Source organism: Salvia hispanica, chromosome 1 (genome assembly GCF_023119035.1).
Source record: "Salvia hispanica cultivar TCC Black 2014 chromosome 1, UniMelb_Shisp_WGS_1.0, whole genome shotgun sequence".
Lineage (NCBI taxonomy): Eukaryota > Viridiplantae > Streptophyta > Magnoliopsida > Lamiales > Lamiaceae > Salvia > Salvia hispanica.
The window spans coordinates 32649439-32790082 of NC_062965.1; the positions used below are offsets into that span (position 1 = coordinate 32649439).

The following is a 140644-nucleotide window of genomic DNA, read 5'->3' on the forward strand; positions in this document are numbered from 1 at the left end:
ATTCCTCACCACACTCCAAATACTGGAAACGAATCGACTTCCTCCCCAACTCTCCAACTCTCTCTTCTCTTCTTTCTCTCTACACAATCCACACAAAACCCTTAAGTCCGATTCAGACTGAGAACGCCGTCGATGCCGCCGGCCATGAGTGGAACTCGTCGTACCATGAGTTCCGCTCCACCGACGGACTTGTGAACGTCAAAGCGGCGTATTCGAGGAAGAGGAAGTCCAGCCTCCGCCCGCCTTAAAATCAAAGTGAAACTGAAGGGTGGTCGGAGCCCGATTCTTACGAACACCATTCTCCTCCTCTAAAGCAAATGGAACAAGATCTGTCGGCAAACCCTAGTACCAGCGCGGAAGTTAAGCTTTCTCCAATTCAAAGACGATGCAGGGAGGACGACGACGAACCCTAGTTCTTCCTACCCTTGATTCCAATTGTAAAATGTTCATGACGTATTTGAACATGATTATGAATATCAAGGACTAGTTTGTCGTTTATTATGTTGATGGTGTTTACTGGTTTTTATGGTAGGTACTTGTTGTTTGATGGTGGATACTTGACTTTGATGATGGTTTTGATTGTGCAAGTGACACAAAAACTTGTTTTTTGACATCATATGCTACTGACCTCGACTCGGCCATATCCGATGGGTCAGGCGATGTATGGTGATGTTGTAGAGAAAGATAAAATTAGGGTCCTGGGAAAGAAAGAGAAGAAAGAAAGGGAGAAATGAAAAATTTAAACTGAATCGTGAAACTTGTTTGCATTTTTAAAAGATTAGAAACTTGTTTTAGTTTTGCATTTTTAATTTTACATTTTAATTTTCAATTTTCAATTTTCAATTTTCAATTTTTTCAAAAAAAAAATCTATATATATATATATATATATATATAGGGTTTTGATCTATGAAGACCAGATTTAAATACAGAAACGCAGAACAGAGTCATACGTAGGGCATTTTTAGGTCATAGTTAGTTTATTTCAAGGTCATGCTAACAAAGCATGACCTAAAATGATCTTAACATGACATAAAACCAAATCTTATAATATGACCTAAAACTACTTAATTATGACCTTCCGTATTTTTGGTTAATTATTGACCATTAGATCATCTAATCCTAGGGCCAAGATTTGGGCTGCATTTCTGGATTTAAATGCATTCTTATTTTGACCATCTCCCTATATATATATATATATACATATATATATACAGTAATCAAAATTGCCTAATTGGGTCAAAATTTCGCTAATCGAAGGTTGACCGTCAAAAGTTGACGGAACCGTAAAAAATGGATCCAATCGACATAATTTACATTTGTTATGGTCTCATTTTTAAAAAACTGAATGTTTTGGACCAAATTCGTATTTCGGCCATATGTTTAGGACCAAAATTGACCCTTTACTCTGCTTAATATAAACACAATGCCGAAATAAAAGCAAAAAGGAAAAGATGAGTAAATATTGTTAGTATTTACCTATTTACCTAGGAGTATTAGATAAATAAGCTGAGTAAAATATTGTCATTTACTGCATAGATGTTCTTCGATAAATGTAATAAAAATATAGTACTATTAGCAAAGTAACTCCGATCCATATCACAACAAATAAACTAACAAGATCTACTAGTCTAGACAAATACTCCCTTCGTTCCTTGTTAACAGAGACATTTCTTTTCGGCACGGAGTTTGAGAATAGTGTGTTAAATGAATGGTGAAAAAGTAAGAGAGAATAGAGTAAGAGAGATTAAGATAGAATTAAGTAAAAGAGAGAATTACTTTTTGCCAAAAATAGAAATGACTCAATTAACTTGGAACTTTCCAAAATAGAAAAATGACTCTATTAACATGGAACAGAGAGAGTACTCTATAGAATTAACTACCCGTCAATCTCAAATCCCCTTAGCTTTTACTATGTGATAGTCAATACTTCCACTTCCATTTCATATCGCTAAACAGAACTTTTACCTTTGACAATAAATCCTTTTGCTCTAGTGTCAGTTTCTCCAAACCCTGCACAAAATAAAAAAAATATAATTAAAAAAATCTCTTCTAATTTATAAATTTTATTAATAACAACAAAATTTACCTCGGGCTTTGTGGGAGCCAAGTGATCAATTTATGCATGGCATTTACAATCTCAGTAGTCAAGGAATTACTGTAATGAGAAATCTAAGGGTGGTCTCGCGATCACTATGATCCTGGCTAAGAGCCTTATCTATTGACACCATATGTTGCATGCAATTCCGCCAAAATCACAGCTTGTCCATCTGAGTAAATGTATTAATCTCCTTTAAGATCTCATTCATGTTCTCGTTATGCTTTTCCTCCACTTGTATATGCCAATTAGTATTCTTAAAAGCATCGAGAACAATAAATCTGGCTAATTGAGTATTGTCTCTATATAGTACCCAATACACAGCGTATAAAAGTTTTATTGTTTGCTCTTCTTGCCAGAATATTACGGGATTGAGATCGCACTGTTTATGCAAGCGACTGGAATAACGATTCCAATCCTTCAATTGTTTTAGACAAAACGAATCTATCGTGGGCGGGATAAAAGGTTCACACTTAGAAGTTGTTTCCAAGAACAAATACTTTATGGCGCGATTAATTAACAATATGAGCTCATCAACATCTTTTTTCTGTAAAACTTGTAGGTCAATTGGCGATCGATCTTTTGTGTTGGAAAGGTGGCCCTTCGGAGGTTGATTCTTCTTGATGCTAATGACAATTCCATTTTTGAGATTCCCGTGATACTTATCAACAGAGTGAAGTGATCTAATGTCATCAACAACAGGGCCAAAAATACTACTAAAGTCTGAGGCAATACGATCCCACCACGTCTCATGATTTCTTATGTACTCCCGAGCATAAAGACGACGAAGCTCTATATCAGCATCTTTGGTTTGTTAACTTTTTACACAACCAGTGATCCAAAGTGAAATTGACATCCTCCACCAACAAAGTAGACGTAGACTTGTTTAATAATCTCATATTCACCGTGTTCGAGTTCTTAATACTGGCCAATACCTTCTGACGATGATAGTCTTTCTCCACCATAGGCAGTCAAGTTAATTGGCCTTGAGTTTCCAAGCAATTATCTTCTTTGTTAAAAGAGCTACCCCTCTTGACATGCTGTACATTGTATTTCACTTGTAACACCCCCTCAATAATTCTCGTATACATGTTTGTATCAACATTTCGCTAATGGGTTAGGGATTGAAGTATACAACTTGGAGTATGAGAGGAAAAGTGTCGATGATAGAAGATGAAGAATGGGGAAGCATGATAGTGGAAGTGTATTTAAATGGGTTCTCTCAGTACTATTTTATTTTCTGGTATTTTTATTTGCCAAGTGTCATTTCTTTAATTCACTAGATTTTTCTTTATTTAACTAGAACATTCTATAGCTTGAGTAAACAAATAGGGGTTAATTAATCTCCCAAGAACAACAAAATAAAAATCGTCCCTTTAATTTTCATGTTTGTTAAAACTTAAAACTCTAATTTACAAACTCTATAAATTTTAATAAAAAGGGAAAATTGCCTAAAAAGTCACAAACTTTTGGGAAAGTTTGGTTTTTTCCACAAACTATAAAAGTTACCCCTAAAGTCACGAACTTTATCGGATCGTGCAAATTTCCCAAACTGCCGACCTGACGACTTATTTCCGTTAAAAACTTATCCTACGTGGCATGACAGAGGCGTGACTTGGCAAAATTTTTGATTGGGCACAAAACGATGTCGTTTTATGCTTTTTTTATTGAATCTTCTTTACACGTTGCCGATTTCATTCCTAAACCATTTGTCGATGATTTCACTCTTGTCGATTACGTTTTCCCTCGATTAAATTGGGGTTGCGCTTTTGAAATCAGCCAAAAAGAGGTTGTATTACCTGAGTTTAGGGTTAAGCTAGAAATTTTGCCAAGTCATGCCTTCGGCATGCCACGTGGGATAAGTTTTTAACGGAAATATGCCACCGGGTCGGGTAGTTTGGGAAATTTGCACGATCCGATAAAGTTCGTGACTTTAGGTGCAACTTTTATAGTGTTTGGTAAAACCAAGCTTTCCGCAAAGTTTGTGACTTTTAGGCAATTTACCCTTTTGATAACATATTATAAGATTTTCATTTTCTTTAAAACTTTATATTAACTCTAATCATAATTTCTCATAGCATTATAATTCTCTAATATATTAATTTATTCTTCAACGATTTTGAGATAACGAGCTAAAACAGTTTCGGTTGATAACTCACAAATTTCTAATTTTTATTCATTCCAAGTTGTAAATATAATTCTAGCTTCTCACCATATATAAACCTAGAAATTATCATACAATTATAAATTATTGCAATTTTTGGTATTGTATTATTCACCATATTCTTCTAAGACTATTTTTGGGGCGTTACCTCAATTCTCTCCTATGTTCCCCTACTTTCACATGTTTGCACAGTAACTCATCATCCATTCTTCTTCTCCATATTCAAAAAGTTATATATTGTTATTAGGTGAAAAATAAGTTCCATTTAATTAAAACATAGGTGTGTCTAGTATAACATTATTTGCATGAAAGTAGGCTCTGAGGATAGTTTTCATTCCATTTTTTTTTAATTATTGGGCTGCAGAAAGTGGGCTTTGAGGATTGTTTGTTTTTATTGGGCTGCGGAAAGTGGGCTACAAAATATTTGGTTGTGATCAATGTCGAACCCTTCTTAATGATCGAACTAGAGACCAAATCTCATCCACCCATTAATCACATCTAATGGTTATTAATAATTACAAATTATTTGATTTTTTTTTATTAACAAATGGTAATTTTGGAAGATCAAATATTATGCAGTATGCATCTCTTTCTATCTTTCCAAACCCAACCCACTTCTCTCTCTACAATTCTCACTCATCTTCCACGCCAACTACCTCCGGCGTGCAGCCTCCCCCGCCCTGCCGCATCGGATTCGAGGAAGAAGCAGCACTATGCGAAGTGGATCTCCAATCAGGTGGAGATGGAGAAGCTCTCCAATTAACTGCCGTGGGAGGCTTGGTATCCGACGGTTTAGGCTCGGTGGCGACGGCTCTCACCACGTAATTCTATAATTGGTTAGACATCACGACCAGTCTCACATCAATCAAGCGCTGAGAACATTTTGCTATGCCAATTCTGACTTTTAGGCGTGTGTTTGCATCGTTCAGCCCCTAATCCGCCACAAATTAGTCTCATATCCACATCAAATCTTCGGTCTGTCCCTCCAAGGAGCAACCGACGATCTCCAGCGCTTGATCGGTTCAATTTTGTTCAGCAACTGTTCTGAATCGTTGCGCGATGCGCTGGACCAGATCCGACGCCCTTTGGCCGCGATCGAGGCCGATACGTTCATGTAAACGAGGACCGACGAGCAGAGGGCGAAGATCATGAAGCGGATCTCGGCGGCGGAGTAAGATGTGGACACGTGTTTGGATGATTTAGGGAAAGTTGGAGCGGGGACGGAGCTGGTGAAGGTGATGGTGTACTTAAACGGCGCCAGCGATTTCCTGATCGACTACGGAAGGGCGGTGCGGATGGCCGCGCGATTGCAGATGTTTGAGGCGCATAACATTGATCGGTGGAGGAGGATAATCATGCGATTTTCTTCCAGTGGGTTTTTGTTGTTCGGATTGTTTTGTGCTCTGATTAAGTCTCGTCCTAAATTACTTCATTCAACTAGACTATTACTTCATTCGGTTACATTATTACTTGATTCACCTAGATTATTACTACTTCATTCAGTTATATTATTTACTTCATTCAATAAGTATACCACTTCATCACAATTGGATTTTACTTCATTGAACTTTAATTGGGTTATCACTTCAGTCCATTACCTTATTAAATGAGGTTCTAACTTCATCAACATTGGCATACATCATAATAAAGAATAAATACTTCATTATGAAAACACTTCACACAGTCTATTCGCTTTAAATTTTGTAAAAAGGTTAAACAAATTCAAATTCAAAGTGGAATGAAGTAATAATCTACTGGAATGAAGTAATTAACTATTGGAATGAAGTTATAAATCTACTGGATAAAGTAATAAACTATAAATGTATTTCAATAAGTATATCACTTCATCAAAATAGGTTTTTACTTCATTGAACTTCAAGTGCGTTATTACTTCAGCTCACTCTCTTATTAAGTGAGGTTATAACTTTATCCGTGGGGTTATAACTTCATCAACATTGACATACGAATAAATCATAATAAAGAAAAAAGTACTTTATTTTTAAAACACTTCATACAATCAATTCTTTTTAAAGTTTGCAAAAAGTTTAAATGATTTCATATTCAATGTGGAATGAAGTAATTAACTACAATAATGAAGTAATTAACTACTGGAATAATGACGGATCCAGAAAATATTTCGTATGGGGTCGGACAAGTGAGCAATAAACCCTATATTAATTTTATGCGTTGAGCGACAACCCTTCCAATCGGCACATCGGATCACTAAGATCAATTTTCTTCCCCACTTGACGTTGTCGATGTAAAATCGTCAAAGAAACAAGATTATTTTAATAACTTTTCATACAAGAATTCATACTTTAAGTTGTTTAGTGCATAAATTACATAATTTGTGATAACTTTTTGTAAAATTGGTGAATGTATAGTTCGACCATTTGTGAAATTATATCGTCTCCACTTGTAAAAATAGTGTATACTTCATTAGGTAATGTTCCTTGAAAAAATGATTCACAATAAAATTATATAAAAACAAAACATATAATGCTATATTGCTGCTAGCCATTCAATGATTCACAAAGTAACATTAAAAAAAAAGTACAAATCAAATACATAAAGATTACATAAAAGATGACATGCACGGTAGTTCTAAAATTAAGAGCATTTGATGGATATGGAGAAGAAAGGAGATAAAGCCACCAATACAGCTCAATCTCTCTCACACTATAACATACAGACCTATTCCTAAATGACCAACACAGACACCATATATGATTTCTTGATTGACATGTGAATAAATTCATTACTACTCTCATCTACAAAAATCACAAAACAACGATCAAATGTACAATTTGTATGAAATATTTCAATGAGAAAGATTGTCGTTTTTGGGGCAGAGGGTCATACGAGTCGACGGTTGATCGAACGCCTGAATACAATTAAAAATTTCCGGTATTCATAGACCCACGGTGGGGTCGGCCGACCCCGCGCGACCCCACCTCCATCCGTCATTGTACTGGAATGAAGTAATAAACCTACTAGAATGACGTAATAAACCTTCTGAATCTCATGGAGAATTCAGATTATGGTGATCTACAAACACCAATTGGCACTCTTCTTTATACAAATTCAGAATTAGAGGTAGAAGAAGAAGAAGGCAACTTATTTGAAAGTTCACTTTTTTTTTGGATACCTGATGTGTTTTTAATTTTGATAAAAAAATTTAACCAATCCGATGAAAAATCTATTGTTGAACCTTGTTGATGAATAAATTATATTTAACAATTTGTATTTTTTTCAATTTTTTTTACGTTTATAGTGATATACAGATCTAATAGTTTAGCTGAATGAAGTAATCACCAAGTTGAATGAAGTATTATTACCATAACTATAAGTTTGTGTAGAGCTATACTTATTATGAACCAAATATCCAATTGAATGAATTATATCTAACAATTTGTATTTTTTCGATTTTTTCACTCCTGTAGTATAAACATATCATTAATGTTGCAATAGTTGAATGAAGTAAATGCGCCAAATACGGCGAGGTTGGTCGGCATGATTCAAGAATTGTGAGAAGATACAAGTGATGTGCTTATTTTCTTATATTAAATTATTTCATTCCAGTAGGTTTCGTACTTCATTCGTGTAATTATTTACTTCATTCATGTTGTTTATTACTTCATTATAGTAGTTTATTACTGTGCGTGAACTAACATCGTTTAAATTTTCTCCAAAATAGTCACTATTCCCACAGCAACCGATACAGAATCTCCATCACAAAAAAAGGAAAAAACACAAACTTGTCCAATACAAGAAATCATCCAAAATTGACACCAACACATCTCAATGGTCTAGGCAGTGATTTTAGGCACCACCCATATATTAGGCGTGGGGATGGAATGCCAAAATGTCCTCATCAGCATGTCACCATGCCTCAACTACATCTCCTGAAACTCTTCACCTCGCTCCTCCAATTTGATTTCTCACCTAGCTATGAGTTAAAGGATTTTTCCCCAGCGTTTTCTTCACCTGTATACAAGAAACACATAACAACAATTCAACATTTGAAACATTATTTATATTACATCATCAAAATAGTGTGTAACATCATATTTAGGTTCTTTAGTTTATTACAAGTATACTCATAGCTAAATATACATACAAAACAAGTCAGTTTATATTACTTCATTCCATGAAGTTATTACTTCAACTAATAAGTTATTTAGCTCATTCAAATTAATTTCTTAGGAAAATATGCATACAAAACAGGTCAGTTTATGTTCCTTCATTTCATAAGGTTATAACTTCGTCAAATAACTTAGTTGATTCATTCAATTGTTATTCTCACAAAATATGCATACAACACAGTTACTTCATCCCATGAATTTACTACTTCATCAAATAGGTTAATTAGTTCATTCAATGCTACTCCCTCCGTCCCCGAATAAGAGTTACTAATTTCCATTTTAGTCCGTCCCCAATTAAGAGTAGCACTTCACTTTTACCATAAATAGTAAGTAGGTCCCACATTCCACTTACTCATTTCACTCATATTTTATTATAAAACCAATATAAAAAAGTGGGTCCCACATTCCACTAACTTTTTCAACCAACTTTTCTTTACATTTCTTAAAACCCGTGCCCAGTCAAAGTGCTACTCCGAATGGGGGACGGAGGGAGTATTTCTTAGCAAAATATGCATACCACACTGTTAATAAAATTCATACCGAACATCAGACGAACTTTCCTTGCGATTTGATTTCCACGAAGCAATGTCTCCAAATTATGAAGTAATGAATCAAATTAAGAAGATGCAGATTATTTTTTGCCACATAATTCAAATGAGTCCAGAAATGAACTAGAAGCACACACTAATAACATACAATCGGAAAAAAAAAAACAAAAATCAAGCACCAAACTAATAGCCTCATCAAATGAAGTAATAACCTCGTGAAATGAAGTAATATCCTCATGAAATTAACTATATCGGTTTACGCAGCCAAATTGTTTTTATACATTTTCTCTCAAATATCAAAAGTATAGTGAAGTAATAGATTTATGCAACAATCAAATATTGAAGTAATATCTCCTAAAGACAAATCAAAGCCAAAAATCAAATGTGTCTTACCTGAATCAGAGGTTCGGCCAGAGGATGGAGTAATCTCTCAAATATCAAAAGTACTGTGAAGTAATAAAAAATTAATTGTTGTTAGTCAAAAATCATGAGAAACAAAAATCTTTGTTCAAAAATTATTTAAGATCATACAACCATGTTATTTCTTCGCTCAACTAGGTTATTTGCTTCATAATTAGTACAAATTTTTGCATACTTATATACAATACAATTCATATTAACTAGAATTAAGTTCGTCCGATCATGTTATTACTTCATTATATTAGATATTCGTAAAACTTATGATTACAACAAAGTTAAATTCATCTGATCATGTTATTAGTTCATTACATGAGGTTAATACTTCATCAGATAGGTTATTTAGTTCATTACAATTATAATTATTCGCAAAATTATGCATATATCGGCAGTTCAGCTCATTGTTTATTATTTCAGTCCATGAGTTTACTACTTCACAAATAGGGTATCACTTCATTTTTACCTTCAAGCCGACCAGCAAAAGAACTTCACACGATATTATCTTTGTCGACCCGCTGCGAATTAGCCACCAGCAAACGATTATATTTCACCCCTAATTGAACTTGTTATCCATTGATTGATGAACTAATTATGCAAAAATCATAAACCAAAGTAAGAAAGTATGAAGTAAAGTCGAATTTTGAGAAATATAAAACTTCAATACAGTGTATTACATGAGGCATAACTTTCTGCCGGAACGCAATTGACATCCATTTGAAACAGTAAATCAAAGCAATTTTAGTCATAGACTTCAAAATAGGAAGTTCAGAAAAACAATATAATATAAACCTTCACCTTCCATTGATGAATTTCTGATGTCAACTATTTCAAATCGCGTGGAGATGTGGACGTCGGCTGATGGAGATGTTGAAGTTTGCAGATAGAGATGCTGAAATCGACGGATAGAGATGTTGAATATGTGGTTAATCGACGACTACCGGTCAACGAATTTCGTGTGTCAACCATTTCGAATATGTGGCTAATCGACTTGAATCAGCTCGAGATGTCGTCGATAGTAGAAGAGGAAGTTGTGGAGTCGTCGATTTTGGCAGAGAAGCAGCGTTTGAGCGTCGATTTGCAGTAGAAATGAGAATTGGTTCGGAGTAGAAGATGAGCGTCGCTTTGTAGAAGAAGATTCATCGCTTTGTGGAAGAAAATTCTTCAATTTGGAGAAGAAGAGAGCGAGAGAGATGAGAAAGAAGAGGAACGGCGTGAATGAGGAGAAGCAGTATTGAATTTTTCTTAACCTAGATGTAATTTGACCGAAATACCCCTGATTTGAAATATATTGCTTACATAATGAAGTAGCAAAATTCATGAGACATGGTGTAATCTCATCCATTAAAATCTAAATCTAAGGGCCCTAATTTGGTATCTAGTCTGGTCTTTAAGACCGGATTTGTGAATAATGGGACTCGTAGTATATAATTTCATATATTTTAATTAGTTTCAAATTAATTGAACAATACAGCAGACTTTATAGAATAAATTACGAAATTAGATGAAATTATAAATATTTAAAATTAAATCTAATTTATAAAGTTTGTATGACTTCTTATAATATAAAGTGTAGTATAAATTTTAAGTGATGAGCTGTTATCACTTATTTTAAGTAATAATTTACTTTTTATATGTATATATGGTGGAAATAAGAAATTTATTTTTTTCGTATACAAAAATTGCATTTAATCTTTGGTCATGCATATCAAGTTATTCCATGTTCTGAAATTAAACATATAAGTAAGACTTCTTATAATATAAAGTGTAGTATAAATTTTAAGTAATGAACTATTATCACTTATTTTAAGTGATAATTTACTTTTTATATGTATATATGGTGGAAATAAGAAATTTATTTTTTTCATATACAAAAATTGCATTTAATCTTTGGTCATGCATATCAAGTTATTCCATGGTCTGAAATTAAACATAAGAAAATAAGTAGTCAACTAAGATGTGATTATTGGATGATCCAATTTTTTTTTTATCTTGGCTTCTCAAGGAAATTTTAAATTTCTATGATCTAATTTATTCATATATTTAATTGTTTGTTTCTTACTATTAATAAAAAATAAAAAAAAGAAATTAAACGATATTGATAACATGGAATTTAATAAAAGATAATTGTCTTTCTAACAAAAATCTAAAATTATTATCATTATCAAACAAAGAACAATATTGCATGATATTAATTGTTGTTGTGTATAATAATATACAATTAAATATGTTGAAATTACTTAAAAATATGTATTTATATTCAAGATATATAATTTATAAATATATTTATATTTAAATGACTAGAAGTACACATAGTTATAATTGAGTTGATTTTGATTTATTCTACAACTAGATAAGATAGTTTTGTTTATGACTGAGTTCTATTTCTTTTTTATGATTTTCAAAATATTATCATGTACTATTGAATTTAATTTTGATGAAAATGAATTTATTAATTGTGATTTTTTTTATTCGTTTTATCATGTCCACTTAATTCTAAAAAAAACATGTTTTTAGTTTTTTTTTTGAAAAAATTAAACTCCTATAAGGAGAAAATTACAAATAAACTCATATAGAAAGGGGGAAATTAAAGGTGATGTCAAGAGGGCTCAAACTCGGCACCTCATACAATAATGTCTAAGCTCCTTGCCGCTAGGACAAAGGCTCTGGACAAAAAACATGTTTTTAGTTATAAACAATTATGTTACAATTTCAAAACTTATGAACTACTGGTTTTTTATTTTGTTTTTCTTATGTTTGTTCGCATTTATGAATACTTATGTTTTGTTAATCGAAACTGGTGAACTATTTATTTGTTCATATAGTTTGTTTTTTTTTTCTTTTGTAAATAGTAGTATTACAGTTTTCTTTATTTGTATGTCTTATTCTGTCATTCACACATCTCCTTTTTTGGTATTTCTTTAATTTTATACTACTACACTCATATCAAATAATTAAAATAGTGTACAATCATTTGCTAAAATATGAAATGTTTCATAAAGAGTGAGTTGAGAGAAGTACAAATATCTTTTTGTGGTTGTTTTTAATATTTTAAATTGTTTATAATATTACAAATACTTATTTTAATTAGTTGTTATCTATAAATACATTTTTATACTTATTTATTCAATATTCTTTATTTTAAACTAATATATATTCATTGTTTAAAATATCTTTTGTCCTGTGCATACATGTGGTAACCGGACCGGATCACCTCCCCCACATGCTACCCATTTGCTACCCCACCAATAAAATAGCGACATGTGTTTACTCTTTAAAATATTACTCCCCCCGTCCCACAAAAGATGTCACACTTTCCTTTTTAGTTTGTCCCACAAAAGATGTCACATTTCGTTTTTTGAAAAAAGTTCTCTCACATAAATATAAAAATTATATTTTCTCTCTTCATCTAACACATAAAACAAAACCTCCTAAAATCTAGTGCCGTACCACAAGTGTGACATCTTTTGTGGAACGAATAAAAAACAAGCAAAATCCTACGTGGCACCTTCACAAAATGTGTTACTATACTTTTTCATCTTCATTTTCATCGAATTATTATCACACCTTTGAACATCAAATTGACGCCATAAAAAATGCAAAGACCAATCTAGTTGCCATCTTCCCAAACCTCCATTAAAACTCAAATATGTAAATCCACAACTCTTCCAAAAGTCAACAACAGCAACTTCTTCGTGATTCTCTCCCCCTTCAAATTCGTTCTTACAGGAACTTCCAACCCACCATTCCTTCTCAAATTTGACACAACCTCCTGCACTTCTCTCTCTCGACCAGAATTCCTCGAATTAGTGAAATCTCTGCCTACTCTTTTATTCTTTTATTGCGCCGTCAACCTCCAGCTCTCGGAGTTCACCCGCCAGTATCGGCCGTTCACAGTGCCACCTCCGTCGCCGGCGTCCAGCAGCTGTCGCCGCCGCTGCAATCCCCTATTCATCTCGTCTTTCTCTCCTTCTATCACTGTCCCAACTGAACAGCAACTCCAGTTCGTCGCCCCACACACGCTGCCACCTGGTCCTCCGTCGTGCAGCGCTGCTGTTCACCCCGGTCCAGCCACCACTGCTCCACCGTCGCACTCTCTAAATCTACAACCGACCCGGCGGTGGACCAGCTGGGGGGGGAGGCTGCAGTCAGAGCGTCCAACTTCCCGAGAGCAGACCGAAACTTAGGGATTGCGATAGGTCGGGGAGGAAGTTGTAGTGGTTACGGTGAGGAGGGTGAGCTTCCTAATGTTGACAATGGACTGGATGGGGGGATATCCGTGAGATGAGGTGCTGGAAGAAGAATCCGAGCAACCCGTCAGGCGGCAGTAGGGAAAGTGGCTGCCATTTGGTGGAGATCGAATAGCCGGTGGCGATATGCAGGGGATCCGAGAGGTGTTGGAGCTTGTAGGCGGGGAGAAGTAAGGGGAACGAGAGAGAGAGAGAGAGGCAGAGGTGGCCAGGTGATCGGGGATTCCGGTGGCTAGCGACCAATGACGGATCCAGGAACTGAAACTCGTGAGATCGAACATAGTACTCCCTCCGTCCCATAAAAGATGTCTCACTTTCCTTTTTAGTTTGTCCCATAAAAAATGTTACATTTCCATTTTTGATAAAAGTTTCCCCTCACGTTAATATAAAAATTATATTTTCTCTCTCCACTACACACACAAAACAAAATCTCCTAAAATCACGTGCCGTCCCATAAGTGTGACATCTTTTGTGAGACGGAAGAGTACAAAATAATAAAATATAGTAATATTTAATTAATTATTTAATACATATGTTATAATTTAAATAGTTTATTTTCTATTACAAATAAGTAGTACTCTTATTTTTAAGTTGTATTTAAATATTTTTTTAAAATAATCACTTTAATGTTTATCAATGATTTAGAAAAAAATTATAAATTCTATTAAGTTAAAATGAATTATCGCCAATAAAAAATTGTAAATATAGTTATGTTTTATTTAATCAATAACTATTTTAATTCAATTAAATGTACCCATCACAATTTATAGTATGAAGTAAAGAGCTTATAATTTTAATAGTAGGCCCAATATATAGCCCATTTATCAACTAATTACTCGTCTTCCTCTGACTCTGCTCTCTCCATTTCTCTCAACTAATCTTCCCAAGAATCACGAAATTCTTTATCTTTTTCTTTAATTTCCGGCGAAGTGGTTGAGATCTGCTGCTCGGGGTCAAGGTAAATGGAGTTTCCGGCAGTGCTCGTTGGGCGACGGTGGGGTCGGTCGACCCCACTCGACCCCACTTGGGTCCGTCATTGCTAGCGACTAGTAGTGATGCTCGGAGGCATCGTGGTGGTAATGCTGCTTTGGATTTTTCAGCGGCGATTATCAGTAAAAAAGGAAGATGAATGCGTTGACAATATTTTGTGAAGAAGGTGCCACATATGACTTTGATTTTTTTTAATATTTTAAACAATAAACACATGTTGCCATTTTATTGGTGGGGTAGCAAATGGTGTAGCGTATGACGGAGGTGATCCGCTTCGTGTTGCGACACTAGTTTGCTTAAAAGTTATTATTATTACTAACTATCCCCATTGGTGGCACCCACCCAACCCAACCCCAATCTACTTTTGAATAAAATACTCATTTCTCTTTCATCCACATATACAACCCCCAACTTATTAAAACTTTTACCTCCATCAATGACCCCAACTCAACCCCAATACATATTTTCTTTTTCATATACTTTCAATCAATATAAATTTTATATTTATTCAAATATATTAAAAAACTCATATAAAAATTATAAAAATTATTTTATAATTCAAATTTATAATAAAAATTATTACACATCCATATATAAGTGAAGTACAACATAATAAAAATACACAAATAAATGAAATATGGTACAATAATAGAAAATAAACAAACCAAATTACAAACTAAAGTGAAAAATAAGAAAGCTTACTAAAAAAGATAAACATTACACATTCAACTATTTGTGCCAAATTTATCCCAAATGTGCTCAATCAAATCATCTCGAAGGGCAATATGAGCTTCTCTATTGCGGAGTTGATCTCGATTTGTTATATAAGAAAACAAACTCCCGATCCGTTGAGTAGAGTAGCAAAAAGCTTCAGCATTTCCTTCTTGTGCTCTTGTAGGGGTATCTTCAAAAAACTCAGTAAATACATAATAATTTTGATATGTATCACGTTCATCTTTTACTATCATATTATGCATGATTATACAAGCAATCATAATTTTTCCCATCAACATCTTGTCCCAGACAAGGTGTGGCCTTTGCAAAAATGCGAAACGCACTTGTAGGACTCCAAATGCTCGCTCAACATCTTTTCTGATAGACTCATGGAACTGAGCAAACAACTTATGCTTTTGAATTTGTGGAGAAGCAATTGACTTCACAAATGCAGCCCATGCAGGGTATATGCCATCAGTAACATAATATGCCCTATTATATTGATGACCATTTACTACGTGATTAACGGATGGTGCTCGACCTTCTAAGACATCATTAAAAATAGGAGACCTATGGAGTACATTAATATCATTGCACGAACCTGGAGTTCCAAAGAATGCATGCCATATCCATAAGTCGTATGATGCAACAACTTCCAAAATGATCGTTGGTTTTCCAATTCTCCCTGTATATTGTCCAGCCCACGCGTTAGAACAATTCTTCCATTCCCAATGCATGCACTCTATACTCCCAATCATGCCTGGAAAACCACGTTGATCTGCTACATATAGAATTAGCGAGATCTTGTTCAGTAGGTCTTCTAAGATATGTGGCACCAAAACATGAGATAACACCTTCAACGAAATGTATTAGAGAATCTCTCGTCACCGTTGAACTCATCCGCAAATATTCATCAACGACATCGGATGATGTCCCATACGCCAAAATCACAAGACAAAACATTTGTTGAACCGTGATGCATGTGACATTTCAAAATTTTTTAAAAGCAAGTAGCCCCAAATTCATTCTAAACGGGAAAGAACGGTTTTTTTACATCTCAATTATTTTTCGAATGCACGCAAAAACTCGGTCCCAAATCGGGATAAAGTAAGATTTTTTTATTTTAAAAATTTTTTTGGAAAAGCATTTTCATAAAGTAAAAATTTGGATATCTCAATTTATTCCAAGATGCATGTGACCAAATCACATAAACATAATATTACAAAAATTTTTATTAAAAAGTACAAAAAAGATCCACCCAAAATTGTAACATCCCCAGTTTTTTCATTTTAAGGATAAAAAACAAATTTGGCCAAAAAACGATTAAATAAAAAGCAAAAAAATTCAAGTTGTAAACTACAATTTTAAAAGGAAAAGAGAATAAATTAGTACAAGGACAACACAGCTAAAAATGGATACATGGGAAATACAAGGGGATTCCTTTCAAAGCTACATTTCTACAGTACAAGATCTTCAACTCTATTCTTATCTTCCCCCTCCTTCTCGAATTTGGCATCCCCTAAGACTCAAATTTTTCAACCAATAAACCAAGGATCCTGCAAGAATTTAACAAAAAGGATTAGAAAAGGCTTCACAAGCTCAAGGTTGGAACTTTTCCAAAATAGCAAGTGTGACCCAACTTACACCAAAATGACATACAATTGGATAAGCACAAGGGGGGATGAGATGGCAGCCCCCAAAATAGGGCCTTTTTCCCCCCAAAACTTGTCAATTTGGTAAAAAAACATGATGCCAAGAAAGAGATGGAGCGGCAGCCAAAATGGGAGTCTTTGTCCCCAAGTTTCCAACAAAAGGGGCCTATATAAACAGCCCCTCTCCCTTCCCCTCCCCCCCTTTTAGACACACAAATTCACTCAAAATCAAGGAGTGCAGAAAGGGGAATGAGAGGAGCAAGAAGGCGAGGAGAGGCAGGGGAAAGGGGCCCATTTGGGGCTGATTGTGTTTAAGCTTTGGGCCAGAAGGGAGTAAATAAAATAGAGCTGAGCTGGGCCTATGAATTAAATAGAAATTGGGCCAAGTCCCATTTGGTTAATTAAAATGAATAGACCGATTTTGTGAATGGTTTGAATAAGCGGAGATTTTAATTGTTGAGCCGAGATTTAATTACGAGGGGTTGAAATTAATTTAAGATTTGAGTTGGAGCTTGATGAATTAATTCCCGAATAGTTTATTAAAATTTCGAAGACGGAAAATATTAAAGTTGGAGAAGCGAATGGGCCGACCGGCGTCGCCCCGCGACGCCATGGGCGGCCTTAAGAAAATTCAAAGAAAAGATTTAAGAAAGGATTTTCCAAGAACCCATACTTTATTATTAATTGCTCAAGTAATTATTTTAAAGATAATGGAATTTCTCCGAACTTAGTAAAGTGAATAAATAAATTCTACAAAGTAATGAAGCCGAGGTGGGATTTAGAAAATCCTATAAGCCAAGACTAAGGATATAGGTGCTATACCATAGGGTACATGCATTCCTTCTAAGAGAAATAGTTCAAGTACTAATTAGCGTGCTACGCTATTTATTTTCAAAGGATAAACTGCTCAAGGGCAAGTGAGGCCAACGCAAATAATTGAATTAAGGAATAAGCATACCAGGTGGGCTTTCTTTTAATATCTAGAACACTAGTGTGGATATAAAGCAAATACATTTGAAGTTATGAAAAATCATCTTTTCTCAAAATGGAGCTATGTTTCTTTTCAAAATTATTGTCATACCATAAATGTTTATTTTTTTGATAAATGAGATTGAATGTCATGGAATTGAATGTCATGGAATGGGATGGATTTATGAACGGAATGGATTTACGAATGGAATGGATTTATAGATGGAATGGATTCACGAACGGAAATGGATTCACGAATGGAATGGATTCACGAATGGAATGGATTTATAGATGGAATGGATTCACGAATGGAATGGATTCATGAATGAATGGAATGGATTTATGAATGAATGATGAATGATGAAAGAACCTAGTCTGTAGTCAAACTTTTAGCTCACAAAAGAACTTAGTAAGCTCGGGCCTTTTAAGAAAACCCCCGTGTGTTACTGTGATAGCTTGACAACTATATAATGTATGTTTTGTTTTCGGCACGTGTCCACTGAGTACTCCTGTACTCAGCCCTGCATGTATTTATAAATGTGCAGGTTGAACGTCAAGAGGATAGAGTGATGATCGGAGTCGATGTTATCAAGTTGATCTCCCAACGATTCGTGTCTTCATACACGAAGTCGTTTAGCAAGGACTTATTCCGTTGTGCTCTTAGAATTATAGAACCTCACCATCAACTCTGATTTATTTGAGGAGATGTCTATTCTGTTTTCAAGACCGTGTAATGAAATACTTGGCTTCTATGTAATCAATTGACTTGGCCTTGTGAAATTCTCAAGTTCTAGCCCTTTTCTTTTCACCGCTTCTTTAATCCCTCTTATTAGTCGCGGTTTGCCCGCTTTCGCTATCCTTAGCAAAATGCGGTCGTGACAGAGTGGTATCAGAGCCACAGTTTCTTTCCTGCTCTGAGATCCAAGCTTTCCTTCAGTCAAGATCTAGACTTGTTCACTAGATCCTTCCAAGTAATCGACTCGATCAACACTCCAAGACGTTCAACCAATCATGATGAAGGTTGAAGAAGTGGAAATTTTAAGATAGTTGAGACAAAGTGTGACAAAATTTTCTAGTCAAAGGAACGAAGGAATCTAGAGGAAATATGAACTTCCCTAAAGAATGTAGTTTAAGATGGGACTAGGAAGGATGAACCATAAATCCTATAATTGCTTTACTGAGCAACAAATTTTTAAACGATGATAGACGAGGTTAAGCACGAGAGCGTGATCCGCAGTAACACGATTTTTCACATGAGGTGCGCTGACGCCTAGTATATAAGGACTCAAGAGGGGCAAATGTTGAAAGGGAAGACGAGGAATGATGCCATAAGAGAAGAGCACAAGATAGATCCTCACTGTGGCTAAGCCACTCGACTAAATCCAAAGAGACTGTTAATCCCATCAGGTTTCGCGAGACCCCATGGAAACGTTAGAAGTAAGATATGAACTTAGCATGATGGCGTTAGATCACGCAGTGTAGTGGCTATAGTTGATGACTATCCTTGCATGGATTTTCTTAAATCGGTTTGTTTCCTTGCGAGTACCTTCGACGAACTCTAGATGTTCCCATCACGTGAATGAAATAAACGATTTTAATCAGCAGTACTTACTTGGATTCCCAGAAAATCTCTTTCTTTGAACGTCCTTAACAGAAGTGTCTTCTTGTCTGTTTAACAGTCTTGATCGACCTGCGTTTTTTTAGCAGGGTTCCAAAACTCCCCTCTTTCTATGAAAGTTGTGACTCATTTTCAGTTCAGAGATCATGGTTAGACATTTGCTTCCAGATACCTTGAGCGACTTGTATCGCAAATCAATGTGCCACTTCTTATCTTGGGTACATCAGATCGCAATTCACTTTCAGTTTCCACGAGCACGAGCGTTGCTCTTATATTTTTTCAGGCATGCCGGTTGGCGACAGCTTTTGTTACTCATCATTAGTACGAACGATATTTTGACTTCGCAAGTCCAATCGCATTGTTATTCTAAAGTTGTTTGTCTTCAGAACCTTAACGAGTGACGCATTCTTCTTGGAACTTCCGTCAACTCTAGTTGTTTTGAAAACACGTGTGTGACAAGTTCTTTCTTGCAAGAATGAAATTTTCTCATATTCAATTTGACTACATGATTGTTCCGTCTGGGAAATTTCTTTTGGAAAACTTGAGAATTCTCCAATATGATTCCATTTTCGCTAGCTTTGACATTATTGGAGAAAGGTCAGCACGATTTTATGGCAGTTGCCCACATTTCTATGCTTGATTCTTCTAGACCTTAACGTGGCTGAGCCACAATTCATTGTTATCAAGATCTTTTTGAATCAGAACGGTCGAATTGACCATTTCATTTGACGCCTATTATGAGAATTTAAAGTTAAATCTGTTCCAAGACATGTTTAATTTCTTTCAAGAAATTTTCGAGCTCTGTGGTTTAGCTGAAACCTCTTAACCCATGTAATCCTCCAAAGGGACATAATAAGTTCAATTGAACTTAGTCCCAGTTTCCTTGTAAACCAATCATTACGAGTTGGCAATTTTAATTCACAGAGTCACACCAGAGATGTTATTCTTGCCACCTTGAGTAATTTGAGTACTCTCCCAAGATGAGTATTTCTTTCCAGTATTTCATTGATCTAAAACCAGTATCATCCAAGTTAAGGCTGTTTGACAAAAATTCCTAATACAATACTCTCAACGAAGGCAAAGCCTTGATCCTTTTCACATAGCTATGAGAAATAAGTCACGATAGACAGACATAAGTAAATATGATCCAACCCAACGACACCGTCATGCCGCACGAATTAGATAAGAATAGTTGATCGATCGATACGCGTATAACGAATAGAAGTAAGTGAGCTACGAGGAAAGGCCAAAAGTAATCATGGACAAAAAAATGCAACAGTTAAAGAATAAGTTTATCACTTCGGTGAAGATACTGAGGAAGCACCACGGGCAAGAAGAAGCCACTTCGGAATTGGAAGATAAGATGAAGGAGCGTTACCCCGAGCTTTTCGAGTAGCGCAACGCAAATTTCGGGAGGAAATTTTTGTTAAGGTGGGTAGAATGTAACATCCCGAGTTTTCGTGCACTAGTTTTAGAGTATAAAAAAATTGGACGAAAAGACGATTGGAATTAAAATGCAAGAAAATTCAAGTTGTAAACTACAATTATTGGAAGAAGGAAAAGAGAATAAATTAGTACAAGGTACAACACATGCTACACAAAGTGGATACATGGAACTACAAGTGAGATTCCTTTCAAAGCTACATTTCGCGATGACCGTTTCCTTCGGAGACGACGACGATTTCGCAGAGAGAGAGAAGAAACGGGAATGGTTGAAGGCGCCGCTGCTTCTCCGATTTCGAATTTAGGGATTTCTAATTTGGGGAAAATTGGAGAGGTGAGGTAAAGAAGGGATGATGGAAAAGGGAGGCGTAGCCGGCGACGCTCCGGCGACGCAGAGGAGCGGCGAATTCGCCGAGAAACTTATGGGAGTGAAGAAGCCGCCGCTGCTTCTCTACTCTTTTGATTAAGGGGTTTAAAAAGAAATGAGATTTGGGGGAGAGAAACCGATGGTGGAGAAGGAGTATATTGGGTCTTTGTTGGGCCTATTCCATTACTCTTGATTTAATGCTATTTGGGGCTGATTGTGTTTAAGCTTTGGGCCAGAAGGGAGTAAATAAAATAGAGCTGAGTTGGGCCTATGAATTAAATAGAAATTGGGCCAAGTCCCATTTGGTTAATTAAAATGAATAGACCGATTTTGTGAATGGTTTGAATAAGCGGAGATTTTAATTGTTGAGCCGAGATTTAATTACGAGGGGTTGAAATTAATTTAAGATTTGAGTTGGAGCTTGATGAATTAATTCCCGAATAGTTTATTAAAATTTCGAAGACGGAAAATATTAAAGTTGGAGAAGCGAATGGGCCGACCGGCGTCGCCCCGCGACGCCATGGGCGGCCTTAAGAAAATTCAAAGAAAAGATTTAAGAAAGGATTTTCCAAGAACCCATACTTTATTATTAATTGCTCAAGTAATTATTTTAAAGATAATGGAATTTCTCCGAACTTAGTGAAGTGAATAAATAAATTCTACAAAGTAATGAAGCCGAGGTGGGATTTAGAAAATCCTATAAGCCAAGACTAAGGATATAGGTGCTATACCATAGGGTACATGCATTCCCTCTGAGAGAAATAGTTCAAGTACTAATTAGCGTGCTACGCTATTTATTTTCAAAGGATAAACTGCTCAAGGGCAAGTGAGGCCAACGCAAATAATTGAATTAAGGAATAAGCATACCAGGTGGGCTTTCTTTTAATATCCAGCACACTAGTGTGGATATAAAGCAAATACATTTGAAGTTATGAAAAATCATCTTTTCTCAAAATGGAGCTATGTTTCTTTTCAAAATTATTGTCATGCCATAAATGTTTTTTTTTTATAAATGAGATTGAATGTCATGGAATTGAATGTCATGGAATGGAATGGATTTATGAACGGAATGGATTCACGAATGGAATGTATTTATAGATGGAATGGATTCACGAATGGAAATGGATTCACGAATGGAATGGATTCACGAATGGAATGGATTTATAGATGGAATGGATTCACGAATGGAATGGATTCATGAATGAATGGAATGGATTTATGAATGAATGATGAATGATGAAAGAACCTAGTCTGTAGTCGAACTTTTAGCTCACAAAAGAACTTAGTAAGCTCGGGCCTTTTAAGAAAACCCCCGTGTGTTACTGTGATAGCTTGACAACTATATAATGTATGTTTTGTTTTCGGCACGTGTCCACTGAGTACTCCTGTACTCAGCCCTGCATGTATTTATAAATGTGCAGGTTGAACGTCAAGAGGATAGAGTGATGATCGGAGTCGATGTTATCAAGTTGATCTCCCAACGATTCGTGTCTTCATACACGAAGTCGTTTAGCAAGGACTTATTCCGCTGTGCTCTTAGAATTATAGAACCTCACCATCAACTCTGATTTATTTGAGGAGATGTCTATTCTGTTTTCAAGACCGTGTAATGAAATACTTGGCTTCTATGTAATCAATTGACTTGGCCTTGTGAAATTCTCAAGTTCTAGCCCTTTTCTTTTCTCCGCTTCTTTAATCCCTCTTATTAGTCGCGGTTTACCCGCTTTCGCTATCCTTAGCAAAATGCGGTCGTGACAAACATACACCAAACTAACATTACATAATCAAAAGCACACCAAATTAATATTACTTAAACTAATGTCACACCAACATACACCTTCACTAGTTCCTTCTCATTATCTTTAGCTAGCCTTAGTGCATGAAGTTCTGCAGCAACTTGAGCATTAGTAGAATCAGATTGTGTTACCTTACTTTTCCTTTTCTTTTTGCCTTGTCTCTGCCCATAGGCCGAGAACTAGTTGAATGGCTAGATGTAGGAGTTTCCGGATTTGAAGGGATAGTATACTCGCCAGATTCAGAAGTCTTTGTCCTCTTTGAATTGCTACCATCTTGTTCATAACCAACATTTTCATTGTCAGGAAATACCTGTGTTGTATCATGAATAGTCCACTTTTGATGTTTGCTCATAACTTCATTAAACACTATCAAATCTTGAAATTTGTTGCCGCCTCCTGCTTGGTAGATGCTATGAGCTTCATTCTCAACATCTTGGTCGCTCATTCCACTCCTCCTTCGCGCGTTTGCTTCTCTGCAAGCAGCCACCCATTTGTTTGCATTTTCGTTAAGTCGTTTCCATCGACTCTTCATAGAATCCACATTTCTTTTGTTAATTTCAGCTGGATTTTCTGCTTGAGCTTCGTGATACAATTTTTTCACACGCACCCATAGTGCATCTCCCTTCTGATGTTTACCACGCACACTATCTACGCTTGCATGGACCCAAGAAGACATAAGTGCTAAATCTTCTTTCACAACCCAACTTACATTGTTTGAGTTCCTCTTCTTTTTGTTCTCTTGTTGGGCATCTCCGAACAAGTTTTGGGCGACATTGTTTGATGTGGGAATTTCAGTGGATGTAGGAATTTGGCTTAGATTTGGAGATAATTCAAAGTTTTGTGAATACTCAAGATTTGAAAATGATTGGGGATTCTGATAAGGTGGTGCAAAATTTGAAAAATTTTGCAAACTTGGATATTTTGATGATTGTGGATAATTTTGGGAATTAAAATAGTTTGGGAAACAAGAGCGATAATTTTGATGATTTGGATCCATAAAACCAAATTTATCAAAACAAGAATGAAAGGGCAATAATTTGGATGATTTGGTTGCTTTTGTGAGGAGTTGTACATGTTAAGTGGGATATATATAGAAAAGTGAAGCACAATGTAGTAGCAAATAATAAAAAATAATAGTCAGATGTCATTTTATGGAAGAGTTGTTCACATGATTTTTTCGGAAGAATAATTCACGTGATATTTGAAAAGATATATATAGATAAATGTAATAATCATTGAATAAAAAAATAATAATTAATAAAACAATCAAAATTTAATGTAGTGCAAAATTTTGAATATTGAAAATGTGATGTAGAATTATATTGTTATTTTGCAAATTTATTACAACATACATGTAGTACAATAATCAAATAATAAAATAAATCAATAATAAAAAGTGAAAAAACAAAAATAATAAGGAAATCAATATTCAGCCAATAATATTATGACATATGGCATGTGCCCCTCACTTTGTTTGGTGGCGGCAGAGTGCTCCCAATTGATGAGGGGCGGTTGGTTTTTATTGTTTTAGAATTACTTTTATTTATACTTATTTTGTTTTTTATGGGTGATGGAGGTGGTCTAATAATATCCAATTTCTAAACACTCAAGTCCCAACTCAAATACTAGTACTCCCTCCATCCCACTTAAGATGACAACATTCTTGAGTGACACGAGATTTTCGTAAGTATTGATAGATGGAATAGAATAGAGAGAAAAAAGAAGTTGAATATTTTAATAAGGAGAAATGAGAGAGGAGGTTATTTCCAAAACTTGAAAGTGGTCATCTTGATTGAGAAAAAAAAAAAAAAAAACAAAAGAGAACGGAAGGAGTAATATTTTTGTGGGCGTGAAAAACATTGATTAAGTATCTTGTATAATGCCTAATTATGTTAGAGTTTCATCATAACTGTAGATTCGAACGACGCTAAAATAATGTTTTTTTTTACTGCCTAATCCAACCTCAAAGTCGCTTAATTCCAATCAGTTGCCCATAATCAACAACTATAAAATCGCATCCCTTTAATTACACATTCACCAATCACTATAATGAGATGCAAGAGCAAACTTGTGCTTATTTGTTTAGCACGCCTAAACTAATGCTTTACAAATACAAATGCTAAGTAGCCTAAAAAAACTTACATTCCTACAAATTATTTATAGAGATACGATCGAAACATTCGTACCAAATTATTTAGAGTTTAGACCTACCAAACACCCCTTGGTGTTACATACGAATTTAAATTTTATTAAAAAGAAAAATTATGTTGCATGAGGAACGATGATCTGGATTACCAAAAGGCAAAATCTCTAAAATTGGAAGTTTATTTGATGAAATAATTTATTATTGAGTATTCACATTTATTAGGGTCAAACAATTTAGAACGACTTACATTTCAAAAGGAGAAAAATAACACCAAATCATCGTTCAACGTTCGAGAAGAATCGATCCTTGGGTCCCAAGTAGAACATTCTCGAACGTCACCCACCGCCTTTGGATCGGCAATTTCCCTATAAATTCACTTCCACGTTTGCTCAATTCATTCATACAATCTCTAAATTCCCCTTTAAGCCTCTCTCAGAAGCGTATAAGTCGTAGCACTCTGCTTCGTCAGTTGTTTTATTCATACAAATTTCGTTTCACGCGTGAATCCCTGTGTTCTTAAAATTGGTATTTTGCTGGGCATCACATGAACACTGGGATAAGGATTAGATGCAAGTAAGTATTCACTTCACCTTTTCACCCCCTAAGAGCAGAAGTGGCCTTGAATTTTGCTTAACTATTCCGTATTATGAAAAAGACATTGCTTAGGTGAACAGAAATGGACATCAGTTTGTATTTGAATTTTGAACAGCTGGTGTTGGCATGAGAACTGCGGAGTCATAGGCCCTTGCCCCTTGATGTTCTGTAATCTCCATCTATTGTCGACCATTTCATGAGATTTCCTGTTCTGCTTTGCTATTTTTCAATTCTATGATTTTATGTGCTTGGAGGAACAGGGCCCCGCTTCTCGAGTTCATTGCTGTAATAATGCACTACATGAACAGGGAATGAGCCACAGCCATGGAGTGGAGTAGTGGTCTGCTAGATGCTGGTGTCACAAAACCTGAGTGATGCTTCTTCTTTATCTGCATCCTCACATTCTGGTTCCAGGAATGCAGTGTTATAGTAGTACCTATTATTTCGTTAAGTATGGTCGGTTTCATGTTTGACTCACCCCATTGTTATTTTGATGATGGAAGCAGAATCTCACCTCAAATATTTACTCAAGGCCAAACAAAAAGGCTAGCTAGAACTAATACTAAAACAGAGAGAATGAAGGGATATATCTATCAGGCTAACTTACCTGTAACTCAGCTGTGGTGGAAATTTTGAGAAATAAAGATGCTGATTATCTTGTATGGAACAAAAATGAACAGGATGCTTGGGCGGTTGAACCAAAAGAGTTCATCCCCTGGTTTTGGATCCTTAGTTTCATTTTAGTGATGATAAACTGTAGTTTTCCCCCAACCACCAATATAAGAGCATCTCCAATGCCGGCTAGCCGAACCATTGCAGCAGGCTAGCCGAGAATCGGCGAGAAAAGCGGCTTGGGCTAGCCGATTCGGGTGTGCTGGTCGATGCGCTGGCCGCCATTGTAGTGTGCCGATTGGCCAGCGCTATTTTTTAATTTTTTTTTTAATTTTTGAAAAACTATATAATGTACTCCCTCTGTCCCTCTGTCCCGCTTAAAATGACACGTTTTCCTTTTTAGGTTATCCCAACTAAGATGACACATTTCCTTTTTTGGAAACTTTCTCTCTCCAATTAATACACTCAACAACTTTTTCTCACTCCTATTAAATTATTCATCTTTCTTTATCTTTCTACTTTAATACTTACATCAACCTTTTCTCTCTCCAATTAAACACTTTAATCAATAACTCCTAAAATTCCGTGCCGGCTAAGCAATGTGTCATCTTAGCTGGGACGGAGGGAGTATTTTTTTAATATTTTTTTATGATTTTTTTTAATTTTGTAATTTTTAAATAGGCACACAGACGACGGGCTAGACCTAATACAAAATTAAGACCTAAAACAGAAACATGTAATAGCGTCGGGCCGGTGGCTTCTCCGCGCCCCGGACCCCCATGGCAAGGGGCGTCGCCCCCCTTGACCCACTGACTCGGCTAACGGCAAACTATAACGGATTCAAGGCATACTAACATTTTTTAATGTATTTTTTTAATAAATTAGTGAGGAGTAGAGTGGGGCGGTGGCTCGTGTGTGGAAGTCCGGATATTTTTTTTATTATGTAATTTTTTTTATTTTTAGTTAATGTACTTTTTTTATTTAAATAAAATTAACGATTTTTTTCCGTATATATGTCGTAAATTTAATTACGTAATTTAATCGTAATTTTAATTCCGTAAATGTAGTATTTTTTGAATTATTTTTATTGCGGCTGGCCTATGGCTGGCCTAAATTTGATGTGGCATGTGGATTTTTAGTGCTGCTGACGTGACAGTGAGAGAGAGTGGCTGGCCTATGGCTGGCCTATTTGCATTGGAGATGCTCTAATGTGCAGAGATAGTGTAATAGCTAGGTTTCATGAATAAAACCTCAAGGTATCTCTCAAAAACTAATAAAAATCTGAAGGAAAAAATATAACGATCATAATTTAGTTATTAGCAACTACACTTGAATACCTTTACCATCTCGTAACTTTTTTTTCGGTAATAACTTTTCCTACTCATCACTTCCACATTATAATTATTGCACTAAGATCTCCTGCATGCACAATGCATATCACCATGGTAATGAAGTGGAGAATTCGGTAACCCATTCAAACATGCAACCTGTAAACTGGAATAGCCATGAGATGCTTGGCCCTAGAGGTGACCAAACCAAAATGCTCGGACATGTCCAAATCATGTGGTTTTGTTCTATCAAGGAGCTCCCAATCAAAGCAATGAACCAATTGCGCTACTGTCAAACTAACTACAGTTAGTCCCAACTGTAGCCCCGGGCAACCCCTTCTACCTGACCCGAATGGTATGAGCTTAAAATCTCGACCCGAAAGCTCAACGTTGGTCCCTTGGAATCTCTCTGGATCAAATATTTCAAGGTCAGTCCATGCTTCCGGATCCCTCCCAATGGCCCAAACATTCACAAGAACTCGTGTTTTATTTGGAATGTGAAACCCGTTGATCTCGCACTCTTCCATGGCCTCGTGTATGAGCAACGAGCCCACGGGGTGGAGCCTCATAGATTCCTTGATGATACAATCAAGGTACTTGAGGCTAGAGAGATGACATTCTTCCACCATTTGATTTCTCCCACCTTTTCTTCCAATTCTTTACCAAGTTTCTTCATTTCTTTTGGACGTCTAATAAACTCAGACATGGTCCATTCTATCGCTGCTGCTGAAGTGTCCACTCCAGCTAGCAACATATCCTATCCAACATTAACTTGTAAAGTCACTTTTTCTTAACTATGTAACTTCTTGATTATAGAAAATGCTTCATAGAATTAAAAGGTATAGTACTCCATATAAGTCTTTTTTAACTAAGAATAACAATACGAGAAACCATAGTCCTTCCTTTTCATTACGAAATTTCTTTTTTATCGTTCCATTATAAATGATCAAATTTTCTTTTTTAGCGAAAAAATAATACTTTTATTCTCTATTATTTTATTCTCTGTTATAAGTATTCTTTACGTAAGAGTGGGAATATTACCAGAAGAATGGCCTTGACATGGCGGCTGTCGAGGTCGAATCCGGCCTCCCCAGAGTCAAGAATGGCCATGATGGTATCCACGTAATCATGACTCCTCTCCTTTTTGCCAACATGATCATCAATAATCCTCTCAAGAAACCTATCGAAAATACCGCTAAGCTTCTTGAGCCGCCTGGCCGACCCCTGAAGGTCCATCCACCTGAGGCAGGAGAAATAGTCGCCGAGGTTGAACGCAGCCGCCTCAGCCATCGTCTCCGCCATCACCTCCTTAAACCCCCTCTCATCGAACTCCCCGTCCGTAAACTTCCTCCCAAACACCATCGAGCACACCATATCCGCACTGAGAGACATGACCCTCGCGCTCAAATCCACCGCCCCAACCGCCTCCCTCAGCTCCGCCACTAGTAGCCGCAGCTCCACCTCCCTCACGGGCCGGAACTGGGCGATCTTGAGGGGGCTGAGGAGCTCGAGCGTGCAGAGCTTGCGCATGCTGCGCCAATAAGGGCCGTAGCGGCCGAAGACGATGCTGCGCTGCTCGTAGCTGAGGTAGTAGGCGGCCTCGTGGTGGCAATGGTGGGGCCGGTTGGCGAAGATGAGGTCGTGGGTTTGAGAAAGAGCCCGGAGACGACGATGGTTGGGATGGAGCCGAAGCGGGTGTACATGATCGGGCCGTGTTTGCGGGCCAGACGGTGGAGGTCTTGGTGCGGATTCTTGCTTAGTAGATGGAAATGGCCGATGATCGGAAGCCCTTTCGGGCCGGGAGGGAGTTTCTTCTTGTTCTGCCGCCATTGATGAACGTGAATTAGGTAGAGGAATGTGATTGTTGCTGCTGCCATTACCCAAATCCAACCCATTTTTTGTTGCAATTGTGAATTACAGAAACTGGGAATTCATGATCATTATTTGGATAAACTACGACTTAAACTATTTATTAGAGTGTACTCTTAACTATGCATTTATAGTGGTATTGTAGATCTTTTAAAGCTTGATAATTGAGGTTCTTCTCGTAGAATTATCTTCATTTCGATTTGTAATATTAATTTTGGAATAATTGCTAGTATGACTTTTTTGTATTAGAACTAGAACAACCTCATCACATAATGTCATATGCTTGATTAATTAAATCATGAATTGTATCCTCGAAACTAACTACAGTTTGCAATTTAAATCTAGCATATTAATGGCTTCGGTCGTTCTATAAATTCAAAATATAAAGTTTTTGCCTGCATGGAATGTGAATTGTAAGTCCTCACAACGAATTGATGTTTTCAATTTTTTACGATCTACATGTTCAAATTAATTCCTTCATGTTCAAAATGAATGATTATTTTACGTACCAATACTATTGGGCAACTACATCAGCGAGACGAAATATCAAGTGAAAACCAACCAAATTATGACACCATATTACTTTTCAATACAAAAATATTAATGAGAAAAAGGGACTTGAATTGAAAAAAGAAATTAAGCCATATACTCCCTGTCTATGAAATTTTCTTTAAGTTTTAAGTCTACCGTTGTGTGTCTTCAAAAATTTATATTTATCTCACCAAAAAAACTTAATTTTAAGTCATTGTTGCCCAGCTTTTAAAATTTTCATTTATCAAAATAAAAGAAAGAAAGAAAGAAAGGCGTTTTATATGACAATACTTCATTGATTACAAGATTTCTTATGCATAATTCAGCCTAAAAGTCAGAATAAAATTATTAATTAAACTACTCTGATTTTCATAGCTAGTGATCATGTTTATTGACTTCGTATACAGGAATCCAACTAAAAGCACCCATCATCCACTTGGATACTTTTCTGATGGGGAACTTTCTAGTTCAAATGTTCAAGGTGTCTTCTAGCTAAGTATTCAGCATATACTACTATTTATGCAACTTCATTGACAATCTATTGATGAAGTCAAATCTAATTTGTTTAGTCAATTAACTTTCTAAGGAACAAGTTTTCGATCAACACACATGAAAGTTGAATAGTTTATAGATATCTCATATATTCTGTTTATATCGTTCTAGAATCAACAACATCAAGGTTAAATAGTTTACTTCATGTGATTGCTACAAGTTCTTCCGAATGCGTTCCAAATTAACATTTGAAAGTCTGATTTCACGTCAAGGAAACTATATTGTATGTCTAGAATCTATTGTGATGATCATTACAAATTTTCGGCAACTTATGGTGATTAAATGTGCATAAAAATGGTCAAATGTGAGATAAGTACCAATATATGGCACTATTACAGGGTATCTATAATTAAGTATCCTTGTTGTGAGATCTAATTTCATCCTGCTTTTAGTCCATGTTTCATGTATTAGTATTATCAAATGGTTATAAATTACTCTCAATTGCTTAAAAACAAAGAAAATAAAAGAGAGGGCATTTCATCACAAAGTTTTTATTCACAAAATGACAAAGATACACACATTGACAGTTGAATAAAACACAAATCATACATAATCAAACACATAACATAACACATATCAATACTCGATCAATATTCTTAATGAAAGAAAATAACTATATCCACTCTAATCATCTTGATACTTATCCCATAACATTACCCCTCCATACTTTGCCGAGCCCTTTATTGTGGGAAGAGGTGCATGGTTTATGGCAGTTGTGTCCTAATGCATGAAGAAAAAAATTAAAAAATAATAATAATAATAATAATAATAATAATAATATAATAAAAATAATAATAAATTGGTGGGAGTCATGGGTTGTGAATGCTCTAGGAACATAGATTAATCATTTAATCAATTTCAGTTTTGGCAATAATTAATTCACTTCTTTTTACTTTATCTTTAATCTCTCTCTACTATATTTTTTCTCTTGTTTTATTTTTTCTTTTTTACTTTATTCGTTTCAATGGGCCTCCATTGCGGGGGCTCGGGTCGATGATGGAGCCGGTATCCACTTTTTAAAAAAAAATTCAATTTTTAATTCATTATATATACCTCATTCTTCATCAATTCACATTCATCCCTTTCTAATCTCAATTTCAATTCTATGACTTCTCACCACGGTAATATGAACTTCAGCAACAAAGTGCCTGACATGAAGGGGAAGAAGAAGGAGACAGTCAGGGAGGCGTCTGAAGCTGGGCGGATGATGAGTACCTATTCCATAGAGGAGTCGATTGCTCTTGCTCATTGGTGAACGGAGATCTCCGAGGACCCGATTTTAGCCAACAATTGCGATTTCTCGGGGCGCATCACGAAAAGATACGAACAAGTAAAGCCCGTAGGGACCCCGACACACCAGTCCGACGATCTACGCAAGCATTGAAAATGCCTGGTGTATGAGTGTGCTAAATTTCACGATTTCTACGATGGCATTGCGAGAGTCTTCAAGTACTGGGAAATATATCTACGACTGAAGGATTATCCCAAATTCATAGGGTTAATGGGTCGTTGTTTTTTTATTATGTTTTATATCTTTATCTTTTTTTTAATGTATGATGTTTTATTTTATTTTAATGAATTTGTTTTTTGTCGTATATTACGTTGTCTCTAATTTACACCAACAATTACAAGTGAAATATATAAAAGTAATGATGATGTGGAAATAAGATAGGCTTTGAATGGACTCTCATTACAGGGAGATAGACGCTAAGATAGTCTGCTGACATAACAGGAAAAAGTGAAAATAGGCTCTGAGATGAGCTCCGAGAGAAGTCATCGTTTGCTAACGCTCTAATAGTCGAGTTATAAAATAAATTAAAACGGAAGAAGTAAATGAATATTAGTGCAGGGCTTCCATTCTATCAGATTCTCTGAAAATATGGAATGATTATCTCGTTCACCAAATATCTGAAAAATGGATTTTATTTAATGACATAATTTATTTTCGAATATATACATTTATTTAGGGTCAAACAATTTAGGCCGACTGAATACATTTCAAAACTTGACCTCAAAGTAACGCCAAATCACTGTTCTAGAAAGATCGACCCTCGAATCCTCAGTAGAACATTCTCGAACGTCGCCTTTGGATCGGCGATTTCCCCTCATTCGCTGCCTATAAATTCAGTCCCACGATTGCTCAATTCATTCACCTCACCATTTTGCAATCTCTAAATTCCCCTTTAAGCCTCTCTTCTATTTCCCAATTCTCGTTGAGAATGCAGATCTTCGTCAAAACCCTGACAGGGAAGACCATTACTCTGGAGGTCGAGAGCTCCGATACTATCGACAACGTCAAGGCCAAGATCCAAGATAAGGAGGGGATTCCTCCGGATCAGCAGCGCCTCATCTTCGCCGGAAAGCAGCTCGAGGACGGCAGAACCCTCGCCGACTACAACATCCAGAAGGAATCGACGCTTCATCTCGTCCTCCGCCTCCGCGGTGGGATGCAGATCTTCGTCAAAACCCTAACGGGGAAGACGATCACGCTCGAAGTCGAGAGCTCTGACACAATCGACAACGTCAAAGCCAAAATTCAGGATAAGGAAGGAATTCCCCCTGACCAGCAACGGTTGATCTTCGCCGGGAAGCAGCTTGAAGACGGCAGAACCCTAGCCGACTACAACATCCAGAAGGAATCCACTTTGCACTTGGTTCTCAGACTTCGTGGAGGGATGCAGATTTTCGTCAAAACCCTAACCGGTAAGACGATTACTCTGGAGGTCGAGAGCTCCGACACAATCGACAACGTCAAGGCCAAAATTCAGGATAAGGAGGGAATTCCGCCGGATCAGCAGCGCCTCATCTTCGCCGGGAAGCAGCTTGAAGATGGCAGAACCCTAGCCGACTACAACATCCAGAAGGAGTCGACGCTCCATCTCGTTCTCCGCCTCCGCGGCGGGATGCAGATCTTCGTCAAAACCCTTACGGGGAAGACGATTACTCTAGAGGTGGAAAGTTCTGACACAATCGACAACGTGAAGGCAAAGATTCAGGATAAGGAAGGAATTCCCCCTGACCAGCAGAGGCTTATCTTTGCCGGCAAGCAGCTTGAAGATGGGAGGACATTGGCCGATTACAATATCCAGAAGGAGTCGACATTGCATTTGGTTCTGAGGCTGCGCGGTGGGATGCAGATATTCGTCAAGACGCTTACCGGAAAGACCATAACTTTGGAGGTGGAGAGCTCTGACACCATTGATAATGTGAAGGCGAAGATTCAAGACAAAGAGGGCATTCCACCAGACCAACAGAGGCTCATCTTTGCAGGGAAGCAGCTCGAGGATGGGCGTACCCTAGCTGACTACAATATCCAGAAGGAGTCCACTCTGCATCTTGTCCTTCGCCTTCGTGGTGGTGATGATTTCTGAATGGATTACTATGATAGCTTGAGAAGTTGGTATTTGTAATCAAATCATTGTTTTATGCTCGTGTTCTACCATTTATGAAGTAATCCTGTTCCTTAATTTGCAAAGTCTCTGACATCCTTTAAATAATCTTGTTTCTCAAAGTTTGTGATATTCTGATTTTGTTTCTTACTTTTCCCTTCCCAGCGTTTGTGACCATGCGAATTTTGAGAATAATTTGTGAATGCATTTAACTGGGATTATTTACTGCCAGAAAGTTTGGTTTGTCTTGCTAGAAGCAATTTTGAGTTGTTATATTCATACAATTTTCGTCAAATACGAATGGTATTTTGCTGGACGTCACAATGCTGAATTGGTTAAGGATTTGTTAGAAGTAGTTATGTATTCACTTTAAATATAGCTCACTGAGTTGTGACCTCTTTACTCTGCTTAACTGCTTGTATTTTAACAGCTGATGTTCTATCAACTGAGTGATCCTTTATATGAAAGTTATGTTCTCTAGTCCCATCTTTTTTCAATCATTTCAAGAGATGTTCTATCATGGGGACACCATGAGATTGATTTCCTGTTCTGCTTATCATTTTTCAATTCTATGAATTGGCCTGCTTGGAGTAACAGGCCACTCTCGATCTCATTCCTGCAGGGGATGAGCCATTGAGTGGAGTAGTTGGCCTGCTAGATGCTGGTGTCACAGAACCTGAGTGCCGGGAATGCAGTGTTTAAGCTATTATTTTGTTGCCCTATATGTTGTCATAGCATGTTAACACTCTTGTGAAAACCATCTTTTCTTATTACATGATGAAGTTCAAGAACTGACCTGCGTCACTAGACTACCAGTACCCTTTTTCAATTGAAACTATGAGTTGTGTTAGCATATGCTATTGTATTTCCCATTGTTGCGGATATACCAAGTGCAACTGTGAATCTCACATTTTGCCATTGTTATTTTGATGGTAATATCTTGTGTTTTCTGATGGAAGCAAGATCTCACCCAAATTCATGCTGTGAGATAATGATTTTCAATGTGATCAACTGGAAAAATGGATGTGGAAGAAGTGGAAATTTGATGATGATGAGAAAATATGGAGTCGTCTTCAGTTTCAAAAATGCTAAGTGGGAGATGTAAAGATAACATGTGAGTGAAAAACTTGCTAGGGCGGATTGCTTAAGAAATTGTCTGACTAGCAACCAGAGTGTTGAGGATTTACAATGATGAAACCTGTGCGCATGAGTCATGTAGTCCTCCTTCACAACTGACCCTGATAAACTGCCGGAAGAAGCATGCCTGGAATTTTGAAAGGCATAGGCATAGCTGATGATATGTAAAGCTACTGCGCTATTGATTGAACATGTTCTGTGTCTGTTATTGTAATTGTTTTTGGGATATCATTGAGATTCTAATAGGAAATCAAGAAGTTGAGCAAAACAAGCAAGATTTGAATTTTCTACCTTACCTCTGTCTTAACGCCAATGTGTACTAGTACTGCAAAAATCATGAAAAATGCCAACACAAAAATGAATACATGCAACTGATATTATTGTAAGAATAGCTCTGCCTAACTCATAAAAGGGCCAGCACAAAAATGAATATATGAAAAATATCAAAATCCGAATTTTGGGGCATTCCGAGAATTGAACTCGGGACCTCTCGCACCCTAAGCGAGAATCATACCACTAGACCAAATGCCCATTTGATCATTAAATTTCCTGTTTTATATAATATACCCTGTTTAATACTCTTAATCAGATTTACCAAACTCTGTTATGACTCAAAATTGCAATTCTTGCATTACAATCGAAAAATGCATGCATAGGGAGTATTATTTTTTTGATGATTATTATTTCACTTAAAAATATAAATTTATTACTGTTATCTAAATATTACTAGTATTAATCATGTTCACACTCCAATCATGTACTCTAGTAAGTAACAACTGGTTGATGATAGTGTAGAGGTATACATCATGGAGCAGAGAAATAGGAATAGCTCCAACCGTGAAACAAGAATTGATTCTCCCAAACTACAACCATGAAACTATTCTTCCATCTGTCTTAATAAATTTAATGTTTGATTTGATGATTGCCTTCTGTTTTCACACCATAGAATGTTTTGTTCTTATCACCTTTTGAGGCATGGCCATGTCCAAACTAGTCATTCCACATGTGAAGAATATGTGGGGAACAAGGTTCCCTAACTCATGACCACATTCCTATGATTCACCTTATTCCTTTTTCTTGCCAAGTCTCATCCCAACACTAAAACATATACACCACCACACAGTTTTCTTTCCCTTAACTTTAACCTTGTTACTTTTTTACAACTATTGCATCCCTCCTTAAGTAAGGCCACCATATATACATCTTGTCTTCATATGTCATATATCTCTCCTCCTCTTACAAAACCCCGTCTCGTGCCAAACCCCAGAGATGGAAAAAGAGAAATATGATATGTGCCCATTTGAGGCCATGGATCACCTCTGGTTTCACCAGATTGTTATTTCCTCAAAACCACCAAATAATTCATCAAAACACATCTCCCAAATTTCAGTCACAATCCCAAACCAACAAATCCCTTCACCATCTTCTGCAGTAGCTTCCTCACAGGTAACTACCTCAACTTGTCACTCTCTACACATACAAACTCAAAGATAAAGAGTGAATTATGTTTTGTTTGTTTATATGATGTGATAATTTTTATAGGTTGAGAGCAAGAGACAAGAAAGTAATCATGTTGAAGAAACTAGTACTACTTCTACTCCTAGAGCAACAAAGTTATACCTAGTTTCGACGAAAACTAGGTCATCAAGATCACTCCAAAAACAATATTCAAGAACCTCAATGCGGAAAGCTCTGAGCTCAGCCGATCTCGAGCTTGAAGAAGTGAAAGGGTTCATGGATTTAGGGTTTGATTTCAAGGAGCACAACTTAAGCAGCCATGTGATCAGCCTGATCCCCGGATTACAGAGAATCAAATCCCAAGAGCAAGATTTAGGGAGTCGTATTGATGTTGATGAAGAAAAAAATGGAAAATTCATGAGGCCATATTGGTCAGAGTCATGGCTTGTGAAAATGTTAGATTCCCCATTGATACTGAGTTTAAGGATTTCGGATGATTCGGACAAGGTGAAGAAGCATTTGAAGGATTGGGCTCGAATAGTGGCAGCAACCATCCACCAAGAATCTTGATGCTTAAGAGATTTGTTGTGTTGTGTATATTATTGTGTATTAATATGTACTTTATGTTGGTGACTTGTGCAAATAGTATTTCCACAACCAGCATATCTTGAGTTCTTAGTGCCATAAAGGAGATGGATTATAATATATTTGCAATTTCCAAAATATGTCACTTCCTATATGCATATCCTCATGAGTATCAAAGCAAACTTTGTTCTCTCAAGTAGTTGAAAGCAATAAATTTTGTTGAGTTTGTATGTTAATCTTTAAACAAAAATAACTTGCTATCTATTTTTACATACCTGCTAGCTATCAATATCAATCAAAGATATTTACAGTATCAAAAAAGTAGTACTCCGTAACTATTTAGTTTTGTGAACTATTTTTTATTTATTAACAAACTAAAAAAATGGTAACATCGATCTTGAGAAGGACATAGTGGCAAAACATCATTTATAAGAGAACACTTTGGGTACATTTAGCAATATTATTTAGACGAAATTCTAAAACAGGTCCTATACATTTATTTAGAAAAGCATTTGTGGTCTTATATTAAGTGTATTAATTTTTGGTCTAATTAAGATATTTTGATCTTACATAAAGTGTATTAGCTAGCTTTTGGTCTAATTAAGAGAATATATTTTGTACATATTATAGTTTCGTTAAAAATGAATAGTCAACCACATTTTAATATTATTAACAAGTTAAATATAGACTAAAATAACAGCCGAAAAGAAACGTCTTACTTGTAGTGATCACATAAATAACGGGTCGAAGACAATTTTTCATAATGAAAATGCATACATTTTTATGTAATAGACAAAAATTAAAGAAAGTACATATTTTTTTTATGTAACAAAGAGAGTGCTACTAATAAAAGAATAGAGCGGTGCAATAAAAGCATTATAGAATTGTTGGTTGATTAAATTAAATGCAACTTCCTTCTTGTCGTCAACAATTTAGTGTAATTAATTGTGTATAAATGCACGCTACGTGTAAGAATTCTATATTTCTACTTTATAAAAAATACTAGTACTTTAACCTCGTAGTATATTACAACATAGTAATTCTAATATATCGAACGCAAGGATATATTGCAAAGAATAATATATCAAAGTGCACTTAATCCCTTAATAAACCCTCGTAGTATATTACAACATAGTAATTCTAATAATTAACATTACAAACAATCGTAAACAAAATAAGAACATCATCATCCGTAATAGTGCCCAATTACAGAAAAAGCTTACCCACCCCTAAAGTTTCCTTTTATCTAAATAAAAGAGCTGAGTATAGTTTACGGCCTGAATTTTGGAAAGTTTTTAAAAATGATCAATTGTTATTCTTTTAGATTGATTTTGGCCCACAACTAAAATTCGGCTTCCAAAAAATTGAATCATTGAGTGCAATTATATACCATGACACCTCTATTATTCAAAAATCAAACAAGTTGATTTAATTTTTCGATGTTGAATTCTCGACCAAAATTGAAACCAAGTACGAAATTGAGATTTTACAAAACAAGCAAAATTCAAGTCATACTATATTAAAAGCTTTAAAATCTCATTGCATAAATTATAGTCCTACTTAACACAATTTTGAAAAAATCACACAAATGCAAATAGATTAATTTCTTTTTTTTTAAAAAGGAGACAATAATAATATATTCACGATCATTTCAAAGTCACGATCTAGAATTTTTCCTATCAAGATTTCTCCTTACATTCCGTTTGGACTTGTGGCGGGTTTGATGAGGGACTCTGGGGCCGGCCCGGTTCGGCGGCGGGTTGTATGTGTGCGTCTCCGGCCCTCTGTAATCAATATCATAAACCTCTGATCCCATATTCTTCGCATGCATTCTCCCTGCATCACCATCACATTTAGAGAGACACATATATACATATATATGTAGTGACTAGTGAGAGAGAGAGAGAGGGAGGGTGGGAACCTGCTGAAAAGCCCGGCCCGAAGAGGAGGAGGAGGAGAAGTAGAATGCAAAGGAAACTAGACTTGAGGAGCTCCATCACATTCCAAATTAGAAGAGTTGTTTGTATTTTGATGTGATTTAGTACTACTTTGGAGAGGAGTAAAGAAGAGGAGAGTTAAGGAATTTTTTGAAGAGAGGTTTTGGGAATTGAAATAGTCGACATCTGCACAGCCATTGATTGAGATGTATTGTGCTGGAACATTTATGTTTACAGATCTCAAATCATGTCTCCTCTTCTACTATTTCCCTAGTGCAAATCTACGTGACCGAATTTTATACAACCAAAAACTAATTTATTTGAAAAAAATAGGTTTATATATGCATTTAATTAAAGTATATATATGCATATATAGTACATGGAAAGTGTATAATATTGTGGTCATATATTTACAATTTGTGTATAATTTTTTTATTTTTTTAGAACCATAAAGGTAATTAGTGCATACTTTTATTCAAATTTTAAAAAAAATAAGAAGGAAACTCAAATATAAAAATAAAAAATGAGGTTAAAGGCAAATAAGTTTTTTTAACTTGTCCATTTACTATATTTATTATTTTAATATATAATTAATACATCAAATTATTAATATAACCTTATTTTGATTGTACAAAATTTGATTGTTTATCATCACTCTTAATTATATACGTAATTAAATCAATGGAAATGAAAATAACATTAGGGGTATTGGCGAATATCACCAAACTTTTAAAAAATTTATTACTTTTTTTCTATGAATTTTAACTTCGACATATAATATCACAAATTTAAACACTCTCTATTTTTAAAATAGAAACTTTTGGAATGATACTAGTTTTAATGCAAAATTGGTAAAGTATGAAAGAGATAGAAAAAAAAATGTGTCTGTGAAAAATGAGCATCATTTCATAGAGAGAAAGAACTTTCTTAAAATTGCGTATTTCTATTTTTTAGGAAACGGTCCAAAAAAGAAAGATTTTCTATTTTTAGGGAACAAAGAGAGTAGTTGTTAAATTTTTGCACCAGCGATACATATAATTTGTCATCACATCATATGAGATATGGTTACTATCGAAAAATAATAATTATGTAATTACAAAGTCCCTAGAAGACAGACATAGTTATCCATCTCATTTTATTATAGTCGGAAACTGTTGCCGCTGAAAAAATTCAACAACTATTTAAGTTCGTGATATAATATATCAAGTTTATAGTTTGTGAAAAAAATATACAGTAAAATTTTAGCAAGTTTCGTGATATTAGACATCAATACCTCATAATATTACTCTCCGTCCCAAAAAAATATATGCATTTTGAAATGACACAAGAATTAATAAACAATTGGTAAAATAAGAGAGATGTGGGCAAAGGTACTTAAAGTAGTGTTAGTGGATAGTGGAATCACATTATTATACTCGTTTGATAAAAAAGATGGGATATGAGAAGATATATAAAACAAGATAAGAAAACGGGTTTCATGTCAAGATATGCAAAGATATGATTTTTTTTTCTCGTTGTTTGATAGAAAAGAAATTATCTAAATTTGTATAGTATATTAAATAACATGGTTTAACTTGACAAATTGGTGGGTTACATAAACATGGTTAAAGTTATAATTTTGGTAAGATTGGGGAGGACCCTTGTCTTATGTTGGACTTTGAGTTAAGCTTAACTATAATATCAAACAATTAGAAATGTCATATATTGATACGGTCCCGCTACAACCGGCGGCCAACACCGCCGGGGACAAGGCTGGATCCTCGAGGCAGCCAGAGGATGAGGCGTCGATTGCGAAGACGAAGCCGAAAAGGAACGTGCGTCCGCCGGAGAAGTTGGGCGACTTCGTTCCCAAGTAGACCGTTGGAAGTTATCTATTTTTTATTTTATTTTATTTTGGTTATTAGGATATTTTTGGATATTTGTTTTTATTCTTTTAACTATTTTTGCAGTACGAGTCGAGCATATCTATAAGCTCCGTCTTGGGTTTTCTTTGTTGATTCTTTCCCGGGATGAATAGGATTAGGTCGAATCAACCTTAGGGTCCTTAGTCTATAAATAGGGCTTTTGTTCAATAACACAATTATGAATGAAATATTATTTTTTCCCACAAAACCGTGAATTATTCTTTATACCCTAGTTTGACAGCTGCTCGACGGAGGAGTTCTGCGCACAGCAGAAACTAGAAATCTCCGACGATCCTAGAACAGGACGCCGGACTCTCACTGATCGCCGAGCAGACCGCCGCCGATCATAGTTAGGGAATTGTGTCCCTAACATATATAATTCTCTATATTGGTATTACTAACTTATCAAACACGCCTAGTGTTTAATGAGTTGTAATGATGGGTCATAGTAGTATAAGTTGTAAATAAATTAATGTATAAGGGTAATGAATTGGGACAAATTTCCATAAATGAAAATACCTAATAAAAGGTTTACATATTTTATGATCTGGGATCGAGAGACTTATTCAATCCATGTTGCCATGACGAGGGGCATGCGAAATTTAGTGGTATGGATGTTTTTCGGAATTAGGAACCATATTATTGTCTCTGAGGAAATAAATATTTGGATCATGTCTGACAAGTGAGCAGCATAATTGTATAATGCATTGATGTGTTGTTGAATATAAGATGAATTATTTGAGTCGAATCTGAATTTATTTCATTTGTTTTGTGATGAATTCGGTAATTTAAATTTATCCAATCATCAAATTTCAGGAAGATGCAGCTCTTCAAAATGGAGTTGATCAGTTTAAGGTTTGTACAGTTTCATAACTCAATCTCAAGGTAGCATATTTAGTTCAGCTTAATTTTCATTTCTAAATCACATACGAATTATATGCTATATATTCTATGTGGGCTCTTTACGTGAGTATCACTCTCGTTTGACACACGTTTAGCATTGTTTGTTTCGATTTATCTATTTAGTTTGACTCTAATACATTAAAAAAATATTATTATAATTTTTAATTTCACAAAATTCATAAAAATCAAAGCTCGATTTGTTCGTTTTCTCTATAATTTCAAATAAATGAATAAAATAATAAATCAGGCTTTGATTTTTATGAATTTTGTGAAACTAAAAATTGCAATAACATTTTTTTTAATGTATTAGAATCAAGCTAAATAGATAAATTGAAACGAATAACACTAAACGTGTGTCAAACGAGTGTGATGTTCACATAAATAACCCACATAAGATATATAAAACGTAACATAAACACATTTCAATCTAAGCATGGTATGGACAATCCCATGTGTGTATGTCTTGAAGAGACATCACATATAGGAGACCACCTCTTTGGCTGGACTTCACTACCATATTAATTATTCCTTTCAACTTTTATTAGGAGTATATATTTAGTTAATTTCTGTCTACTTTATTTTTTTCGGAAACATAATTATTTGTTCATTCTTTTCTGGCTGTGATCAGAATACTATATATGACCAATTTTAGTTGAGATAATTCAATGCACAGCAAGCCACGGATTAGGACCAGAAATATTTATTTTTTCCCATAAAGTCTTACATGAAAAATTGAATGTCGTCTGGCCCGCTTGCATTTTTAATGAATTTAAATTTTAATTCACATTCTCTGGTTTTCTTGACATAATTTCAATTTACATTCTCTGGTTTGCAATATACCAGTAGAAACTAGTAAGTACTAGTATAATAAATTTATCATGCAATCACATTTCACCCACAATTACATTCACACACATCCATCTAATTAAATCCCAAATTTGAGAACGTCAAATATGTAAACAAAACAAGCCTTTGTATATCCTAGCTAGAATAGGACAACGGTTCAAATTAAATATTTTAGGGTTTCTTGATTTCATAAACTTAATATGACTATTCTGTCAAGTCCAATAAGAATTGGGGACGTTATAAGATTGGCATCAAATGAAAATATATAGCGTCACTTTTATTATTAAGGGTCCCAAATTGTAAAGGCATTTATTGGATGGATATGTATTGTTTCGAAAGATGGTCCTCTTTCGGCATGGCAATGTAATGTAGTGGTAACAATATATAGTAGTAGTAGTAGTAGAAGTAATTTGTTTGTCAATTGAGTACTAATTGTTTTCTGTTTCGCCATAATATTTACCTTGATTTGTCCTATAGACATAAAAAGTTAGTTCGGTTGGTATGATTATGCATAATATTTACCTTGATTTGTCCTATAGACATAAAAAGTATAGTTCGGTTGGTATGCTTATTTATTTAGAATTAACGCGTGAGATTATTTTAATTAGGGAGTGTCTATGGCTTATTCCATCTAGAATTAAGTTGTGAGATACTCCCTCCGTCCCGTTTTAGCAGTCCCATTGACTTTTCTGCCCTCTTTTTATAAAAATGATAAAAAAAATAGTTAAAGAGAAGAAATGGTAAATTAAGAGAGAGAATAATATAGAGAAAAGTCTTATCTACATTATTGTCTCTCTTACTTTACCATTTCTCCACTTTAACTATTTTTTATCATTTTTACAAAAAGAGGGCAGAAAAGTCAATGAGACTGCTAAAGCGGGACGGAGGGAGTACTATTTTGCACGACCTCAACGATTGTCTTGTCCTCAAATAAACGACCTAATTAAGATATGGAGTAATAGATAGTTTGAGGGCGTGTTTGAAAAAAAAAATACAGTACGAAATTTGAACGGTGTGTTTAATGTTCGATGAAGTGTCGAATTAGGAGTCAAACAAACAGAACAATAGAAATTTTATTGGATTTTAGGTTAGTCCATCGGGTTTTCAGACTCGGCCCTAACCGGTTGAGATTAATCGTGTTCGGGCTAATCGGATTGTAATTTTATCAGGCTAGAAATTTTTAGCCATAACTATATAAATTAGGCGGGCAATTAGAGTCAGCCCACAGGTTGTGGGTTATATTGACATCCCTACTGAAACATGAGTTAAAAAGTTTGTTGAATATGCAATTCATCCAAAATAGTAAATGAAATATTTATTAATGTGAAACAAAATGGTAATGTGAGACATATAGTCGCCTATTTATAATATCGCATATAACTATAACAACGCTTTAGATATTTTTAACTGAACAGTTGGGAGAAATTGAATGTTTAGCTAATGGAAGGAAATATACATCTAAATCCAAAAAGAATAATTACGACGATCATTGACCATATATAATGTATCTGTAATGTTTGAGGTCAAAATCTTTATGTTTAAGGAGATTTGACATGCTGAGGAAAGTTTGAGCGACTGTGCTGCTCTTCCATGTCATCAATTTTTTATTATTTTCATATATTATCAAATTATCTCCTCTCCCATCGTCTCACCTTCCGTCTATACAGTTCCACTTACTAATATTTTTTTCAACGAGAAACTCAATCAACATATTTCTTCATAATCTCGCTCATATAAAATTGAAGATTTTATCCTTCCATTCCATTATTGACTGCAAAATTTCCAAGAATTTTAGCAGAAATATAGCATAATTGTCTTACAAATCTCACCAAATCTCCAAGTCCATGCGACTACTTCAATTGAAATCCGAATTCAAAAGGTGCAAAATATGGAAAATAGACAAACTTTCATTGAACCACAATTCCTATCACTCATCATTCTATTTGAATTCCAATTTTTCTTATTAATTCTTAAACAGCAATTCACCATTCTTACTCCAAAGCACATAAACTACTCAGAATTGTCTTTTCAAACACAACATAATCAGTTAAAACAAAAAAAGTCTATGTCAGTTTAAATTTTCTTTTACTATGTTAAAAGTTTTTTAAGAATAAGCGAGAGAGGTAGAACTAGAAGGTTGTCGTCAAAACAAAAAAAATTATGAAACATAACGTGGAGATATATGGAAGAAGTGTGCTAAAGGGTTAAAATAGAAAAGCTTAAAATTCACATAGCATCCACAACGTTGAAGAAAATTAAAGAAAAGGTACACCATGATTGGAAATTACAGTAAGAATAAACGTAGTGCCAAATAATATAAGTGAAAGAAAGAGGGAAAAGGGAAAAAAGAAAAGAATGAGATCTAGAGCATCAATTTTTTCAAAAAAAATGGCGGAGATGGGAGAAAGATTATGAAGTTGAGTTTATCAATTGAAGAAAAAAAAGTAGGTGGAGACTGGAGCAGTGTAGACGGATGATGAGAGGTTGATTTGTAGGTGCGGAGGGAGAAATTCAAAGGAGTAAGTGTCCACAATAGTGGAACAACCACGCGACACCTACAAAAAAAAATTATATATATTTCCGCTTAGTCATCACAGTCATGCCTTAGCCACATCAAACTTGTCCAGCCACGCCTCACATTATTTTATCATATATTTTATTTCGGACAGTGGATTTGAGATTGAAATGAAATGAAAAAAATGAATTAGAAATGGTATTTTATAGATAAGATAAAGAATTAAAAAAAAACGAAATTGAGCCGCGGCGGTCTCGCGGCTTACAATAGGCTGACGTGACTCCGCCGCGCGACCGCCGCCCTCCGACCTGGCGCAGATGGGTCCTCAGTTGTGGATGCACCGTCGCGGCCTGCTGCTTATAATAGGCCGCAGCGATGGTCCTATTGTGATTACTCTAATAAAAAAATCGCGAGAATAGAAGAGGGGAGAGGATCCCCTTATGTGGGAAGATCACAGCACAATATGTTGTGGCTAATTAAAATGACGTATTTTTCCATAAATATCATCAATTTGTGTAACTTATAATCTCAGCAACAATATTATATTTAATTCGATTTCTGTAACTTATAACATTAATCCCTTTCCTGTCGTTTCTATCTTTTCTCAATTTTCTGTGCATATTATACTTTTTTAGCCTTTTTCTATTGCTTAATTAGTATACTATTGAGTTTTTTTTTTTTTTATAAACTAAAATGCTCAAGCCAAAAAAGTGGCGAGCTAAAGAGTACAACAAGAAAGTCCAGCAACAACCAAAGCGAAAAAGCCAAACAAAACAAGAGCTAAGCACCACAAAAGGAAAAAAAACTACCAGACAAAGAGGTCCCTGAAAACGCACTCCACGCAGCACACCCAAAAGAGAGGAAAGAGCAGCATACAAGTAGAGAAAAGGCAAGGAAAACGAACCGTAACACATGCCCAAGACAAGCCCAAAAAAAGCAAGCAAGCACCTCTTTGCATCTCCTGCAGTCACAATGATTTGAAGTTTCATCCATGCAATCAGTCAAGAGACCTCCTTTTAGGGGAGTTCCAGCACCAGCCCTTTGCTCGGGTATCTTGGAGTCTTCCATCCTCTGATATCACCAAAAATTTCCATTGCTTGCATCGGGGAAAATGGGAAATCCGGGCACCATCCTTTCACCCATATGCCTAAGCGCCAAAAATGTCGTCTCTTTTCGAATTCCCAGTTAGGCATGAAAGCTTGAAAGATAATCTTATTTCGAATATCCCAAATGGACCATGTGATGACGTAGAACATGGAGATCCATAATTGCTTGTCAAAGTTTTTGAAAGGATTACCGAACCAAGAGAGAAGACACATCCTTGTATGCTTGGGGAGGCAGAGAGACAGGTTCCACTGGTTGCAACAAAAATACCAAAATCTACTGGATATCTTGCAACTAAAAAAGAGGTGATCAATGGTTTCTGGTTCCTCCATGCATAGAGCACATCGATCATCCTCAATGCCGGCAAACTTTAATCTATGTAATCTTTCTTTTGTATTGAGTATTCCTTGGAGAATGAACCACAAGTGAAGCTGAGCTCGTGGCGGGGCTCGATTCCTCCAAGGTAGTCGACCAAGGTATGATGGTGAGCTATCCTTCTCCATCCGCTGGCCAACCTGCAAGACAAAGTTAGATACCGAGAAAATATTTGACTTATCCCCTGACCACATTCCTCACGTCCCTCGTGTTTGCTCTCAACGGAGACTGATTCACGACTACCAGGAGGTCACCAACTAAGTCTTCTTCCCATGCGAAAAGTTTCTTTATCCATTTGAATATCCATCTCCAGCCTTCTCCTTCCCACTCCCCCATGTTCTCAATGAGACTTTCTTTTTGAATTGATTGCATGAACAATCTAGGGTAACGGTTTTTTAGACTTTCGGTCCCTACCCAATGGTCGAGCTAGAAGCTTGTACACTTTCCATTGCCAACTTTCACTAGAATCTCATTGTTAGCAATAGAACTTCATTTGCGATCAGCACCCCGTCTAGGATCTGCCTATTCTTCACAAAAGCAGATTGTGTTTCCCCTATCAGATCATTTAGAACTATTGAGATCCTTTTTGCCAAGATTTTGAATTTTTTCCACCGTATTTACTTTCTTATATAGATACTAGTTTAGCAAATCTTATTAAAATTAGTTGTAACTAATTGGGATTAAATATTATTTATATTTTTTTTGTTTATGCAATCAAATCTTATACTATAGTGAATAGTGATGGAACATATTTCATGGAAACGAGTTTAATGATTATTATCAAGAACGAGACCGAAATTAGAATGTAGAGAACTATATAAAAAAGAATATCTGACGCCTCATGTGCCTTCAATTGTTTTTTAATTCAGGTATTCATTTAAATATTTCGTCTGTACTTGAAAATTTATCATTTATTTTTATTAATTTATTCTCACTCATATTCTATTATAAAAATATATATCAAAGTATGTCTCACATATCACTAACTTTTTCAATCCAATTTCTATTAGATTTCTTAAAATTCATGTTCGGTCAAATAATGATAAATTATTAGGGCAGAAGAGAGTATTGTATTACTGTCCTATAATTTTATATATGATGTCGACTATTAATTGGGTATAATTATTTTTGAACTTCGATTTTTTAATTTTTTTTATGCTTATAAAAGTAAATTTGGTGGAATTAAGTTATGATTTGGCGGTGACAAGCAAATATGCACGGAGCAAGAAAGGAAAGGAATAAATTATACAATCGCATTAACTAAATTGCTGATTTTATTAGTGCAAAAAATTGATGTGGTTTATGGGAATATTACATCGTTTTAGCCACAGCATTTTTTCCCACAGCAGGGATCCTGATCTTCCAAGAAGCGCTCCTTTCGTCGCCCATATTTTTTCCCTTCATATCAAATCTCTATATATATTTTTTATATTTATAGTAAAAGAATTCTTTCTGCCAATGATTGCTTTATCGATTTTATAAGATCGTTACAAAATGCTTGTGCATTTAGAATTAGTATTTTATACTTATAATTTATGCAAAGATATCGATTATTAATGAAAAACCAATAAGGAATCTATATAGCGTATAAATTAGCGCTAATTAAGCTCGATTAGTAAGTACTGAATATTATTAAGAATTATTGCCGGTATTTGGGGTATCAATTTTACACTATATGTATAACCCCTCTTAGGGCATGTTTGATTGGTATGATGGGGCATGATAAGGCCCCTTATCTCACCTATATCATTGCTTTGTTTGCCCTAACAAACAACCCTCTCGACCCGGGAAAAGCTTCATGACCCGTAAGCATTTATGATAACAACCTCCCAAACTAAGATTTTACTACCCTGCGAATTTCCCCTGATACTCACTATGCGATTGTTCTGGTTTTGCCACGTTAACTCCAATTTGTTAGAATATAGAGGAAAATGGTAGTTCCTAGGAGTATACCATTTATGATATCATGAGTCCCAAGTATGTAGAGTTCCTATGCTAATTTATTGTGTAAGTTCAAGAGTCTCCTCCACCCCTATAAATACATGGGTGTAGGATATTCACAATAACAAGTTGAAAACAAATTCCCTATAATGTCTAATGCTTCTTCCCTCTCGGTTATCCAAAACAATACAATTGTCTAGAACACCCCTCTCCTTCTTCCCCCTTCCCTCGATTTTAACCCATATCTCAATCGATTTTGTACTACTTTCCTCATTACCCAGTCCACCGAATTCCGTATGAGCTCCGACTCCGGAAAATTTGAAATTGACCCTGAAATAAATTGCAAAAATAGGTTTCAAATTCTAGAAAATTTTCCTACAGCTTTATATCCGGATCTTCATATAAAGATAAGGAAATTTTTGATTGTGGGGCAACCGACACTATGTCATTTGATGAATCTGATTTTACTGGGATGACCAAACCTCACAAGAAATACGTCCAAACTGCCAATGGGGAATTTCTCACTAGAATCTTTGGATGCTCTACTTTTATTCATATACCAAAACACGAAAGGTCCAAATTCTCTCCATGTGCTGTGAAAGGTGTCTTTGTTGGATATGCACAACAACAAAAAGGTTATCGGTGCTACGACCCCAAAGCTAAACGCATGTTTATCACAATGAACTGTGATTTCGTAGAAAACGAGTATTTTAATCACCAACTTAGCGTTCAGGGGGAGGAAAATCAAACAAAAAACTCGAGTGACCCGCTAAGTTTTCTTCCTAACCTCATCACCAGTCCTATGCCAAGTCCTGATCCTGAAGTGGATTCAACAGAGAATGTTAGCTCTACCACCGAGCAGGCCTCAAACACTCCAGCAGAGCCCGCTGAGCCTAGTGACGAGGCCCCAACATCCCTGACTGATTATCCTGAGGTAAGGGATTCTGACCTAAGTGAATTGGATGTTATTGAGACTGACATTGATTGTAGAATGGAAACTATCCAAGGTGAGCCAGAAACTTCAAGACAACCTGTCCTTCCTTCACGAATTAACAGAGGAGTGCCCCCAAAACGGTACACCCCAGATTGGAAGGGAAGAAAAGCCCGCTATCCCATTGCCTACTCTATGACTGCCCAGATAACTGAAATGGCACGAGCATTTGAAGCTGCCTTATATAAGGATGAAATACCAAACTCAGTAGAGGAAGCAATGAAGCACAAACACTGGAGAGAAGCTATGAAGAAAGAGATGGACGCCCTCCTGAAGAACAACACTTGGGAGAAGTGTACATTGCCAGAAGGAAAGAAACCAGTTGGGTGCAGGTGGATCTTCACAATCAAACGACGAGCTGATGGATCAATTGAGAGGTACAAAGCTAGACTGGTCGCAAAGGGATACACTCAGACCTATGGAGTGGACTATGCTGAGACCTTCTCACCGGTGGCAAAAATGAGTACAGTCAGAATCCTACTTTCAGTCGCTGCAAATCAGAATTGGCCGCTCCACCAATTTGATGTCACCAATGCCTTCCTCCATGGTGAATTGAAGAAGGAAGAAGAAGTATACATGGAGGTTCCCCCTGGATACTCGGACGATTTTGCATCTGGACAAGTCTGTCGCTTAAAGAAAACCCTATATGGCCTAAAACAGTCCCCAAGAGTATGGTTTGGAAGATTCTGCCAAGCAATGGAGAAGTATGGCTACCAGCAAAGTAACTCGGACCACACTTTGTTCATCAAGAAAGTAGGTAACAAAGTAACTTGTCTTCTTATCTACGTGGATGACATGATTATTACAGGAAATTATACAGAAGAAATCAAGGAGCTGAGAGCGAACTTGTTTAACGAGTTTGAAATGAAGGATCTAGGTGCACTAAAATACTTTCTTGGAATTGAGGTCCTAAGATCTAAAAAGGGTATATTTATACGACAAAAGAAATATGTTCTTGATCTTCTGACAGAAACTGGCCTACTTGACTGCAAACCAGCTGAGACGCCCATGACACAGAATCATGGCCTGAAGATAGAAGCAGGAGCACAAGCCACAGATAGAGAACGTTATCAACGTTTGGTGGGGAAGCTAATCTATCTAGCTCATACCAGACCGGACATAGCTTATGCTGTTGGAGTAATAAGCCAGTTTATGCATAACCCACAGGAGGAACACATGAATGCAGCAATGAGGGTAGTAAGATACCTAAAGGGCACAGTAGGATATGGAGTTTTGCTAAAAAGTGAAGGGCACTTGGAAGTCTCGGGGTACACTGATGCTGATTGGGCGAGTAATCCGATTGACCGAAAATCTACTGCCGGATACTTCACCTTTATAGGTGATAACCTTGTCACTTGGAGAAGCAAGAAACAGAAAGTTGTGGCACTTTCTAGTGCCGAAGCAGAATTTCGAGGCGTCAAGAGTGGAATCACCGAACTCCTATGGATACGAAGACTGTTGACAGAGATTGGCTTTCCACCAACTCAGAAAAGCAAATTGTTCTGCGACAATAAGGCAGCAATCAGCATTGCAGAAAATCCTGTCCAGCATGATCGAACAAAACATGTGGAGATTGATCGTCACTTCATAAAGGAGAAGATTGAGAAGGGAATCATTGAGCTACCCTTCGTTCGATCAGAAGACCAACTTGCAGATATTCTAACCAAAGCAGTCAACTCAAGGATGTTTGAAGATGTACTGGACAAGCTAAGCATCGGAGATGCCGTCACTTAGCTTGAGGGGGAGTGTTAGAATATAGAGGAAAATGGTAGTTCCTAGGAGTATACCATTTATGATATCATGAGTCCCAAGTATGTAGAGTTCCTATGCTAATTTATTGTGTAAGTTCAAGAGTCTCCTCCACCCCTATAAATACATGGGTGTAGGATATTCACAATAACAAGTTGAAAACAAATTCCCTATAATATCTAATGCTTCTTCCCTCTCGGTTATCCAAAACAATACAATTGTCTAGAACACCCCTCTCCTTCTTCCCCCTTCCCTCGATTTTAACCCATATCTCAATCGATTTTGTACTATTTTCCTCATTACCCAGTCCACCGAATTCCGTATGAGCTCCGACTCCGGCGACGAATTCAGGTGCGTCATCTGTGTTCTGATAATCTCAATTTGGGTAATTAGACGAAGTTCTTCAAATCCTTCATTCTTATGCAGTGCGTCCGAAGAATTGAAGGAATTTGTCGAGGCATAATTTCGAGTACAGATCGATTCACCATGGCTATTGAAGATGACAACAATAAGGTACACCTATTGCAATATCCATTACATTGAAAATGTTTTTTGATTTCGCCTATCTGTACCCAAAGTCACAAAGTGAATGTTAACAAGTCTTCATCCACGATGCGGTTGTGGATACGGAATTCCTTCCACCCCACGTGGAATTGCCATCCACTAGCGATCCGAAGGAGGCGCACGGGCCATGGCCTGCCCCTAGCCATCACAAGTCGGCAATCAAACGGGAGTTCCGCGCCATGTTGTGCAACAAATTCAGGTGGAAGACGCTAGAAAAATTTAGAACGAAATCAAGTCAATAACTTCGTCATAATATAAGCACAATCAAAGGTAAAACATTGTAAATAAATAAGGAAATACCAACTCATCCATAGAATGGAGCTCGGAAAACCTTTTGCAGAACGATGGGAGTCTAAGGTATTCCCTATCAGCGTTGTCGGCCATCCTGCCAAATCTATAAAATGATAGAATATGAGAGTTGCTTTATTTGATCTCCTCCACTGGGGGTTTTAACGCTTCAAATGGCCACACTGGTCTGTTTATGAAATGATGTGAACGAGGCTGGTCACTGCAATGAAATAAAGGAAGCTGATTGGGTTGGTTTCATCAAATAAATGCGGTCTTACATTTTGAACAAACACGCCATTCCTCGACGTAGCGGTTGGGAAATTCATTGCGTGAAGCAGGAGGTAGACGGTGGACACGATGGATACGAAGCAGGGCATTTATTTACGCGATTTCATTAGCACTGTGATCCTTGCTTTTCCTTATTCATTATATTTATTTGGGCAGTTTTGAAATGTCCGATATTTTTGGCAGCTTTCATGCATAAAATATTGGATGGGGTTTAATGCAACCAAATCTGTAGCATTAAAAAAGTAGATAGACTTGGCTGCCAAATCCAATATTTTTCATTTATTTTGGAACGAATTACATTGGATTTACAGTTATTTTCCTCAAAATTTGCCGATTTTTTTGTCCGTTTCTACACGTTAATTTCATGGTATATCTACACAAAAATTGTGGATACTAACATATGTGATCTTCACGGGGATCTTTCATGTGAAAGATTTTAAATTTTGGAAATAGTAGTGATTTAGAGACATAATGTCTCTAAGCCATAATACCCTTATGGAATTTTGACATAGATATATTTTTTATAATGACTACTTTACCCAACATCATATTAAATGGATACAAATCTAATTAAAAAAATTAAGAATCGTAAGTTCCATTAATAATATCCTTTTTTAGTTAGATTTTAAATATATAGCTTTAATGCTTGAATATGTATTAGTTAAGAACATGTGATTTTTTTTTGTTGAGGTGCAATTACACAAATAATAGTAAAAATGAAAAGTAAAAAATTATTTAAATTAAAAATAAATGTAAAATAAAATTACTACTTTAACCTCGTTATGTCATAGACATTATTTCTCCAAAAACATTTTTCATTTACAAAAGTATTTCTAATTATCTCCACTTCATTGTTGTATTAACCCACCTTGTCCAAATTCAATGTGCATTACATATTTGTGTATAGTTTAAAAATATTTCTAACTTAAAGTCATTATCATGTCGTCCACTAGTATTTATATAGTATATAAATCATTTTAATTGATGAGTAAGTTACACATGTAGGAAATATAAAACTAATATAACTTAGTCTTAGTGCACGCATTTAAAATATTCAAGTGATGAGCAAAACATAGTTGTAATGGTTATCTTGGCTATGATGAGTTCTCATTCACTTCCCAACAACATTGTACACGTGTTTGTATAAAATAGTGAAGTGTAAGCTTTGTAAACTTCCAAAATATATGAAATTTTTGTAAGACACGTGTGTTTCTCCAAGCCGATTTTTGTCATTTCATTTAGGCGGTCAAGTATTGAAAATTACACAAAGAGTTACTCTACTATTCTCGAATGCATGCATGTATGGTCGTCCATCGCCTCCTTCACCGAGGTCGGCTTTCCCCTACAACTAGACTTGACATTTATCTACCTCATTACTCAACCAATATTCATTAATGAAGTCAGTAGAGATGGTGTCGAGGGTGTATATAAGGCGATAAACAATGCAACGAACAATCACTCACCAATTAAACCAATCTATTCGACATGAACTTCCGAATCCCTCAACAAGCAGCCTTCTTTTACCAAGGAAAATGGAACCGAAAGATGGATACCCTCCTTCTTTCGACTATGGTGAATCTGAGAGGCGGGGTCGGGAATGGCACGACGATTGCGCAACCGATGAAGTGCTTCGCATTCTCCGTGGAGTGATCAATCCTCCATTTGGCGCGAACCTTTCCACTGATGACATAGCAGTCCGAGTGAAAGTGATGAAGGCCCGGTACTTGACGTTCAAGAAAGTCACCCGGACCAACGGAGCGTATTGGAATATGAAAGAGAAGATGGTGGAGGCCGACGCTTCCACATGGAAGGTGATTTTCCAGGTGCGTTTAACTCCAGTCTTCAAAATTTTGTACTTTAATGCTTGTCAAACCTTTCTCCAATGTAACACGAGTTCATGTATTTAATATAGAATGATGCCTCGGCGGGTGCATGCTACTACCGTGATGAACCCGAATTCTGCTTCCTAGCTAGTTTGTTTGGCTTGTTCGATATCAAAGACAATATCCCTCACGAGGTTATCACCCTATAGGACAACACCGAGGTCATCGTGTTAAGTGATTCGGTGGTTCCCGACGCTCCCATCCGTGGGATACAATTCCATTCACCGGCCGACTTACACGAGGTAACTTCGCCAATGTCGGGCCCATCCACACGAGTTCGTCGAAAACTATTTGATGTGGGTGGTCCATGCTTTGATGAGGAGTCGTCTACCATAGCTCCGGCACGATTTAAACAGTCGGCGAAGGTGGTTTTAGGCTCGCCTAAAAGGTCTTCGTGCGCGTCATGGAGTCCTTGCTCTATTTCACGTTGAACACTCCCGTAAATGGCATGGTTTAGGGCCATGGTAAGGGTTGCATTATCTTGTGTGTTTTGTGGTTTAGTAAGTTCTAGGTATCTGTTTATTTAACTTTATTCTATGTAGTTGGAAGTAGCTGAGCTTTTGGTGGTGGAGGTTGTTGTGTGTGTTGTAGCGTTAATTACCTATGCTTTCCGTTATGTCAGTGAGGTTTGTAGTGTTATTTGATGGATGATTGTTGCTTAGGAACTTAGGTAAGGACTTCAACCTTGTTTCCTGTGATGTAAAATCGAATGATAAATTTTTATCTAATATGAAGTCCTTGCGGAAATGATATGAAGTGCTTGCTCTGTTTTATTCAGAGCCATAGTGTTTTCATTCATCAATTTTGTTGGTGTGGTTATGCAAGTGATTTTAAATGATTAATTGCATGCTAGAACGCAAATAATTCATGCTCAAAGAAAGTAAATCCTAAAACATGAATTCTATGGTTTAGGGTTACCGATTTTGATTCTCGAAAGAATCGTCGATTGCTCGCGCCTTCTCCACGTGATGATCTTCAATACTAGACCACGGATCTTCTCTCTGGTTCCCGAACTGTATCTCGATATCGGGGTGGGCTGATCTTATCAAAATACTAGGACTCGAATAAAGAAGACAGAAGAAATCCTTTTGGGAAAAGGAGTTGAAATCGAAATCTCCTTCAGCTGGGGGGGGCCGAAAATTTCGAAAATTTCAAGTATGAAAATTGTGATCATTCCGTCTTCTTTATTCTCCTATTTATATTAAGTTCCTTATGGGCCCAGACAGGGGATCTATGGAAGGTTTTGGATATGGGCTCGCCCAATTAGCTTTTTACTAATTAAATTGAACCCACAATTTAATACAAGCTTATATTGGAATATTACGAGCAGCCACTACAGAAGTAATATTAAACTCTCCTCATCCAAATCCGAAATTATAAGTAATCCGGGTTTCCACTTTTATTATTTATTTCCCGCGCTTAAGATATAAATGTCCATTAATTAATTAATGTCTGCTATGGACTTAATTAATTAATATCTTATTAATTCCAAGAGTGGACTTAGCAAGAAACACTTATTTATTATTCATAGAGTAATAAAACTCCAACTGGCCAGTTTTCCGAATAATAAAACCTTGTTCGAGCTCCTCTTGAGGACATTATCAAACGAGACTCACCTCGTGCACGTTTCAACATAATAGCAATCCTAGCACCGCTAGATATTAATCACCACTACCCAATATATCGGGATTATTGGGTTGCGAAAAACCCGCACCATTTGATAAGTCAAAGTAGTGCATAATCAATACCGTATGCTCAATGCTAACATATGTAGATTAAGAAATAACATTTTATCAAGACCTAGTCTTTCAGTAGATAGCATAAAGACACGTCTTGTTGTTAGATCCGTTCAGTGCTATACCACACCAATGTCAAAATTATTTCAGTAAGGCTTAGAAATATGCGGACTGACATTGCAACCTTTCACGATAGGTAGCCAAAGCCTATCTAGGTTGTGAAATTCTTCTTTTTCTTTTGCAAAGCATTGCATAGATCTGACCGTGTTACCTTAAAGTGGACGACGCCCACAACCGGTCTACTAAGCAAAAGACTTAGACTTTGTTTACTTCTTATGCATTTAAATGTTTGTAAAACATCTTATAAATGCACAAGCAAACACAATGTAATAATAATAGTGATTCTATTCGTGCGAGACTGCTCGAATAATACTGAATCGGGTTAAAAGTGGATTGTAGAGTTTTACGTATACAAGCAAGATTCTATTCGCGCGAAACTTGCTCGAAACATGCTTTTCAGTATACCAAACCTAACATCCACTATCGCATTCCCTGTGATGCCCACATCGTTGCTGTCTGCAACCGGATTGCACCAAATAAGAACAGTAACAACCATTCGATGCAACAGTCATAATGGAAAACACATTGCATAATTTAAAAAAGCATTACCCTCTGGTACATTTTCACCATCATCATCGCTGCCTCCTATCTGATGAGATGCCATTTGAAGAAGAAGGTTGAAATGGAATAAATCAGGTTCTGCACAAACAAAACAAATGCAAAATCGTCTTAATTAACAAACCACAACATCAATAAAAATTGGAACCCTCGAGTTTGAGTAAACAAAGGAATGAGAATGAAAGATGATTTGAATAATGCCACTAAAGGGAAAAACCAAATAATACATCGCATCTCAAGTAGTGCATATACTCCCCAATCAGTGTTGCAATATGAGCTTGTTTTTTTTATGGAAGATTGAAACCTTAGTCACATAAAAATCGCATACTCCAATACATGAATCAGTACATTGATAACAAACAGCACATAATTTGAACTACAGGAAAAAACCAAATAATACATCGCATCTCAAGTAGTGCATATACTCCCCAATCAGTGTTGCAATATGAGCTTGTTTTTTTTATGGAAGATTGAAACCTTAGTCACATAAAAATCGCATACTCCAATACATGAATCAGTACATTGATAACAAACAGCACATAATTTGAACTACGATTACCCCAAAATTAGCAACACATACCTCTTAAAACAAATAATCCAAAATAATTTTATCTAGGCTTAGCCCAAAATGAGAAACACACACCACTTAAATCAAATAATCCAACATAATTTCTGCGGGAGGCTGGTTCATACAAAACTCACCGGTGCAGTTTAAGACGAAGCTCGTTATCGGAAGTTGTGTAACATCCCGAGTTTTCGTGCACTAGTTTTAGAGTATAAAAAAAAATTGGATGAAAAGACGATTGGAATTAAAATGCAAGGAAATTCAAGTTGTAAACTACAATTATTGGAAGAAGGAAAAGAGAATAAATTAGTACAAGATACAACACATGCTACACAAAGTGGATACATGGAGCTACAAGTGAGATTCCTTTCAAAGCTACATTTCTACAGTACAAGATCTTCTAACTCTACTCTCTTATCTTCCCCATCCTTCTCGAATTTGGCATCCCATAAGACTCCAAATTTGACAACCAATAACACCAAGGATCCTGCAAGAATTTAACACCAAAAGGATTATTAGAAATAGGCTTCACAAAGACTCAAGGTTGGAGACTTCTCCAAAATAGCAAGTGTGACCCAACTTACACTAAAATGGCATGCAATTGGATAAGCACAAGGGAGAGATGAGATGGCAGCCCCAAAAATAGGAGCCTTTGCCCCCAAGACTTGCTCAATTAGGTAAAGAAACATGATGCCAAGAAAGAGATGGAGCTGACAGCCAAATATGGGAGTCATTGTCCCCAAGTTTCCAACACAAGAGGCCTATATAAGCAGCCCCATCCCCATTCCCCTCCCCTCTCCTTTAGACACCACAAATTCACTCAAAATCAAGGAGTGCAGCAAGGAAACGAGAAGAGCAAGAAGGTGAGGAGAGGCAGCGGCGAAGCGGGGGAAAACAGCCGTGAACCAAGAGGATTCATCGAGTGAGGTAATCCCCTCGATACCATTCTCGGCAACACGTTAGAACGCCACGAAATTTCCAGAACGTAGAATCATAGGCAGCATGCTCACGTAGGACAAATCATAGCGATAGGATCAACGAATAATCAGTTACCATAGCTACTGCCCAAATATCAAGTATAAACATGTCAAGTAACTCCCTACCAAGAGCTCATTCCAGTGAGCTAATTGTTTCCCAAGATCGAAACTTTAGAACATCATGATATAAAACAATTCCTCAATATAGCTACTGCCTTCAAGTAGAACAACAAAGCAAATCAGAATAATTAAGGGGTTAGGGGGAAAGAAGACTTAGCTTTATCGCGAGGAGGCGGCGACGCCGCTGGAGCAATAGCACGAACGACGGTGACGCGCCTTGAGTCTCGCCCGAACAGCAGCAGCAGCAGTAGCAGGAGCCTTGAGGAGCAGCGACAGCCTCCGCCGGACTCCGGCAGCGGTGCTGCGAGCACCGGGGAGCCGAGTGACCAGGGGCGGACGCGAGCGGCAGAACGAGACGACTGCTCATGGAGGAGCGACACTTCTCTGTCGGCGATTTCGTCGGGCGAGAGGACTCGATGAAAAGAGAGAAAGAGGTAGACGGAGACGGAAGAAGACGATCCGGCCGTGAGCTCACCGGAAAAAGGCAAAGGGTGTGAGAGCGAGACGGCGATTTGCCGGAGACGCCGAGGGATTGGGCGGAGGAGAAGAAGTGCCGCTGCTTCTCCATTCGTTTTGATTAGGGATTTCAATTGGAAAAGTGAATTGGGGAAGAAGTGTCGATGGAGGAAGGAGTATATTGGGTTCTATTTTATTTTATTGGGCTATGTCCCATTTGAGTTAAGTATAATGGGCTGTCATGTTATTATTTAAGATTTGGGCCAAATTGAGTAAATAAAAGTAATGGGCCGATGCAAGTTGATAAAAGAAAGTTGATGAGATTTTTAATTGTTGGAATGGAATTTAATTTAAGAGATTCAGCTAAGATGCTTAATCATAAATTAATTAAAATTCCGAAGATGGAAAAGAATGGTTAAGTAAGATGCGAAGGGCCGACCGGCGTCGCCCCGCGACGCCATGGGCGGCCTTAAGAAAATTCAAAGAAAAGATTTAAGAAAGGATTTTCCAAGAACCCATACTTTATTATTAATTGCTCAAGTAATTATTTTAAAGATAATGGAATTTCTCCGAACTTAGTAAAGTGAATAAATAAATTTTACAAAGTAATGAAGCCGAGGTGGGATTTAGAAAATCCTATAAGCCAAGACTAAGGATATAGGTGCTATACCATAGGGTACATGCATTCCTTCTAAGGAGAAATAGTTCAAGTACTAATTAGCGTGCTACGCTATTTATTTTCAAAGGATAAATTGCTCGAGGGCAAATGAGGTCAAAGCGAATAATTGAATTGAAGAATAAGCATATCAGGTGGGCTTTCTTTATCCAGCACACTAGTGTGGATATAAATCAAATACTTGCGAAATTTTGAAAAATCATCTTTTCTCAAAATGGAGCTGTGATTCTTTTCAAATTGTTGTCATGCCATAAATGTTTTGTTTTTTTATGAATGTCATGGAATGGATTGTATCATTGGATTGTCATGGAATGATGGGTGACCGTTGGAGCGACACTTGACTGGAATGAATGATGAATGATGAATGATGAATGATGAATGATGAACGATGAACGATGAACGATGAACGATGAATGATGAATGATGAATGATGATTGATGAATGATGAATGATGAATGATGAATGATGAGTTAGGATTTATGACAGAACCTAGTCTGCAGTCGAACTTTTAGCTCACAAAAGAACTTAGTAAGCTCGGGCCTTTTAAGAAAACCCCCGTGTGTTACTGTGATGGCTTGACAACTATATAATGTATGTTTTGTTTTCGGCACGTGTCCACTGAGTACACCAAGTACTCAGCCCTGCATGTATTTATAAATGTGCAGGTTGAACTTCAGGAGGATGGAGTGATGATCGGAGTCGATGTTGTTAAACAATCAAGTTGATCTCCCAACGGTTCGTGTCTTCATACACGAAGTCGTTTAGTAATGACTTATTCCGCTGTGTCTTTGTAATGTGAGAATTGTAGAATCTCACCAGCAACTCTGATTTATTTGAGGAGACGTTCACTCTGTTTTCAAGACCATGTAATGAAATACTCGGCTTCTATGATATCAATCGACTTGGTCTTTGTGCGAATTCTCAAGTTCCAGCCCTTTTCTTTCCCCCGCTTCTTTAATCCCTCCCATTAGTCGCGGTTTACCCGCTTTCGCTATCCTTAGCAAAATGCGGTCGTGACAAGTTGGATTGTGTCAATCGCCCTAATGCTGCGTGAATTGCATTCTGGAGGAGGCGCGCAGAAATGAATCGGTGGGCGGGTCTTTTTAATTTTGGGTTGAAATCAAATAGGGTTGTTGAGGTCAATTTCGGCAATATGATAATGTAATGAGGACATTAGTGTCCATACAATTTACTATCGAGGATTTGTAAAGATGAATCAAAGCTCAGATAATTCCAACTAAGTTATGTATCAGGGCAACCAAACCCACCATCAGATATGGACTGTAGATAACAATCTTAGAAAGTGGAGTACAATTCACTCTATCTGACCCAACCCCATCATACCAATCAAACATGCCCTTAAGAAATGAATAACACCAAGAACATTTGAAATCTTCTTTTCATTTTCTTTCACTCCTTGGTTATAGCGCATTGCACAAAATCAATGTCTTCTTCAATTTCAGCTAGATTATTATTTTCATGCTTGATCCTACTTTATGTCGCTCCATAAATATTCTCTTCACGTTCTCATAAACTAGGGTATGACTATTCCACTCAAGAAGTGCCCAAAATTGAAGTAGGTTCGTCGTTCCGTTCCGCTCCTAATGAATCTGATCCTATCCATAATGGTGCTCCCGGCCTCGGTGCACCCAACCCTCCGAGTGATCATTCCACTCACGAAGTGTCCAAAATTGATGCAGGTCCGTCGTTCCGTTCCGCTCTTAATGGATCCGATCCTATCCATAATGGTGCTCCCCCCGGTGCTCCCAACCCTCCGAATGATCATTCCACTCAAGATGTGCCCAAAATTGAAGTAGGTTCGTCGTTCCGTTCCGCTCCTAATGGATCCGATCCTATCCATAATGGTGCGCCCCCCGGTGCTCCCAACCCTCCGAGTGATCATTCCACTCAAGAAGTGCCCAAAATTGAAGTAGGTTCGTCGTTCCGTTCCGCTCCTAATTAATGGATCCGATCCTATCCATAATGGTGCTCCCCCTGGTGCTCCCAACCCTCCAAGTGCTCCTAAATCTCTCCCTTGAGGCCTTGATGATACATTATTGAGTAGACTAGAGTACAAATAAAGACCAATTGCTATGTATGCGATGATTAATACTTTATGAAGGTCTATGTACGCTAGATTTGAAATAAACATAATTATTGAATAAATATTGTGACAATTGGTTGAATTCATTTCTAATTAACGTACAGCATTATAATCTAGCTTAATTGTTACTCCTTAACTCGGTGAATCGAATAGTATACAATTTAAATTACAAACTACGCAAATAAAACGTGATCAACTCTCGTTCACTTAGTTTGTATGAGTATTTGTTTAAAACAAATCACCATTTCAACTTTATGCTTATTATTTAATATTTATCATATTATGTATTTTTAATTTATTTATAAAGGGCCGACTTTAGGAAGCTGCAGAATTTTTCCCATTTTCTCTAATCTTCAGCTTAAAACTTTTCCATTTATTTATATTTTTAAATTTTAAATTCATTAATCAAAAAATGAACCATCTATATTTAAATACCAAAGGAGGAGCATCAAATTGTTCGTAATCTCTCAGTTATTGCTAAATTTAATTAGCGCGCACATTTCGCAAACACATCCCAGCCTCACGCACATTTCGCAAACACATCCCAACCTTTTTTAACATAGAAAAGCTCGGGCCGATTGAGGGAAAGGGCAAATTATAACAGATGACCCTCCAAGATTTTGAGAAGAGTATTATATAGATAGCTCTATCATATAATTGATGTGGATCATGATTATTAAAGTAGAATTTGTGATTGAATTGATGAAGTTGAAATTCCATATAGAATTAAGTCATGGGATTCTATTTTGTACTGCGTAGGCTTAACTATTGTCTTGTCTTCAAATGAACAACCTAATTAAGATATGGAGTAATAGCGTGTTTGCAAATAAAATACAATACGAGATTTGAAGGGCATGTTTATTCAATGTTCAATGAAGAGTCGAATTAGGGGTCAAACAAATAGAATAATAGAACTTTTATCGGATTTTCGGGTCTGACCCTAACGGGTTGCGAATCAATCGATGCCGGATAATCGAGTTGTATTTTTATCAGGCTAAAAATTTTCAACCGTAACCCTAAAATTTATAAATTGACAAAAAGGAATAAATATCAATAGATGATATGTCTATTGAGGTAATTTAGCCATTATGAACGTGAATCATGTTTTATATGTAGATTAAGAAATAAAGAAATATTTCTTCCATTTACTAAATACATCAAATTAATTGATATGAAATCGAATTGTGACAGTTAAACTGAATTTTGTAATAATTGAGGGATAAATCCAGGCATATCCAATGGGCCTACAGTTGGGTTACCAGTCCATTAAAAGTCGTTGGACCCATAATTAATGGCCTCTCTCATTTGATTTTTGTTGTATGCTCATTGTCATTTTGTGTGGCTATTTATACTCCAGTAAAGTGGTAATTAGCATGTTGTACTAATTAGGGTCAATGATAATATAATGCATTTTGTAGGAGTTAATTTCAAAAATAGTTACCAAATCAGGTGTTTGTATCAGAATAATTACTACTGAAATTTGTTTTGTTTATAATATTCCATGTTATATTATTATTAGTGGTTAATTTGTCAAATTATTTTATTACATATGACAATTAAAATATCACATAATCTTTTCAGTATAAGTTAGTTTAGTAAAAAATTTACACATGATTATGTATTTTGCATAATTTTTCCCTTTTCAATTCCTCTTATCTTGTTTCGTAGCCCTGTTTAAGTTAATTTAGATATGCTATGTTGGTAAACACAACATTTATATTGGTGTGAGGAGTATAATATAAATTCATGAGCTACTCCTCCAACTATCATCAAAGATGGAAACTCAATCAATTTTTGTCATGGTTAAAGGCATCCGCAATGGGGCGGACGATGCGACGGACGATGCATCGTCCGCCACTGCAGCATCGCGGCCGATGGGTAACCCATCGTCCGCGGACGATGCGCGGAGGATACCCATCGTCCGTCGCATCGTCCGCCACTGTGGACGACGCGGACGATGGGTCACGGACGATGCGACGCGGTTTAGTTTTTTTTTTTTTTTATTAAATTTTCAAAACCTATATATATCAAATTCACTTTATTTTTCACACTTCATTTTTCTCACTTCACTCTCATCAAATTCACTACATTTTCAAGCAAAATGGATTCCGGAGATTATCCGAATAGTCCGATGTTCGGTGGTGCACGATGGTCGGGTACAGAACCCGACGAATACCGGCCATTCGACACCAACGCCGAGTACGATCCCTACTTTTCCACCGACTCATACGGGCTGTCTGATATGGAGCCGTCTCCACACCGCCCCTCCGCCGCCGCCGCACCTTGCGGCCTGCCCGCCGCCGCTTCCGGGTCCACTACCAAGAAGAAGCGGACAAAGGAACGAGCCCAGAAGTTGTCTACAACGGAGGTATGTGAAGAGTTCGCCCCGGGCAGGACGGACTACTCCTACCCCGAATCCATCGTCTTGACGAGATGTTGGATTGATGTTTCGGAGGATCCGGTGTACGCCAACAACCAGAGGGTGACTGCGTATTGGGAGCGCATCGCCGAGAAATACAACGCGGCCAAGCCGGCGAACGCGGAGCAGCTCCGCAAGCACTAGGATCAAATAAAGAAGCAGGTAAATTTGTTCGCGGCGGAGTACGAGAAGTGCGAGAGGAGCAGGCCGGTGGCGAGAGTCTCGCGGATGTGCGGGACAAAGCGATGCAGTCGTACATTTCATTGTACGCCGATTTCAAGCACCACCAGTCCTGGGCGCTCTTGAGGGACGAGCAAAAGTTCGTTGGTGGTGTGATTCCCCAATCGACGGCGGCGAGGAGGAGGGCGTCCAAGCGCACCTTCAATGATTATACAAGTAGCGATAGCGGCGTGTCTCCGATGGACCTCAACAGTCCAGTGTTCGAGGATGAGAGTTCCGGCACACCGATGTCCTCCCGGCGTCCCCCTGGCGTCAAGGCTGCCAAGGGCAAGGGCAAGGCCACATCCTCCTTCGTTGCACCGCCTGAGCAAGCCCCGTCGCCGACCCCGAGTTCGACGTCGTCCGCGACTTCGACCGCGGCCCATGCGTACGCGGATTTGGCGGCCTCCTCCGACTACCGGACGTTGTTGGACGCGCACATCGCCCTCATGCAGGCGACCAACCCGGCTCAAATTGAGGGCATCCAGCGGATGATCGATGGCCTCAGCCGCAAGTTGGGACTTCTTTAGACTAGCCTCCTTTTTTTGTATTTTCAGCTTTTTTTTATTTCTTATTTTGTAACTTTTTTTTTAATTAAGTAAAATTAGAATTTCCCTTTATTGTGTTGTTTTTATTTGTTTAATATTTTTATTTACATTTGCAAACACAATAAAAATATAAATACAAAATAGTGAAATGCTTAGGGCGTCGCTTAGGGCGGGCTATAGTCCGCCCTACTGCAGATGGAATAGGAGGAGGATAAAATGCTGACGTGGCGTCGCTTAGGGCGTCCCATTGTTGATACCTTAAAATATGCGAGGATGATATTCATTGAGTAGAAATAGATGTTAATTGTTGATAAAAATGCTTATATATTTCGGCCCACCCTAATCATCATATACTTTATCTTTGATAGTTCCAACATTTCCGAATAGACTAGACTAATAATATGGCTTTTCAAAAGCAACAACTACAAGTTGCGTATTGGATATTAGAAGGTAATAAGGCTTTAATTTTTGTTTATATCATTTTTTATACTTCATGATTAAATTAGAATAATAATTCTAAGTACTATGTGATATTTAAATTGTAAAGGATATATTTAGAAATTTCCATTAAATAATAGAGTATTGAAAATTTGATTTTATTTTTTCTTAGTTTCTATTTCCTCTTCTTTCTTTTTTTTTCCTTTCTTTTTTTTAAAAATATTTTATACATACACTTAATTGAAATTCATACATAAATTAAGGATAAAATACCTAATTTAATCGAATCAAATTAATATTCTTAATTTAATTTTTTAATATCATTTTAGGACTAAACACCTAATTAAAAATATTCAATCATTTTATATTGTTACAAATATAATTCATATTTTAAATTTTATTAAATTTATATTGATTAGTTATTAATAAAATAAAATAATAGTAATAATTATTATTATAATTTAATATTATATGATTCATATTTTAAATAAATATATTATAATTATTTTTTAATTATGATTATATTATTAATATATAATAATATAATAATATAATAATAATTAAATATAATTGAAACTATAACTATAATTAAGTATGAGTCATAATTGAAATTACATTAAAAATAAATTAAATATTACTAAATTATAACATCATAATAATAATATAATCATTAATAATAATACTAGTATAGAAGAAAAAGATAGAGATGATATATATACTATCATTTTAGTCCATCTGCATCCATGTCTCTTATCCGTCTTTTAATCGTCTCATCTCTTCACTATTCATGGGCCCCACTGTACTTTTCAGTACATCTCTTAACTAAGAGACAACACCTGCATCCCTCCATCTCTTAACCATCTCATCCCTTAACTATTCATTCAATTTCATTTTTTTATTTTTATTTCCAACAAATTCAATTAATAAAAACACACTTCATTAAATAAAATAAAATTACAATTTAAATACCTAAAAAAATAAAAAAGACATAATTTAAAAAACTAGAAATTACAAATTGCACAATTAAATTCAAATTAAAAACAATGGAGGCAAAGAAGCAGAAGAAGGAGTTCTCTAGTGACGATCATCTAGCGGTTGCCAAATTTTGCCCAAATGTGCTCCATTAGATCCTCCTGGAGTTGGGCGTAGGCGGTAGAATCACGTGTCTTTGCCCGAATAGACAACCGCTCTTGCAAAGACGGATGCACTCCCCTTCGAGGCGGACTACTTGCGGTTGAGCTTCCCGGGGTTTAAGGTTCGAACCAATTTCCCGCCTCAGGTCCTTCGTCGGCGACAATCATGTTGTGCAAGATTATGCACGTATACATGATGTCGACATATTCTCCATAAACCATTGTCGAGCCGGGACTTTGATAATGTTGAATCGAGCTTGGAGAACCCCGAACGCTCACTCCACATCTTTGCGAGCAGCCTCTTGCTTCTGTCCAAAAAGAGACTGTTTTTCGTTCGCAGGCCTATTGAATGTCTTCACGAAGGTTGGCCACTTCGGATAGATGCCGTCGGCAAGATAGTACCCCATTTTATACTGGCGATTGTTAGCGATGAAGTTGATGGCCGACGCTTTACCATTCAGAACTTCACTGAAGAGGTCGGAATTGTTGAGCATGTTGACGTCGTTGTTCGAGCCGGGGACCCCGAAATACCCATGTCAAATCCATAGCCGGTAGTCGGCGACGACCTCGAGTATAACGGTGGGGTAGATGCCTTTATGGCCGCTCGTGTATGACCCCCTCAACGCCACAGGGCAATTCTTCCATTGTCAATGCATGCAATCGACACTCCCGAGCATCCCGGGGGATCCGTGCACTTGTTCGTGAAGTTGGAGCAAAAACTGACAATCTGCGGTGGTTGGCTTCTTCAGAAATTTGTCGGTGAAGGCTGCCCGAACACCTTTGCAGAAGTTCAACAAACAAAGTCTCCCAGTGGATTCTCCGACGTGCAGGTATTCGTCGAACAAATCCGCCGTTTGTCAAGTAGCAAGCTGACGGATCGCTGCAGTACATTTCTGGAGCGTCGTGTGGCTAGGACGGCCAACAGCGTCGAACCCTTCTCTGAAGTACTCTTCCCGTCCCACCAATGTATTCGCGATATGCAAAAATAGCGTGCGTGACATACGGAAACGGCGACGGAAGTAGATATCTCCCCATACCGGGTTCCGACTGAAGTAATCATGTTCCAACCTTGCGGCGGCTTCCTCCCGGTTACGATGGATGTAAGTCCGGGGTAGCCTTTGAGGAGGCGCGACGGCTTCCTCCTCCCTACGTCGATCTTCTTCTAGCGGTTCTTCCATTATTCGACGCATTTGCTCAAATGGATCCATAATGGATTAAATTTGGGAGAAGAAAAAAATAAAGGAATGATTTTATAGAAGTGAATGGAGAGGAAAGAAAGAGAGATGAGAGAATAATAGATGTGTGTTTGTGTGTAAAATGGAGAATGAGGAGTATTTATAGAAAAAATAAAAAATAAAAAATAAATAAATAATTTTAAAATATGACTGTTCAACGGTCATATTACCGTTTTTTTTTAAATTTTCCGAAAAATTGATTTTTTTTTTAAATTACGACGACACGGGCGCCGCGCGCGTGTCTCACCAGCTCGAGGTCGGCCTCTTCGGGACGCGTCACGCATCGAGACGGCTCGTCTCTTCGGGACGAGATGCATGCCGCATCGTCGTCTCGATGTTGTCTCGTCTGTCGAGATGAGATAGGGACCGCATCGAGACGCGATGCGGATGCCCTTAGGTCTTCTTTTTGTGTATGCCCAAATATGCTCTCCCTGGCTAAAATGTGAAAATGTAACTTTTAGGGTTTATTTTGGAATATAACTTTTAGGGGTTATTTTAAGATGAAAATTAGTATCATATACTAAAAATATAATTTTTAGGTACTTAAAACGATATAAAATATAGATTAGATATTATTTTTGTACAAATGAAAGATCAAATAGTTCACTCAAAGCAATAAAACAATTTATGAGTAACATCTCTTTCCAAACTTAAAAAGGTTGCTCTTGTTTCAAAAAACAAACCCCATTTTAATATATTTAATGTTTATTTAATTATAAAAAATAATTTAATTTTTCTATTGATCTGTTTATTAGAATTAGTTTTAATTTATTTATGATAGTTTTTTCAATAATTATTATTAGTATTTCTTTTATTTTAATAATTTTATCTTAAAATTTATATCGTTCATTATTAAAATAATATTTAATGGATAATGACGGTCATGGATGAGAATATAATATATTTTAATTTCACCGTTCAACTAGTTTTTGTACTTATCATGTATCTAGCTAAACGACATTGTCGATCAATATGGAAAACTTATTTATACTCCTATTTGATTTTGTATCTAGCTAAACGACCTTGTCGATTGATGTAGAAAACTTTGTCGATTGATGTAGAAAACTTATCCATATTTGATTTTAATTAACTCCGCACATTTATAACTTTCAAACACGATTTCCAATTTAGATTTAATTACAAAATCAATTGAACTAAACTTTCGACGTGAAACTTTTTCTTGATAAACAAAGAAAAGGTTTTTTGTACATTAGAATTTGGTTAAACGAATAAAAATGTAAGAAGCCCTAGGGTGAATTATCCCTCAAAACAATCATCAGTGCAGAGAGAGAGAATCCAAACACACTTTCCCTAAATTCAAGAAACCCCCAAAATTTTGTACATCAGCCCACCAGTTCAACAAGGCGCGAATTTCAATATATAATGTTCGATTCCCTCTTCTTCTTCAAACTGCTTGATTTGATATTCGCAACCCCGCCGTGTTTGCTTCGCTCTGCAGCTTAATCATTCGACATATTCCTGTAAACGAGCTGGAATTTGTGGGGAAATGGCGGATGAGAACTCTACACCGCATAAAAGAGGACCTTTAAAATCATCAGGCAAAGCCACTCTCTAACTCCCTCTGTTTCTATATATGTAATTGTTCATAGGTGTAGAAGTGTTTTGATCATTTACTGTGCGTTTTGTGCGTTTTATGTTATATCAAAAGTCCGAACATTTGACCGAAAGGGAAGTGTGGGTGTGTGTGAGTGACAATTGAATGCTTCTGTTTCTCTCGATGGGTTTTTTTTACTGTTATTCAATTAATTGTGTTTGCAAGAGACGGCATTGCTTAATGAGACTCTGAAGCTGATTTCAGTGGGTCGAATTGTAAACTTTGTGCTCAAATTTTTGCCCCTCTCTTTGCTGGCTGTCATTATGGTTTGATGAATTGAGCGTGTTTTGGGTGTGATTTCAGTTGGAAGTGCTGCAGTGCAGAGGAGACGAGATCATGTTGTCACGGTGCGGAAGGAGAGAAGAGAAGCCCTAATGCGGACCAAGCGTTTATGCAGAGTGGGAGTTAGCAGTGACGATGCTGATGTTCCTGTTGATGCCGACATGGCAACCGATGAAGAACAATCAGTGTTGGAGGACCAGACTCTGAAATCCATTGAAGAACTAAACCTTGCCATTGCCTATCAGTATGCCATATCATTCTTGTTTCATTTTCATTGGATTGAAGTTCTCTTGCCTTAATATGTCTGCTGTCAAATGCCAATTATTGATATTAGGTGATTACTTCATCAAATAATACAATTTGGCGGCTGATGGAAAGTTAGACATTTAGAATTGAATTGATATCGTTATTATTAGCCTCGGTTAAGTCTGCTGTATCGTTTGTGTATATCTTTCTTATGAAAAGGTGTTTGTTTTGGCTCCAACATTCTTATGTAAGGCCGAAATTTAAGTGTGTCAGTCAAAGTGAAACTGACATTATCCTTCCTGCTCCAGAGGAAAAGGAGCAATGCAAAAGAGGGTTAACGCTCTTCGTGAGCTACGAAGGCTATTGTCAAAATCAGAATATCCTCCAGTTGAAGCTGCCCTCAAGGCTGGAGCTATGCCAACTCTGGTTCAATGCCTTTCATTTGGTTCACCTGATGAACAGGTTTGAAGACTCTGCAATTTTAAGTTAAAGAGGTTTCTGCAATTCTGCATGTTTTCTAATGGGGTTTCACTATTTTAGTTGCTTGAGACAGCTTGGTGCCTAACAAATATAGCAGCTGGAAAACCAGAAGAAACAAAAGCCTTGTTGCCTGCATTACCTTTACTTATTGCTCATATGGGAGGTTGTTTTCTATGCTTTTCTCATTTTAGTTCATTTTTGTATTCTTTTCATTCCTCATTTTATTAGGTATTTGAACTCTACTTAACTGATACTGTTGAGGAACACAAAGTTATATTTTTCAATATTCTCTGGGAAGTATTCTATGTTCTCAAGTTTCATAGGTGGCTACTAGGACACCTTTATTATGGTCATGGTAGGAAAAAAAGTAGAATGTGATACTATTGATGGTGAATGCTTTTCTTTTGTCACCACAAATGGTTTCCATGTGTTTCCTTTTCTGTCATCTCTCTCTCTATTATTGTGTGCACTGTACATGAGCATTGGAGCACGGGCTTTATTAGACAGGAGAAAGGGTTAATCTGTGGGTGGCTACATTTTGTCTCTACCTCCTTCACCACATGTTTTGTTGATCTTGACCTCACCTCTGAATCATTATAGCTTTTCTGATTTGTTACTTGAGTATAATGTTTCAGTGTTCTCTTAACAGTACTCTTTTGTCTGTGATTTGATAATCATATTTATTGATTAACGTTATTTGCTGCTTTACCTTTTCATATGTCTGCCTTCTTTGTTTTATGAACAACTCTTTTTTAGGAGTACTTTTTACTGTGGCATGTTAAGGTTACACTCATGTTGTTTGTATAGGTTTTGTGTAACTGCATGAACTATTTCCTAGAAGTCCACAGCTATTCACCATTTTGCTTGTGGAGTTTATTGTCAAGTCTAGTTCAGTACCACATTTGGATGATTAATGGTTAATGATGACACTATTTTTCAAGTAAAGGAGAATTGTTAACCAGGGTTAAAGGTCTGCATCATATCTGCTTGTAACTCACTCCATGCCACATGCATGTGGTTTGTATTCTTGCATTTAATGAAAAGAAGTCGGCTTCATCAGCCTAATATCTTCTGCAGATTTTAGGCTTGATCATAATTTTGTGTACCAGAACTGTTCCTTAATCAATGCTTTTAACTTTTAAGTTTACTCACACATGTAGCTTTTTTCAGTACACTTTACTTCAATCAGAATCTTCAACAACTAATTGAGTATTCTTTGTGCTTTTGCAGAAAAGAGCTCACTGCCTGTTGCAGAGCAATGTGCCTGGGCATTGGGAAATGTTGCTGGTGAAGGAGAGGAACTGAGAGATGTTCTCCTATCTCAAGGAGCTTTACTGCCTCTTGCAAGGATGATGCTACCAGACAAGGGATCAACTGTGAGAACAGCTGCTTGGGCATTATCAAACTTAATTAAGGTGCTGAAGCATGTTTTAATCTGCATGTTCCTTCTTTAAAAGTTCAAACTAGGTTGATTGGTTAATTGATTTATCTGTGAGAGGGTAGGTAGGGAAATGTCATTTTGTTTGTATATTGAAGGCTTGTAACAATTTTGTCGCATCATCATGTCTTGGAATTTTTCTAGAGGACGCATGAAGACCACTTAGCCACAACTTTTCTGGGTAACATATTCTTTGGTATTTGTCTAATATATTAATTTTTTATGCAGGGACATGCAAAAGCTGCTACAGAATTAATCAGACTTGATGGAGTTCTTGATGCAATTCTTCGACACTTAAAAAGAGGGTAAGTAGTTAATGTTTTATCCATTGACCTATTTCTTAGTCTGATTGCTGAACTACACGATAACATTGAAACTAGTTGTATAATGAACACTTACTCCTGAGTTTCAACTTTCAACTGACAAGGGAAAATATTAAATAATTAGCGATGGATACATTTGTCTGCTTGGTTTTTATATGTACATTTTATGGTATCATACTAATGTCGCTACGTGCATTTTCGAGAAATGCAGTGCAATGAATGCTGCATTTATTAGGCTTGGTTCGCTAATTATTGATCCAGAAGCATGGGTCTGAGATCAGTCCACTTCTACTCTACCTGAATTGCCAATTTTGCTTTTGTTATCAATTGAAGGAAACATGAATAGAAGATACATCAATAGGTTGGAGTAAATATATAAACATATATGCATGCACGCACACACACACACACACATGTATGCCCTGAATGAGATTTTCTTAATGCATCATCAGATTATGAAGTAAATATGAATTAAGAGGCTTGGTACATTACCATTACTGACGTGTTTCTTTTGTTTTTCTCACTTGTTTTATTGCCTACTTTAATTTTTATACTGATTTTATCAGAGATGAAGAACTGGCGACTGAAGTGGCATGGGTGGTTGTGTACCTCACTGCCCTTTCAAACGTTGCTACCAGTATGCTAGCAAAAAGTGATCTGCTACAAATACTCGTAGATAGACTGGCATCATCAAATAGCTTGGAACTTCTTATCCCGGTAATCGGCATTACAAGTATTTTATATGCATTACAAGTAGATTATTCCATGGTTTTAATGTAGTTCATGTATATAGGTGCTAAGGAGTCTGGGTAATCTTGTAGCTGGCGATTCTTATGTCACCGACAATGTCCTTGTCGCTGGCAGTGAAATCACAGGTTAGTTCCAGTTCTTTTAGAGCCGATGTACTGCATGACTTTATCCTGCAGAAACATTTAACATTGTGTGTTCACCAGTGCGTGTAATTCAAGTGATGATCAAATATTTGAGCAGTGAACACCGTGTCTTGAAAAAGGTGTGGTAATTTCCATTGTGGTGGTATACTATCCTAGTTTCATGCTTATTATACCAAAATATGATTATAACCTTGGGGTTGGGATCACTATTTTATATGCATGTTGTTTTAGGAATCTGCTTGGGCTCTATCCAACGTGGCTGCTGGTTCTGTCGAGCATAAAAAACTAATACATTCAAGTGGGGCTGTCTCCATACTCATACGCCTTCTCTCAACTTCTCCATTTGACATAAGGAAAGAAGTTGCATATGTCCTTGGTAATTTATGTGTTGCCCCCTCTGAATCTGGACGTCCTGTATTGATTGTTGATCACTTGGTTTCTCTTGTTGGCGGAGGATGCCTAAGTGGTTTCACAGACTTGGTGAGGTCTGCAGATATCGAGGCCGCCAGGCTTGGCCTGCAATTCTTGGAACTGGTTAGCAAACATTTCCTGTTAGGCTGTTACTGTTAATCGCAACAAACGCTCATTCAACTGATTTTCTTGATGTATTCGACCTAAAAATTATGTGATTGCAATAAATAGAGTGCCTGCTCTACAGGTTCTGAGGGGAATGCCAAATGGCGAGGGCCCAAAGCTTGTGGAGGCAGAGGACGGGATTGAAGCCATGGAAAGGTTCCAGTTTCATGAAAATGAAGAGCTAAGGAGCATGGCTAATCAGTTAGTCGACAAGTACTTTGGCGAGGATTATGGACTTGATTCTTAGGGTTGAGACCTTTCAGTGATGCAAGGGACATGTTCTCGTATTAGTGGATGCGTTTTGGTTGCATCGGAAGTGTTAGTGAAGCTGAATGCATTGTAGAGCACTGATCGTTCATATGTATATCAACCTGTCTTTAGTTTGGATGTAGATGGTGGTTTGGAATTGTAACTTATTGTTGTGTTGTGTGTTTAAATTTTCTTTAAGTTAAAAGAATGAAGGGAATCTGTGAGGTGTTCTATTTCCCGCACTTCCCAAAATCGTACTAGTATTATTTCTTTTTGTTGCTGCTTTTTTATATTGTTTCTTGTATTATTCCTATTATTTTCTAACACAAAAAGGGGTTTCTTCCGTTGCCGGGAATCGAACCCGGGTCTCCTGGGTGAAAGCCAGATATCCTAACCGCTGGACGACAACGGATTTCTTGAATATCACTGATTCTATATTTAATTTATTAATTGGGAAAAATATCTGAACGCTTCTCCATAGCAAGATTATTTGGCTCATCATAAAAATTCATGTGGCATTCATTGCATAATGTTCAGATTATATTTTCTTAAATTTCGATCATTTTCAATAACTCATTACATAAATAATGTACGTATGATAATTCGGCACTAATCAACTTTACAAGAGGGATACACATCACTATCCAATGATGATCCCCCTCCTAACCCACCCTCATTTCAATAACATCTCAACAACTTTATCTCTAAGCAAAAACCAGTAGAGTTTCCCATGAATCTTACTTCCATTACAAGTCATAACCTGGTAAAGTAAACTCACGCACATCTCCAATCACAAACCACAACATGATTGAAATTTACCAACAAAAGGAAATTGTTTGTTTCACATTGAGTCCCTCCATTTCAAGAACACCCATCATACCACCAACACAAACACTCATAGATAGATAGTGGCACAACAAAAACCAACTACATTTCTTGATGTTCATGAGATGATGATGGGGTCTCAAGAGAGATCAAGAAAAAAAAATATTAGCATATGGAAGAAAGCCATACTCCATTTCCTCCTATGCTTTGTGATGGGATTCTTCACAGGCTTCACTCCCACAACCACCACCAAGGCTTTGCAATCTCAAAGACCGCCCCTCTCCTCGCCCGAGCCCCTACACAACAACCACACTTCCAAAAGGGCAAGAAATGATCAGAAGCTAGTGATCATAGTCTCACCAACTAGCAAGAGGAACAAGCTCCTCCGCAACGCGATGCTTACAAGACTAGCATCCACGTTGAGGCTGGTGGCTCAGCCACTGGTGTGGGTGGTGGTGGAGCCAAAGCCCCCTGATCCCGAGGTTTCTCAGATACTGAGAAAAACCGGGATCATGTACAGGCACGTGGTGTCTGATGAAGATTTTATTGATGAGGATGCGGAGATTGACCACCAGAGGAACCTCGCCCTCAGCCACATAGAGCACCACCGCTTGAGTGGAGTGGTCCATTTCACGGGGCTGTCCAATGTGTATGATCTCAGCTTCTTCCAAGAGATCCGAGCCATCGAGTAAGTACATATAGATAGATGAATGGATTCAGTGTTGCATAATATTGAAGGTGAGAATATTGGTGCAGGGCGTTTGGAGCATGGCCTGTAGCTAAGATGGTGGCGAATAGGAGGAAGGTGATGATGGAAGGGAGGGTGTGTGATTCATGGAAATGCCATTTCAACAGCATTCATATCTCAAGTTTTGCTTTCAACAGCTCCATTCTGTGGGATCCTGAGAGATGGGGTAGAAGAACTTTTCCTACGCAAGATGCACCACAGGTCCTATTTCTCTACTTTATTTGCTACTTAGACGGTTCGTCTATATATCCCCAAACTCTACATTAGTATGAAAATGTCTAGTTTTGAGCTAAGTCCTCACGGTTTTGCTGCCTAATGCTTCATTTTGGGAGTTGTTTATGGTTGCAGAATTCACTCAATTATGTGAGAAAGGAAGTTGTTGAAGAGGAAATCACGTTGAAGGATATTCCAACGCAAGTTCTACTATGGGAACTTCATATTCCAAACAAGCTATAAAAATGGAATCGAGGATTTTTTTCGTCTTTTCTTCATATACTGGAGTGTGATGCGAGGTATCTTGGTTATTTAATCTAAGAAATTGGAACATGACAAAAACTCAAGTTGTAATAATAGCAAGGTAAGCAAACGCTCTAATAATGATACAGAAAATGGCTTTCTACATCCAAGATTCAATTTTATTCCAATTGTACCGTTCAATCTTGATAATATATATTTGTGTGAATAGCAGTCAGCTCAGTTGTTCCCGTTTTCAGTTTTTAGTATTTATAATAATCTGTGTCATGTTCATAAATGGGCCTACTTAACTCATCAAGCTCAAAATATTCATTCTGGTCCAGTTGTTATCCCACATCGGAAGTACAAGCATATATTATGTAGGTTATAAGAACCAGAATGGCACACATGAATGTCCCTTCGGGGACATCCGATAAAATTGGAACGATACAGAGAAGATTAGCATGGCCCCTGCGCAAGGATGACACGCATAAATCGAGAAATGGTCCAAATTTTTTTTTTTTAACTTTTGATATATAAATGTCCTTTTATTAAGTGTAAAACTATTGATAACATGTTCTCAAGTTCATATATTTTTGGTTTTAATGGTCCAAATTTTTTTTAAAAAACTTTTGATATATAAATGTCCTTTTATAAGTGTAAAACTATTGATAACATGTTCTCAAGTTCATATATTTTTGGTTTTAACTTTTGATATTGTCCTTTTATAAGTGTAAAAACTATTAACACTACAAACACTGTTCTCAAATTCATGTTCTGTGTGGGAAGTATTTGTAAAACCAAAAAATAAATATAAAAATGTTATACTACATTTTATGTAAATATATATTGTGGCATTATCTTGTACTAGTATACAGGAGTTTCTCTAATTTAAAGAAAAACAATAATTATTGTAGTAATATGTGTGCCGTTACAGGAGTTTCTCTAATTTAAAGAAAAAACAATAATTATTGTAGTAATATGTGTGCCGTGAACTCTGTGATAAATACTCCACATGATAAAAAAAAAAACATCCAACTACATAAAGAGTCTTTTTCTACAATACTACTCAAAGAATAAATTGCGGTTGCTTCTACAGTATAATGATGCTTATCTTAGGATATGAAACTATTGATGAAAAAGATGAGAATTAGTATATTTACATTTCCTTAAAGTCCTACTAGTATATTGATAGATTGTGATGAAATTAATCAAAATCTTGAAAAAGACAAACTAAAAAACAAAAAATTTTAACTCCCTCCCAATCAAAAATTTTGAATTTTATTATTAGCCGTTTTGATTAAATTTTGATTTTGGCTTCTAATTACTAGAAGAGCTGAAATGTATGGTTCATAATTTTACAATTACTAATGTTACTTTAGTTTAGAAGATAGACGAGAACGACGGCGGAAAATGTTCGTGTTAGAATTGGTTTATTGACTTATTTAGCTTAAGTTCCCATATCAATAATATTTAGGTAAACCACCAATTTTTTTTAATACGATAAATTTATGTAAACTGCACATACATAATTAAACATATATTGAATTTTGATTTATAAATTTTAATTACTTTAAAATAAATTACATATTATGCTGCAATAATTTAAGAAAACGTTGTTAAGTTTTTACTTATATGATGCATAAATCCTAAAACAATAATGAAAATTTTTTTACTAATATGAACCAATCATAAAACTTTTTGTACCAACATGAAACAATGATGAAACATTTTGTACTTCACATAGACAAAAGTCAACGCCGTTTAAACACATATTACAGAATATATTAAATTGAAACACAAATGAAACTTTTTGTATGAATTAGGTAAATTTCAAACTTTTTGTACTAATATGAAATAAAGTATGAGTTATGTATTTATCCCTCAAAATCATGTGAAAATTTATTATACATTTCTTTTTTATTATTATAAAGTAGGAGTAATTAATAACAAAACTAATTAGCAATTGAATTGAATTGAATTTTAAAATTTAGGAGCATTGTGTATATGTACAATACATGTACATTTATCTTTATTTTCTTGTTGATGTATGGTAGTGTATGTTATATTATGGCCAACACCAACTCTAAAATAAAATTAGATACATTTAGTCACAATTTCGTAGTGCGAACTATAATATTATATTTTAAAAAAGAATTGAAGTATTTGCCTAATAATTCCCGAAAGTGTCATTAATTTTATAAAAATAAAGCATAAATTTTTGTGCTTCGTGGTTACTTGGAGTTGTATTGATTAACCATTGTTAATGATTAGATGGCTTTTGCAAACTTTGTCGACTGATGTCTACCCTTTAGTGATTGTAAATTGTGCTCTTAACATACTTTTGCAAATTGGGAAGGTTTGATCATCCATTTGCTTGGAAATAAACCACTCACTCCCAACAAAGTTTGCATTGTGATACATTGTAATGTCCTAGAATCAAGGTAAGTAGATGAAAAAAGCAAACATAAATAAAAACAATTTGAATTTGTATGTGATGTGAAAATAGATTAATTAATTGTAAAGTTCGATTTGATTGGAATAGATAATCTCATGTGTGTACGAAAAAGCTATGTTTAATATTGTTATGTTGCAAATTTGGTAATGTATAAGTAAAATATAAATCATTCAAGATTTTACTAATATTTTTTTCTACGTTCATTCCTGCACAAAAGTCGAGGTACATACACATTGGGGAAATCCATGGATGCTCAAGCTAAACGATGGGCCACACGTATCCACACACCTTGATTACAAAAGTCTAAACTTACTAATTCCTAATTCATTTTTGCAAAAGTAAGAAACTAGAGATTCAAGAGTCAAGATTTACTACCACTTTACTAGCTAAGCTCCAAATTCCTAATCCTTCATTCCTTCTAGCAGCAGTAACATCCGATACCCGATGGGACGGATCAGGGTTGGGCCAAAGCCGGCCCAGCAATACGCAGCATGGTGATCCTCCACCCGATGAGGAAGAGTGTCACGGGCACAGTGAGCATGGGCCAGTCGAGGTAGAAAAGGTCCCAACCATGGCAGTGAACAGCTGCAATAGCAGGAATGCTATAATAGTACAGCATGAAGACTTTGGAAACAGGACGGGCCATCTCCACCAGCACGAAAACAGCCACACACAGCAACTCCAGTCCCACAATGTTGGGCCAAGTACCCCACTGTAAGAATGTCAAATAGCAGAAGAAAAATGCCATACTGTTGATACGCTTCTCCATCGGCGATCCACAGAAACCAGGCGCATCCGGCAGAATAGCGTGGTTCCTGGACAGATATCCCATGTGATAAGCTCCAGCTGCAGCAGTGCAGCTGAGAAGCATCATCGCCATCTGAAGACAGCTCAGATCACCAGTGGCCGGCCAATCCTCCAGCCCTAGGAAAAGGGGGGAAATGAAGCTGCAAACGCAGCCTATGGTAGCTCAAAACATCGCCAAACTAGGGCTATTTGCCCATTTCTGCAGACGGCTTCCCATCACAAATCTGGTCCCAGAAATAACTTGATTGTTAATTTACCAACATAAACATGAAATGTATCAAACCACACCAAAAGTAGGAAACAAGATTTAGTAAAATACCAGTCATTCAACATTCTGCACTTATTAATACTCAACTTGGAAACCAGATTTAACAATACAAGTCATCCTTTATTCTGCAAATGTCAATACTCAACTTGGAAACTAGATTTAGCAAAATGTCAATCATCCATCAATCTGCAAATGTCAATACTCAACTTGGAAACTAGATATAGCAAAATATCAATCATCCATCATTCTGCAAACGTCAATACTCAACTTGGAAACTAGATTTAGCAAAATATCAATCATTCAACATTCTACAAATGTTAATACTCAACTTGGAAACTATCAATCATCCATCATTCTGCAAATGTCAATACTCAACTTGGAAACTAGATTTATACTCATCCTTCATTTTGCAAATGTCAATACTCAACTGGAAAACTAGATTTACCAAATTATCAGTCATTCATCATTCTGTAAATGTTATAGTACTACTCAACATGGAAACTAGATTTCGCAAAATACCAACATTCTGCACAGGTTGATACTCAACCTGGAAACTAGGTTTAGCAAAATACCAGTCATTCAACATTCTAAGAATGTCAATACTCAACCAAAACTATTCTTCCCTTCGGGCAATCTACCATACCAAAAGGCAAAAAGATAAACATAAAATTAACGAAAATTTTATACGAGTACAGTTCATACAGAGCAAAAGGCATCGGAACAGCTTTGAATTTCATTCGCATCAGTTCGAAACATCAATTCAGACCTTACACTTCTATCACCTAAAAAACTTCACAACATAATCGACAGATTTAAAAGTTATGCAGCTAAAATCTACACATTACCTAGCAGATATGATCCAGCAGACGCTCGAATTCCGGCGGCGACGAGGTGCGGTGGCTGAGGAACGGTTTCCTCTTTGCTGAATTTAGTTGTGACTTAGCGGGAGAGTTTTGTTGAGTTCAGTTCACGCAACGTTCGTGATTTATTGTATGCTAAAAATACTCGACTACAAAATATTGGGCCTAAGGGTTTGGGCTTTAAAATAAAATGTTAAGCCCAAAAGTAGGCCCATTATCAACTATTTAGACGGGCGGTGCTCGGTTCGTTAAACAATACTCCTTCCTCCTTGTAGACAGCATGTGAAATGGAACATATTTTTCATTTATTTTTAAGATTCATTCTAAAATGACAAATGCAGTCTATTTTTAAATAACGAAGGAGTATGTTTTTTTTAGCAAAATCTGTACGAAGCTCTATAGTATTAAATTTATCAGTTTATCCATCTCCAATAGTTGAGTAGTACTACTATATTTTTTTTGTTGTTCTACATAGGTGAGTCATTCATTTTTTATGATAAAAATGATCACATTTAGTTTAATTTTTTATCACTCATATTTTACGATTTAATTATATATTTTATTCGTTTTTCATTTAACATATAAACACCGATTCTTTAAATAATCCACCCGTAAAAATGCAACGGCTAGGATCGAGGGAGAAAGTAAAAAATCATCTTTGAGGAGGAGTCAATTAATAAAATAATGAATTTTATGGAATATATTAATTCGAATCAAATGGATACCCCTTGAGTCTTGACCCATTATAATTTTATCAACAAATGCCAACCGTTGGATTCATCTTTTTTCTTGTTTTCAGAGTGCTGTCCGATTTTAGTGATTAAGACTATCATTAAAAGCAAAGCAACGAATTTAATATTTTCCTTTTTATTCATTTCAATTGGTATAGTGAAATTAGCCCATGGTTTTCTTCTCCTACTTTCAATGTGATTCTAGTGATGGCTGCATTTTCTAAAAAAAAAAGTTAAATAGAGAAACTCATATATGCAAGAACTCTCAACTCAAAATAAAACCCTGCATATAAAGATATAGTACTACTGTTAGAGAAACTTCGCCTTACTTAGTACTCATAGTAGTTATTACTCCAGCAATCGCTAATCTCGATTTGATCGGTCCGTACCGTAGCTTGTAAAACATGCTTCTGGTGGGAGTATTAGTAAAACATAAATAAGTATAAATACTGATTTACAATTTATGTCTTTAGATTTGTTTTTGAAACTGTAGTGGTAAACCGTAAACCTCATTGCTTTGATTATAGATTGGAGTATATCTGTTGCTCGTGGTTCAATGGTTCTTGACATGAGATATAGGTACGGAATTGTATATTCTCTTGTTTTTCAGAATTGTGATTAACCGTCCAAAAAATTAGCTATGTGAAATTGGCTAATAAAAATATACTACCAATAAAAAATACACAGATGAATAAATTCTCTTGTCTTCAATCTTCTTTTAGTACAAATATAATTATGAAAATTAACGCCCTCAAATGTCATTAAAATTTGTGACATATTTTATATTTTTTGTGACATTCTTGAATCTTAGGAATATTGTCTTGGAGTGAAGATCGGTGTGTATTTTATGGTGGAATAAATGTAAATAAACTAATATTTTTGTATACGAGTGAAATTTTGCTATAATGGTAATAATTTCTACAATACTTTTTTTAATCATGATTTTTTTAAAAGTAATGAAAGTAAAAAAAGAACAATGTGCAGAAAAACTTACTGGAAATTTCTTTTTGTTGGGCTTGAATCTCAATGCATATAACAAACATGCCATACTATATGAAATGTCTATATCTTTCTCTATCGTCAAAACAGATAAATGCAATGAGAAAACACACATAAATCTGACATTCTATTCGTGCATATTAGTCACTTCCACCCCTTTCTTTTGAGGTTCATAAATGAAATGATTTTTTGTTAGATAAGAGGCAATAAATGCTGACCCATTTTTTGTAGCAAAATAATAATGTCTCGTGCTTGGTTTGGGACAGTGACGACGCAAACATGGAATATGCAGATTTCATATAAATGTATGAAAAATTCTCGTACTACAATTTTGTTTATAAAATTACAATACAATAGAAATTCAAGGATTGCATGTGATCATATGTTACTTCTGTAGAATATTCATGTAGAAAGTATTTTTCGTGTTCGATTTTATTTGCTGAATATGTTAGGAAATTCAACTTTTTTATGAACAAAATCAATAGGAAAAAAAAGGAAAAAAAATCCTAGTAAGAGTGTAGCCTACGAGGATATGCAATGACGCCCCCAATGTGCCTGGCCACGGCACCATAGCAGCCAGCCCCATCGAACTACCGCTGCTTTTCCACCGGATCGCTCAGTGACCAGCTGTTTGGCGGCTCCAATGCGGACTTCACAATGACCACACCATTTTTTTCAAATTTTAGTTATATTTTATAAAATTAATGTTTTATTAATAAAAAAAGATTTGCATTTATGAAAAATATCACGGAAGACTAAAATTTCACTAGGACTCGTACTTAAAATTGATTTGTGAATTGGTAAAAGAATTTATTTTGAAAATGACTTCTTGGTTCACTTTTGTAAAAATTAATGAGATTTTATTTTTCTTTTATTTTCTGATGTCAATGAAACTATTTATTTTATAGTTATAATTTATAGGAATATTTTGCTTTCACATTTTACAAATGGGAGGGGCTATAAATAAATTATTATCAAATACCAAAAAATTTCCTTATAGTACTAATTTTTATGTACACAACCTTTTATATGTGATTGGATTTCAGTCTTTACTTTTACATAAAAAATTTATACGAGATTGCATGTTATCATATAATAGATCAAATACTCATATATTTATGTATAATTGTTAATAATCCACTTAACATAGGTTTGATTTGAATCCCAACAAACCAAATTGTAAGACTATATCGTACAGCACTTCACACTATCAATTTTTTTTATTTCACATGTGTTATAATCAAACCCATATCCAGATTTATGTACAACTCTCTGTAATCCATTGAACATTAAGTTTCATATGAATCCCAACAAAGCAAATAGTCACAATATCAATTTTTTTATTTCAAATGATAAGGAAATCATAAAGTATAACTCTGAATAAAGATAAATGTTCAATTATATTATTGATTGCTAGTATTATTTTATAGAAATGAAAATAAATGAGGTGAAAGTCTGAAAGATTTATCTAATAAAAAAATCCACACATAATTTTAAGCTTGATTTGGAAATATTTATGCTTTATCTCTTAAGATAGGGTGTCCTAACCATCCTACCGCAATACTCCCAAGTCCTATCTAATGAAAAGTCAATCTTTTCTTGAATTGGTAAATATTTAATTTGAAATGTAATCTTTTTCCTAAATTATTGCAGTAGAATTAACATAGTACTAATATATTAATTAATGTTCATAAATCTTTTTAATATACAAATACCTAAAATGTTTAACTATATATCCGCGATATATGTACATTATTTTTTTATGATCATAGGATTCCATTTGTCCACCAATACTTGTCATATATATTAATTTTTTATTATTTTTAATAGTAGACTTTATATTCCATAAAACTCTTTTTTACTTATATGTTATACAAAACTAATACTCCTACTACATCTAAAAATAGGATCCACTTTTCACTAGCATTTTCCATCAACCTTTTTTTTATAATTTTTTTAAGTGAACTATAAAATTAGCCCTTATGTATAGTTAATCGATTAGTATACTTTAATCTTTATTAGTATTTCTTAAGAAAAATAATTATAGAATAAAATATATTTAATTACCATTAAAACATTCGATGATAATATTGTAATATAATTTCTAGTATTTATAATTTATTAGTATTATGTTTATATAAAAATTAATATTTTAATAATTTATTTTACAATATTCTTAAAATTCAAATTTATTTATATTAATGAAATTAATGATGAAATATTGGAAAGACCGAAATATCTTTAATGGCATTTTGGGAAAAAAAATAGAAGGATGAGAAGGGCATGGAAGACTGTAAATAATAATGAAAAAATGACTTCAAATGATATTATATCCATATTTAGAAGCGTCTGGTGCAATTTTTAGAAACATGAGTACTTTCAACGTACGATTAATTATGCATAAGGGCTAATTTTATAGTTTACTTTTTTTTTAGAGTAGTGATTTAGAGACATAATGTCTCCAAGCCATAATAACATTGTGACTAATTTACCCTAAAAACCATAATATACCTAATTAAGCCATAATAAAATTTGGTAAGTTGCATTACAATTATTGTTAAGTTTCATACTACTTTTATTACGTCTGACTAATTCTTGATCACTAAATCAATCTGATTGATATAAGTTTGTTATGTTCAAGTATTATTTTTGTAAGTTTGTTATTTTCAACTAATCTTGTTGTAACTTTGTTATTTTAAACTAGGTTTATTATTTTCAACTGATTTACCTAATTAGTAGTATTAATATATAATATAGTATTATCAAATTTTAATGTGTTGGGTGTTATATTAAAGTGAGCTAAAAAATTTATTATTTTTTAAAGATTATTGTGAATAAAAAGTGATTAAAAGAATAAGTATCAATATTGAAGATTATAGTATTATAATTACAAAGTAATTATTTTTTGTCACATGTTATAGTAACTCTAAGTATTTACAGTTCAAAAATATTAGATAACTAATTATTTATATTTTATAGCACTAATTATTTGTTAAAAATTATTTAAATTCACATTTATAAAGACTAATTCATTAAGAAGTCTGAAATTATTTGTTTGCTGATAAATCTTATTTTATTTGTAGACAAAATGTACACTAAATCTATAAAGCTAACAAAATTAATATTTAAAATTTTAAAGAAATATCTTTAAGTAAATGCATTAAAATGGGCATATATAAAAAAAGTTATCAAATCATGTTTTAAACAATTAGATGATTGCAACATGTTATTAAATGCATGCATCATCTATGCATAATCAAAATTTATATCCTTAAATAGGTGTATTTAGTAAACAAATTAATATAGGGGTAATAAAATACATATACAAAATATAAATTTAATTAAAAATATAATATAATATATACTTACCATTTTAAGCATTATGGCTTGGAGACATTACGTCTCCAAAACATTTTCCTTTTTTTTAACATGAGTCCAGTTAGCTTTACTCCTTACATTTAATGGCATATAAGCATAATGAAACAGATATGGAAAGAAAGCCAAATAGCTGGAAACTGATTCAATTGTTACCAATCCACCTTCCATCCCCATCTCATGCTGCAATTGTACTTTGTCTCTATCTGTAAATCAAATTATTCAATACTATTCAAACTCCAAATCAAATTATTCAATATTCAAACTCCAAATTTAAGGCGCGTGATTCAGGAGCCTCACCAACAATAATTGAACTGCTCTTACCAACCCAAAATTCAATTTTTTTGAATAAATATTACATGCCATATTAAAAGTTTTCAATACTTGGCCTAAAATGCCCGAGTTACATTAAAATTGGGCATACACGACTTTTTAGAATTATTTAAATAGAATTTTATTTTATAATAAAATTAATTTAAAATAATTGATAAATTATTAAAATAGAATAATTAAAAGTCAAGTTAACTACTACAAAATAGTATTAATCCATCCACGTACATGTAAAAACCCCCTAGTGTGTGTGGGTTGCCATACAAAACTTTACAAAAAAAACTTCTTCAATCTCGCGTCTCAATTTACCATTTTAGTTTGTCCACAATTAGGAGTTTTGATGTATTTTTACTATAAATAATAGGTAGACTCCATAATATTACAGTAATCCATTTTATTTATATTTTATTTCTATAAGATTAATATATAAATATTCATCTCACATTCCGCTATCTCTTTCCGTTCTTAGAATTTGTATCTCTTCTCTAAAGAAGTAGTATCAAATAAATTACGTAAACACTCAGCTTATTACATTTGGGAATACATTACTTATTCACCTATCTAACCTCAATTTATAAAGCGTTACGAGATTCATTCTTGTTTAATCTATATAATCAAACAAGCCCAAAACATATCAATTGTCCATCATCAACGGATAATTTACCTAAAGTAGGGATGCTTAAACGGTTCTCTGGTTCTCGGTTAATCGGAATCAGAACCGATCCTGGAACCAGCCGGTTCCTAACCGAGAACCGGATTATAATTCAATTTTATTTTATTATAATTTAAAATACTAATAAATACTCCCTCCGTCCCCGATTAGGAGTCACACTTTGACCGGACACGGGTTTTGAGAAATGTAAAGAAAAGTTGGTTGAAAAAGTTAATGGAATGTGGGTCCCATTTTTTATATTGGTTTTATAATAAAATGTGAGTGAATTGAGTTAGTGGAATGTGAGACCTACTTACTATTTATGGTAAAAATGAAGTGTGACTATTAACTGAGGACGGACCGAAATGGAAAAATGTGACTCTTAATCGGGGACAGAAGGAGTATAATTTAATTGAATTAATTTTGAATTAAAGTAAAATAATTTGAAGCATTGAGTGGTTTTTAGATTTCAATAGTGTTAGATTTGCGAGCTCTGTTTTTGAAGTATTTAAAATGTTTAAACCGTGATACTTTGATTCTAGAATTATTTCTCCAATCCATTTTTTATGAACTAACTACAATGAGTAGGACATCATAAGTTTGTTTTTAATTTCCAAAAGAATTTATACAAATACAAAATCATATCAAATGATAGAAATTTAACTTTATAACAAATTTATGTACTACCAATTCATTTAATGTACGATTTTAACGTGTTTGTGAATAATTTATTAACTGTTCCGTTATAAACTAAAAAGTCACAGCAAGATCAATTAGTATTAGAAATTCCATTGAAATTTTGTTTATCCAAAAAAGGGAAAATGAAATTCAATGTTTAAACTTAATTTTTAAAAAAGTGCTAAAGTTTAGAATTCCTATTTTTTTTTATAAAAGAATTGCTAACATAAACTAGTCCGACCAACATCACGCTTATCCATATATGGATTATTTGATTTTTAAGTATTATTTGTTATATTTCTAGATGTCGGATTATTAGTATTTTCTTAGTATTGAACTATTTAAAATTATAAATAAATTCGGATTAAAATTACTCATTGGTTCCGGTTCTTAACCGGTCGGTTCCAAATCGAAACAGATCGGTTCCGGTTCCGGTTCTAGGATTTATGAAAATTTAAACCGGTCAACGGATCCGATTAGAACCGGAACCAGCCGAATAAGCAGGCCTAATCTAAAGGTTCATTTGACACACAAAATTGAAATTAAACTAGAATTAGAATTCTACGGAACTCAACATGAAAGTAATTAAATTATAATTCAATTCCAAATCTTATAAAATGATACAATTGAAATAGAAATGTGATCAAATACAAACTCTAAATATTGTACAAACTCCAAACTATGATCTGGACCATTGAAAAATGTCAACAGATAAAAAAAAACATCAATAGGAAAATGTCAACGGAGTTTCAACGTAGTCAAGGATTGATGTTGTATTGATATTGTGTTGATACTGTGTTGACACCAAAATCTTGAAATTTTACATTGCGTTGATATTGTATTGAAGCTATTTTGAAGAATTTGGAATTTGTACAATATAGTATAAGTTTGCATTTTATATATACACTATATGTGATATATGAAGTGTGTGAATATGCTCAATTTTCAACTATTTGAAATTTTAATTATAAACTATTTTATATATAATTCAAATTGTAAAATTGAAACTATCACTAATTCCAAATCTAAATATTTTACCATACCAAACATTAAATTAAATTTAGAATTAAAGACTTAAATTCCAATTTCAACTCCACTAGCTCAATTTCTGTCTATAGACGGCTGAACTTTTTCTCATACGGAGTACTATATTATTCCCTTTGTCCCCATTAATTGACATCAAATTTTTTTTTTATCAGTCTCTCCAAATAATGAACTATATATTCTATTAACTCAGTTCAATCATATTTTATTATAAAATTAATATATAAAAGTAGGATTTAAATTCTACTAACTTTTTTCGCTCATTTTTTTATTTACAATTTTTAAAACACGTGCCAAGTCAACCGGGTCAATTAACATGGGACTAATCCTCAATGAAAATAATTTACTCCGAAACAATGATTTTTTTTTTTTTTTTAATTTGGTACAACCCCTTACTAATTAGTTATCGTGATTTGTACCGTTGTAAGAAGCAACATTTATTTCCAATCTCATTATATAATCCTTATAATAGGACCAAGTACCTAAATATGATTATAATATAACAAGTACAGAAATATGCATTCACGTCGAAATATACTTGTCATTTTATTAAACCATCAAATTCGGAAATTTCTCACTCAAACAGAGCAAACCAGGAGAGAGAGACTTGGGAACAGCATCACGGCTGGCTGCACTGATTGAACAATGTGTATGTAAAATGAACCCAACTTTCTCTCTCTCGAGCTCTTCACTGTAGGGTTTTTCTCTCTTTTTCCTTTCACCATTTTTCTCGGAACTTGTGCTCCACATCAACTCTACGCAGAGACTTCAAACTTCCAACTCGTGAGTCCTCCGCCTTGCATTCTACAATGCCTAAACTTTTGCTTCTTTATATTGTTTCCAACACTTATTTTTCTTTCCCCACAACTATTTCTATTCCAAGACTCCATTTTTTTGCTAGAAATGTACATATCTTTGTGTTCTTGTGCAATAATTTTCATTTTTTTTTGTAATGGGAGGAGAATTAGTTGTGTGAGTTGGTGCTGAAGCATTCAAACAAACGTTGCTGGATTCAACTTGAGTTCTTTTTAGCATAAACGTTGTTAAATTGTGTGTGGTAGATCTTGATTTTTCATTTGGTTTAGCATTTTTTTTGGGCTGTAAAAATTTGCTTGGGCAGATCTAAACAGTTGGAATTAAATGCTTGATACTATGTGCCAACTCAGTACCTCATTGATGATAGCGCGCTATGCCATTTTAGGAACTCTCTCTCCCCTCTAATGAGGTGTATGGTATTATGCTTTTGTGTAGAACTTTTTTCCCATTTAGAAAAAAAAATAAAATTGATATATTTGCTTGCCTTTTATCATAAAGCAATTTAATTTATATGCATCACATTCTATCTGCCTCACAATCTGTAGGTTTATAGTAACTTTACTGAATTTTGGGTTACTTTGTTATCAGTTTTTATCCTTAAACTGTTCAACATCTGGAGTGAAAATAAAGGAAGAAATTTGGAAAGTGATAGACTGGCCTTTGATGTTGGTATCTTATATCTGATCTGACTGTTACTTCAGTTGTCTCTTTGCTTTTTTACTAATTTCACACTTTTTTTTCCCTTTTATTTTGGGTATGGTTGGTGGGAGTGGAGGTTGTTTCTATGGTTTTCCTTTGAAGGGATAGTATTGCTTCTCTCTTCCGTATTTTGGTTGGCCAATTCACTCAAAATAGACTACTATTGGCTGCATTTTCTGAGTTTTATATATCCTTACATATGTGCATTTTTCTGAAAAAGATTGCAGAGTCTTGAGTCAGGCAAGCCTTAGTTAGCTTTGTCCTCTTCGCTGCTGAGATAATACAATATGCAGACCACTAAATCGAGGTAATTGAAGCTTATGTTATTAATGCTTTTTCGCTAGTTTCATCGTTCGATGCTTGCACTATTGGACACAAGTTCCATTGGATATGATGTGGTGAAAGCATTGTTGTCGATTTTAATATTCTTCTCATTTTACATGTTTTGTAATGAACTTTGGTTTGTCTTGTGCTTGATGAGGTTGATTCTTATATTTGAGAGCATCATCTTTGATGGTATTGTTGTGTTGTTTGAGTGCAGACCTGGTTCTCTCGATGTCACTCCAAAACCTTCTCCTGCCACACCTCGTACAGCCCGGAAGCTCAAAACTTCTGGATCAGATCCCGATTTGTTTTCCTCACCAAAGAGCAAAACACCTAAGGATAAAAGTCCTAAAGTTGTTGGCCGATCTCCACGAAGCCCAGCAATAGAGGTAACATGTCGAATGGAGAATCAAATTTCATTTAAGGACACGTTTAGTTTGATGAAAAGGTGCAAGTATTTAGATTTTAATCTGCAAGTAGTAATATGCCTTTATTTATCTAATTATCTTTGCTGGTGAGTGGTAATCAGCCACTGATGATTGTAATGATATCTTTAGGTGCAGTTAGTTGCAACTTTTTGTCATTACATGCTAGCTGGCCTTTGCATCCTTGTGCATAAACTCTTGACATAGATCTATTGTTGTCCTTTTCTTAATGTTAATTATGATCCATATTTGTCACGTCTTAGAAAAAGAGAGCACCGAGCAGAGTGTCTGAATTGGAGCCTCAGCTGGCTCAGCTGCAGGATGAGCTGAAAAGGGCGAAGGAGCAGCTGAGCTCTTCCGAGTCATGGAAGAGGAAGGCTCAGCAGGAGGCGGAGGAAGCTAAGAAGCAGCTTGCAGCTATGTCAGCTAAACTCGAAGAAACTCAGAACCAACTGAAGGAACTCTCCGACTCTGAGGAAGCTCGACTACAAGAGCTACGTAAGGTTTCTCAAGACCGAGACAGAGTTTGGCAGTCAGAACTGGAGGCTGTTCAGAAGCAGCACTCGATGGACTCTGCTGCCTTGGCTTCTGCACTGAACGAGATTCAGAAGCTAAAGCTTCAACTAGATCGGGTTACTGAGTCTCAAACTTCTCATGCTAGGCATGCTGACTCAGCTCATGCTGAGATTCAGAGCCTGAGAATCGAGCTTACGGAAACTCTCGAGTTGGTCGAGAATCTCAAGAACCAGTTGAATGATAGCAGAGAATCGGAAGCTCAGGCCATGGAGGAAGTTGGCAAAGCTCAAATGCTGCTGGAAGTTGTCAAGACTACAGAGGAAGCTCTGCGGTTGGAGCATGACAACGTCAGGGAATCCTACAGCTCGTTGCTGGCTGAGCTAGATCAGTCGAAAAACAAAGCAAATACACTTGAGGAACTTGCCAGCAAACTCCGGGCTGATCTTGCTAAAAGTGAAAGTGATGCTAAGTCCTTGTGTGAAAATGGGGATAAACATGAGCAGGCAGAGATGTTGGAGCACGAGGTTGATAGTCTGAAACGCGAATCAGCAGAGTTGAGGGACGCCCTTGAAGCAGCTGAAAAAAGATATCAAGATCAGTACCTCCAGAGCACGTTGCAGATTAGAGATGCGTACGAGCTAGTGAAGCACTCGAAATCAGAATCGCTGAAGAAAGAATCCGAATTGGCGGAAAGGTTGAGAGAATCCCAAGTTGAGATTGAAGAGTTAAAGGAAAAACTGATGGAAAAGGAACAGGCATTGCAAAGTGTTCCATTGGACAACAACAACTTGCTGAATCTTGATGTGAAAGAAAAGAATGTTGGAATCGAGTTAAACAATTCAGAATCCGGCCTAGAAGATCTGAAAGCAAGCTTGTCAGAGATGGAGACACAGCTCCAAAGCATCACTGAAGAAAACAAGATGCTCAAATCCGAGATCTTGAAAAGGGAGGTGGAGAAAAACAAGGCAAACGACGAGGCCCTTGCTTCAACAGAGGCAGCAAGAGCAGCTGAACAAGAGGCCCTGATGAAGCTCGGGCACCTAACTGAAGAAGCCGATAAAAGCTGCAGAAGAACCACGAGGGTCACTGAAGAGCTCGATGCTGCTCAGGCTGCAAACTCTGAGATGGAGGCTGAATTAAGGAGGTTGAAGGTGCAGTCAGACCAGTGGAGGAAGGCGGCTGAGGCAGCTGCCGCCATGCTCTCCAATGGCAACAACAATGGGAAGTACGTCGAAAGGACAGGATCCTTGGACTACCACACAATTGGTGGCAAGTTAGGGCTGCCTTACTCAGAAGATACAGATGATGAGTCCCCTAAGAAGAAAAATGGGAACATGCTGAAGAAAATTGGTGTGTTGTTGAAGAAAGGGCAGAAGTAGACAACACAACTAAAGCTCTTTATGGTTTCATTTCATTGTCCTAAATAATTGAATGCGTTCTTGATCAGATCCATTTGTGACTTTTTTAGGTTTATTCTTGTCTGAAATTTGCAGGAGAACTAATGCAGACAGTTACCAGCAGTAATCTTGTATAGTTATGCTCACCTGTTATGAACTCTCTCTCTCTCTCATCCCATTTTGTGTAACCTGCAATTTGTGCTGGTTTTTGGAGGAAAATTGTTGTATGGTTTATTAGTTAGTTGTTGGAGCTGTTGTATTTTGTAATCAGTTGGTTTAAGACCCCTTCATCTTTGAAATACAAGTACATTTCTGAAGTTATGTTTATTTATATTGATTTTGCATTTTGTGATGAATGAGAAATATCTCAAGGCCAATGTAATTTAATTTTCGGTTTAGTATTTTGTGTATTTATAATGTAACTAAAGATCCTTATTCCATATTATAATTAAGAATAAGGGATATTTGAAATTTCTACATTTAATATCAAGTCTAGAAAATTTACATATACTTATGGACATTGTTCCAAGTTTGCCTCCACACCAAAAGGGCTTTTAAACCCTCATCGCACATTTTTTTTCTATAATTATTAATCTGTAAAAAACAAATGCCAATTGTAAGAAATTGTAGGATTTCGAAACATTATTGTGCTCTAAAAGAAACATGGAAGATGAAGATAATAAAAGAAGTACGAGCTGAAAAATGAGCAACAAATATTTTTGAGTTAGTGAAAATAATTGATTACGTAAATCCAATGTCTTTAGAGCCCGCAATTTTTTTTTCATAGTTGTCTTTGTCTTTGTCTTCATTGGAAATCTGTTCAACAAAATCCACGCCACATGAAAACTCCACTTTACAATACAAAGGCCCCCTCAAATAGTTCATTACTCCCCGATACAATTTGGTAATTCTGTTACGTCCTTCCATCACCTTAAGACATTTCATGTTGGGAAATGGGGAAGGAGTTTGCTCAAAGGGACCACCATTGCGTTCGAGAACCTATATGTTTCAAAACAACCATTACATATATATATGCATACATACACATAATTTAAGCAAGAAATTAAGTTACCTTGAGAGTGTCCAAAGTTAAAAAAACGGTGGAGGCATTTCCAAATTGGTGAAGCATCCGAACAAAGTTCTGATGCACAAAATTGAGACAGTAACGAGTCTCATGAATGTCTAAATAGACATGTTCCAACATGGGGAGATTCACATTCGCACACTCCCAAGCCTCGTAAGACTCATATCTAAACGAGGTAAGCAACGGAGTATAAATCTCTTTAACTTTAGGCGATTCAGCGATTTCAAGAACCCTAAGCTTTGGCGCCTTTATAACAAGGCCATCAATCGGAAAACAATATCCGATGATAGTGAGCTTCTCCAGCTCCGGAAGGCCGGAAAAAGGCTCCATGTTGTAGTGTTCATCGTTGAAAAACAAATGTGTTTCAAGATGGAAGGTTTTCAAATTTGGCAAAGATAAGCGTCCAGGTAGTTCAACCGAGCTGTGCAACTGCGTGAGCTGGAGCTCCCGCAGCGTCGTGCACGAGATAAACGCTTGCGGAAGCGTTATTGTGCATTTGGAGTGGAGGCGGAGGGATTGAACGCCGTGACTGGTGGCGTAGAGCACGCATTCCTCCATGAATTCGGTGTCGGTGTCGGTGTCGAGTGATGAGAGGTGGAAGTCGTGGACGGCGGATGTGGATGTGGCTTCGCGGTGAGAGAGCAATTGGGAAACTAACTCAGAGCGGCAGTGGTGGAAGCGGAGGCTGGGGAGGAGACGCCATAGGTTTTTCCATCTATGGGAGAGAATGCTGGTTTTAACGGCTTCAAATATGTCGGTTTTATCGAGGATGAGTAGAAGAATATCATCAGGGAGTTGGCTCATTTTGTCTTCCTCCATCAGAGACAGATTTCAATAGCAAACCTAAGTTTGTTCTTATGGGACGAGATTATATAATTGGAGAGAAAAATAAATCAAATATTTTAATAATATTTGTAATTTAGGCAACTAAGTATTGTAAGGAAATAAGGATAGCAGATAGGAAAGTTTAGGTAAATTAGTACTTTTATTCTTTTCATTTGATATGTGTAGCAGAGAAGTTTCCATTGCCACATTTGAAAAAAATATCCTTTTTCTTGTTTTGGTAGGATTCTTGATATGGGCTATAATATTTCGGTAAACTTTAAAGACATCATGACGTATGTGATCACTTGGGTTAATGTTTAATTAAGGAGCCTTTAAATGTTGCATTGTCTTCTTTCAATGTTTAATTTGGTGGTATATACCCATTTTGTGATGAATGAGAAATATCTCAAGGCCAATGCACAGAGGACACTAGGAGTGGGTATTCAATTTTCGGTTTAGTATTTTGCCCAAACTGAATCAAAAGATTGAAATTTCGTGCAAATTAAAACCGAACTGAAAAGTTACTTAAAAAGTTGAAATCCAAACTATAAAAATCTATCCGAATTGTAAAATCAAAACTGCACAAATATATTTTAAAAATATGCAAAACTGGAATCTGAACTACAAAATCTGAACCCGAACTGAGAAATATATCCTAACAAAACCGGAAAACCTAAAATTAGAAAATTAGTTTTCTAAAATTAACATAAAAAAATATGGTATCTACCAATTAACATATCCAATACATTACAATTTTCATAAAATATAAATAATGTTATACTACGTATAAACCATACAAAAAGAGTTTGTTTTAGGCATAATGGTGTAATTATATACTAGTACTATAACAATAAATTCAGTTATTATACATCCGAACTAAATCGAAAAATCAAAATTTCCCCAAAATTTAAAATGAATTGAACTGAAAACCTAAAAATTGAGTCAAATATAAATTTCGGTTAGTTCGGATCGAATATTCGGCGTAAAATCTACTCCCTCTGTCCCACGTTACTTGAGTCATTTCTTTTTTGCACTCGTTTTGAAAAAATAATAATAAATAGTTAAAGTGGAGAGAAAGAAAAGTAAGAGAGAGAATAATGTAGAGAAGAGTCTTAACTATAGTATTCTCTTTTTTATTTTATTTTTTCTCCACTCTAAATATTTATTACTCCCTCCGTCCTGGCTAAGATGACGCATTTCTTAGCCGGCACGGGGTTTTAGGAGTAATTGGTTAATGTGTTTAATTGGAGAAAGAAAAGATGAGTGAAAGTATTAAAATAGAGAGAGAAAGAAAGGTAAATATTTTAATAGGGGTGGTAAAAAGTGGTTGAGTGTATTAATTAGAGAGAGAAAGTTTCCAAAAAATGAAATGTGTCATCTTGGTTGGGACAAACCAATGTTTTAAAAATCGGACCGGCCGGCGAACCGGCGTCGTTACTGGTTCACTGGTTGAACCGGTTCACTAGTCGAACCATTGGTTGAACCGGAATATATAATAAACACACATATTAAATATTATTAAGAAATTTAATATTTTTATGTATTAAAATAGATGATGTTTATTAATTTAAGAAAATTTATTTCGTAAAATAATATTATAATTAAATACGAATTAGGTATTAAGTTTAGATAAAAATATTCATTGATGTCAATAGCTAGGGTATATAAATTAAGTATGTAATATAAAAAAATTATTTATAGTAAATAATGAATCTTATATGATACAAATAATAATATAGATGGTAACTAGAGCATCATTAAAATATAGAGGATGATAATTATTTTATATTATAATTAACCATTATATTAAAGAATATAAAATTAAAATGAATTATTAGTTTTTGTAGTAAAAAATTTAATGGTTAATGTATAAAAATATTTGATGTTCAAATTGTTCAATGAGCTCATGTGGTGGAGTGGTAGAGGTCTTCTTATATAGAAGAGAGGTCATGAGTTCAACTCCTACCAACAACAAATTTTAAAATTTTTTAAACAAAACAATATTAAACCGGTTTCCGGTTCACGGTCCATTCGGTCCGGCCGGCCGGTTCTGCCGGTTCATAGCGGTTCAATGCATTGGTGGTTTGAAGGAGTGAACCGGACCGGACTACCTACCGGTTTGCGGTCAGACCGGTCGAACCAGCCGGTCCGGTCCGGTTTTTAAAACATTGGGACAAACTAAAAAGGAAAACGTGTCATCTTAAACGGGACGGATGGAGTATTATTTTTTTAAAACGAGTGCGAAAAAGAAGTGACTCAAGTAACGTGGGACGGAGGAAGTAAAAGTTCATTACATTACATCACATAAATAAAAAATGTATACGTTTTCCAAAATCCCAATTGTAATAAGGCCCAACAAAAAAGTCTCCATATATTGGGCTTAGAAAAAAGTGAGCCCTATTTATAAACTCATCTAATTAGGGTTTTACGCCACTCGCCCACACTCTTCGTCTCCGGCGCTTTTATCTGTTCCTACGTTTTCACGACTCACCAACAATGGGGTATGTGTTAATTCATCTTCTTCGCCAATTTGTAGCTGATTTACCTTCGTGATTCTCCTGCTATTTAGCCGTGTTCTTCTGAAATATTTGTTGATTTAGCTTTTCGCTCTTTGGAGCAGCTTTTGCTCAGTTTGGCTATTTATGGTTTGTCTGCAATGATTTAGCTACTGTTTGTTGAATCGATTTCAATTCGCGTGTATGAGAAGTGGTTTAGGATAGAGTGTGGTAGTGTGGTTGATGTCGATGTTCATTCAAATCTCCAAAAGTAATTTCATGGCTCCAACTTTTAGTTTTAGATGTATAATCTGATTCATAGCTCGTAATGAAAAAGAGTATGTTATCAGAGGATTTCTTAGGTTCCTTTTGTGTTATAGTTGATTAACTCTTTGAATTGGCAAGTTATCTATGTGGATTCTTGTGAGATTGGAACTTTTGGTCCAGAATCAATCTTCGTCAGATAGATAATTAGTAGTATCATTCAAGTCAAGCTCACATGAAATTGACTGGTTTATGTTTACACTTTACAATGATCATAGTTTGATACAGAAGGATCATTCTCTAAAGATTAGCCAAATTAGACATATTTTTGTTGTGGGTCCTATCTCTTTTTATCCAAAGCAATTCTCAACTAAATACTATATTATCAAGCATAAATTAACTGATTAGTAACCATTTTATAGGAAGACACGTGGAATGGGAGCTGGGCGCAAGCTCAAGTCTCATCGCAGAACCCAGCGGTGGGCTGACAAGTCATACAAGAAGTCTCACCTTGGAAATGAATGGAAAAAACCATTCGCCGGATCCTCTCATGCTAAGGGCATTGTGCTTGAGAAGATGTGAGATTTCATATATGAAGTCAAATACGTTTATTCTACATATAAACTGTTGTAAAAGAATTGAAAATAACATGTCTTTATCTATGTCCATGTTTGCAGAGGCATTGAAGCTAAGCAGCCTAACTCTGCCATCCGTAAATGTGCTAGAGTTCAGCTCATTAAGAATGGAAAGAAGATTGCTGCTTTCGTCCCTAACGATGGTTGCCTGAACTACATCGAAGAAAACGTGCGTTCCAATTGCCAGTTGCTATAGTTTTGTGGATTCTCATTGTTCTTAATTTTCTTGAACTAAACTTTCAACATTTTTTTCCTTTCTACTTACAGGATGAAGTATTGATTGCCGGATTTGGAAGAAAGGGTCATGCCGTCGGAGATATTCCTGGTGTTAGATTTAAGGTTGTGAAAGTATCAGGTGTTTCCCTCCTTGCCCTTTTCAAGGAAAAGAAAGAGAAGCCTAGGTCTTAGAGCGATTTTGCTTCATAAGTTTTGATCCATGGCTGAAACTTTGTTTTTGCTCATCCTTTTGTTCTTCTTTCTTTAATTGATGTCAAAACTTCTGTTTTGTTATGTGTTATAGTTCATGAACACAAGTTCTCAGTGAATTTATCGGGTATTATTAGTTTGAACTATTTTTTAACATACTAAAGAATTCTTCGAATTCCCGTGAATGGAATTAGACTTTAGATTGTGAAATATTTCTCAAATAATTCAGATCAGTTTTCTAGTTCAGTGTCAAGTTTAGCAACTTTAAAATAAGCTTATGAGTTTTCTGCTACAGTTTCTACAAGCTTTATGATTTAATTGGTTGCGGATTAATATGTGCAATTAGTTTAGTTAGCAGAGGTGTTTGGTTGTCATGATTAATTATCATATATAATTAGTCTAGGATTTGAAGTGTGTGATTATTTTAATAGGAGGGGGTGTTTGATTGTCATGACTAATTATCATATGATAATTTCAAGGATTAAATTATGAGATTTTTTTAGTTAGAGGAGATGACTATAACTAATTATCATTGATTATATATCTAGGATTAAGTTATGGGATTCAATCTTATGAAACAAATACACTACATATTTAAGGATTAAGTTGTGAGATTCAATCATATGAAACAAATACACTGCATATTAAGGATTAAGTTGTGAGATTTAATCTTATGAAACAAAATACACTACCGCTGTGCCAAGATACAGTCTAAGATTGAATTGTGAGATTATTTTAGTCATAGGAGGTTAGTCATGACTAATTATCTCATGATTATCCATATAGGATTGAATTGTGGGATTGAATCTCATGAACCACACACTACATATTTGATACAATCGCAAACCGAACATCTCCTGCATATTTTAGTTAAGAGGAGATGACTATGCCTAATTATTATTGATTATATATGTAGGATTACGTTGTGAGATTCAATCTCATGAATCAAACACACTACGTATTTAGATTCGAGATATAATCTTGCAACTGAATATCCATAAATACAAAGATGTATATACGGTTAAATAAATAAGTAAAAGTAAAAAAAAAGTTAAAAAAACCCTTACATTTAAACTAGAGGGGGAACTTTACAGCCGAGAATTTTGTGCATGCACAAACACAGGACGGTGTTATGAACAATAGATCAGTGTATTCAAAACCTCAAAAGTAACATAGGAACCATGAAACATTCGCAACCAAATCTCCCAAACTGACAGCTGTGTTGGAATTGCATCCAATTTGATTCTGTGTTGTAAATCGTATATACAATGTTTAAATAACATCAAGTTTGTATCTTAGACTTTAGAGTACACAGTACAAAGGAAAATAAGAGATCTTAGAGATGTTGAGCAAATGTGGCTTCTCATAAATAGAACAATGTGTCAATATTTGTGTCTGCTCTTCTTGAGGGAGATTGTCGAGCAAATGGCTTCATGAACAACCTTTGCTGAATCTGATTGCACTACATTAGTTGAGGAACAACTTATGTGAAGTGTAGGTTAGCTATTCTCTTTATCTTCAGAACAAGGCAATACATTCTCTGCTATTGCAATCTGGATAGCCGCCTCTGTAGGCTTACCAGCACATTTTATACCGTTGGAAAGATTCTTTAGAGCAAACGGGGTTCTGTGTACCACAGCCTCAGCTACAGTAGGTGAGAGTGCACATTCTGATGTATTATCACTAACAAGTTGACAATTCAGCTCCTGGTTTTTGTTATAAACGCCTTGCTTGTCTTCTGTTAATCCTCCTTCCCCTTCACATTTCGTTTGAACATTTTCCTTTTCTGTTGCTCCAGAGGTTGGAATCAAATTCTTCTTAAGCTCGCCGTTGATTAGGCCATCCTCAGTTTGAATAATATTTTCTGAACCTGAAGAAGGCAATGCAATGCCTACATTTTCTGCAACTGCAACCGGAATAACCAGCTCCTTTGGATTATTAACACATTCGCTATTCTTGGGAGTAGTAGGCAATCCGCAAGCTGCAGCCTCGGAGGCAGCTACAGTAGAAGAGAGTGCACATTCTGATATATCACTAAGAAGCTGAGAATTTGGCTCCTGATTTTTTTCACATGCGCCTGTCTTGTCTCCTGTTAACCCCTGCCCTGGACAATTAGCAGGATCTCCATCTTCCTTTACTGCTTCAGGAGTTGGAACCAAGTTCTTCTTAAGCTCGTCCTTCATAACCAGATTATCCCTAATTTGACTGATATATTCTGACACAGAAGCGTTGTTACCTTCACTTGTAGCAGCAGTGATATCCCCAAATGCCATGTTTTTAGTCAAACTCAAATCCCCTATGTTGTCAGTGTCATCAGCAGTGCACATGACTTTCACCCCATCAGACAAGCTAGAAGAATCAGTTACACCCGTTGAAACACTATATGGTTTTACGAATGCACATGACTTTTCTTGTGAGGAGGTAACAGATATAGCCTTTGGAGACTTTATGCTTGTCAAAGAAGTTGACATTCTAGCCATTGGTACGTTTGCACTCTTCAGTTTTCCATTTGAGCTTCGAGTTGGAGTGGATGCAGTTGGTCCATTCTTGGGAATCACAGGGTGCAAGACAGAGGGAGAGCGGTTATGTCTACCAGGAGTACGAGACGATGACTGCAGATGAAAGACATAGCAAATAGATAAGAAACTGAACCGAAAAAAGAAAATTTTGAAGTGCACTAATTGGAAACAACTGTAAGCAAATTACATGACATACGCAGCAACTAGAGGTCATTAATGTTAAGAAATGTTTAAGAGGCAATTACTAACCCCATCAAAAAAGCCAATTTTGGGTGATGGCAATCGTAATCCTGATAGTTTCATAGGAGCCTGAAGGGTATCAGATGGTTTCATAGGAGCCTGAAGGGTACCAGATGTTGCTGTGGATTTTTTTGGAGTGTTGCTTAATGAAATAGCTCCATGGTTTCCTTTTCTTTCAGCCATTTGACCAGCTACCTTACGCCTTGGATCCGAACGCATGTTTTCACCATCCACTGACCTACAAGAACTGGTATCTATGCTGCTCCTTGAGTAACTAGATCGTAGGGATGACACTGAAGACCATTCACTAATTGAACTGGCTGGTGAGACACTTGTGGAGAGCTTTGTAGACTTAAGATAAGCCGAAAGATTAGAGGCTGGCAGTTTGTTCTTTGGTAGAGCTCTTGATGGAGTTCTAGGGATGGAGCCAGAGGGGCCAGGACTATTGGTGCTGCTTTTGCCTAGATTCCTTCTTGCAGCCATAAGTGTAGGCTTAGCAGCATTTCCAGAGGATGTGCTAATAGAGTTGTCGCTTGAAGTAGAGGACCTTGTCGAAGGCACATTATTTGTAGTTGAAGAGCGCACTGAAGAAAACTTTGGTGATACAGCAGGCTTTGGAAGCACCTTTTTGGAACCACCTAATGCAGACACTTTGTGTAGCTGAGTCACTTTTCCAGAGACAGATCCTAAGAAGTTAACAATAGCACACAATCAGGAAATGATTCATAATCATAAATAATGTTCTTAATAGTTGGCCTTTTGTCACCTTGTTTAGAGCTACCACATTCAGGTTTGAGACGACCAATTCCAAGAGACTCCCGCTTTGCTGCAGTTGAAGAGGGAACATAGCTGCTAACAGTTTTGAGTCGTTTGGGAACAACTAAATTCGTCTCTCCACTTTTAGAGCTACCACATTCAGGTTTGAGACGACCGATTCCAAGAGACTCCCGCTTTGCTGCAGTTGAAGAGGGAACATAGCTGCTAATGGTTTTGAGTGGTTTGGAAACAACTGAATTCGTCTCTCCACTTTTACCAACAGATCCAGCCTAAGCAGATATGGTTTGTGTCAATCATTTCAGTTATACAAATGAATGATACGTGTAAAAGTAAAAATTATTACAACTTCGGAAAACGAAACATAGATACAGAAGGGGATATACCTTATATTGAATAAATAAGACCTATAGATAGCAGAATTTTTACAGAATATTCATTGTAAGTTGAAATATGTAATAATGTCATGGACGTATATAATTTTGTAAGAATAAACACTTTCATAACAGCAATGGAAATAGACTAAATGGATATCAACAAACAGTTACAGAAGGAGTTCTATTGATCTGAATAGAAACAAAACAACATGGTAAAAATAGCCACTGAGTTTATGTGAGCAATATACAGCATTTAAGTATCATGATGTAATGGAAATAAAGGCCAATTAAAATTCCTTTTTTCAAATATAATAGTTACTAGTTAGAACATAGAAGTGGCTTCAAAATAGTAGAATTTTCCGCAAATATGCAATAGCATGGCAATGTCACCTGTGATTGAACAGAATCCGGCTTGATTGATCTTCCTGATGCTAGCTTCCCAATTGGTTTTAGCTGAGATTTTGACATCCGAACAGTCTGCAGGCCAGTAGTTTTCTTCACACCTGGTTTTTGGCACTGCACATTTGAAGTAGAGCCACCAGGTTAAAAGTTAAAACAATCAAGATACTTTTGCCACTTGTAACTTCACAGTAACCAAGCTTACCTTATTTTTAGAAACAATATCTTCCTTCTTTGGAGCTGCAATTGAACAAAATATTAGTTCTATACACAGAATCAGGAGCCCAAATGCCCAATACATGAACAAGTTACTCAAACTACAAATTATCTAACACATAATCAAGCTATATTTTATTGAGGATGCAATGGACCGTGTGCTTCATCATTTATCTGAAATTACATTCCAATCCTCTTCTCTAATTTTTTGAGGGATGGACTGAATCTAATACCACACAAGCATATGAAATTCATGATTCTCTAGCCTACAGGACAGAGTTAAGGTACTAACTTCACGTTTCCCTTAATGGATGTCTGTGAATCATTAGTGGCATCTTCAAACCAATTTAAATCAATTGTAAGTGTTAGCAATTTACATGGAATGGAAATACTTCATCACTAATCAAGCTGCACATAACCACCCTCATTGTATAACACGAGAAAAAGACTGAATTTCTCAAATAAATATATCTTGCTTACATGAAATGGCTGGGCCATTTAGCACCATAGCTGCTATCTTACTGCTTGAGTTGATCAAGTTGGGTGCTTTCTTACTGGATCTTTGTATGGAAGCTCTAATGTCCAAAAACAAGTCATCATCATTGCTTTCTGGAATCAAACTATCACTTTGTAGAGTAGAGATAGACTCAGTTGACCCCGTCAGTTCTTCTTGAATCCCTGGTAATATATGCTTTTCAATTTTATCTGAGTTGGTAATCATGCTTGACATTTCTTCTGGGTCCAGTACTCCTGAAAGTTCAGAAAACTATATCAACCGAGTTCTAATATATTGAATTCTATTGACATCGAATGTACAGGCAAGAAAATAGAAAGATTACCCTCATTGGTGGAGAAGGCAGGGTCCCACGCTAGGCTTTTCCGCAAGTTATGCCTTCCAATTCTCTGGTTACTCTCAGGTTCTGTCGATTCATGCAGTTCGGGCAAGCGACCATTCACATCAATGGCAACACTATTAACTCCTTTATTAGCATCCAACGTTTCTGCAGTATTTCAAATTAAACTTATAAGTTAGTATAACAAACAAATTCAAAGAAAGAAAAGTACACACAAATCATTGCTAGCAAAAGATTACAAAAACACACGATCTAAGTGAATAAGAAACAGATTTAGACACTATAGCAGACAAAACATTGGCAGCAAAATGAGCACTGGCATATATAATGAGGTCTTTCATTTGAATTAAAGACAAATCAATCACTCAAATGAAGTATTGATCGGCAAATCGTTTGTAAAATTCAAGTCTACTGAATCCCCAAATCAAAAATTGAGTACAGAAACTAACACTATCACAGCTCCAGCAGCTCGAAATTATAACTTCTTACACAAAAATGGATTACAATCTGAAGATAAGAACACTAAGCTAATCACCAATAACTCCCCCCATCACCGTGAATTGATATCATATAAACAAAACAGAACCACAAAATTAAAGACAGAAACCTGGGAATTGAAAATATCCGATGAGATCGTCGGCTTCAAGTTGAAGATCAATCTCCTGACACCCCCCGATCTCCATTTTTTCCGATTAATCGAAGAACCAGAGTTCGATCTTCTCCGCGAGTAGAGACCTTGGATTTGAAATTGTAATCAGAGGTAGAGACGATGGATGGGAAAAGGAAATGGAGTATTTTTACTTTTTGAAAGTGGTGGGATATATGGTAACGTTCACAAAATTCAAATTTAGTGCGACTTTTTTGTTTTAAACGGAAATACAGTTATTATTTGGAAAACATGTAATTTAGTGCGAATATTTTACCATATTCAGTTTAGGTATACATCAAATTCAATTTAAAAAATTAAAAAATTAAATTAATCAAGAACGGTTTAAATTCTTGAAACAAAAACGAGCCAATTTTTAATTAACGCCGTTGAAAATCTGAAAGAACGAAGCCAATGAAAACTGAGTAGTTCTACTTATTTAATGATGGTATTCAACATTAAGAAAAATAGCATGAACAGATATAGATTAATTGAGGAATTTTTTTATTTCATGTAAGGGGCTAATAAAAAATAGAGGGAACATCTTTTTTGGTCCACGAACTTTGCCAAAGTATCATTTTAGGTCCGTGAACTTTGAAAATATCATTTCAGGTCCATCAACTATGAGTTAATATCATTTCAAGTACTTTTTTACTATTTCCAAGTTTTTTTGGACAAAAATACCCTTGATACCTTAAAGAGTATATATTTTTAATAAATTTATCCTAATACTCATATTTTTTTATAAATATCTTTACTATATATTTTTGATGAATTTTCTAAATATAATTTGATCTTCAATATTATCACTTAATTTTGTGACATGCAAGAATAGATCCTTATTTAATATTTTATTATTAAAGAAAAATTCTTTATTCAATTTTAAAATTCTTTAATATAAAAAATTGAAGAAAAACAATTTTACTTGCATGTCACATAATTAAGTGATAATATTGAAGGTCAAATTATATTTAGAAAATTTGTCAAAAATATATTATAAAGATATTTATAAAAAATATGAGTATATGATAAGTTTATTAAAAATATATACCCTTTAAGTTATTGAGGATATTTTCGTCCTATAAAACTTGAAAGTAGTAAAAAAGTACTTCAAATGATATTAACCCATAGTTAATGGACCTGAAATGATATTTTCAAAGTTCACGGACCTAAAATGATACTTTGGCAAAGTTCGTAGACTAAAAAAGATGTTCCCTCTAAAAAATATCGAGCTCTTTCAAAGCAATATACACGATTTTATGTTCTATAATTCGTGCAATTTGATAGTACATGACATTATATTTCAATTAATATATAATAAGACGTGAGTTGAGTACATACTCATTGAGTCAACAGTCAACACCAAAATTGACTTAGATTCACAACACCAAAAATAACTTAGATTTACAACACCTCTCTAAGACAATATACAAGGATGGATTACAACAAATGCATTTTAATTTTAAATAATGAATTTATAGGACGATCTCTTGACTATAGTCACATTTACAGATTTACGCCTTTAACAAAGAAAAGAAGTGTAACTAAGCCACAAACAAATTATATGGAGTACTAGTATATGAGTTGTTTTGTACTAGTACAGACAAATTTAATTAGCAAATAAGTTAATGGATAATTGAAGCTTAAGAATTTATCACCCTACATCCATAGTGAAAAAACTAAAGTCTCCAATTAACAAATTAAGAATTGCAATAATAATCTGAATTAAAGTTTCAAAAGCCAATCTCCAAATAATTGCAATGCCTAGTCATATCACAACACATCTATGTTACCAAAATAAATAAAAAGAGGCAGCTAGAGTTACTACGCTTATAACAATCATTAAAAATGTTCACATTTACATAGTTTATAAGTAAAAGATGCAGTCAAAGAGATTATTAGTCTTGTTCCTTATAAGCAAAATACCCAAAATGAAACAATAGGTCAGTAGCTACCTGTTCTATCCTTTGCACAATGTATATCATAACAACTACAGGTGCCCATTATAATGGTACTACTACAACATTTGAATTCGTCCTCACAAATTTCAACCAGCGTCGACTTTCTGATACATGTCTTCCCCGCTGCTCGCCTTGTTTCTTCTTCTTCTTTGAGATTTGCTGACATTTACTATGTTCCATGATTTATAAGCGATGACCCAAAGATGCTCTACTTCCCAGCATCTGCTGGCCTGCCTATTCAAAACTACCTTTACGCGCCTGCTTTTGCTTAGGTCCCTTTTCATCCAAAGTTCGGTAATGGCTAAATATCTTGTTCAGATTCTTGATGGACAGATGGAATAGAATCCAAACTTTTGAAGTTGGGGATCAAAGCTGTTGGATAACGTTCCTCTGAACCTATTTGTCGGAGCAGATTGGTTCCTGGTATCCAAATCCACAACATTGTTGCTTTCATTGCTATAATCCGACTTCAGCAACATCAGCTTCTGGTTGATCATCCTCTGGTAAGACTTCTGAGATTCAGACATCGCCTGATCTTGAGAGTAGTCGCAAATGATTCTGTCTTGCCCAGTATTAGTCTTCAATACCCCCGAATCATGGTATATCTGCCGTTGGATAACGATTATTCCTCCTTTTCCTTTCCCAAATCTTCTCCTTGACTAGGTTTTTCTAAACAAATCAAGTTCCTGAAATCACGAAGCCAGCCAACTACTGGAATAATCGCATCTATCCCTTGCAGGGGCCTTTTCGCAGTCAAAATGAGCTCCGAAAGAACCATCTCAGGAGTTGGGGTCTCGGCCGGAATGATTTCCACTCTCTGAGACTCTCCAGCACTAACCTTTGCCGCTTTCGCAGCAATTCCAGAGGCAGGCGCATCTGCGCCAGATGCCTGCAGAGTCTTCTGTTTTTTACCACTCGAATTACTGCATGTATAATCAACCATTTCAGGACTCTTGGAAGACGAGATGACCCTTTTGGAGGTCTTCCTCACATATACCTTATCATTTTTCTGTGAACACGAACCGCCCAAAGCCAACAAGACAGACATGAACTTTTCTTTTCTCTTCGGGCGCTCTTCGTCACCTGAAGAACCATTATCAGCTGTCGACTTTCTCCTTTTAGATGGAATATTATTTGCAGCATCACAAACTGGAACTTCAGTGGGATCACCTCCATCTCCCATTGCCATGGATCGAATATCGCCCCCTGATAATCCAATGCACTCCTCAAAGACAGGGAGCTCATGGTAACCCTTCCATCTAGTATAGGCCTGTAATCCAGCTTTTGCTATTGTAAATTCCAACCTATCTTGATTGGACTGCGGGCATTTAGCCAATGATTCTAGGAATTGTATAACATCTCCAGGTGAAAATGTAGTTGCACTAAAGACATTGTCCCCACCAGCTATAATACTTGATTCTTCTCGAATTCCAGCATTTTCAACAACTTGAAATTTTTTCTCATCACGCACCTCCTGGGCCCAACATGGACACGAAAGGCCAAACTCAATTCGTCGAGCAGCCTCATCCAGGGCACAGCTCAAAGCACGAGAGAATCTATCTGTGTTACTCTGTTTCACCATTTCGGAGAAATACTTTCTGAAAGGCATGAGCTTTGATTCATCATTCCACGCAAACGACTGATCCCCAAAATATGCCACCAAATAATTTTCTTTCTTAAAATACTTTTTTGCGTTATCAGATGCAGCTGAGGGAGCACATATTTGCCCCGGCCACCAAGGATGGCTCCTAACCTTGCCCCAAACTAGATCTGACACATGATATTCCTCTTCCTTCTCTGTATTTCTGCCATATTCTTTTCGAAACAACATGTCAGCCTTAATATCATCTACTTCCTCTGAATCAGCTTTAACATTTTCTCCCGATTCCAATGTGGCTTCTGGAACAATTTCATTAATATGCAAATCTAGTTGTCCATCTACTTTTGGTATCATCACATCAGCCTTAACATCCCTTACTTCCTCGGTTTTCTCAAATCCTTCCGTTCTCAACACCTCATCTTCAACATTATTTATTTCCTCAGTTTCCAGATTCCCATCTAGCACTATGTCATGAGAGACCAAATCTTGGTTACCACTTATATTTTCCTCAACTGGACAATCCCAAACTAACTTTGCAGATTCACTGTTGATATCCATTCTCTTAATATCAATTCCATTTGCAGATGGTGACTCCCCAATCACATCCTCACGAGCATTCATATCCACCACCAAATTCACCTCACCCTGATTGTCAGATGTCTTCTCCCCAGTCAGATCCTGCAACGATTTTACACCCCCAAACACATTCACCTGGCCCCTATTCTTGGAATCATTTACATCCTTCACCTCATCATCATCCACATAAAGCTTTCCACCCAGCACTCTGCTAACCATATTCATAACCCCCCATGATTCCCACCTATGGCTGCGAGGTACCTTATCATTGCTTCCTAAGTTGCTAGATTCAACAAACTTGCTCTCATTTGATCTAATTACAGTCCCCTCAGTCGAAACCTTAGGTTCCTCCGAAACCCTAACTCCACCACTCAAAACCCCCTTATCACCAGAAATCTCCATTAGGGTTTCCGATTTCAAACCGTCGACCATTTCACCTAATCGCCCCCTTGTCTAATTCGCCCCGAAGCAGCAGCAGGAATCCCGTTAATTTTCAAATTCATCAAATTACTAGTAAATCCTACAACAAACCATGGATAAATCTTATCAGTGGATTCGATTGTTTCCGCAAAAGTCAGTTATGGCTGGTGACTACAAATCCTCATGCATTTAATGTAACACTGAATCTATAAACGCGCGCGCAAACACACAGAAATGTATACAAAGAATAATTTGAGCTCCAGAGAGAGAAAATCACCTCAGGTGATTGAAGAAGCTGAAACACACTAGCTTTTGAAGAAATATTTACTGGGGAAGCGCGAGCGCGAGATAGCTAGAATCGACGAATTTCCCCTCTTCTTTCGCTGTTGATTTTGGTGGAAATGGACACCTTTTTAATTTAGTGAAGCCATTTATCAATTAAGCGCGACGGACTGATAATGGTCGATCACTAATTCTTTTTCTTGGTTAGTTAATTACTATATCCTCAAATTATGCTAATTGCTACATATTATAGCCGTTTGGTAGTTATGTCATGTTTCGACTGGATATGATACGATTTGTGATAATTATTATAGTGTCAATTAGTTAATTTATATGCATTGGGTGTATAGTAGCTTAAGATAATTGTAAATGATCATATTTAAGTGTTCGGTACAATAGGTTACAAATAAGAATTAAAATTATGATTGTCAAAATTATCTTCATTAATTTAAGTTAACTACTACTAAACCATCCTTACGTTTGCCCTAATAATTCCTATAAAATGTAACATCGGTACTTCACTTAATTTATGCTTCCAGGTGGTTGTGTTCAATTCCTTTCCGCAACGTTTTACATCAGTTTATGTTTCCGGCTGGCCGTGTTTGATTCCTTTCAGTAGCGTTTTACATCAATATAACGTTTTAGTAGTATTTCGTATTACATGGAGTACATTTTAAATGATTGGACTTTTCTTTCCTATAAAGATTGAAGTAAACTAACACATATTTTCTTCAACAATGTATATTTTCTACAATAAACATTACCTTAATGGTATAGTGTATATTTCAAATAAATGCTTTATTTTTTTTTTTTATAAAAATTGAAGTAACTTGATATAGTACATTTTCCTTGTATACAATAAAACATTATATCAGTATTATATATTTTAAATTCAAGTATTAAGGTATATTATGTTAATATTAATTTATGCTAAAGCCGGATTTTGAAGTTCCGAGTCACCGTACTTATTTATCACATCCCCCAAATCTAATTATGACAATAATTTTATCATAAAATTACTTTTAGAAGAGCATTCACAACAGTATTATCCACGACCCTTAATTATTTATAGGTCTCAACCACTTTTAACTAGCAGTAATATTTTTTTTATTACATTTCTTAACTAAGATACAATATCTGCAACAATCCTTCTCATCTCTTAATTATTCATGGACTATTCATGGGTCTCACTATTATATTCTTTAATTTAAAAATACAATTTATAAAAAATACTTGATTAATAATAAAATTTCATTAAAACATGGAATTATAAATTCCTAAAAATTACAAATTATATAATTAAATCCTAAAAATAATAAAAAAGCATAAGAAAAATTACTCTTTCGGCGACAACGACATGCTCAAACGAGACATGAGGAGCGCAATTGTTTGGCCGCGTCATACGGAAAGTGTCGGCTGTTACAACGGCGAACAACATTTCCATTAAAAGATTTGTGGAAGTTTGGGCGTCGCTTGGTTTCGTCTGTCTCATGCTATGCCTCTTGACATACTTCAATTAATAATGCAAATGATAATTTTTATACAGAAAAATGAGAGAGGAATGAGTGAGAGATAGTTTTTTTTTTTTTATGTGAAAAAAATGGTGATAAATAGAGTATTTATAAATGATTTATGGATGAATTAAAGGTTAAAAAATGAAAAAATAAATAAAAACAGTGAAAAAACAACGCTCACTTGCAGGGTGAGTGGCGTCACAGTGCACTTCGTGTCACGCCACGTGTGTCGAGCGCATCATCTCCTCAGATGGAGACATGGTCTCCGCAGCGGGCGGCTCTTAACGTGGAGATGCATGCAACAGTGTTTCGTTAGCATCTCATTCCGTTAGGATAAGCATCTCGCAGTCGAGACCATCATTGTGAATGCTCTACACTATATTCATTTGGACATGTAAGAGTTCTTTTTATAATGTTATTTTATAATGTTTAAAAACTAATTTTAAAATTATCCCAAATGTTAAAAAGACGGTAAGACCATGTTTGGTTGACGGGAAAGTAAAGTTGGTAAGGAAAATGATTTATGGAAAATGAATCCAGGGAATATGATTCCTGGTAACTTTACTTTTATGTGTTTGGACAATATCAAGATTTTAAATTTTATATTTAATTTAAACACCAAACAAAAATTATACTTATTATTATTTTATTTAAAAAATATATAATGATATAAATTTTTTTAATAAATTATTAATTGCAAATTATAATAATTATATTATTATATTTATTATTACGATGAGTAGTTTAAATATGGATTATCCGTAATAATATATAATAATATAATTGTATTTATAGTTACATGGATATTATAATCATTTCATAAAAGTAGTAGTAATAATAATAATAGTAGTAGTAATATTATTATTGTTATTATTATAATACTTACAGATATATTAATTAAATAATTTTTATAATTTACAATTTCACTATGATATTATAGATTAATTATTAATTTATAAAATAATAATAATTTATTATTATATGATTTATATTATATAATTATATTTTAATTATTTAATATATTATTAATTATTATTATGATAATAACAATTATATATAAATATTATAATAATATATTTATAATTATGATAATTTTAAATATAGTTATTTATTAGTATAATTCATTATATTTTAAAATTATTTTAAAATATTATAATTAATAATAATAAAAATATATTGCATTAAATATGTAAGAATCCTAAAACTGAGAAAAAGGATACTTAAGAAAAGTTAAAATTCAGAATCTTGGAAAGTTGTATATTAACTTTCTTAGTTCTTGGGATTCTGATTATTTTCTCAGTTTGATTAAAACTTATATAAACACATGAATTTAAAATTTAAAAAATCAGATTACTTTATTAAACAGAATCCTGACAATCAAATATGACCTAAATGTAACGTAGACTATATTCTATAAGAATATGAAACCAACTTTCATTACAATAATTTACTTAAAGGTAGTAAGTTATTTACAATGCTTTTTTAGGAATAACGAATTTAAAAGTGTGATTACTTATAATAATTTACTTAAAAGTAGTAAGTTATTTACAATGCTTTTTTAGGAATAACGAATTTAAAAGTGTGATTACTTATAACAGGTGATTGTGCAGTTTAGGAGTACTTTATTCATTTATTATTATAAGAATACAATATTTTCTTTATTATCTTTAAAATTGAGGATGTTAATTATGTCAGTTCAGTAGATTTTGAGTTGATCTTTTTTCTAGACTAATTGAATTTGTGATTTTATCGGGTTATAAATATTCAATACTAATATTAAATGTTCGTGTTTTGGGCTAGCCTTGTGAGCTAATTGGACTGCTATCGTTATAATTAACATATAGTCAATCTAATATATCATGATAAAAATTAATCAAATTATGGTTACTTTTTAAAATAATTCAATGGCTCAACGAATATGTTTAACTTTTCATTCCTGAAGTACTAAACATAACTTTGGATATTGTAGAATTAAGGGCATGTTTGATAAGTTAGTAATACCAAGATAGAGAATTATATATGCACATTAATTGTTTGATATCATAGTTAAGTTTAACTCAAAACCCAATATAAGACAAGGGCGCTACCCAATCTTACCATAAATATAACTTTAACCATGTTTATGTAACCCACCAATCTGTCAAGTTAAGCCATGTTATATAATATACTATACGAATTTAGATAATTTCTTTTCAATCAATTAACAACGAAAAAAAAAACCATATCTTTGCATATCTTGACATGAAGCACATATTTTTTATCTTGTTTTACATATCTTTTCACATTCCATCTTTTTTATCAAACCAGTCCTTAATGTCCATTAAACACTTAGCATAGTTTGATAGCATTATAAAATAATGCTAAGTTAAATTATATCCATATAAATTATTTTAATAAATGTGATTACTAATTTATTCTGCACGTTTGGTAGACATTAATAAATATCCGTTTTATTTTTTATGTGGTTTGATAGAGTTTCCAAAATAATAGATTAAAATAGATAATGACATTATTATTCTTTAATTAATTTTCATAATAATTAGGGTTATATTTAAAATTGGAGAAAAAAATAGCCTCTATCTATGTTACGCAGCTTCTTCTCTCCATTACTCCACTCTCTCAACTCTCCGTTACAAGTGTTTCATCCCACTCTCTCCACATTTAGTTCATGAAGTAGGTCTCCTTCTCCAAGTTTTGTATAAATAGGACTCCCTCCTTTGCCTAATTTACAGTCCAACAAAAATTGCTGTAGGAGTACACAAAATTTGTAGTGTTTGTTTCATGCATTAATTTTATTTTTTTATGCTAAAAAAAATGGTTCTTCTCGTTGTTGGTTAGGCATGACTGCGCATCAAGGTTCAAAAATGGTTGTTGACAGTAGTCAAAGGGCACAAGGTATGAGATTATGCGTGACACTCCATAACTAATTTAATATCCAGTCGTAAAGTGGTCGTTCTTGATTTACTCATATACTATATTGTTTAATGAGATTGGGTATAATATTTGAAATTGGGTATTGTAAGTAAACGTAATCCCTTGGAGAGAGAAAGAGTTAGGGAGAGATACATAAGTTCATTCCTAGAAAGTTGTACTGTGTTATTCAATTTGATTGAAGTAGGTTCATTAGCGGAAGAGTCTCAACAACATACCTATGCAGTATCTCAGCCTATTCAGAATGCCCAAAAAGGTGGTGCAACAAATCATCCAACTGTAAAGAAGATTCTTCTGGGCTAAGGCGGTTGGAGAAAGAGGTGGTCATTTGATTCGATGGGATCTCATTAAGAAACCAAAAGACCAAGGTGGACTTGGGAAAGGAGATATCTATATGAAGAATGCATCCCTTCTTTTCAAATGGCGATGGAGATTTTCCGATAGTCAAATGCCGCTATGGAAGGAAGTTATTCATTCTACTCACAAGTGTAATTATTTCGGCGAGTCTCACGAGCAGGGGCGGATCCAGAAATTTGTAGGGAGAGGGGCAAATTTACATATGGTGAAATTTTAAGAATTTGAGGAGGGGCATTTAGTGAGTGGTAAAATATACAATATATACATAAACATGAAAATATGAGGTGGGGCAATTGCCCATCTTCTAATAAGTGTAGATCCGCCCCTGCTCACGAGGAAAGACAGAGTTCACATGAGAGCATTTGGGGTAAGATATTTTAGAAGCTTTGGAAGAGAAATTCAAGAGATGGTCAGGAAAGGCCCATGCTGATAAAAGTGGGGAATGGAGATTATGGCACGACTGGTGGATAGGGAAAGATACTCTAAAGAACCTCTTTCCAAGATTCTTCTCATTGTCTAACGAAAAGGATAAGCTTATTGTAGATATGGGAACATGGGAAGAAGGAAAATTGGAATGGCAGCAATTGAAGTGGAGAAGAAAACTCTTTATCTGGGAAGATGAGCTCCTTGAAAACCTTTGTCTTGCCGTGAATCGAATTGAGCTTTGGGAAAACACGAGATATGAGAGAGTGTGGTCGTTTCACAATTCTTTGGGTTTTTCTGTTTCTAACTTTGTCTTGCAGGTCAACCGAAATTTGAAGGATGCGGACCTTAGAACTTCACAAGGGCGCCTCGCTTAGAGTAATCTCGTGCCACCAAGAGTTCAACTACATGTTTGGTTCGTATTGCAAGGAAAGCTCAACACCAAAGAGAGACTGTTCAGATATGGCATAGAAGGAATTGAGGATGATCAATGCATCTTTTGCAATGAGGAGCCAGAATCTTTGGAGCATATCATTTTCAGCTGCAGATTTTCAAGCCAATTGTGGTACTATTGTTGTGATGGATGGAACATATCCATATGCTTACCTAAGGACCCGATGGCGTGTTTCCTTTCTTGGTTGGGCACCCCTCTCCAAAAGGGTGATAAGAAGACGTGGATGTCTATGTTTTATATCATATCTTGGTTGATCTAGAACATACGGAATAAAATAATTTTTCAAAAGTTTAAGCCAAACTAGGAGGCCGAAAAGAGAAGACCATATTGGCAACTTACGTTATGGAATATAAGTGGTTGTCCATACCTCCCCCACAACACAAACGTCGATTTATCAAGTGCAAGACTTCAGGTTTTGGAGTGAAGATTGTTACTAGGTTTGTGTTGATGCTCTTGTTGTTTCTTTGGCTCTTTTGGTGTTTTGCGTTTTAGCCAGTCCGTTGGTGTTAGACATAGATATCGTTGTACTTTTCTGGTTTTGGTTTTTGCGGTTTGGCTTTGGGCCGCTTGTCTTGAACCTTTGCTCGATGTTGGCCGGCTCGAGCCTTTTCCGTTTATAAAAAAACGTGTTATGTTGTGTTGTATTGTATTGTAATCTTCATTTCATTGAGTATAAATGTTTCCAATCTTCGTGGATGTAGGTTCCGCAGGTGATAGTGATATGGGGCGTAACAAGCCCAAGAGTGAAAAGACAAGACGTGGCTGGACTAATCGTGAAGAAAAAGTCCTACTAGCTTCTTTGAAAGACATAGGGTAAAGATGGAATTGGAAAATGGTTTCAGAAACGGATACCTCTTCAAAACTTGAAGAGGCTATGAAATGGAAGTTCCCTAACACTGATTTAAGGGGTGCCCCACACATTTTAGTAAAAAATTACTACGTGGAAGAGGAGTTACTCATCGCTGCGAGATATTCTTAGTCGTAGCCGAATTGAGAATTGCGATTGTTTTTGTTGAAGATTCATGCACTTTTTTTTGTCAATCTACACATTCTTCGTCGTGGAGTTGAGATCAGTTTTTTTTTCCGAATGAACGGACATCCGAAAAAAAAAAGAAACGATATTTGTCTAAAAAAATTGCATGAATGGATGTAGAGAAAAAAAATGATATTTATGTAAAAAAAGGTTAATATGGGGGTATATGTGTAAAAACACAGATTCGTCAGGTTTTAAAATTGATGCAGATAAATAATCAAATCATTGAGACCAGATAGTTTATCTATAATATGAGAGTATTATATCGGGCCCATCCTTAATCATAGGTTTTAGAAATAATGATCAATAATGTAGGTTAAATAATCTAATCTATAGTTATTAAATCGTTAGATTAATAATTCTACAGGAGTATAGTAAATTAGTAATCAATAATCTACATCCAAAAACCAACAACACATTCATAATCAACATATTAAAGACCCTAAGAAAGTTTAGTAATTTAAAATCTTAATCAAAAATTATATCTCTTGAATATATATTATATTTAATTCATAAGATTTAACATCAATCATAAATAAATAATTATATTATGACGAGTAATATCAGTTAGTCAAGTCTTTAACTAAACTAATCTGACAGTTAATTCTAAATAAATAATTATATACAACAGTCAAACGACATCAATATAGTAATAATAGTACCTTTTTTGAATAAAGATTTAAGTACTAATACCTATCAATCACATGCAGAGTAATCATAGGTAGGGAGAACAATTTATATGGACATTCACAAATTTAAAAATACTTTTTAAATTATATTTCTACTTTTCAAATCCAACGAGAAAGTACTATCTGGAAACTAGAGAATTTACTGTATCATTCACACGAAAAGATTACGTACTGGGCTTGAAAATTTTAAGTAGGCCGAGATACTGTTCTTGCTCTTTTAATGCCTTAGAGCACTCCCAATGGCCGGCGGCGTTAAATCCGGCGTTTTATCGCCGGATTTCACCGAGAAATAGCCGCCAATGGGGTGAATTCGGCGTTTTTCCGGCGTTAATTCTACCGAATTAATGCCGGCCCCCGAAAAAACGCCGAATTAACGCCGAGTGAACGCCGGCCACTGTAGGCGCGTTCGGCGTTTTCCGGCGTTTTTTTTTTTTTTTTTTTTTTTTTTTTAATACCCTACGGCTATTTTTTCCCCTATATATAATTCCTCCTCCTCCTCCATTCATCATACACAATCTTCATTTTCTCAATCTTCTATATTCAATCTTCAAAATTATGAGTTCAAATAGGAAAAAATCTCGAAAAGGTAAAGGCAAAGAGTCGAGTTCCCAAAATCCCTACCCCACTGATGAAGCAAATCAGCAGTGGATGGCCTCGTTGTTGTCGATGGGTTCTCCTCCCGGCCAATATCCATATGCGGGTCCGTCCCCATTGCAGACTCCTCCGGTGCGCAGACTTTCTCCGTACTTCCAGTCTGCCCTCAGCATGCCCTCTCCAACCGACGATGTGTATCGCCCCCAGATAGTCACATCGTTGTTCGACACCCCTGGAGCCACTCCAGACGACGAAGGATCTCAAGCCGCGACGTACACAACGGATCCGACACTCAGCACGGACGACTACGAGGTGGAAGAAACGCCCGCCGACCCGCCTTCCAGGAGCAGGAAGGGGAAGGCGCCGTCGCCGGAGTCGACGGCTGCGACCGATACGGCTTCCGATGAGAAGCCGAAGCGGGCAAGGACTACTTACACTCGGCAGAGTCCGAGCTTATAGCCAACTGCTGGGCGGACACGACGCAAGACTCGGAGCGCAGCAACTACCAGACCGAGCTCATTTTCTGGGAGCGGGTTGCGGAGAAGTACAAGACCAACAAGACTGCCTCGATGAAGGACCATGGCAGCGAGGCGATCCGCCGGCATTGGGAGCGCCTCATGAGGGACTGCGGCCACTTCAACGGTATATACTCTAACTTGATGACGAACATGACGAGTGGCCAGTCGGAATCCCCGTTCTTACAACAAGCCACGTTCTCTTCCAATGCCGCCACTCTGGCGCAATTTTACACGTTGTACTTCACCGGCGGCGGAACCCCAGAAGAGAAGCAGTCCCTCTGGTCGACCATCCAAAATATGAAGATCAAGATGGGCCTCTCGCCGGACGCTCCTCCCTCTTAGTTTTTTAAATCCTTGTTTTTTATGGTTTTTTATTTGTAGTTTTTTTTTCTCGTTGTATTATATTTTCCAATGATTAATACAACGACGAATTGTTCATTTATAAATCTATTTATTAAACACATTTGTAGGGAAAATTAAATAATATTAAAAATGATGATGTAAAAATGAAATGTTGAGTTAGGGAGAAATAAGGGAGAAACCATTGGAGCAGTTGGCTAAAAGTTGGCTAAAAACTGGGGATAAATTTTGGTGCTGATGTGGCGCTAATATGGCAGGAGTTAGAGAGAAATAAGGGAGAAATAAGGAAGACCATTGGGAGTGCTCTTAGCCCATCAGCAACAGCCAACAAGTAGTCCTATTATTAAATTTCTTAATACAGACAATTCACAAAAGATCAATTCCCAATTTCCAATGGAAATACAACGGGTGAATACTCAATTTATTCTTCAACGTGATTTACTAATCTAATATCATCTGTATTTCAGATAGTTAAATCAACCATGTAGCTATTTGTACTAAAAATCCAAATAAGAGTAACCCCCTCTATAATTAGGGTGAATGGTCAATAATGAGGGAAATGTCACTCCGAGTAAAAATTCTAAAGTATGTTTAGTTTAGCAATAAATATTCGATGAACTAATCCTAATTACCACTTCAGAATGATTAATATGACTATTCCACGTTCAATGATATTTAGTTAAAGTGTTTTTAGTGAAAAATGAGACACATCACTTAAAGAAGAAATTTACTAATCCGTCCATTTTTAAAAAATATGAACTTTTGAAATTGGTTAGCAACTTGGACCTTTAGATAATATCTTCTAGTACCAATTTTGTGTAAAAAAATAAAATAGAAAAAGGGTTTCGAGAATGGAATATTCTAAGTATCAAGTAAGGGTGAAAATGAGCATTGGAAATGGATTAGCAATCTTGAAGGCATTTTCCCAGGTTACTAATAAACAACTTCAAATGGTTGCACTTATAGTAAAAACATGACTTTCTTTTTCTTCAGTTGTAGGAGTAGTATTTATTTGAAGAGTGAACTTCAAAATTGGTCTCTGGACTATGGGTTTATCTCGAAAATGGTCCCTGGACTTTAAAAATATCACCAGTAGTCCCTGGACTAAGGGTTAATATCAAAAACGATATTTTGAGACGAAAATGCCCTTTTGAGGGGTTTTGAGGGTTTGGACAATTTGGTCTTTTTACACTTTTAACATTTTAAATCTGATATTATTTTAGTTATGTACTAAATCTGATATTATTTCAAAATTATCATTCTTCTTCCCTTTTGTCATCTTTCACTTAGTTTCTTTATTTCAATATTAGATTTAATTTTACAAAATTAAATTTTAAATTTCAGTTTTTAAATATCAATAAAATTTTTTAATTATAAAAATTATTAAATAACAAAAATTATTAGTCATAATCAATATTTGATAGTGTCTAATATTTAATCAATAAGATATAACAACGTCTTAGTTTTAATCAATATTTAATAGCTTTAATCATAAATAGACAATATAACACGGTTTATTCTGAAATAAATATGCGTCTAATGTAAGACTAATATAATTTTCATTTATTAATTTGAAAACAATCAATCAAAATGACTAGAAAATTTCAACAAAAATACTCCTATACAAAATTTTTAGTCGACTTCATAATATTCAATCACAAGCAATTATAACAACCGAACGAATGCTAAATAGAATAGCTCTTATTTTTCCATCACGATTAATATTATTTTTCTGTACTTCTTCAATTCAGCTTAATATTATATTAAATAACAAAAATTAATAGTTTTAATCAATATTTATAGTTTCCATGAATTATTAGTTTTAATTAAAAATATTTATTGATATTTAAAAATTGAAATTTAAAATTTAATTTTATAAAATTAAATCTAATATTGAAATAAAGAAACAAAGTGAAGGATGACAAAAGGGAAGAAAAATGATAATTTTGAAATAATATCAGATTTAGTACATAACTAAAATAATATCAGATTTAAAATGTTAAAAGTGTAAAAAGACCAAATTGCCCAAACCCCTCAAAACCCCTCAAAAGGGCATTTTCGTCTCAAAATACCGTTTTTGATATTAACCCTTAGTCCAGGGACTACTGGTGATATTTTTAAAGTCCAGGAACCATTTTCAAGATAAACCTATAGTCCAGGGACCATTTTTGAAGTCCACTCTTATTTGAATGAATTAAACAAGACTCTTTTGTGAAACGACTAGTGGATGTTTGTGAGTGCCTATATTAACATTTAACATTATCCATTGGTGGAAACTCATATTCCTTGGTACTAAATGGAGTAAGGCTGCAATTGCCATGTTGAAGTAGGAGAAGGCCAGATTTGACAACTCATATATGTAAATGCTCCTTTTTTTCAAGAACCAAACTACTCGATGAAATGCACAATTCCATGCGCAGATGTTCTAAACATAATAATGGTACTCCATTTGCCTGGATTAATGTCTTGCTCCATGTAGTAGATTTTAAATGTGTGAAAAAAATTCAGTTATCTTTCACATTTTAAATTCCAGCTACCCTGCCCCTCCTCACCCCCTTATATATTTTCAACATCATTAGGATGTTTATCACTAAAACAAGATTGGGCATGGAGTATCACTTCACCATCATCAAACAATATACTGTCTGCGTCTATGTCCGAGAATAAAAAGATTTTAATGATGTATAGTGGCGATGTGAGCTGCCAAAACTTTTGATGAAGAATGAATTAAAAAGAGACATGAAAGTAAAATAGAATTGTCACATCCATTTAAATCTGATTAATTAAGAGTTGGGCAATCAAGCATAGTGACCTAGGCTAGCTAGGGCCTTCGATGTGGGGGAGGAAGAATGACGGCCACACTAACCGGAAAAGACTGCACCATCCTAATCTTTTCATTTTCATTTTTACTGACTTCAATAATTGTCTCACCATTCGTCTAGTCCACTCAACTAAGTATACTAAATATCAAATCGTGTTATAATTTCGTCTGTACATAATGAGGTAAAAATTAAAAATATAATTTGAATTAAAAAAGGATATGACGTGCTGTAATGTTATTAAGACGATACTCAAAAGAAAAAGAGTGAAAATTAAACTTAATTTTTTTTTAAGAGCATCTCAACTCAAAGGGAAGAAGATATATAGAAAAGGTATATTATATATTTATCTTATTAAAAAGTGAAATATACCGTTCTAAAAAGTAGTAATACATTCCAAAGGGGGAAAATGTATAAAAAGGTAAATTATTTTTTAAAAATAAAATAATAGTACAAAATATATTAAAAAAATATAAAATGTAATACCTTCTCAAATACCTTTCTATTTGAAAAAGGGTTTTTCATGAAAATAAGACAAATATGATAGTTATAAGATTTTACCTCTCCATTGATAGAGTGGTAAAGATACCTCTTCAAAATGAAAAAATATATAATACCTTCTCAAATACCACTCCTCTTAGAGAATGATTTTTAATGAAAAAAGGTAAATATGATAGTTATATTAGTCTATCTCTTCATTTACCTATCCCCTTGGAGATGCTCTAAAAGAGTTTAAAGAAGCAGATGATAATGTAGACAAAGTGCTATTCAACTCAATGATTAGACAGTGCTTTCATAATAATTCAAAACTTTGTTGATCCTTGAATGAGAAAACAAAAAGAAACAGTGGGTTGAAAAGGACGATTGAAGAAGAAAAGCAACTAGTGAGATGGGAGTCCCTACATAGTATACATGAGTAAATGGAGGAACGAACTTACAATCCATTAAATTCACAATGAATGGACAGCTCCATGCCGATGCTACCACGTTGGAGCACAGGAAACATAAACACTAGTACTAGGATACTCCTTTTAATGTTCAGGCTAAAACAGACCCACTCTTTCCTACAACTATTACTTCAAAATTCATTTCTATCAACTCTGATAGAAACAAGTAAAAACAAAAGTCTGTGCTCCACGTAATAGGCCCCCATCGTTATGGCTTCAGTAGTAGTACAAGAGATTGGTTTAGCATTTATTTTTCCTACCTAACAAGCTCCATAACGAGAATGCTAATTCAATATGCTGAAACAATTATCTACAAAATGTTAAAAACCATTACCAAATAGGCCATGAAAGATGACAATAATGAATAACCACAGTTCTATAAACATTCAGTTTGAAATCGAAACAATTTGAAGTAACACAAATGCACCATTAAAGATCATCAAATATCAAAGCAGTGAGGTAAGAAACCGTGGAATGTAGTTAGGAAGAACCCTTGATCATTTGTGCTTACTGATCACCTCTAGTAGAAATGAGATCCATTGTTCAAAGTGGTGATGTGTGGGAGATAATGGTGTGGGGGCGTTGCGGTGAAAGGCAACTGATGATGGATGGGGCCTGATGAAGTAGCGAATCCTGATGATGCTGCAGTAGTGAAGAGTGGCGAGGGATGATGATGATGATCCCTTGTCCAATTTGCTGAAGGATCAACTTCAACAACAACCTTCCCTATTGTTGTTCCCTGCAGATACCATAACAGAAATCCAACTTATCATGATAAATTAATTATTTTATCAGCATTACCAATGTAACAGTTTAAAAACATTGATACCTAAGTAGAATCAAGTCAGTGGTTTTGAAGCACTATTACCTCATAAACGGGACGAAAACAGGAATCGGGTCCCCTCCACATCAGAGGGTATTGACATATATTTCCAGGTTCATGGGGTAATTGAGCTGCAGCAGAGGCTGAAGCAGAGCCCTGCAAGTACAACAGAAGGATGACTTAGCAAGTGCTGTGCACACATAATGACATAATGAGGGAGACAGATCTCCCAACCAGAGCAAAAAAGTAGTCAGCGGATAACTCCATATTCAAATATCTACTGAATTACCTTAAGTCTGCTTTCAGGCAGATTGTTGGAGACATAGTTGATCTGAGAGCTCTCTGTCTCCATATTATGAATTTCCCAGAGGACTCTTTCAGGAGGAGCAATGCTCAAATTCAGATCTAGATTGTGCAGATCGCCAGCTTGATATAACAAGGTAGAAGAAAATGAGTAAACCAACGACCAGACGAATGTCATTTCAAGGAAATAGTATTCGCTGCATCAAATATCTTTACCTCCAATGGGTTCCTCCAAGCTCAACTCCTCTTCGTATGTGCTCGGCTCAAAGTTGGTGACTGCCTCTCTTCCGTTGCACTTGATAGCAGCCTTGTCATATGCCCTGAAACACAAATTTATTAAGATAATTACACCAAATAAATCATCAAATGCCAACACAGTTGCTGATACAATGAGACCAGACCTTGCAGCTTCTATCTCACTATCAAACAATCCAAGATAGATATACCTGCACACAAACATTGCCCATTACAAGATTTTCTGGCAATGACTAGCAACAGCCACATAATAATAAAAGATCCTTGAGAAATTGAGTGATTCTAGAGCCATCTTACTTCTTGCCTAGAAACTGCCCCATCCGAGCTTCCCATCGTCCACATTTGTGCAAAGTCACTCCCCTATACTGCGAGCTCCCCCTTGAAAATCCAGTGCTCTGGCGGCGGAGTATGTGCACAACTTCTTCCTTTGTTAAGTTCCTCATCTGTTGAGCAAAGAAAGAAACCCAAGTATCAGAAGTTCAGATAAAAACATCAACTGAGACACCATAGCAAGCTCAACAAACCTGCTTAAGATCTTCATCATAATCACAGACATTAAAATTGATGTCTGCATCCAGTCCACGAAACTTAATTGCAGCACGGTCGTATGCCCTACAGTTTGAATCCGAGGGGTCACATGACTCAATCAACTACAACTCCTTAGACCTCACATTTTGAACCTTAAACTCAGAATGAACTCCCTTACCGAGCCGCAGCATGTGCTGTGTCAAATCCACCTACAAGTCCCGTTTCCCAGCAGGTTTCCAAAATATCAGTACCATGTGAAAAAAACAATAGCTCGACAAAAGAGGGGGCATTTATAGCAATTCATTTAAACCTTCTTACCTAAATAAACTTGCTTGCCGCAGTCCCTGCACCATTCACATAGGAAAACCTTAATCATCAATTACTACGCAGAAATCCAATCTAAGTCGCGAAAAAGAATACATCATACATGATCATCAAACAAGTAAAACTAGTGAAGTACAAAAGCACCAATAGTGAACTCTAACTGTTTGTTTAAACAATATTGGACTACAATATCGAACATTTAGGAAATTGAAATTTTAATAGTATATTTCATAATAGTAAACTGTCAGAATAAGTTTATTGAATTGAATAAAATAAGATGATTGAAATGATACCAAATGTGTGATTCCCAACGTCCGGTGCGGCGATAGAATGTGACGCCGCGATACTGAGAGCTGCGCGACCTCGGTCCCCGCCGACTCTTCTTCACTAGCTGCCGCTTCTGTTGGTGCTGCTCCTGAGCGAGAATCCTCAGCTCATGGCGGTTCCCGGAGAGACCCAAGCACTGCATCGGCATCCGCTCCTCCCCGCCACTCACCGGAAAAAACTCCTTCGTCACGTAACCGCAGCTCGATTTGTCGCTCTCTTCGCAGTCGCCGTTGATCTTCCATATGTCGAAGCCGACGAAGTGATCCGAGAAGGAGATGTCATCGCCGGCAGTGCTCGACGTCTCCACATTAACGACGGAGGAGGTGGAGCTGCCGGAATGTTCCATCTGATCGCCGAAGTGGTTATCCGACGCCGTTTCGGCTGGATCGGCGGCCGGCGGCGAAGGATCAATAGCCAGATTGAGGTTAAACATCTTCGTGTTTCAAATTTCAATTGACTAGGTTTCTACGATACGCAGCTATATCTGCGGCGAAAAGTGCATGCGGGAAGCAAATGAGGGCAGAGGAATGGTGGAGAAGGAAGGAAGGAATAATTAGAGTAAACAGTGTATCTATTGGTGTGTGTTTCGGTAAGGGAGAGCGCAAACAGAGAATTTTGTGCTGCACTTCCCTCCCTCTCTCCTTCTTTTTCGCCTCTATCTCTCAACGGAGGTAGAGAAGAGGCAATTGGAGGAGAGATGAAATTATGAACGAAAGAGCGAAAGCCGGGTAAATAAATTTATAATATTTGTTCAACTAAAAATATTATATAAATATTATATATTCTTTTGTAACTGATGAAATATTATCAGTATAACTAACTTTATGAATCATCAAAACAGCTTTTGTATAAAATTCGTATGCATTTTTGTTATTTACTCGACCTATAAACTTCTGATGATGTAACAGATATGTAGTACTATATTTATTTTTGTGGTTAAATGCTCATTTTGCTATTTGGAAATATATATTAATAACTATTTCATTTTGTTATTACATTTTACTATAACAAAGAATTGTATTTCACTATTTAATTTTTCCTATCCTGATGCACTAGTTAACCACGAGATGTATAAAGTAATTTTTTGTTTTGATAGCAGTAGTGAATAAAGAGATAAAGTATATGTATAAAAGCATCTACCCATGCGGCCGGATCGCACTTGGTCGCCCGCCTCGTCTGCGCGTTGGAGGAGGGAAGGAACAGGCTGAGCTGGGCGCATGAGGATGGAGTAAGCGGCTGAGGCGGACCGTCAGTCCGGCCGCGTACCGCTCCGGAGACGGTCGCGTTGTGGTCGGCCTAGCATTGGAGGGTTTCGGGTTGGACACGGGTCGTAACTCAATTTTTTTTTAATTCGATTTTTTCCTTATAAATACCATCTAATTCCATAGTCCATACCTTCATCTTCATTTTCTCCCTCTCAAATTAAATCACTCAAATACATCTAGTCAAATGCTTCCTCAATCGATCTAATTTTCGGGGTTGTAATTTTTATTTTTAAATAGAACAATGGAGTCACTACGTGTTTAATTGTTCAACGTTTTATTTCACAAGTAAAATAGCTTGTAGTTGTGAACAATGTAACTTTATAGTTAATGGCTGCAGAGTAATAGGAAGAGAATAGCTTGAATGATGACGTAGATGGGACTTGAGATCTGGATTCGGGTCGGTGTTAAGGATGCAAAGAGTTTTTTCCCCATTATTCGTGTTTTGAAAATGGCGATTTTATATAGATTTATTTATTTATAAAAAATATCTAAATAATTCAGACTTCAATTAGTAAATAGGAGTACTATTTTTTAGATCTTCCTTTACCAAGTAAACAAAACGTTTACTCGAGGATAATTAGTATACTTAAATGAATACTACTACTATTAATTTCAATTAGTGTTTGGACCGTAGCATTTATGGTGGCGATGACACTTATATAAACATTCTTAATTACATTTACAGGGAGCATGAATTCTATATGGGGTGGTTTGGTGGTGACGGTTTGGTGATTTTTATGTTAGTGAGGTTTGGGGGCCAGTTAAAATAATTATGAAAAATAAACCCAAAAAAGTTAGGGAAAAAAGCAAACTTTGAAATTTAATTTGCCATGGTAAGGGGAAATTTCCCCTATTCCTTAGATAGTAGGGCTATATTATTTTTAGTATTGTAATCGTAGTATATGTCGTAAATAATTTGTTGAAGAGGAGTAATAAATTAAGATAAATTTTTATAAATGAAAATGACTATTTTTAAAAAATGGAGGAAGTATTAAGTACTCGCCGTTCAGAAAAAATCCTTTTGGTACGGATTTTATACAATTTTATTCCGGGGAGAAAGTAAGTAAGATAGAAGGGAAAAAAATAGAATAAATGTTTTTTTTTAGTAATTGATCATCTTGATTGTGAAAAAAAAAGTGAGCTATATTAAATGGAACGGAGAAATATAATCAACTTAATCATAGTAATAGAAATAAACTATTAGTACATAAATATTTTTTTTGATAATTAAGAAATGATACATGTGATGATGGAATATTGGCATGCCATATTATCATTTGCGAATCGAACAAATTTTATTGTGAATAGATATGATTTTCGTAAACATTTAAATTTTTTTTTTTGAATTATGCTTACATTGAGACAAATTTATTTTTGATGTCAAACATTGTTATTACTAATACAGTACTCCTCCGTCTGTATTAGCATATGTATTTTTCACGCAATTTTAAAAAATTATATTAAGTGAGTTTTATAAAGTAGAAAATGAAAAAGATGCATAGATGAATAAAGAATAAAGTAAGAGAGTAAAGTAAGTGAAAAGCGTGTTAATTTTTAAAAGGAAAATATTCACTATAAAAAACGCATAAAATGGCAAAATGACTTATTTAATGAAATGGAGGAGTATATCCTAATTGAATTTTTGTCATCTTGAGATGCTAGATTATATTCCATCCATCTTATATTACTTATTTTATTTAGATTAGTATTTTAAGTATAATGAGAAATCATTTAATAAAATAATAATATTTAATTAATTATAATATACTTATAAATTTAATATCATAAGTCTTACTTAAAAAAAGAAATAATGCAAATAAATAAGGACAAGCCGAAATATAAAATAATATGAGATGGGAGAGTATTAAACTAGGGTGGCGATAATGGAAGAGTGATGGATGGTCCATTTAATTAATCATGGAAGCGTACTACTAGTACTTTTTAAACAGGTTATTATGGAATAATGGTTTACCATTTGTACTTATAAACTCAAACTGTAATCTATTGAATTAAAGAAAAAAATTTTAACTAACTTAGTTGCGCTTTATTCTTGGTATAATGGTATGCATGCATGGCTTGTTGAAAAACCATTAAATCATGCCAATAAAAATATAAATCGTAATTCAAAGTAAACAGTAGATTTTGATGAAAGGATTCTATAAGAGCATCCGCAGGGTTCGCTTGCCGTCCGTCGTTCAGTGCGCAAGCAGAGCCGTCTGTCCGCCATGCATTTCGACGTTTAGCTAAGAGCACGTCCGTGCCGGGTGAGCATACGTGGCGTTTTATTGGCAACGCATAGCGTTGGCAAATTCGATTTTATTTTTATTTTTTTTTAAAAATTCATAAATAATACCAAAAAAAAAAAAAAATTGGATTCCCAAAAAATAGAGTTGTTTATAGACATTTTTTGATTTTTGTGAATTTTTTTTATCCCAAAATCATCTATAAATACACCATTCATCATCCACTTTTCACATCAAATTATCTCTCATTCATACTTTTTCATATCAAATCATCTACATCTTCCTCTCTCACCCAAACTCCCTCTAAAAATTCAAAAATGGATTTCACCAATCTCATTGCGGAGCGGAGCGCGAAGAACAAGAATATTATGAACAATATCGCCGCCTATGAACCCTATGTCGCGCCAATACCCCCGCCCCTCCTCCTCAACCAACTAGAGCAAAACGTCGCTACATCCTCGTGATCGAGAGGAGCCCATGAAGGCTCGTTGCGACTATTTTTCCGACTAGCCGGTATCCAAGATTACTTTCGCGCGCTCGCATGTCAAAATGGTTGTTTATGCGTATTGTCAACACATTGTCACCGCGTTGAATATTTTCAAGAAGTCGCAGACGAACCGTCGCAAAGTCTCACGGCGGTAAAGTGTATTGTGCCATCCGACAACTTGCTACGGGCAACGGCTGACCTCTTCGACGAGTATTTGCATGTCGGTGAGTCAACTGAATCCTATGCCTCAAGAATTTTGCGAGCTTACGTTCTGCTTTTGTGAGGAATTCCTTCGAGCACCCACCACCGACGATTGTCAACTCTGTTTCGTCTTCACGAAACGATCCACGGCTTTCCCGATATGCTAGGCAGATTATCCATGCATCGGAAGTGGAAGAATTGCCCGACGCTTGGAGGGGCAACACTTAAGCGCTACAAAGGTGGCGAGCCCAACGCTTATCCTTAAGCTGGCCGCGACTCACCTATGGATTTGCATGCATATTTCGGTGTTGCAGGATCCAACAACGACTTGAACATGTTATATTCTTCACCCTCTTGATGATGGTTTGAATGGGTAACCGGATCGATTCACCGTCAAAAAATGCATACCATAGGGGTTCTATCTCCGATTATCTACCGGTGGTCGACTTTTGAAGTCGTTAAAACCCCAAAAAAAATTAAAATGAAGATACCATTGTGAATTCCCGGAAGACGTGAAGACTTTTTGTCCTTAAGGATTAACTTGCACTCGTTTTGGAAAAATGATGATGAATAAGTTAACGTGGAAATAGCGTAAAGTAAGAGAAAGAATATTCTTGTCTACAATATTATTTTTTCTCTTACTTTACTTTTTCTTCAATTTAACTATTTATTACTCCATCTGTCCCGTAAAAGTTGAGACAAAACTTTTGGGCACGGATGTTAAGAATTTATTTTAAATAAATAGGATAGATGAAAAAAAAAGTAGGAAAGATAAGAGAGAGTAAAGTAAATGATGGAACAAAAAATGTGATTAGATATTTTGTCTTTTGTTAAAAAAAAAATGACTCAACTTTGTTAGGACGGACTAAAAAAGAATACGAATCAACTTTTTGGGACTTGAGTATCATTTTTTTAAAAATGACTCAGCTACCATGAAACTGAAATATATTTTGTCATTAATAATTACGGCACTTTGCCTTTTCCCGTATAAAAGACTATGCACGGTGCACCCAAGAGTCCTAGAACTGTTGCACACAAAATATGTAGTACAAGGTTACTAGTTCTTCAATTGGTTTTTATCTTGGAAAACTAGATCAAAATCATCAAAGTTTAAGAATTGAAATCGAATCACCTTCTTTTGGTATAAAAAAGTTGAGGAGAATTGTTTGCCTAGTTATGGTAACTTCGTACAAATTTAATGAATGAGTTTTCATTATATTCGGCGAATCATACTTAAAAGGAAGAAGATAATGACATAAACCAAATAGTACACTGTACACAACACTTATTTGAATTTTGAGCTTAAATTAAGCATGACATAACATAATCAAACTTATTTTAAGGACTACGCATATAATAGAAATTATGCTTAAATGAATTCATGAATACTCTTGCATTTCATGTCTTCAAAATTCAAATCATATAGTAGGACTAAAGAATTCACTTATTCACATATGCGAAACAATATCATAAAAGTTCATGGTCACATTATAAAATAGCACATTAGAACTAGCATTGAATTGAAACTTGAGTTGAAATTCAATAGTGCTCGAACTAAATCAACACATTGCTAACCTAAACTAAAATCATAGTACTACTATTCATGAATTGCATATAATATATAGTATAAGCGATTTATTCAGGGCATATTTCGAAAATCTATTGTGGGATCCTCATTATTCAAGAAAAAAAGGGTTATAGTGGATGTGGTTTAGTAGAGTTGGCTGATTTGTGGCTAAAATATCTAAAGTTCGAACCTTAAATAGTTTTTACAAATTGAGCAATATAACATATTTCATGCATAAAATATCATAAAACTTGTTAGTCGTCCCAACATCGCAGCTTGACGAAAATGTAATTAATTGATTTCTTCGTTGACAACTCTTTTTTTGTACTGTATCTTACAGTATTTAGTATAGGGGGTGGTACTTTTTTGGGTAATTAAATTATCATGAGTTTGATTAAATTTAATTAGGGCCATTTTACAACTCCGATAACAATAAATCATGAAATTAGGATTTGTTCTTATTTATCTTATTTAGTTTGATACTGTATTTAAATAGATTTTTTTAGATGGAAAAATAGATTGTAGAGTAAACGAAACAATGAGAGCATGTGGTCCGTTTTCATGACATGTGTAAATAAAAAAAATAATGAACGAGGAATAATTGGAAAACCTTAACAAAAGCAATTGATTTGTTTCCTAGTCCCTCAACATGTGTACAATCTTATTTTTCAAACACCATAACTCATTTATTCTTTAAATACATTAATCCATTTAAATTTTCAGGATATTATATACATTAACAGGACAGATATGAGATAGTAATTGAAGTCACTTTGTTGCTGCAGACTCTGAATTGCCATCGAGAAAGTGCAGATCAAATTATGAAAGGGGGTCTAGAATGACCCAAATTGAAATTGTTTTTATTATTTTTCTTTGAATTACTATTATTTTTTCTATTAATATAACAGTAAAATTAAATTAAAGAATGTGGTATTATTTTTTTGATACTGTGCAAATATCCCCTGATCATTAGTCAAGTACATAGCGATCTATTAATAGTGGAATCAATAGTAATAATAAAATAAAATTTAAAAAATTCCTCTACTGGATTTAAAATTTTTTTGTCTCTCTTTATATGATATTTTCTATTTCCTAGATTTAGGGGTTGATAGTATATTGTCTATGCAAAACTCGAGTAAGGATAATTGGCTACAAGATTCTAATCAACTGGTGAAGTGACGACAGTTGTAAGTCTCCGTTTACAAAAGAAAAATCTGGAATAATATTTATTTATCTGATCAAATCCATAGGAGTATGCATAGGTTCACTTAATCAATTGCCATCTAAATGTATTCCACTTTAAATTATTTTGTGATAAATGTATTTTAGTCTAATAATATTAGCCTCATTCTCCATAATTACTTTTTCTTTCTATCTTTTTTTTTACTAATTTACCAATTGTGCTTTAATTCTCGTGCCATTCCAAATGTTCATATTTTTGTGGAACGGAAGGAGTATAATACGTCCAAAATATCTATCTCAACAATATTTTGTAGTAGTAATAAATATCTATTAGCAGCTAAGCCAATATTTTGAATTGGCAAAAAATAGGAACGTACAATTTGCTACACATCGAAAGATAGAGATATTATTGAAATGTTTAAAACTTGAGCTAAAATCACAAATTAAGTCAGTTTGTGCATTATTTAGCAATCTATAACTTTTTTTTATATTTAAATGAAAATACTTTTCATTATTAGAAAAATATGTTGATAGGTTTTTATCATCCCAAACTCGGAAAAGTTTAGCATATGAAAGGCGATGTATATATATATTTAGTTACTCTCACGTTCGCTTATTAAATACGACAACTATCTTTATAATTTTGGGTATTTACAAGTAAATCTACATATAGTAGAATATAGTATGTGAATTGGATTTTCCCTATAATAAGTATAGATGCAAATAAAGGAAAAAAATGATTGATTAAGAGATACTACTAGTAGTAGTACATTTGGTTATTGAATCATATGCCATGATAATTAGAATGCACCATGCCCAGCCATATGAGTTGGCAAAACAATTCAACTTTTCGATGTCAAAAAAAATTATGAATTGGCATTATATTTATATTTTTAATATATATGTATATATTTATAGGGGAGTGTTAGGATGTCACCACCTCTTAAAATAACACCATACCACCATTCCTAGCCAATTATTTGTATATGTGGATGAATAATAAGAGCTGCCACGTGGCAAAAAAAAAACTTAAAAAAGACGACCAGCAATATGGTATACACTATACAATAATTTTTCTTGGCCAACAATATCCAACACACTATACAATAATCTATAGATTGCTGTGTAGCGTTTATAATATTGCTGTGTAGCGTTTATAATATTACTGTATATGTGATGTCACAGTGTCATTTTAAGATGTGTTGTCATTTTAACACAAATCAATATTTATATGCATAGAATTTATCAAGAAGATTTATCACATGGTGTAGTTTACTCCTATTAAAAGCATACGAGTGTAATCGTATAAAATATGTTGATTTAAGAATATGTCACATGTCAATACGGTAATGAAGTACGAATTGGATAAACAGTAAAAATAACTTCTTGATGTAAAAATCTTGTCGTTTTCAAAGAAACATAAACTTGTTAAAGAGAGACATGACAGCTATTTAATGGATATTAGAGTATTTCTACCAGTACCTATTTTAATTTGGGCTCTTTCATACTCCACAAAACAAACAAAAAGTTAAAATGATTTTTAATTGAGGTATCTTCTCGAGTATACTCACTGGAGGATTCTAGTACTATTATTTTTTTTGGTGTGTTGCGTAAAATAATTATTTTAGCTTAAAGGGTAAAATAATCTTTTATCCAGCTATAGTACGTTTTCTATGGCGAATTGGGCCAAATTTTTTTAATTGAAGTTCAATAATAATGTCACAATATCGAAAAACTGGGTATCGAACATATATAAAAATATTACCATGGTGTCGTAGGAATGGTGTCATGTGAATTTTCTTCAAGCCAAAATTTGAATTGCAATGAAGACCAGATGAGCTATCGGTGAAATTAAGGTGCCGTTCAGTTGACATGACTAATTATTATTAGTATATGATTATCCGTATAAGGTTAAGTTGTAAGATTATTTTAGTTAAAACGAAATGATTATAACTAATTATCATATGATTATACATTTAGGATTAAATTGTGGAATTCAATTCATGAACCAAATATAATGGATTACATATTTAATCATGAGATATAAAAAATTGAATGTGTGAGATTTAAACCACACGCATTCAAAATTTTATCAACTATATATACTCCTAGTATTTATTTTGTTTTAATACGCACCAATTCTAGGTTATTTAAAATAAATGTTCCTTCCGTTCACAATTACTAATAAACATATTTTTATTTATCGTATAGAAAAAATAGCCATGTTTTATTTGAAATATGCCTCTCTAATGAGATCTGTCTTATACTAACAAAACTTCATTCATTTTCCACTATGTATGTCTCATATTTTAGCAATTTTGCATTAAAAACTATTGATAGCAGAACATACGAGTTCCAGATTAATGTAAAGACTATAAGAGTCTTGAACTCGAAATTTCAATCACTGAGACGCAACCAACCACTTTGTGAAGTTCTTAAACTCATACAGTTTCCATGGTCTTGTACCAGCAGAATTGATCGCTGAAACTTCCTCCTCCAAGTGACAAATAAGCAAGTCAAGAAGGTGCCATTAATCTCATCGAGGTTCTCAAATGCCGACTTCATCCAGATGACAAACTTTCCAAGGTGGCCTCCCGCTGCAAGCTTCAACAGATTGAGTTGAGAAACATGAGCAACCTTAGGTCCTGGAATAGTCTTGGAAACCTTCACAAGTTTCGCCCCCCTCATTTCTGTAGAAAACGAGAGGCCCTTCCTAGAAATGTCTGCGATTGCGCATTCTCCCCTCACCTGCAGGGATACCCTGGCTGTCCTTCGCCTTCTCTGCATCTTGATGAGCTCAAATTTGCTTCAGAACTTTGAGCATGGCGCTGGTTTTCTCAACAGCCTCAGCGGCGTAGGAGACAACCAAGGGCAACTCAGAGTAATGAAATTTGTATACACAGCAAAGTGGTACTGGTACAAGAGTACAATTATCCAGATTCCTGAGTAGCTGATGGAAAGAGGATGAGATTAAACCATCTAAAACTTCAACCATAAATGATACATACGCCATTTTCTAAACCTTCAATCAACCATCAATCTTCACTCTCAGAGCTGGCATCATCAGAGCTAAAATCTTCACCACTGTCATCCTCAATATCAAGCTGCACGTGCCGTACCTGGATAGGCTCCGGAGCTTTCACCAGACCAGGAGGAGGGGCCAGGCCTTGGCTGTTCCTTGACTCTTGGTGGAAGAGGGAGAGCATCCAACGGGGGCAATGGATCGCCAGGCTTCCACCCGGGAGGCGGAGGAGGTAGAGCTGATAGATCGATAGGCAATTCCACAGGCATTCCAGGTTTCCATCCTGGTGGCGCGACTAGCTTAGAAGGGTTCAAGCCTTGAATTGTTGATAAGCTTGCCAGTGGGTTGCTTTCCGCAGATGGTGCAGCAGGGGTTTCAATGATTGCGTCGGTGATTTTCTCTTTACCTTCTTCTGTTTTGGGAAACCCAATGTCCAGATCAACGAAGTTATATAACTGTGATCCACGCATTTGCTCATCTTGTGGCGCGGGAGGGAGTGCTCCTCAGAGAGGACCTTGTCCAGCACCGAATTCTGGAGGTGCAAAGGTAGTGTAGCTGATTTTATGTGCATAGGAGAGTATATCTGATAGTTTGAGCAGAGTCTCGACTGTAGTTTTGGAGGAATCGTCTGCATCATCCACTGACTTGGTTCTTTTAGGGCGACGGTAGTCAGAATAATCATCAACGAGCATGTCAAGAACATGTTTGGTTTCCTCAAGTTTGTTGGCAAAGGCAAGAAGAGAAGCGTCTTTGGACTTGGTGTCGCGGGTGAGCTCAATGTTGTCAAAGCAGTATGGCGGTCCATGGCGGTTCGCCCGAAAAATGCCACAGGGATATGGCGTATCGGTATGGCGGGATATAGCGGTCATTAATTAAATATATAAAATAATATTTATATATTCATATATAATTCAAAAAATTAGAAAATAATAAAAATATAACATTAAAAACTCTAAAAATATGTAATAAAGCATAAAATAGAAAGCAATTATATAAAAGTCTAGTAATTAAAGTCTTTAGTTCAAGTGTTCAACAAAACATAAAACCATGATAAGCTCAATAGACATCAATCATCAAGCTCAACATAGTCTTCTAGTTCATCATCATCACTATCATCGGCATCCATTTCATCTTCATCCTCCATTGCTTCATCCTCTTGATCTCCACTTACACTATCCTCAAATTCTTCCTCTTCCAATTCTTCATCTACAAGCTCAAGCCTTTTCCCTTTCCCTTTCCATTTTCTAGGTATGATAGGTTCCTTTTTCTTAGAAACTCTAAGACAACTTGAACTAGATGTAGAAGATTCTTTCCTCTTCTTTGACCTAGTATATGTCCTAGGCTCTCCAACACCCGAAGCCTTATACACCATGTTCCAATCAAGTGTATCATCGTCATCATGAACCAAATGATTACTACCATCAATATCATCATCATCATCCAACTCCCCAACTAGCCACTCATTGCACTCATCAATATCATCGAAAATAATAGGATCAAATCCATCGGTTGCACTAAGCTTGTTCCTATCCTGCTGTTGCTGGAAGGTGCTAGGCTGCTGTAGGCGGCGGCGGGGGTGGGGGGGCAAGTGGCTGGGCGGTGGCTGAGTGGGGATGAGTGGGGTTTAGGAGGCAGATTGTAAATAGGAGCGGCTGTAGGGTGTTGGGCTGCCGGAGGCGCGACGGTGGCGGTGGCGGGGCGGCAGATTGTGGAAGGAGTAGCCGTTGGTTGAATTAGGGTTTAGTTTTTCATTTTAATTAAATATTAAATGGGTTAGAATTGTTTGGGTGGGCTGGTTTAGTTTTGGGCCTATGCAAAATTCAATTAAAAAGTAAAAAGCCTCATTAAAAAGTCAAAATTAGCACCAAAAAAGTCAAAATTGGCCTAAAATACCGCCATGGCGGGATATGGTGGCGCCACGACCGTGGCGGGCATGGCGGCCGCCACAGAAAAATGCCATGTAGCGTTGTGGCGATGGTGTTTTCATTAAAAACTGATATGCTATAGCGCCATATCCCCGCCATAGCTGCTATTTGACAACATTGGGATTCGGATTCATGATGTTGTTGATGATTCTGAAGTATGGAAATTAGTCTTCCAAGTGACAACGCTCTCTCACAGATTCTCTGTAATCTGTAGAGTCTTGATACGTCTGATCAATAGGAATGAAGTATGGAAATTAGTCTTCCAAGTGACAACGCTCTCTCACAGATTCTCTGTAATCTGTAGAGTCTTGATACGTCTGATCAATAGGAATGAGAATCTATTGACCTATTATAGAGTTGCACTAGGGGACCATAACCATGTATTTAGAGAATAAGTCCCTAACTTTATTATAACTTTAATTTCATCCATAACAAAATTAAAGTCATCCAATGTAGTATAAGCACAATAGTCCTCATACTTTTATAGATAATCGTTTGATCCTATAAATTATACAACCTTAGTAGATCACGTAATCGGTTCAATCAATAAATAGCCATAAATATTATACAATCTTTAGACTATTATGTTGGACCATATTAAAATGTTCCAACAATACTAACATACCTTTATGCGATATCAGAAAGCAGCATAAGGTCTACATTGAACAACCAAAATGCTTCAAATATAGCAAAAGAAAGAAGATGATAAAAATCAATACACACAAACTAATGTACTCTTGAACTCCATTGACAATATCAACATAAGATCAACTCAAGATCAGGACAGAAACACATATGTTTACATCTCTTTCATTCCCAAATAATAAATCATAATTCAATATATTCAGACCATATTTTATACTATTACCAGATTACATAGTAGTACCAACAGAATGATGTTCATTTAATTCAATTATCAAATTCATATTCAGCATAAGTCAATCGACTTCATATAATCATATTGACACATATCAATCAACTTTATATTCAGCACATATCAAAATCAGATCAGCATTCATGTTTGACAAATAATTACTTATAATTAAATCAGTTTTAGTTCTAAATGCAAGGATTACGAACTTGGAGTCAGAATAATTAATTAAATTAAATCTAATGCAGAAACACTCTTCATCCGATAATAATAGCAATTATGCGTATAAGCATAAAACCAGAATGACATCTTCATCCGATCCATAAATGTTCAGTTTTATCAAAAAGAAATTAAGATCCAGTTTTCCATTACCACTTCATGCATATAACCCATCCTCGGGTTCATCAAACACCAATTTACAGAAACAATTTCGAAATTCAAAGTTAGAAATTGGGAGAATTTTCGTTCTTCATTATCCGCTACTTAGAAAGAAAATTGTTCGAATTAGGCATCAATGGTAAGCATAGAAATAAGATTAATATCTCTAGGAGAAGAAACTAACCTCAAATTTCAAGAATTTTCGAAACCGGTGGTTTTGGGTGCGAATTTGAAATTCGAAATCGAAAAAGGATGAGAGGTGTTTGGGGGTGAAGGCTCAAGGCGTCATCTGAAGGAGGCGTCGGCTTCAGGCGGAGACGAAATGGAGGTGAGTTAGTTTTGGGCTAAAATTAAATATTACTCCCACTAAAGTAATCTCATAAATTTACCTTTAAACCTTTTTATTTCGATATATATTTAATGGTTTTATTATTTTACCTACTTATATGAATTAAAACATGGAGTAGTATTTACAATTAAAAACTCACACGTTTTGAATTTAGAAAACACAAGAGAAGATAAGTACACCCCAATTTTAGATCCAAAAAATTTAAATTATAGTACTACTATCTATCTATGCGATTTTGAAAAAAAGCACATTAATATCATTGTAACTAAAAATACATTTTTTATTAAATTATTATTTTAGTGGAGTATATTTAAGAGTAAAAAAACTTATATTACTAATTTAATTTATAATAAGTGAAGTTAGTTCTGAAATTATTACTATTAGTACTAATATTGTATAGCAACCAATATCCAAACCAGGATGTATAGATGAACCCTAAAACGGCCATACACTCCCCACGTGTTCTTCTGCATGAACCCATGCCCACACGCGTCACCACCTTCATCTCCGATCATAAAACCTCACCCCACTCTCTCTCTCTCTCTCTCTCTCTCTCTAAAATCTTACTCCTTACTACAATGACCGATCGGCAGTACGCAACGACAAGGCCCGCCTTCGCCCCCACCTCCATCCTCCACAAGCTCAGGGCCCACGCCCCCAACTCTTCCCAGCTCGTCGGCCTCGCCACCCTCGTCATCTCCGGCGGCATCCTCCTCCTCCTCTCCGGCCTCACCCTCACCGCCACCGTCCTCGTCCTCATCTTCTTCGCGCCCCTCATCATCATCTCCAGCCCCATATGGCTCCCGATTGGCTTCCTCATCTTCGTCACCATCTCCGGCCTCCTCTCCTTCCTTGGCATCGGTGTCGCCGTTGTTGCAGCGGTTTCCTGGATTTACCGCTATTTTAGGGGGCTCCACCCGCCCGGTTCAGACCGGTTTGATTACGCGAGGACCAGGCTTGCCGACACGGCGGGGCATGTGAAGGATTATGCCATTGAGTATGGCGGGTATTTGCAGAGTAAGGTCAAGGATGCTGCACCTAGTGCGTGAATAAGTGCGTGTGTTTATGTGTGCTTTTTACAATTTTTATGAGCTTTTTTACTGCTGAAATTAATCACTATATATATTTTGTTTTTGTTATTTGAGGTTTCATTGTCTATATATTTTCTATTTGTATGATTCTATGGCGTTCAGGTAAACTCTAAAATAATATGATGGGGCTATCAAGTATGATATACTCCATCCCTCCCATATTAGGAGTCACATTTAGTGTGAGCATGAATTTTAAGAAATTTTTTAAAAAATAATATGATGGAAAAGAAAGTGGAATATGTGTAATGTGATATCTACCATGGCAAAAGTGTGACTCTCATTGTGGGGTACCTACCATTTTATGGCAAAAGTGTGACTGTCGTTGTGGGGCGGAGGAAGTAGTACACAGTATGTTATGGCCTTGGGGCACCACCATAGTGAACAGAAAACCCGCTCTAAAATTCACCACAATTAATTTTCCAATGTTCACATGTCACAACATCATTTTAAATTCCATTTTCAATACCTATATTAGCACCTAGCCCCAAAATCCGCCACAACTTCTATCACCATTTTCATCATTTTTAAGTTTTGGAGTTAGAAAAAAAGCAAAATAACATGAATTTAATAACACAATATTGAAGCGTACATAATATTAACAAAAAAAGTTACAAAGATAAATAAACTACTCCCTAAAAAAAATAGTTACAGAGAGAAATAAACAAGTACAAGCAAACTTCAATGGTTATGGGTCTAAATTTCTTTAATTACATTTCATTGGCGTTGAATGTACACGTTTCGTGTGCATTGCACATTTTAGTTGTTGACAAATACACTCTTGGAATTGGGGTGGTGTACGCTGAGATTGGCGGGCTACACTGAAGCTAGGTCCGGCGTCCTCATCACCCCAATCGGTCACTCCTTTACCTACGACTATCATGTTATGAATGATGACACATATATACAAAGCTGTTGGTCAGCTACGACTATCATGTTATGCATGATGACATATATATACAAAGCTGTTGGTCAACATTGACTTCGCGAATCATAATTAGGTGCGCCTTTGTAGCCACTCATGATGGTTAGACAAATCTTTCTAAGCTTAATTTTTAGATATTAAGTATATGGTTTATTTGGGTATGAAATTTTATCAGAATAGCCCTCTACTAGGTAAAAATATTTGGAAAAAAAATGTAAAAATACATAAAATATAGTACTCCCATCCCTTTTGTAATTTTATTGCATCCAGTTATTATTTCATGGAATAATATATTAATTTATTCACTATTTTCGCACTTAAAATATGTATTTAATTATTATTATTATTATTACTAATAAAGTGAACCACTCGTGAACATTCCTACAAAACGATATATATAAAAAAAGTAAAATAAAATAAGATCGTGCCTTTAAATTTATATGTTAGCTAAACAAGTAATTAATAAAATAAAATAAATAAGATAAGGTCGTGCCCTCAAATTTATATAGCATGGTTATTAAACAAGCTTCTGCAGACTTTTCTTGTCGCAATATAGTAGAGTAGTACTCCATAAAATATGGAGATATTAATAATTATAATTGCTACCTTTAATCCGCAATCCATACCGCCAATCAATTTTTCAGTTTTCTCTCAAATAACTGAAAATTTGGCAACCTCCAGTACCCAAAACCCTAATAATTTACCTCTTCCTTTACTGTTTCCTTCCATTGTTGGATCTGTGATTTCTGAACTATTGGAGTTTTGGATTGGTCAATTGACGCAGTGATACGGCCCGAGCTCTAGATCGCCCAATCGTGACCGATATCACACCCCACCAACCACGATTCAACAATCAACAACAACAAGCAATTGATAAGTAAAT

The 140644-nt window shown here is 35.6% G+C and overlaps 17 protein-coding genes, 6 long non-coding RNA genes, 3 other non-coding genes and 2 pseudogenes across 33 annotated transcripts; 13 read left to right on the forward strand and 15 right to left on the reverse strand.

The window, feature by feature from the left end:
• Positions 1-7948: 7948 nt before the first annotated feature.
• On the reverse strand, positions 7949-10554 carry LOC125200905. The gene is made up of 4 exons (XR_007172806.1): positions 10166-10554; positions 9834-9955; positions 9347-9399; positions 7949-8247 (listed from the first exon to the last, which is right to left on the reverse strand). It is a non-coding gene; the product is annotated as an uncharacterized LOC125200905 (long non-coding RNA).
• A 7299-nt stretch (positions 10555-17853) lies between these two features.
• On the forward strand, positions 17854-18722 carry LOC125200903. The gene is made up of 2 exons (XR_007172805.1): positions 17854-17934; positions 18488-18722. It is a non-coding gene; the product is annotated as an uncharacterized LOC125200903 (long non-coding RNA).
• A 3274-nt stretch (positions 18723-21996) lies between these two features.
• LOC125200902 lies at positions 21997-23026 on the forward strand. Its single transcript, XR_007172804.1, has 2 exons — positions 21997-22240; positions 22792-23026. It is a non-coding gene; the product is annotated as an uncharacterized LOC125200902 (long non-coding RNA).
• A 267-nt stretch (positions 23027-23293) lies between these two features.
• On the reverse strand, positions 23294-23842 carry LOC125194606. The gene has a single exon (XM_048092860.1). It carries the CDS (start codon positions 23840-23842, stop codon positions 23294-23296), a length of 549 nt encoding a protein of 182 aa, XP_047948817.1.
• A 1796-nt stretch (positions 23843-25638) lies between these two features.
• LOC125200901 lies at positions 25639-26568 on the forward strand. The gene is made up of 2 exons (XR_007172803.1): positions 25639-25885; positions 25968-26568. It is a non-coding gene; the product is annotated as an uncharacterized LOC125200901 (long non-coding RNA).
• Positions 26569-27896: 1328 nt separating this feature from the next.
• LOC125200896 lies at positions 27897-29741 on the reverse strand (annotated as a pseudogene).
• A 3189-nt stretch (positions 29742-32930) lies between these two features.
• LOC125200897 (polyubiquitin-like) lies at positions 32931-34265 on the forward strand. The gene has a single exon (XM_048098722.1). It carries the CDS (start codon positions 33018-33020, stop codon positions 34167-34169), a length of 1152 nt encoding a protein of 383 aa, XP_047954679.1. The 5' UTR covers positions 32931-33017; the 3' UTR covers positions 34170-34265.
• A 1518-nt stretch (positions 34266-35783) lies between these two features.
• On the reverse strand, positions 35784-35855 carry TRNAP-AGG. Its single transcript has one exon. It is a non-coding gene; the product is annotated as a tRNA-Pro (tRNA).
• A 615-nt stretch (positions 35856-36470) lies between these two features.
• Positions 36471-37415, forward strand: LOC125200899. Its single transcript, XM_048098724.1, has 2 exons — positions 36471-36770; positions 36867-37415. The coding sequence occupies exons 1-2, from the start codon at positions 36594-36596 to the stop codon at positions 37350-37352; spliced, it is 663 nt and encodes a 220-aa protein (XP_047954681.1). The 5' UTR covers positions 36471-36593; the 3' UTR covers positions 37353-37415.
• A 1436-nt stretch (positions 37416-38851) lies between these two features.
• On the reverse strand, positions 38852-39537 carry LOC125200900. The gene is made up of 2 exons (XR_007172802.1): positions 39289-39537; positions 38852-39203 (listed from the first exon to the last, which is right to left on the reverse strand). It is a non-coding gene; the product is annotated as an uncharacterized LOC125200900 (long non-coding RNA).
• Positions 39538-46488: 6951 nt separating this feature from the next.
• On the reverse strand, positions 46489-47287 carry LOC125194617. The gene is made up of 2 exons (XM_048092869.1): positions 47141-47287; positions 46489-47091 (listed from the first exon to the last, which is right to left on the reverse strand). The coding sequence occupies exons 1-2, from the start codon at positions 47285-47287 to the stop codon at positions 46489-46491; spliced, it is 750 nt and encodes a 249-aa protein (XP_047948826.1).
• A 4923-nt stretch (positions 47288-52210) lies between these two features.
• On the reverse strand, positions 52211-52864 carry LOC125202305. Its single transcript, XM_048100683.1, has 3 exons — positions 52763-52864; positions 52497-52590; positions 52211-52405 (listed from the first exon to the last, which is right to left on the reverse strand). Exons 1-3 carry the CDS (start codon positions 52780-52782, stop codon positions 52211-52213), a joined length of 309 nt encoding a protein of 102 aa, XP_047956640.1. The 5' UTR covers positions 52783-52864.
• A 1207-nt stretch (positions 52865-54071) lies between these two features.
• Positions 54072-55299, forward strand: LOC125202809. Of its 3 annotated transcripts, none has more exons than XM_048101281.1 (2): positions 54072-54595; positions 54685-55299. In XM_048101281.1, the coding sequence occupies exons 1-2, from the start codon at positions 54215-54217 to the stop codon at positions 54802-54804; spliced, it is 501 nt and encodes a 166-aa protein (XP_047957238.1). In that variant the 5' UTR covers positions 54072-54214; the 3' UTR covers positions 54805-55299. The 3 variants fall into 3 exon arrangements, with proteins under 3 accessions (XP_047957238.1, XP_047957237.1, XP_047957239.1); XM_048101280.1 differs by having other exon boundaries at positions 54805-55299; XM_048101282.1 differs by having other exon boundaries at positions 54072-54583.
• Positions 55300-57894: 2595 nt separating this feature from the next.
• LOC125194637 lies at positions 57895-59869 on the reverse strand. The gene is made up of 3 exons (XM_048092887.1): positions 59858-59869; positions 58890-59375; positions 57895-58121 (listed from the first exon to the last, which is right to left on the reverse strand). Exons 1-3 carry the CDS (start codon positions 59867-59869, stop codon positions 58041-58043), a joined length of 579 nt encoding a protein of 192 aa, XP_047948844.1. The 3' UTR covers positions 57895-58040.
• Positions 59870-59948: 79 nt separating this feature from the next.
• Positions 59949-60781, forward strand: LOC125204078. The gene is made up of 2 exons (XR_007173486.1): positions 59949-59997; positions 60529-60781. It is a non-coding gene; the product is annotated as an uncharacterized LOC125204078 (long non-coding RNA).
• An 8413-nt stretch (positions 60782-69194) lies between these two features.
• On the forward strand, positions 69195-74303 carry LOC125201463 (importin subunit alpha-9). The gene is made up of 11 exons (XM_048099585.1): positions 69195-69518; positions 69878-70100; positions 70411-70564; positions 70643-70745; positions 71813-71997; positions 72249-72325; positions 72910-73060; positions 73137-73218; positions 73297-73355; positions 73468-73770; positions 73895-74303. The coding sequence occupies exons 1-11, from the start codon at positions 69467-69469 to the stop codon at positions 74057-74059; spliced, it is 1554 nt and encodes a 517-aa protein (XP_047955542.1). The 5' UTR covers positions 69195-69466; the 3' UTR covers positions 74060-74303.
• A 98-nt stretch (positions 74304-74401) lies between these two features.
• On the reverse strand, positions 74402-74473 carry TRNAE-UUC. Its single transcript has one exon. It is a non-coding gene; the product is annotated as a tRNA-Glu (tRNA).
• A 352-nt stretch (positions 74474-74825) lies between these two features.
• On the forward strand, positions 74826-76604 carry LOC125219123 (beta-1,4-xylosyltransferase IRX9-like). Its single transcript, XM_048121006.1, has 3 exons — positions 74826-75574; positions 75643-75835; positions 75983-76604. Exons 1-3 carry the CDS (start codon positions 75012-75014, stop codon positions 76088-76090), a joined length of 864 nt encoding a protein of 287 aa, XP_047976963.1. The 5' UTR covers positions 74826-75011; the 3' UTR covers positions 76091-76604.
• Positions 76502-76604, forward strand: LOC125202929. The gene has a single exon (XR_007173259.1). It is a non-coding gene; the product is annotated as a U6 spliceosomal RNA (small nuclear RNA).
• A 2096-nt stretch (positions 76605-78700) lies between these two features.
• Positions 78701-80581, reverse strand: LOC125202415. 3 transcript variants are annotated; one of them, XM_048100810.1, is made up of 3 exons: positions 80466-80571; positions 79672-79773; positions 78701-79576 (listed from the first exon to the last, which is right to left on the reverse strand). In XM_048100810.1, exon 3 carries the CDS (start codon positions 79423-79425, stop codon positions 79000-79002), a length of 426 nt encoding a protein of 141 aa, XP_047956767.1. In that variant the 5' UTR covers positions 79426-79576; positions 79672-79773; positions 80466-80571; the 3' UTR covers positions 78701-78999. The 3 variants fall into 3 exon arrangements, with proteins under 3 accessions (XP_047956767.1, XP_047956766.1, XP_047956765.1); XM_048100809.1 differs by having other exon boundaries at positions 79672-79806; XM_048100808.1 differs by lacking the exon at positions 79672-79773 and having other exon boundaries at positions 80466-80581.
• An 8278-nt stretch (positions 80582-88859) lies between these two features.
• On the forward strand, positions 88860-92783 carry LOC125202344 (interactor of constitutive active ROPs 2, chloroplastic). 4 transcript variants are annotated; one of them, XM_048100726.1, is made up of 4 exons: positions 88860-89072; positions 90025-90111; positions 90346-90517; positions 90817-92783. In XM_048100726.1, exons 2-4 carry the CDS (start codon positions 90092-90094, stop codon positions 92446-92448), a joined length of 1824 nt encoding a protein of 607 aa, XP_047956683.1. In that variant the 5' UTR covers positions 88860-89072; positions 90025-90091; the 3' UTR covers positions 92449-92783. The 4 variants fall into 4 exon arrangements, with proteins under 4 accessions (XP_047956683.1, XP_047956686.1, XP_047956685.1 ...); XM_048100729.1 differs by having other exon boundaries at positions 90032-90111; XM_048100728.1 differs by lacking the exon at positions 88860-89072 and adding an exon at positions 89754-89770.
• Positions 92784-93207: 424 nt separating this feature from the next.
• On the reverse strand, positions 93208-94369 carry LOC125194645 (FBD-associated F-box protein At3g52670-like). The gene is made up of 2 exons (XM_048092893.1): positions 93539-94369; positions 93208-93465 (listed from the first exon to the last, which is right to left on the reverse strand). The coding sequence occupies exons 1-2, from the start codon at positions 94367-94369 to the stop codon at positions 93208-93210; spliced, it is 1089 nt and encodes a 362-aa protein (XP_047948850.1).
• Positions 94370-96747: 2378 nt separating this feature from the next.
• Positions 96748-98338, forward strand: LOC125207929 (40S ribosomal protein S23-like). The gene is made up of 4 exons (XM_048107453.1): positions 96748-96876; positions 97557-97712; positions 97812-97938; positions 98037-98338. The coding sequence occupies exons 1-4, from the start codon at positions 96872-96874 to the stop codon at positions 98175-98177; spliced, it is 429 nt and encodes a 142-aa protein (XP_047963410.1). The 5' UTR covers positions 96748-96871; the 3' UTR covers positions 98178-98338.
• A 1046-nt stretch (positions 98339-99384) lies between these two features.
• On the reverse strand, positions 99385-104407 carry LOC125209756. Its single transcript, XM_048109343.1, has 8 exons — positions 104182-104407; positions 103560-103721; positions 103201-103470; positions 102710-102744; positions 102496-102621; positions 101721-102000; positions 100964-101640; positions 99385-100807 (listed from the first exon to the last, which is right to left on the reverse strand). Exons 1-8 carry the CDS (start codon positions 104255-104257, stop codon positions 99695-99697), a joined length of 2739 nt encoding a protein of 912 aa, XP_047965300.1. The 5' UTR covers positions 104258-104407; the 3' UTR covers positions 99385-99694.
• A 1634-nt stretch (positions 104408-106041) lies between these two features.
• Positions 106042-109167, reverse strand: LOC125202524 (PWWP domain-containing protein 2-like). Its single transcript, XM_048100930.1, has 2 exons — positions 109055-109167; positions 106042-108877 (listed from the first exon to the last, which is right to left on the reverse strand). The coding sequence occupies exon 2, from the start codon at positions 108787-108789 to the stop codon at positions 106804-106806; it is 1986 nt and encodes a 661-aa protein (XP_047956887.1). The 5' UTR covers positions 108790-108877; positions 109055-109167; the 3' UTR covers positions 106042-106803.
• A 12826-nt stretch (positions 109168-121993) lies between these two features.
• On the reverse strand, positions 121994-124946 carry LOC125201892 (AP2-like ethylene-responsive transcription factor TOE3). The gene is made up of 10 exons (XM_048100183.1): positions 124225-124946; positions 123926-123951; positions 123786-123816; positions 123604-123691; positions 123377-123522; positions 123226-123270; positions 123041-123144; positions 122811-122947; positions 122567-122677; positions 121994-122437 (listed from the first exon to the last, which is right to left on the reverse strand). The coding sequence occupies exons 1-10, from the start codon at positions 124689-124691 to the stop codon at positions 122219-122221; spliced, it is 1374 nt and encodes a 457-aa protein (XP_047956140.1). The 5' UTR covers positions 124692-124946; the 3' UTR covers positions 121994-122218.
• An 8590-nt stretch (positions 124947-133536) lies between these two features.
• On the reverse strand, positions 133537-136273 carry LOC125202237 (annotated as a pseudogene).
• Positions 136274-138282: 2009 nt separating this feature from the next.
• On the forward strand, positions 138283-138906 carry LOC125201705 (oleosin G). The gene has a single exon (XM_048099925.1). It carries the CDS (start codon positions 138327-138329, stop codon positions 138795-138797), a length of 471 nt encoding a protein of 156 aa, XP_047955882.1. The 5' UTR covers positions 138283-138326; the 3' UTR covers positions 138798-138906.
• Positions 138907-140644: the final 1738 nt, after the last annotated feature.

What these genes read in the sequence shown, in the direction of transcription:
- LOC125200899 (XM_048098724.1), top strand. Translation starts at nt 36,594, where the DNA reads ATGGAAAAAGAGAAATATGATATGTGCCCATTTGAGGCCATGGATCAC. An exon ending in CTGCAGTAGCTTCCTCACAG is followed by an intron (nt 36,771 to 36,866) that starts GTAACTACCTCA and finishes TAATTTTTATAG; the next exon opens with GTTGAGAGCAAGAGACAAGA.
- LOC125202809 (XM_048101280.1), top strand. Translation starts at nt 54,215, where the DNA reads ATGCAACGAACAATCACTCACCAATTAAACCAATCTATTCGACATGAA. An exon ending in CATGGAAGGTGATTTTCCAG is followed by an intron (nt 54,596 to 54,804) that starts GTGCGTTTAACT and finishes ATCACCCTATAG; the next exon opens with GACAACACCGAGGTCATCGT.
- LOC125194645 (XM_048092893.1), bottom strand. Translation starts at nt 94,369, where the DNA reads ATGGAGGAAGACAAAATGAGCCAACTCCCTGATGATATTCTTCTACTC. An exon ending in TAACTTTGGACACTCTCAAG is followed by an intron (nt 93,466 to 93,538) that starts GTAACTTAATTT and finishes TGAAACATATAG; the next exon opens with GTTCTCGAACGCAATGGTGG.
- LOC125219123 (XM_048121006.1), top strand. Translation starts at nt 75,012, where the DNA reads ATGATGATGGGGTCTCAAGAGAGATCAAGAAAAAAAAATATTAGCATA. An exon ending in CAAGAGATCCGAGCCATCGA is followed by an intron (nt 75,575 to 75,642) that starts GTAAGTACATAT and finishes ATATTGGTGCAG; the next exon opens with GGCGTTTGGAGCATGGCCTG. An exon ending in CTACGCAAGATGCACCACAG is followed by an intron (nt 75,836 to 75,982) that starts GTCCTATTTCTC and finishes TTATGGTTGCAG; the next exon opens with AATTCACTCAATTATGTGAG.
- LOC125202305 (XM_048100683.1), bottom strand. Translation starts at nt 52,782, where the DNA reads ATGGCGTGTTTGTTCAAAAT. An exon ending in ATGGCGTGTTTGTTCAAAAT is followed by an intron (nt 52,591 to 52,762) that starts GTAAGACCGCAT and finishes ATCATTTTATAG; the next exon opens with ATTTGGCAGGATGGCCGACA. An exon ending in TCCATTCTATGGATGAGTTG is followed by an intron (nt 52,406 to 52,496) that starts GTATTTCCTTAT and finishes AAATTTTTCTAG; the next exon opens with CGTCTTCCACCTGAATTTGT.
- LOC125201463 (XM_048099585.1), top strand. Translation starts at nt 69,467, where the DNA reads ATGGCGGATGAGAACTCTACACCGCATAAAAGAGGACCTTTAAAATCA. An exon ending in CATTATCAAACTTAATTAAG is followed by an intron (nt 71,998 to 72,248) that starts GTGCTGAAGCAT and finishes TTTTTTATGCAG; the next exon opens with GGACATGCAAAAGCTGCTAC. An exon ending in AACACCGTGTCTTGAAAAAG is followed by an intron (nt 73,356 to 73,467) that starts GTGTGGTAATTT and finishes ATGTTGTTTTAG; the next exon opens with GAATCTGCTTGGGCTCTATC.
- LOC125202524 (XM_048100930.1), bottom strand. Translation starts at nt 108,789, where the DNA reads ATGGTCGACGGTTTGAAATCGGAAACCCTAATGGAGATTTCTGGTGAT.
- LOC125194606 (XM_048092860.1), bottom strand. Translation starts at nt 23,842, where the DNA reads ATGTCTTCTTGGGTCCATGCAAGCGTAGATAGTGTGCGTGGTAAACAT.
- LOC125207929 (XM_048107453.1), top strand. An exon ending in GGCATTGTGCTTGAGAAGAT is followed by an intron (nt 97,713 to 97,811) that starts GTGAGATTTCAT and finishes CCATGTTTGCAG; the next exon opens with AGGCATTGAAGCTAAGCAGC. An exon ending in TGAACTACATCGAAGAAAAC is followed by an intron (nt 97,939 to 98,036) that starts GTGCGTTCCAAT and finishes TTCTACTTACAG; the next exon opens with GATGAAGTATTGATTGCCGG.
- LOC125202344 (XM_048100726.1), top strand. Translation starts at nt 90,092, where the DNA reads ATGCAGACCACTAAATCGAG. An exon ending in ATGCAGACCACTAAATCGAG is followed by an intron (nt 90,112 to 90,345) that starts GTAATTGAAGCT and finishes GTTTGAGTGCAG; the next exon opens with ACCTGGTTCTCTCGATGTCA. An exon ending in CACGAAGCCCAGCAATAGAG is followed by an intron (nt 90,518 to 90,816) that starts GTAACATGTCGA and finishes GTCACGTCTTAG; the next exon opens with AAAAAGAGAGCACCGAGCAG.
- LOC125201892 (XM_048100183.1), bottom strand. Translation starts at nt 124,691, where the DNA reads ATGTTTAACCTCAATCTGGCTATTGATCCTTCGCCGCCGGCCGCCGAT. An exon ending in CTTGGAGGAACCCATTGGAG is followed by an intron (nt 122,948 to 123,040) that starts GTAAAGATATTT and finishes TGTTATATCAAG; the next exon opens with CTGGCGATCTGCACAATCTA. An exon ending in GTTTTCGTCCCGTTTATGAG is followed by an intron (nt 122,438 to 122,566) that starts GTAATAGTGCTT and finishes TGGTATCTGCAG; the next exon opens with GGAACAACAATAGGGAAGGT.
- LOC125201705 (XM_048099925.1), top strand. Translation starts at nt 138,327, where the DNA reads ATGACCGATCGGCAGTACGCAACGACAAGGCCCGCCTTCGCCCCCACC.
- LOC125194637 (XM_048092887.1), bottom strand. An exon ending in CGCCGCCTCCTCGCGATAAA is followed by an intron (nt 58,122 to 58,889) that starts GCTAAGTCTTCT and finishes AAATTCTTGCAG; the next exon opens with GATCCTTGGTGTTATTGGTT.
- LOC125194617 (XM_048092869.1), bottom strand. Translation starts at nt 47,287, where the DNA reads ATGGGGGAGTGGGAAGGAGAAGGCTGGAGATGGATATTCAAATGGATA. An exon ending in CGAGGGACGTGAGGAATGTG is followed by an intron (nt 47,092 to 47,140) that starts GTCAGGGGATAA and finishes TTTGTCTTGCAG; the next exon opens with GTTGGCCAGCGGATGGAGAA.
- LOC125209756 (XM_048109343.1), bottom strand. Translation starts at nt 104,257, where the DNA reads ATGGAGATCGGGGGGTGTCAGGAGATTGATCTTCAACTTGAAGCCGAC. An exon ending in ATATTGTTTCTAAAAATAAG is followed by an intron (nt 102,622 to 102,709) that starts GTAAGCTTGGTT and finishes TCAAATGTGCAG; the next exon opens with TGCCAAAAACCAGGTGTGAA. An exon ending in ATGTGGTAGCTCTAAACAAG is followed by an intron (nt 101,641 to 101,720) that starts GTGACAAAAGGC and finishes TTAACTTCTTAG; the next exon opens with GATCTGTCTCTGGAAAAGTG.
- LOC125200897 (XM_048098722.1), top strand. Translation starts at nt 33,018, where the DNA reads ATGCAGATCTTCGTCAAAACCCTGACAGGGAAGACCATTACTCTGGAG.
- LOC125202415 (XM_048100808.1), bottom strand. Translation starts at nt 79,425, where the DNA reads ATGGCGATGATGCTTCTCAGCTGCACTGCTGCAGCTGGAGCTTATCAC.